A 144,179-nucleotide genomic window follows, 5' to 3' on the forward strand; every position below is an offset into this window, starting at 1 on the left:
TAACATAAGTATTTAAGTACCTTCTATTTGGCATCTTCTTTATTTATTTAGTGAACTATTCTTTCACATTGCAATCAATTTGTGAAAAGCTAAATTAACCGAAATAACAAATAATCATAAATCTGTTTTCTGAAGCTTCAAAAACTCTCTTCTTTTTGGATTTTCTCTGAAAAAAATAAGTTTTACATGGTGAGATACGGGCTATAGAAAAATATTCAATTAACTGTCTGAAAATAATACTAGATGCCATTTTGTATCAAAAAGCTTATTGAAATACAGTGAGACCGTGATGATTTGCATTGGTTTTTTTTCTTATTTTTCTTACCCTAATCACGGGTACCTAGTTTAACTAGTGAAAATTAGAATAATTAACAACTTGGATTTTTTTTTAAATAATTATTTGAAAAGCTCTCTGGTCGCTTTTATCATCAACGATATTCTATTATTCTTTTTTTCCCAATAACTTTACATAATATCACAGCTTAAAGCAGTTTTTTTTTTCAAAATTTACACACCTTCAAAACATAAAACAAAGGTAAGTAATGGGAACCCACTAAGGCACTGCTTGTCTCAAATAAATATAACCAAAAATTTGCATATTAAAGGATCATTTTTTTGCTGTCGTTTTTACGTTAATACCGCACAAGAGACCCAACTGCCCTCAACCGCCTGGAGCTAGTGAGACTATAGCATCCAATTGGGGTATGTTAAGGCTGAAGGTAGTAGGAAGGGAAGGTGATGGGGAATAGCAAGGTGGGGATATACCTCAATATTCAGATCTGGTCACCAAACACGGCTAAAGTCATTTCAAGAAACTTTTCGATTCCGAACGGTGTTCATACTCCAGGGCGAAACTGAGATAATCTTCGATTCTGGAACGTGCTGAAAATGAACCTTATATTATTTTTAAATGATCAAATTGTGAAATAGCTCAAATCAATAAAATAAAATTTACTTGCGGATACCGATTTTTAAACCCCTCTTCTAGTCAAGAGGGTAAAATTGTACCACAATTGGACTTACCTGTGTGTCGTACAATAAATAAAAAATAAAAAGATTGCTAGGCGAGAGCCGTACCACTTGAACACGGAGAAGTGGTACGGCTATATATATCTACAATAAATAATAAAATAATAATAAATAAATAAATTTTAAAAAAGATTGCTAGTCGAGAGCCGTACCACTTGACCACGGAGACCCTTTTTTAGTCAAGATTACTAGTCAATAGCCGTACCACTTGACCACGGAGACCCTTTTCTAGTAAAGATTACTAGTCAAGAGCCGTACCACTTGACCACGGAGACCCTTTTTTAGTCAAGATTACTAGTCAATAGCCGTACCACTTGACCGCGGAGACCCTTTAAATACTAATATTAAAGAGTAAAGTAGTTCTTATAGTAAGCACAATTATAAATATTCTTTTTAAATAAAATAAAATGCTAAAATACAACATCAAGCAAATTATAGCGTAAATTTTTAAGTTAGGCTAGAATATATAGGTACGTAATATTGTTGATGTATTGCATACTGTTGTTGATAGGTACTATAGCGCAGTGCTCCGCAACCGGTGTGCCGTGGCACACCGGTGTGCTGTGAGCCGGACACAGGTGTGCCGCGGTCAAATTCAATGTATTTGACATTTTACAATATTTCATTATGTATTTAATACACAATGACAAAATATTTTTTCATAATATTGTCTATTTTTGATTGTCTGCCGATACTGTTAAAAGACGTATTCACAATATATTAGGAACAATGATTAGAAAACTGTTATTGGTTTAAAAATTTGCGCTTCAGATCGACGAAACAACCGATATTAAAAATAAAGCACTGTTGATAGCTATTATACGTTTCGTTGACGAGAACTTTATTAAAGAACATTATTTATTTTGTAAGGAGGTTCAAAACGAACTACCGATGAAGAAATTTTTCAAGTAACCGATGATTTCTTCAAAATATATAATATTAAATGGAGCAATTGCATTGCTGTTTGCACGGATGGCGCGGCAATGACGGGTAGTAAAAAGGGTTTTGTCTCTTGTGTAAAACAAAAAAATCCAACGTTACAATTTACACACTGCTGCATATATCGCGAAGCATTGATGGTCAAAAATTTACCGGAGGAACTTTTGGACACGATGAATGAATGCATTAAAATCGTAAACATAATTAAATCAAGAGCCCTAAACTCGCGAATCTCTGGTATACTCTGCAGAAATGGGAGCCGAATATGAATCCTTATTGTTTTATACTGAAATTCGTTGGCTATCCCGAGGCAAAGTTTTGACTAATTGTTTGAGCTTCGTCATGAGGTCCGTGAGTTTCTTTTAAATCAAAATATGCCCAAACTATATCAGCAACTCGATGATAATTACTGGATAGCCAAATTTGCATACATGGCTGATATATTCGAGCATTTGAATGAACTTAATAACGAACTATGGCAGAAAGAGTTGCAAAAAGGATGTTTGGAAATGTACCATAGGACCAACCATAGTACAATTGAAAACAAACAATTAACTGTGGATCTGGCCCAACAACATTTAAGTATGCTTCAGCAGATATTTGGTCGGTATTTTTATTCCATTAATACGGAACAATACGATTGGATTCGAAATCCTTTTGCAACCAATGCAATAAATTCTACAGAAACACTGCCTCTGCAAATTCGAGAGGAATTTACAGATTTAAATAATGACATGACATTAAAACTTCACTTCTCCGAAGATCCATTAGATGTTTTCTGGATTTACGTTAAAAAAGAATATCCTCGCATTTCCGTCAAAGCATTCCATTTTCAACGACATATTTATGTGAGCAGAGTTTTTCAACGCTTGTATTAATTAAAAATGATAAGCGGTCATGCTTAAAAGGACTTAAAAGGACCAAGAACTTCGGGTTGCGCTGTCAAAAATCGAGCCGAATATAAAACTTTTGTGTTCATTGAAACAAGCGCAGGTTAATTTAACAATTAATCGCTCATTAATATATTATTATTTTATAATAATTATTAAGATTGCGTAAAAATAAATATGTTATAGTTATATGTATGTGTGTATACTTTTCAAATATAAAACAAGAAATTATTTTAAAATTTGTGTATCAATTTAATACTAATAATAATAATAATAATAATAATAATTGGATAATTTGTAGAGCGCCGTTTTTGTGAAAAATCACCTCAAGGGCGCTGTACAATTTATTTCCTAGGATCTACATTTGTTATTTAGACCAACTGTGCCAGCACGAGGCTCGTCATCCGTTCAGGCATGTGTCCGCCGCTAATATAGCGCTGACATGTGTCTGCTGCCAATAAAGAGCGCCGACACAACATCCTCACATAGATAACAGACCTTGGCAGCACCGCTGTGCAAAATCACCTCATCCTAGTCTACCTTAGTCTCTCCAGTCACCTCCCAGCCTTTCATGCCACCTAGTGCATCCTCTCGACCCTTTCAGACTCCTTCCTGGCTCCAATACCTAAATAAAATCCAGCAAAAAAATAAATAAATAAAAAAAATAAATAAAAAAAAATTCTTTCTATTGTCGTGATCCGACGATTTCACATCTCTGTCTCAGACCCTTAGGGCCCGCTTATCGCAGGCTATCATAAGCAAAATCTTGAACCAAAGTCAAAGTGAAGTTTATGTGTGTCATCTGTAACAAAATACATAAACAAAAACAGAAAATAAAAACAGAAAATAACTATATATTTTAGCTTTCGGTGTGCCGCGTAATTCTAGGAAAAAATTTGGTGTGTCGTAGGTGAGAAAAGGTTGCGGAGCACTGCTATAGCGTATGTATTAAGATCGGAGCTACTTATAATACGATATAATTTTCCTGTATGTACATAAGCAGATTTAATGTTGTAAGGGTCCTGTAGTCACTGGACAACGATAACACTTTGAGAACCCCCTGTTCCTGCCTTTTGGTGGCACACTCAGCTTTCTAGTACCCGGCGCGCTCTCCGTCAGAGGGATTTATGAACAGGCTTTATTTGACAGCGATGGTGCAAGTGTAAATGGTGTAAATTGTCGACTCCGCTTAATAAATCGCTTACTCCACTAAATTGTTTACCGCTCGCTTGACTTATTCCCGTGTGAAATGTTTGCTTAAGCGATTTTTCTTACTTTTTTCGTAATCATAAATTAATTCGATTCAATTTTTGAAATCATAAATTACTTCATATCTTTATATTATTGGTAGTCTTGCCCTACTAACTTACGTCGCGATAAATTAGTGAATTTATGGGAAAAAGATCTCGGTCCGTCATGCTCTTCTATTTTTACAATCACTCCGAGATCTAAGATTTCTGTCTGTTTGTACCATCAACAAATATTAATGTGTTTCGGTGCACGTTCTCTCTCCATTTTTTTAATAATTCACATGGAATATATAGCCAATAATTGCACAGCGACCCACATTAAATGCGGTTATTAATTATTTCACGTTTTGGAAAAAGAAATAAGTATATCTTTTGTATCTTTAATCCAATACTTATGTAGTTAGTTACCTAGATAAATATTGATATATGCTTTCTGAATACTGTTAGTAGATTAATACAAACTAATTACTACAAACAAATCAATAATATTATTGAATTTTGACAATCCCCTGTAGATTTTGGATATTTTCTAGCTTTGTTGCGCCATCGAAGTCATATTTTCTAACTTTGTTGCGTCATCGAAGTAATATTTCACAAAAATTACACTGTAAAATTAAACAAATATTTCAAAAGTATCCACCTTTGTAGTTAGGTATGTGTGTAGGTGACTAATATATGAAACAAAATATTTTATGACATGTACTAACTATGTACCTACATAGATAGGTTCTCGTATGTTCAGTTTTTTTCCAGTGAAAGGGGTTTTTTGGTTAAGTTAGGTTAGGTTAGGTAAAAGGGTTTTTTGTTTATATTATTATGAAAACATCGTCCAAAAACATTTATTTTATGTTGTAGAAGATACATTTTCCATCTCATGCATAATCTTCTGTTATTCTGACAGATATTTGGTTGACTTGATCGTGCCATGTCATTCCCGGGCGTCTCCGACTTCTTCTATCATTCACATTCGGGTCATATATACACTACTTACACTACTTTCTTCGTCCATTCGCTCTACATGCCCAGACCATCTAATCGTCCCGTTCTTAATCATAATCATTACGCTTACGCCTTGCATGCTTCGCGAATCTCCGCATTTATCAGAGTATCATCCAAGGTTTTACAACACATAGGCCTCAAGGATCTCATTACCACAGCCTTCAGACATATATATGTAACTTGGTTTATTTCCTCGTATTTTGCACATAATTTCTAAAATAACGAAACGCACCAAGATGAAAAAGTTATTTTTTTTTACCATTTATACAAAATGTAAGTACATGCTGCATGATGCAAAGCACGTACCTCCCCATGATTATCCCTTATAATTCCAAATGACAAAAAGCCTTAAGGTCCTCGTAAAATAATTCACAAGTGTATTAATCAATTCATAAATAAATTGTACACTCTGGCAATGTTGTTAACCATTCGCCTCCGTATTTTTTGCTCTCCTGAATTTTCATCGCGCATCCTTTTGCAATTAGATACAGCAACGATTTATCATTTGAAAGCCTTTAAGATTAGCACCTGCACTCGTGCAAATCATCCAGCCAACAAATTAACCCTCTCTCCACGTGAGTTAACCCATCAACAGTCAGCGGTCACATCCGACACGTTGCGTAACGAGATTTTTGCTCAAGAACACGAATTCGGATCATGAAGACTTTTCTTCACATGTCAGATGTACCAACTGACTAATTGATAATATCACGAGATTGGTACAGGGTGAATCCAAAGATAATAAAAACAACGAAAATAAACGTTGAACCATTATTAGTATAATATCGCGCTCACATAAGTGTCGCCAACATCATTCACCCACACTACTGAAAATCACTTCTATGCTTAAGTAAATTACAGTTTGGTCGTACCTCAGCGACATTATTATTATTAGTTCTTAAAATACCTCGTCCCGGCTCTGCAAGACAGTGTATTAAAAATAACACCTTCATGAACAGTATAGAGCTTCTCCGTCCAACAGTGTTTTTGTAGTTCCCTGAATTCACACCCTGTATTAGAGTTCTGCTCCGGAGAGACCTCTCGACGCGATCTCACGAATCACGTGATCTGTGAATGCCGTGAAAGCACATCATAGTGATATTATTAAGTCAGGTTTCTTGTTTACATGGAAGGTGGTCGCATCTTATCGCGCGACCGAATACAAATTTCACAACTACTAAATAATAATATAAAATATTTGGATGATTTGTGTAATGCCGTTTTTGTGACAAATCATCTGAAGGACCCTACTGCTGCTGCACGGAGAAAAATGAGTGTTGTTAATTTAGTAAATTACCTTAGTTTAATTAATTATTTTAGTAGATTATCACGATACCTTAACACGTGTTTATTTTCGCATTGCGTCATAATTCATAATATATTATCATGGCAAATGCACGTGCAAATGGAAGTACACAATATGTACATAGTTATTTCTCGTTTACTACTTTATTTATATAGCTACTATTATAATATAACCAGAGATGTGCAAAATGGGTACCCAAAACCATTTGAAATGCAAAATGGAAATGGGTCAAAACTTTTCCATTTGAAAATGCAAAATGCAAAATGGTTTTTGGAAAAGCATTTCAAATACAAAATGCAAAATACCTATTTTCAAAATGCATTGAAAATGCAAAATGGTTTCTCAGGTCAAACAATCAAAATAATTATATAATTTTTTAACAATTTTGTCATTTAATAATGGACATCAATGTAGAACAAACATATTACATGATGGTAAATCCAAAAACACCACGACTACAGATTATGAAACCACAAAAAATTTGCGCGGGACTAATGTTGCCAACGTAAAAACATAGAAACTGCTATCTAACATTTAATATTACAGCGTCATGGCCATGTTCAGTATTTTTTGTAATGGTATCACTCTATTTCCAGGGAGCAACTTGACAAATGTAAATTATCTCTCATAGCGAGGTTGAGGACCGACTGATATTTGGGGCTTATGAAAAAAAAGATTAGTGGAGATAGTGGGAAGAATATTGCAAAAAAGCAGTTAAAATGGAAAATGCATTGAGAAAAGGATTTAAAATGCAAAATGGAAAATACCCATTTTGCATTTTGCATTTCCATTTGAAATGGATTTATTTGAAATAAAGCACATCTCTGAATATAACGCCTTTAGTGGAATTGTAGAAAAGTATTATTTTGATTTAAGTAAATACCTATTTTGTTCTGGATTCCAGTGCCAGTCTCAATGGAATAAAAGAATCAGAAACAAATAGTGAAAAAAGTGCAGATGATTATTAATTAAATGCTTGTATTTAATACTTGCCTATTTTTATAGAGAAAGGTTGCACTTCGGAGGTCACCTCTCGGAATGCGGAACAACCACAATATTCAGTACACACACATCTGCAGCTGCAATGGGCACCATCTCTCTTTACGTCTTATTCGTGTAAAGTTCGGGCTAAAGAATTGAATACTGGATGATTGCTCTTTTAATTTCACCTGACGTGCCATCACACCTTATACATCTCCCAACCGTGTATTGGTGTCAAAGGACCGTTGCCAAATATATTTTCTGAGGTAGGAGTGTTTCACAGAAATTCATATTATATTCTGTCTTTTTTACTTTAAGGGGCCTTTCAAATTTCATTCAAACTGTGCTCAGCGGACAATCATAACAACATGACAGTTGTGCTTTTCTTCTAATCAAAAATTGTTCAAAAGCTGTAACGGACCTAGAACCGGCTATTAACCGAAACCTTTCAAATGAAAAAAAAAACAAATGAAGGTGATTGGTCATTCCGTAATAATGTTAACTATATGGTTACATTTGAATTTCTGCCAAACACCCCAACCCAAAGACGGGTTGATTCTCAGAATTTGAACAATTCATCAAATTTCAAAGTTGATATTCAAGTTCTGTGAAGGTTCTATTCATTTTTTTTATTATTTCAGTTTTGTGAAACAACTGGCTAGTTATGAAATAATAATAGAACTTGAATAGAACCTTCACAGAACTTGTAAATCAACTTTGAAATTTGATGAATTGTTCGAATTCCGTGAAACAACCCGTAAAATAAATAAAATAATAAACGAAGTTGAATGTAAATTTCAAAGATTTTGAATTTTAACTTTGAAATTTGATAAGTTGTTCAAATTATGTGACCCTAGTCTTCCTTACTAATCTTAAAACATTTGAAGGTTACTCCATTTTTAATAAAAAGAACAATTTCAGGTATATGATTAGAATATCCTAAGAACTTGAAATTTTTATTGTCGGTTGCTTGGACAACTTCTAAAATACATCCAAAAAATAAGCTTGATAACATCATTATTTTTCACAGTTTTGACAAATTTATGTTAAAAAGAAAGTAATGCGATATGTACATTGTTGACTCACAAGTTAAACAAGCAGTTTTATAGATATTTTCTTTGTGTTAGAAGTTATTCAAGTAAATCTGAGTAACAGCCAAGTGGGAGGATTACAATAAACAATTACCAAATCCTATCCCACTGAGCCCATAAACGGAAGTGTGTATTAATCAATACACGTCCTCATAATAATATATCATAAAATGTGTGAAGTACATGGACTGTTGTTGCTGCGCTTGATTTTAAAAACAATTTTAAAAGTACATGGCAAGACTACATACTTAGTGATAGACAAAAAGAACTCGTTGGATTAATAATAAAGACAGGTTAAGCTGTTTTCTCATTGTTTTGTTTGAGGAGTTAAGCCTTCTGTTTCCCATGGATTTTATAATGTTCACGAGTGGGTGGGTACTTGGTAAGTGTGGGTAGGAACTCAATTGCTTGATTTCATTTTTTTGTGTATTTTAAAGTGTTTTCTTGTAGGTATTCTATTATGCGACTAAGCATTGCCTACTACCAAAGTGTTTGTCTATGATTATGCGCGAATGGAGTGAATTTGTCTCAAATGAGTTGGCAGATGCCAAATGTTTGAAACATCATTAAAAACCTATTATAATCGTAGTAGTTTCTAAAATTCTCAGCATTTTTATTTTTGTAAAAGTGTCACATTTTATGAAACTGAGAGCTATCTTTAAAAATGTTTTATTTATAATAAGAAAACAGTTCCATATTTAATATACTCATATGGAAAAGTTGAGAAATAGTTTCATTGTTACCTAATCTTTTTGTTATTATTTTACAATAAGAATTTCTCAAAGCTAAAAATGACTGCTTTTAAGACATTTGTGAATTGTTTAGGTTCGGTTTTCTCATTCGCCGTATTTTTCTATAATGTCCTGACTATCCAATCAAAATCGCAAAATTAATGCTTATAAAATATCTCTTTTGCATTATTTGTAACTTGTTCTATATTTTTTATGATTGGTAGAAGCCAACGCTCTTTTTCACATAAAGTCAAATGTTATTGAAATAATGGTTACAATGGAACTCTCAGTAGTCGAACTAAGTATGTGGAAGGACTTATACTTTAAAGTAAGTAGAACGGTATGGCAATTAGAGCAAAGTGTACCTAGAAATCACAAAATAGCGCTGTTTGAATGCATTGTTATTATTATCCGAAATAATCTGTTTGTGCTCAATAAATTTAGTTTACAAGTGGAGACTCTCCGAGCATCAGGTGGCTCCGCAATCCATCTATCGTCTATCGTGTAACGGGCTGGCTATGGACTGCTATGGCCTGGGCCCGGTGTGACAGAAAGTCATCTATCCGGCCGACATCTCGTCAGTGGGATCTGCAGAATAATATGTCGGCGTCAGTCGTGATCGTGTGAGAGTCGTCTCCTCGCCTCCCTCAGCCAAGCCGCGTCGTGACGGTGATGACACACTGACGGAGAAACTACCAAACTAACAAATTACCAATCCGCCAGACTGACAGGGAAACTCTTTGTCGTGGCTGCTTATCCCTAGGTTCAAGCTGTTTCCATTAGATAGGCAATTTCTTCAAGTGGGACAATATTCTCTTTCCTTAATATGCTGTCAAAACTCACTTCTGGACCGAGGATGGGAGATTTTGCTCTAGTTCACAGGAGGTAACACCAGGACAGTAGGAGACCGGCAGATAAAAGCGGTAAGGCCTTTTAAAGATTGTAACACCGACAATGATATCTTGGAACTTGTCAATGTTACAACCTATCATTAAAACATCTAACCTAACCTAACCATATCTGTTATATCGTGTTCTGTTTTATCACTGTTCTGTTTTATCAGTTTACCGGCGAAATGTTGAGTCATTCCTAATCCTTTACCTTTTGTAACATTCGTCTCAATCTTATTCATATTATTTATCAATTCCCTAGAGATATTCTTTAAACTATGGTCGGTAATAATTTTACCTTGAATCCACACGAAATAGTTAAAATGGTTTTCTGAAAACAGTAATCTTGGTAATCTTTCATGGATGAATTCTCTTGGAAAGCTGAATGGCATATTTACTGTTTGCCTCCCACAAATCACGACCGTTTTCCGGTTGACACAACAAAACTTTATTAATTTACCTGTCACATTGCAGTTAGTACCCGGCCCGGCTGGTAGATGGCACCATTTGTCCACACAACTAAACAGAGACAAAACTACACAGTGACAAGGCTTTACTGAGACAAGTGCCGCCTACTCGGCTGTGGGACTCCAGTCAAAAGACTAATCGTTCTGTGTGACATATTATTCTTATGGTTTGTTTTAGGATTTACACGAGGTGGTGATGAATTATTATAGTGTTAGAGAATCTACAAACATTTTGAATTTATCTCTTGACTAACTCGGGTTTACTTTATATTTTACCTTAGATTAAGATAAATAAGATTTATGTGTAAAAATAATATTATATGTATACTAATTAATTAATAGACAGATTATTTTATTTTTTCTATAGGAACCATTGTAAATCAGGTCTAAGTATTGATTGTTAGGTTTAAAATGCACCTTAAATACATATAATAAGGTTGTGGTAAAGAATAGGGCCGGATCTAATACTCAAAAGGCAATCAGCAAACATAATCAAGAGGCCCTTGGGGGGAGGTTATTTATAAGCAAAATAAATCACTTACGAGGAATGGTAGCGCGGCCTTCAAATTATTACTAATCCAGTTAAAAGCGGGATTGCAGGCCGTTTCCTGATAAACTTTAAGTAAATTCCTATTATATCGGAACAAGTGTTCATGCATCTGCATTTTCCTTCATAATATGCAATGACAAAATGCTTAAATATTTAAAATTTTATGCACACGTGTTCCGACATCGTGATAATACATTAGTATCTTACTAAAAGTTTATTTGGAAACCTATCAATTCATTTTTAAGGGCCTGCAGTCCCTTTTTTAACCAGATTACGAATAATTTGAGGAGATTCTTAATAAATCTTACAATATTCAACATCAGTAAGTTATAGAAAGTAAGTTATAGTGGAAAACAGTAAACTTCATAGAATGATTCGTTAATTTTATTGAAGGGGTTTAAAAGTTAAAAATTAAAATAACACTTTTACTTTTTTAAATTACGGTAAGAGTTTTTTTTTTAGAAAGGTAATAAAAAATAAATATTTAGGAACCACTTTTTCTTTTTAACTTATTTTGAAGGTTTATACACACCAATGTATTTAATATATTAAGAAGAAGATAATAGTAATAAATCTAAACCAAACATAAAACAGAACAAGACACAGAAAAATAAAAATATTTTTTTTATATTTCTGTGTCTCAACTAGAAAATAGAACCCAGTATCTCTTGTCTTACCGGGACAGGCGTTTTAAGCCACTAGACCATTGGGACATATTTATCGATATTGAATTTCAAACTCAGAATTGACAATATACTTCCCCACCTTCCTCTTTCCCTTCCCCACTTACCTTCAGCCTCACAACATCCCCCAATTGGGGATGCCATAGTCTCACTGGCTCCAGACGGGAGCAGTTGGGACTCTTGTGAGGTATTCACTATAAAAAAAAAATTTAAAAAAATCATTTTGCAAGTAATTTTTCCCATACTTTTGGCCTATTTTTACCTCTTCTACCTATTTAAATGGATACAATGTTTCTAATGAATTGGTTTGTAACCTAGATAGTGTCTCGGATAAACATATCCGATTTTTATTATGGGATATCTTGACTTTATAAATGTCAAAATTAATATTCAGGAACAACTTTTTCTTATTTCTAGTTATGATCGTTTTCTTTTTGTGTTTCTGTGTCTTGTTCTGTTTCATGTTTGGTTTAGATTTATTAGTATTATCTTCTTCCTCAATAAAAATTAAAGAGATTTTTTGCTTACAGAGATAAAACCCATAGATTGAAGACGGAACTGCAACAGCAGGGGGGGAGTCAGCATTTGCTGAAATGCTGACCATTAGATCCGCCCCTGGTAAAGAACCATCTTTTGCCTGGGAACAGTTAGTTGTATAATATGGAACGAAAAATATGAGGCCTATTTTATTTTTAACAATTAAAATAATGGTTGTAAGTTCCGTAGACCATTATTGAAATTACTTGCGATCGAAATAACAATATATTTATTTAAACTATAATCCTAGTAATTTCTTAATTAAAGGGGTATGATTACTACTTTAACTGGCAAAAGTTCTGTCCAGTCTTGAAGAAAGCAAAAGTCTAGTGCGATGTACAGGGTTTTCCAATAAGAGGTGTTATTTTGAATAGCCCGCTATTTCAGTAGATGTTACTTTTGAAGCTATCATTTTTTGACATTTGACAAGTAAAAACTACGCCATTAATAAAAATGGAAAGATACACGCTTCAACAACGCATTGAAATTATTAAAATTCACTTGAGTGAATCAAATGCAAATCATCTTGAGTGATGAGGCCCATTTCCACTTCGGTGGCTTCGTCAACAAGCAAAATTGGTTTGGTGCAGTTTATGGTCCAGCGGAGTCATTGGACCTTACTTTTTCGAAAATGAGGCTGGAGCAACAGTTACGGTGAAAGGATTGCGCTATCGAGAGACGATTAATGATTTTTTATGGCTGGAATTAGATGGTATTGATCTGGACAACGTTTACTTTCAACAAGACGGCGCTACGTGCCACACAAGCAACGAAACATAACATGTTTATCATGAATATCAAAATAACACCTCTTATTGGAAAACCCTGTATATGTACCTACCGTTTCCATCAATTTTCTTCCCTGACAAGTTTAAACCAATTATTATATTATAAGTAGGTTGATTTTCAATTGACCGGTTAGTGTTTCGTTGCAGAGTTGGCAACACGTCTGACGTCATGAGTTCAATTATTTGGCTGGCTAAATCCTCCACGATGATATAAGCAACATTTTCCGCTTACTGTGATGGTAATATTTTCATATTTGTAATAAGCATTTACTTTGTGGCTCGTCATAATTTACAATAAAAGATATAAATTTGTTTTAGACCACTTTAATTTTAATTGTACTCTACCGGTTTCGGAAGCACCCTTCCTTCATCAGGAGAATATTAAAACTAACCTACGATACAAAATATTGACAGATATATAAACAAAAAATATAATTTAAGAAGAAGGAATGGTGCTTCTAAATTAAAGTGGTCTAAAACAAATTTATATCTTTTATTGTAATATTTTCAGTTTGAAGATAGTAATGCGTCGTTTCTTCGACTCCTTTTTGTGTAAGTCGTTTCGTATGTGGAACGAGCTACCGGTATCTGGTTTCCCTCCTTCGTGTAATCCGCCCTCTTTAAAACCAGCATTAATAAATCTCTTCCTACAGCCCCTACTTAAATACGCATCTCAACTCTGCCCAACCGGGTGGCGACATAGTCCCCCTGTCTTTACATTGTACAGACAAAGGCGCTCTTGTGAAGTGTCACACAAAAAGTAGAAATTTAATTAAGTTCTTAACCGGGAAATGATTATCTCTCTTCAAAATGTTTCTATTTAATGTTAGATTTCTTAATATTTAGCAAACACCCTGTATTTGGTACTGTGTGTGCAAAAAGAGATTGAACCAATATTGGAGATGTAAGATGAGAGATGAGATGGTGTAGGTACCAACTCCAAATTAGCCGTTCAATAATTGTTTTTTTTACGGAGCTGTCAATTATCTGGAGAATATAATCAATAACATATACTTTCATAATTATTCATAATCAACCTGTTTTAAAATTAATCACGAAGTGAACATCTTCGTTTCGCTAACCCATTGGCTACCGAATTATATCTTTGCGACTAAAACGACTCAGACGATCTCAATATTTTTTTTTCTAACTAGTTGACTTTGCTCCGGGTTATAAATGGTTGGTAAAGTTTTGAGGTTGTGAATTCTAGTGTAACTGAAAACTGGATCTACTTTTAAGGTGGAATATTATTCTAAAGTATTGTAAAGTTTACTTTTTATAAGTATTTGTTCCACTTGATTCCTCGGAGTGCCCGACTTCCACCATTCACTACCATATACTATATTGTTACTTAAAAAAACTACATTAAATCGACTTTTATTCGACTCCGTATCTCATTCCAGTGCATAGATAATACCTTTCCGGGCGTCCCCGATATATTCATACCTCTCTCTAAACACTCCTGATACTAAAACAATCATCGAAATGTTTAGCGAAATCGATCCAGTAGTTTTTGAATCTATAGGGGACAAACAAATACTACTTCTTGGACAAGGTATGTCAAAATGCTACTAAAAATACTAACTTTCCTCTTTGCCTTCATCCAACCTTCACTACTTACTTCAGTATCCGCTACTTACTTTATTCCAAAATATCAAATTGACAAACTTCAATCAGTGTTTAATGCAGCAGCACGGCTCATAACCGGGGTTTCTAAATATTCGCACATTTCAGAACACCTTCGTAACCTTCACTGGCTCAAGTGCCCTGAAAGAATCCAGTACAAACTGTGCTGGATGGTGTTTAAATCAATCAATGAAATGGCCCCACCCTACATCTCTGAACTATGCGTCCCGGAAAACACTGGTCTGAGGCAGTCAACGCTTAGATCAGCAACATCAGCAGCTGTAGGCAGACTGATAGAACCTATGCGCAAGCGAAATACTAAGTTTGGTGATCGCGCTTTCGGAGTATCTAGGCCGAAGGCTTGGAATAAACTCCCTCCGGAACTAAGATCCATAACAAGTCCAACAGAATTCAGGTCTAAACTAAAAACTTACATTTTTAAGCTGTCGTACCCTTAAATTAAATATACCAATCCTAAGAGAAAGTCCAGTTTTTAAGCTGTCGTACCCTTAAATTAAATATACCAATCCTAAGAGAAAGTCCAGTTTTATTCAATTTTTCAATTAAGTCCTAAATCCTGTATCTAAATTTCGCCAATAAACAATTAGATAATGTTAATTAAGTTTTAATCTCAAGTGACCTACCAGGTAAGTATTGTACTGTATATTTTCTCCATAAATAGTTAAGTAATAACATAGATCACTGTAGAAATGTATTATAAGTTTGTACAGCGCCCTTGAGGTGTTTTTGCACAAAAACGGCGCTATACAAGTCATCCAAGTATTATTATTATCATAACTTTAGCATCCACTACTTACTTCAGCATCCACTATTTACTTTAGCATCCACTACTTACTTCAGCATCCACTACTTACTTCAGCATCCACTACTTACATTAGCATTCACTACTTACTTCAGTATCCACTACTTACTTCAGCATCCACTACTTACTTCAGCATCCACTACTTACATTAGCATTCACTACTTACTTCAGTATCCACTACTTACTTCAGCATCCACTACTTACTTCAGCATCCACTATTAACTTCAGCACCCACTACTTACTTCAGCATCCACTACTAACTTCAGCACCCACTACTTACTTCGGCATTCACTACTTACTTCAGCATTCACTACTTACTTCAGCATTCACTACTTACTTCAGCATCCACTACTTACTTCAGCATTCACTACTTACTTCAGCATCCACTACTTACTTCAGCATTCACTACTTACTTCAGCATCCACTACTTACTTCAGCATTCACTACTTACTTCAGCATCCACTACTTACTTCAGCATTCACTACTTACTTCAGCATCCACTACTTACTTCAGCATTCACTACTTACTTCAGCATCCACTACTTACTTCAGAATTCGCTATATACTTCAGCATCCACTATATACTTCAGCATCCACTACTTACTTCGGCATTCACTACTTACTTCAGCATTCACTACTTACTTCAGCATCCACTACTTACTTCAGCATTCACTACTTACTTCAGCATCCACTACTTACTTCAGCATTCACTACTTACTTCAGCATCCACTACTTACTTCAGAATTCGCTATATACTTCAGCATCCACTATATACTTCAGCATCCACTACTTACTTCGGCATTCACTACTTACTTCAGCATCCACAAAATAGATGTTATAGTATTTCTGGCCTCAAATAATTGCTACCTTATTGCAGTATGACAAAAAATACACTGTTGTTAATAAAAAAATATATTTTAAGAACGACGTAAAATCGCAAATTCCTAAACTGTTCGAATTTGGCTATGACGTAGTCGCTACTGGCTAAAATGACAAGATACGCAGCGAAAACGCAATCATATTCAATTCTACGCAATTTTCATCATATTTCCCACTAAATTATAATAAATTTTGTTCTGACGTCTCTTTCTGATACATGCGTCTTTTATGAAACAGATAGAAAGAAAAAAATTCTAATATCTTCTTTGTTTTTACAACGGTAGCCAACGGGTTAGTCTGCTGGGTACATAATATTGATTATGTAATGACTACATGCAGGCTATATTTCACCAAAATGCACGATTCGTAATAGTTTGCTGTGAAATTTTATCGTGAAATCTTTTAAAAATCATAATTAATTAGGTTTTTCACTAAGTGGTGAAATAGATTGAAGAAGGTAGCTGTCAATATTAATAAGTCCAATTGGCAAGACTGGACTGCATTACATAATAAACCCCAACCCACCCCCCAACAGGGTCGATCCCCCCCCACCCCGTGTGAATTTTATGGCTACGCCACTGTTTGTTAGCAATATATTATGTGATATTTTAAAAGATTGTTTAATGACCAACATACGCATGCAAAAAATAATGGATCTTAAAATTGATACTGTATGCTTTTCTATATCACATTTTGTAAAATGAATCGAGTTACAGCTCGACATACTTAACTGTGCAGTTGTGGGAGTTGCGACTGTCTATATTTTTTAGAGAAAATTCATTTAAAACAAATTATTAATTTATTGGTTACTTCGTCTTTGGTGCCTGAACACGGAAAAAATAAGTACTGTTGATGTACAGAAATCCGGTTAAAAACGTGATGGCGCGCCATTTCCCAACAAAATATCAGTAAAACCAGAGTAAAACAGAATATATCGCAACACTTGTTTTTGCAGCTGCGCTTATCCTAATAAATATAAGGACGAAATGTGAAAAAATTATATTTTTATGAACACGTGTTCCGACATCCTAACAAACATAACGCATTCGTGATTCGTGATTCACTGATAGTCAATTCATTCGAGGCCTGCAGTCCCGTTTTCAAAAGAAATACGAATAATTAGATTTTCAATAAATTAGCAAAATTTGATATCAGTAAAGTTTTCTCCAAGTAGACGCACTAGTTTAATTTGTTAAGCCTTCGAGGTGATGATGTTTTACAAATATGACGCTATGTAAATTAATAATAATAATAATAATACTTGGATGACTTTATAGCGCCATTTTTGTGCAAAAACACCTCAAGGGCGCTGTACAAACTTATAATACATTTCTACAGTGATCTATGTTATTACTGAACTATTTATGGAGAAAATATACAGTATAATACTTACCCGGTAGGTCACTTGAGATTAACACTTAATTAACATAAATTAGCCACGTACCTACTACTAATTATAATTGAAGTGTAATTTAATTTAAATGCACAAATTTGCCAACAACTATTATTTACCGGGTAAGAGAGTACAAATTTTATTTATGAATCATGGTCGCTTTTAAATTAATCATTAATTTGAACAAAGATATTTAATAAACAATTTTATTTATGTACCGAAGAAAGTTGGGCATAAATAATACCTACTTATTTAGTACAGCATTTCATAAAATCTAGCGTTTTAATAATAATTAGGTTCACGGAGCGCATTGAGTGTGGCACGAATTGCAAGCAACAGTTACTTATGGGCGAAGGGTCAGAGGTTATCCTGAAGGCGCATCCCAAACAAATCTGGTTTTTGCATACCTGGCGAGCTTATGCTGACTGCCAACAGGTGTGCCAAACTACACGGATCGTTGAATAATAAATAATAATATGTCGGATAAACATTTGCATTAGAGGTTATTTACACCTGTCGAATTATGAATTAGACTGATGAAACAAGTGATAATAATTTATAACATCCTTAGAAAGTTATTCTGTATTTTTCAATGCCGTCTATGGTAAAATTGACGAACTAAATTAAGTGTACAAAATCATTTTACAACGAGGTTTGAACTTTATTACACAGATAGCAACAATGTGAAGTAGCGAAAAGTTTACAAAAAACTGATAATCTCTCACCAATAATACAGAAAAAGATGAAGAGTAACAATGGATATATAACTTTAATAGTTTGAACGTTTTCGCACAGATGGCAATTATCAAGGTGAAGTAACAGCATCTTGTTTGACAGTTTGATAATGCCTTCAGAGGGCGAAACAGCTGTCATGCGTAATAATTATTAAACAGCAGAACTTGTTTAAAAATAAACTGTTTTTATAAACCCAATAACAATATTATAGAATATATAAAAAATAAAAAAATAACAGCATCTATTGATTTTTCGTAAAACTTTTTATGAGAACATAGAAATTCATTTTATCACCTGATATCCAAATTAAAAAAGAATTGTTGAAGTAGGATTTTTGTAGCGGTTAGAAAAAAAACAGGTACTAAAAATAAACATTCAGTTTATATAGTTATATATGAAAGAGATAACATATTTTTTTAGTAATGGTAACAAACTGTTGTACTTTCGCACGAAATACACTAATTATTTTATAAAAATTCAAAAATAATTTTGGGTGTTTATATTTTTTTAGTTACTTTAAATACATAATTGTTTTTTCCAAAAAAAAAACAAAATTATAAAAAAACTCCAAAAATATTTCCGGTACCGGGAATCGAACCCGAGCCTCCTGGGTGAGAGCCAGGTATCCTAGCCACTAGACCATACCGGACGATAACGATGGTCTCTTAAAAACTCTATAAAATATCTTAATTTATTAAAAATAACAGAATGACTTATTTTATTACCAAAAGTTACGCAAAAAACTTCTTGGTTCTATTTTATCATTATTATTGCCACCGTTGCTTTTCCACCACATATGTACAATACGGTTTGATAAGGTTTTTTCTTGTTTCTTTCGTAGTATTGTTTTTCTATTCAAATGATTATCAACGTTCCAAAAAGTTTATTTGCCTTGTTGTTACATATCGATTATGAATGGAAACTATAAATAAATATTTATCGAAGATTAGTGGAAGAACCGAGTAGACCAGAAATACACAATAAATATATACAAAAAACGTGAACTTAAAACACAAATTGCAGTAATAAAATAAATGCCGTTCCTACTATATAAATGCAAAGGGGCAGCAACGCGTTCCCTTCCAAAAAAAACTATTATTTTTTTTCATTGTTTCATATTTGCTTTCTATGTTTGAAAGCAGCAAACATAATATAATAAACATCATGCACTGAACAAACAGGAAAACATGAATAATTGCGCAGCCAAAAAGTTCGTCATTTTTATCTTTTTAATTAATAAATAATAAGATTCATCACTCAATATTGGATTAATGAATCAAGTGAATTGTCGCCTTTCCACAAAATGCATGTAATGTAGAAATAAAAAGATAATTTCGACACGATTGATGACTTATCAATGCTTCATGAAGTTTTAACATTTATTTTAGGGCACACAAACGAATGTCTTAATTATTTAAATTACTTGAATATTTTAGGTATTTGAAAAAACTTTAGAAAACGGACGAAAATAAAAGTTTTAATTTTTAATAATAAAATTGTTAAAAATCTAAATTCGATGGCTTTGAACTTTTGACACTTGGATCATTCCAACTGTGGTTTGCATTCCCCAATACAACATTTACACAGTTTTGGTAACAAAACTGTGTATAAATGTTGCTTTATATGCTTCGTATACATTTGCGAATTATTATGCTGCGTATACATTTGCGAACCGAAGCTGCGTTGTATTTCACAATACATTTTTTTATTTTTTTTTATTATGTAATAATTAAACAGTTTACAATGTATAATAATATTTGCTAACAATAATGATATATAAAAATTAGTTTTCACATTTTTTTTTTTGAATTTTTTGATGTTTCTCTTTTATGGAAGCAGACGCTTGTGTTTAAAAGAGATGCTGAGTGTCGAGATGAACATTATTTATGTAAGTACATATTCTTATTAATAATTTAAGGAGTTAAGAATATTAAAAATATAAGTATAAATAATATTTTCTTTTTCCTGTATTTTGTTATCTCTGGTGCATCTTTTTTTATTTTCATAGTAATTTCTCAAAAAAAGATGTTGGTACTACGTATGTGGGTAAAAGCCCACTGGGCCTTTAAAATAAATAATAATTAAGAAACATATGAATAAAGTGTGTTCGTCTGATCCTAACGATACATTTGCTTTTTTCGGATAATATTATTTAGCCGAAACATGCGAAGAAAATTAGAAGGTGCCACTTTAGCATGAGGTCTACCTTTACATTTCTACTTTAGCATGAGGTCTACCTTTACATTTCTACTTTAGCATGAGGTCGACCTTTACATTTCTACTTTAGCACGAGGTCGACCTTTACATTTCTACTTTAGCATGAGGTCTACCTTTACATTTCTACTTTAGCATGAGGTCTACCTTTACATTTCTACTTTAGCATGAGGTCGACCTTTACGTTTCTACTTTAGCATGAGGTCGACCTTTACATTTCTACTTTAGCATGAGGTCTACCTTTACATTTCTACTTTAGCATGAGGTCGACCTTTACATTTCTACTTTAGCATGAGGTCGACCTTTACATTTCTACTTTAGCATGAGGTCAACCTTTACATTTCTACTTTAGCATGAGGTCTACCTTTACATTTCTACTTTAGCGTGAGGTCTACCTTTACATTTCTACTTTAGCATGAGGTCGACCTTTACATTTCTACTTTAGCATGAGGTCTACCTTTTCATTTCTACTTTAGCATGAGGTCTACCTTTACATTTCTACTTTAGCATGAGGTCTACCTTTACATTTCTACTTTAGCATGAGGTCTACCTTTACATTTCTACTTTAGCGTGAGGTCGACCTTTACATTTCTACTTTAGCATGAGGTCGACCTTTACATTTCTACTTTAGCATGAGGTCTACCTTTACATTTCTACTTTAGCGTGAGGTCTACCTTTACATTTCTACTTTAGCATGAGGTCTACCTTTACATTTCTACTTTAGCATGAGGTCGACCTTTACATTTCTACTTTAGCATGAGGTCGACCTTTACATTTCTACTTTAGCATGAGGTCTACCTTTACATTTCTACTTTAGCGTGAGGTCTACCTTTACATTTCTACTTTAGCATGAGGTCGACCTTTACATTTCTACTTTAGCATGAGGTCTACTTTTACATATCTATTTTAGCATGAGGTCTACCTTTACATTTCTACTTTAGCTTGTGGTCTACTGATATTTGATCATTGCAACAAACTAGAATATGTTATTACTTATTAGGCTAGTTTTTTACCACTTTTAATGGTGATAAATAAAACTAACCTGAAAATCTATTAGGTTAGGTTGGTAATGGTTTTTAGGCTGGTTTTTTATCACTCTTATGACTATATCCCGGTCAGGACTTGGGCCAAACGGAGCCTGGCGCCAGTTATTGTTAGCGCCTTAGCTCCTTGGTAAGACTGCTCCAGTTGCGCCTGCACAGGACCAGTCCTGACTATGTCACTTTACAAACGTGTTCTGATTTGTCACTTTTTTGAAGAAATGTAAAGTAGACCTGACTCTAAAATGGCACCGAGTCGAATATATTTAATAGATATAATATTGCCTATTGAATATGAAAACGCAGAAAATTTTCTTTTCTCACCGAGAAAGATTCTTACGATTGAGCAAATAATAATCTTTGGGGAAAAAAGATCTCTCATAATTATTTTAAAAACTCGTATTTTCTTTTGTTACTAGTTTTCAATAGCAATCATTCTAGATTCACAGCCATGGTTGTGCACGTTGTGCATTGTGCATGGTGAGATGAAACGTAAAAACAATTATAACATAAATTGACGATACAAAATCAACTTTTTACGCTAATGTTCCAAGATACACGCATAATATATCATATTTAGTGAAATTCTATAATGAAGAATAATAAATTTTATTTATGTGTCGCCAAAAATGTTTTTTGAAATGAGTATTGATGATGTACCTGCCTACCATAAAACATGACACGACATTCAGTCTGACTGATTTGTAGAAATTTTAATGTAAATAATAATAATGAGCTCATATTTATAATATGACAGGTAATTTTTATTATTTCTTCCTGTTAAAAATGTTTTCATCGGAAAGCCCGCGGAAATCCATTGTTCATATTGCATCAGCTGGTAGCAACAATCGATTCAAATTACTTTCCGCGGCACCGTTACAGGCATAAAACGGGGCCGCCTGATTGGCTGGCAGGCCGCGCATGCGCCCTAGACACGCGTTTCCCTTTACAAAGTTTAGTGACAGCGCGAGGTTCTTCGTTCTTCTTTCATATTACTCCCGAGATCTTCAGTGAACACATGTCAAACTAACACTGTTATTTTGCATCTATCTCGGGGTTTTATCTATAGTTGACATAACATCAGTGAAAAATTTTATTATCGTGTTTAGTGATTGTTGAAATTGTATCTGAAGATTTTAATTTTCGATGAGGAACAATATTCCTTTCTCCAGTTTTCTTAGGATATTTTACTTTCATCAAATTGTGTTTTTCTTGAATGACATGTCAGTAATTGTGTATGTGTACAGTTAACCATTAATGTTAAACATTTATAGCCAAATTTAGTTTGATTATATTTCGTGATTTATATAAATAAGGCTTGTTGAAAATGAGTGTTTCTGACGCGATGAATTTGGAGCCGAGCCGTCTGGGAGATATTGCAGAAAAAATGGGCCAGGAAGAAGTGCAATCCTTGTGGGTGTTTGGATACGGTTCCCTTTGCTGGAATCCAGGGTTCGACTTCCGAAAATCGCTGACGGGACACATCAAAGGGTTCGCCAGGCGGTTTTGGCAAGGAAACACGCAACATAGGGGAACAGATGAAAAGGTAAAAATATTGTACATTTATGAGAAAACTTCAGCTCTAAAACCACATAACTAATATATATTAGAATACGCTTTTTTCGAAGGGCATTTACACACAACTGGTATGTAGTGGGATGAATGAATCACGTTCACGCAGCAGTCAATTTGTGTGACCAAAGATACACATAGTAACATATTTTAGCATATAAATCTGTTTTTTATTAGGAGATCACAATTTTGCCAGGTAAGTATGTTTTTCTGTATCTGTTTGTAAATAATAAAATTAGATAGAACCTCGGAATTCATAATGATTTGTACAGCGCCCTTGATGTTATTTTTCACGAAAACGGCGCTATACAATTTATCCAATGATATGTACCTATTTTTGTGTCTATTTACCTATTTTCATTTGAAAAATCACACAATTTCAATTTTTTTGCCCTGAGCCCTTCATTGGAATATTTTTTATTTGTTGACAACTTATAACGTTGTTTTGTATTTAAATGTTTATTTTCAATTTAAAATTTCCCAGTTCTAACATCCATACTAAAACCGAGCCACCGAGCGGCTTCCGTTAGCTGCCAACAGGTTCAATGTGAAATTTCTCTCACTGCACCAGATGCACTTTTGAAGCGAATGTTCAAATGAATGACATAGACGGGTTGTTTCAGAGAATTTGAACAATTCTTAAAATTTCAACGTTCATCTGTGAAGGTCCTACTCGAAAGCGAAAGTCCTATTATTATATCACTGTAGGCTAGCTGCTTGGCAGAACTGAAATAATAACAGATCTTGAAAAAAATCTTTCACAGAACTTGCAAATTAACTTTGAAATTTGAAGAATTGTTCAAATTTCAAAGTTAATTTTGCATGTTATGTGCACGCGATACATTCATAAAACAAAAGCAATTAAAAAATCCGAAGTAACTTTCGAGTGAATGTCATCATGTGACGAGTTTGCGCTTTACGGTTTGTCAATCGCCCGTATATTTTAAAATAGTGATGTACATTTTTATGATCGAATACAGGTGTTTCGAAACAATCGCTCTGATGCAGATAATTCAATTTATTTGGATATCGATGAAAACAACGTCGAAAATATTTTACTACTATTCATTAAAACGATGAGACCTCAGTCGTATCGAATGCGAGCGTTTTATTCTGAGTAGGTACCTACCTACAAATGATGGTACAATATTTTTGATTGATATAGTCCCATGTGTCCTTGCAATAGATATCTGAAAGAAAATTAAGTTCGCCATAGTAATGTTTTCCAGCAATTGGTTTATGTCGTTTGCTTGCCGACGACTCGTGGGATGACGGGCAATTCGAAAAAAATATAATCTTGATTTTGACAGTATATTTGTAAGTTGTAAGTATATAGTATACTTAATCATTTTTTTTTATATATTAACTCCACACAGGAGGCCCTGAAGAAAATAATTTCCCTCAGGGCCTATGTCATCTTTGGGGATGCTGTGAGGAGGGTCTTTTTGTGGAGAGGAAGGAGTGAACATGGGTCTTGAAGAGTCCCATGTTGTAGGAGGGAGGAAACACAGAGGCCGGCAGTTCGTTCCACAGCCGAGCTGTTGAACTTAAGAACGAATCGTAGAAGCGACCCGTTCTCATGTGACAAATGTCAACCGTATACAAATTATTATATCCTTCGTCTAAATGGGTTCCATGATAACTCAACACAATGAAAATTAACATACCTTTAAAAAAATCATGTAAAATCATTAAAAGCAATGAAAAAAGTAAACGAACTACGTAACCTATTTAACCTTGTTTTTGTTTCATCAATTTTCATTTTAGTGCGAAGTTTAATGCTAAATCACTATTTTGATTAATCTTTATATCGAATTGGTGTACATTATGAATACCAAAAATATGCTTTATACAAATTGAAGATTTTCCTATCGTTTCGCTTGAGTAGAATATAAAATAAAATAAATTACTCAATACACAATATAAATTTTAACTACTAAAAAAAAATTGTTTCAATAGAAATGTATAAACGTGTAAAGGAAACAACTTTAAAAAAACGGTATTATAGCTAAGATTATCTGTGACAGTTTCATTTGATTAACTTTTTTGCTTTCTTATAAAATTATTTACAAAATAAATAAAAACCAGTTTTGTGCTTGAAATCGAACGTTTCTAGGCTCCGTTTGTCAAGCGAGTTTAATGTCTATTACCTATAATATAAGGTATACCAAGAATATACACATTTTGGCTTGTAGCTTCCTCTTAAATGTGTGTTGAATTGTCATTCTGATGAGTTATCCGATCACCGTCCAAATGAATTGCAGGCTTATGAATATGTCAATAAAGGTGAATCTTTCGATGAATCAATTAAGTTGACATTATAACACACTTTATAAGAACTTTGCAATTTTCCCAAATAATAAATACAACCAACTATGTAGTAGGTATTCATTTGTATTCAAGTGGATTTGTTATCAAACCCAAAACCCGCAATAGTACCTACTTTAGCGGTACCTAAGTAAGTATTGATTAACCTTGTGAGTCAGTGTAGACGTCTAGCCAAAAAGTCTGTCGTCTGGGGTCGTGACCAAAGTTAATCTGAACCACCAAATTCCTTTTGAGTATTAATACAACAACTAAACGTAATACAACAATTAAACATAATACACAATTAAATGTAATACAACAATTAAATTTATGTAATACGACAATTAATCGTAAGCTAAACAATGGAAATATCTTCTTATAAGAGTTTTTGAATTCAATGACCTTGGAGTTATCTTTGACTCCAAATTACGCTTCTTGAATCACATTAATAGCATTACCAGTAAGGGATTACAAATGCTTGGATTTATTCTCAGAATCGCTAAAGACTTTAATAACATAAAAACTATAAAATTACTATACACGTCTCTGGTTAGAAGTCAGGTTGAATACAATGCAACCATTTGGTGTCCTCATTTCAACTCTCATTGTTTACAAATTGAAAAAATACAAAATAAATTTTTACGTTTTATTAATTTCAAAATTGGTATTCCTATTATTGAAATCAATTATGTCAATTTACGCAGTAAACTTAACTTATCGAAATTATCTGAAAGGCGAAAAATATTTGATCTTCTTTTATTATATAAAATTGTTCATTCAAGGTTAGACTGCCCTGACACTATAAACTTGCTATCTTTACATATACCTCCAAAATATACTAGACGGAATATTTTATTCTACAACAATAACTTCGCTACGAATTCTGTGTTAGAAAGAATACATAGGTTGGGCAATGAACTAAGTGATGTCGCTGACATATTTAATTTAAACTTCAATACATTTAAAACCAAATTAGTCCACCACTTTTTAAATGTAAATAATGTATGAGAAATCATTATATTTTATTTCGATTTTCTTTTGTTTGTTTTATACTGTTGCTAAAAATGAAATTTGTAATTTTTATGTACTTAAAAGCCCAATAGGGCGTCAATAAATAAATAAATAAAATAATCATAATTGCACATTTTTGTGACAATCCATTTCAAATGCGTTTTACCATTCCTATGACTTGACTCTACTAGGTTTACCTTTTATATATTCTTATAATGTAATCTATGTGTATGTATAGATTATAAATATAAATTAACTAATATGATATAGTCAACGTTTTGGTACTAAGCATTTAAGAGTCCCACGAAATGATTCTTTCAATAATCGGGTAATGGAATAGTGATCACTCATTGATACGTCATTGAAATCAAAGAACAAACATCTTTCTTTCGATAATCATAAAATAGAACAAAGAACAAGATAAAAAGATACGAACAACAATCATTAGACAACTCATTAAAACGTGTAAGAACCTGAAAAAACAAAACATTAAAAATGACAACCGAACCAAAAAAGCATAAAATAAGGATTAAAAAAAACTATGGCAAGAGAGAAAATCTATTCACGTAGGAACCTAGGCTGGAAAAACATATAAATGATTTATTTAATACATGTAAATAAAGTTAAGAGGAAGCTACAAGCCAAAAATGTGTATATTCTTGGTATACCTTATATTGTAAGTAATAGGCATTAAAACCGCTTTACAAACAGAGTCAAAACTTTTTTAAAAATTTATTTTGTAAATAATTTTATAAGAAAACAAAAAAGTTTTTTTTTGTTGTTTGTTTTTGGGGTGTTATGCCGTGTTGCGCTAACTCCTTCTTTAGCCGACGTTTCGGACAGCGTTGCAGTGTCCATCATCAGGGCAGATCCGGTAGATCCGAAGATGTGTGGATCTACCGGATCTGCCCTGATGATGGACACTGCAACGCTGTCCGAAACGTCGGCTAAAGAAGGAGTTAGCGCAACACGGCATAACACCCCAAAAACAAACAACAAAAATGCTTTTGGCCGTGAGAATCTAAAATCTTACCTAACAAAAAAGTTAATCAAGTGGAACTGTCACAGATAATCTTAGCTATAAAGCTGCATTTTTTAAATGTTGGTTCCTTTACGCGCTCATACATTTTTATTAAAAAATATATTTTTTAGTAGTTCACATTGTATTCTTCTCAAACGAAACGATAGGAAAACCTTCAATTTATCTAAAGCATATTTTTTGGTATTCATAATGTACACCGATTCGTTATAAAGATTAATCAAAATAGTGATTTGGCATTAAGCTTCGCCTTAAGATACATTAGTAATGAGACCTTTGAAGTTTTTGTATACATTATAACGTGCAGATTTCACATAGGTACGATGTGTCCGTCAAGCAATGAAGTCCGTCGCAGGAACAGGAGGGCGGATCGGTGTTTTGAATTCTGCGCATAAGAGTTGGGGGAAGGTTACACGAAAAGCAGGATCATAGTCTAGCTGTCTTTATTATCTACTTTGTTTCTTCTTGGGAATAATGATTAATGATTAGTTGTGGTTCAAATATTGTTTCAATATACTGTCAAATCCATACAATATACTGTCAAACCCATGTGGTAACTCATCTAATACATATTTTTTCTTTTTAAATATTTTGTGTCTGTATATAGTATTACTTGTACAAATGTAAATTGTTCACCTCGATACAGGCTTAGTCCTATTGAGGTCGATTTTTATGAGAAAAAACATGATTTTTGTATATTGAGATGCAATAAATAAATAGTAATTAACAGGGAATTCTTTTATCCCCGTCCTTTTTTTCGTGGAATTAGATCGTAGTTTTCTGATTTTGTGCAGCGTTTTAAAATAATAATATATGTACTCATCAATTCCTGCTTTAATTTTTTCACAGAATTTGCGATCTATGAATTATAACGATATGAAATGGTTTTATAAAACACAATATTACCCATTTATGGGCATCAGCACTACTTCAAAGAAGTCAACGTTATATTTCCAACGAGAATGTTTTATCTTTGAAGTGGTATCGCAGAACATGACCTATTTTTCTAGGTATTTTATCGAAACTTTTTAGAAGGTAGACATTTTTCTCCTAAATTGATGACATTATAATATTATCAACGATGTGGGAAGGTTCTGATAGTTGATTCCAGAAAACTCGTATGGACTTAGTTAAAAATACTTTTTTTTAAATACATATAATTTCCGACTTTATGTCCGGGTTAAATCTTCCCCACAGGAAAAACTAAACCCTTCCACACACTTTTCCACAAATGATCATCTAGTCAATCCACATTATGTTAGTGCATTATATAAGCATAATAAATACAAAACAATACAAGAACAACACGTCAACTAACCAGAGATCAAATGGGAAAATAATTCACCGACTCCAGATATGTTCATATCAGAGGGTTCGGCTCGGTAGAACTCCTAACTTCACCTATAAATCCTACTGATCCCTCAATATAAATATTAAAAAATTTAATTATTTTATTCTTTGAATTAGTATTATTTATCACCAAAAGTACCCGATGAATAAAGCTTGAAAAAGATGACAAATGTCTTGTTCGTGTTATATTGATCTCATCGATTTCCAAATAAACTCAATATTACTAACGGGAAATAAATCATTTGTGGTGCACCCACATTTAATTATCATTATTAGTAATCAACCCAATAACATAGTAAAGATGTCGAGTGCTTCACATCCTGCCAAAACTAATCACTAATCATGAAATTAGTTGTTGTTATGTATTTAAAAGAAACCTCTTATATAGTATGTAAAGTAATTTAATTGCGCAGGTAAACATTATCGTTGTATCTTTGCGAGTATTTGAACTTACCCCTGTTCCATTTCACATACTTTACTCACATTCCATTATTCTATGATGTCCGGTATAAAGTATAACAGTCGGTGCCCATCCGCGCTACGTGCGGCATTCCTCGCTCAAATTTAAGCGGGCTAAATCGGCTGCTCAAATCTCGGTAAGCCGCAGAATAGTTCCCTTTTTAAATACCGAGGCACTAATAGTAACAAATGTCAAATATGAAGTTTACGTGAATAATTAAGCGCTTATATCTCGCCGAAAGTTATGGAAATTGCCTAATTTTGTCAGTATGGACTATTGCAATAAAGGATGTTATTAATTGATAATCAAAATAAAATAAACAAATAAGGTATTACAAGAGGGATTGTCATAATTTCATGAATAGTGCATTGACTCCAGCAAAACGAATAATATTTAACATTAGTATCCTCACATGCAGCACAGCACCATGCTGATTGAAGTGGGTAACTTTATATAAAAAAGTCAACTCTTAAACCCGCCTAAAACATTTTAAAATTTTGCAAGCTCTCGGTCTCCCGATGACAGTAGAGAGCTTAGATATACCACTCACGTAGTAGGTAGAAAAAAGAAGCACATTCCTCTATCAAATCATAGACAACATGTGCAATTTTGTTGATGTCTAGGCTTACGACCTATATACGGATTATGTTACAAGCCGCGCTCAGTTCGATATTCCAACCAAGCCGAGCTTAAAATCAACTGATATACCGGGCCATATACCAGTATCTCTGTACTTTCACCCAATGTTATTGAGGCAATTCCGATCAAAATTCATCTGCGTCAGCCTCATAATAGGTCATTATTCATTATTATTAGTGGCAAGATGTTTGGTTTTTGATGTGTAGTCTGGCTACTGACCAATATGCGAAAATATTGGTTCCACCGTGGCTAAGCATAACGTATTTGTAAACAGAGGTTAAGCGAATGAAAGCGAAGTAATGCAAAATCATGTGTTTTGGTTTGAATCACTTATAACTTAGACGATTAATCGATTTGATGCTTTAATTAATTACTGCGAGTAGAACACATCTTGACCTTTGAAATAATAGAGCGGTCTTTTCATAAGCCCAGAAAAAATAAGGTTAATAATAATAATAAAAAAATAAAATTTTAATGAAAAAATAAATACTTTCAGGCGTATAAAAACTGCTTTAACTCACAAAAAGGTACAAAATATCCTGCTTACGAACCCCTTTTCAGTTATGGTTTTATTGTAAAATGTGGCAAATAAAGTTTTTCAGAAAACGATCGTAAAAAAATTAATTATGTGCATGAACTTCGCAAAATAAAATAAAACACTTAGCGATGTTTTTTTCTTGAATAAATCAAAACATGCAGCTGGTGTTAAGGGGAACGGTGCGCGGCCCTTTTCATACAAAACATAGATTTTTATTTGAGAATAAAACCAAACTGAAAAATGATTTTTTCATACAAAAGTTATAGCAAATATCTACTACGGATATGAGCTATTTTATTTAGTTGTTTTTTTAATTGTAAAACAGGCCATTAAATAATAAAAAAAATCATGATTTTGGAGAAACTTTGGCATTTTTGAATGAAAATAAAAATATTTAAAAAAAATTGGTTAATTACTACAATTTTTTTTATTTCAACTTAAATCGGTCTTGTGTAATTAGAATTTACGCCCATGAATTTATATTTTAATAATTTTATTTCATCATATTTACTATTTTTTTAAATAATTACCATTAGCTCACAAATAATACATATACTTTATAATTTAAAACATAAATAAATAAAGAAGCATATAACCGTACTAGATATTTGCTACATATTTTGATTAAAAAAAATAACGGTGTAGTTTGGTTAAGTATTTTGGACTCAAATCCAAATTTAAAATTTGTATGAGAAAGCCACGGAATTCAAACCAAAGAAGGGTGGCCAATACCCCTTATTATTGAGAACAAAATACTTCTGAAACTATGGCGAAGCTGTGTAGTAAAACTGTACTAATAAAATAAAAACATTTTCATAAATACATGCAGAACAAAGAAACTAATAATTCCCATAAGTAAATTCTAGACGCTATTTTATAATGTGATAATCTAAACTACGTGCATAATATTTTTTTAAATTAAAACACCTATCCTACATTATTTGGTTACGCTGTTTTTTCTAAGAATTTTTTTGTTCACACGTTGATATTGTTATCTGTCTTACTACCGTTAAAGGTTGCCAACTTTTTTTATATTTTCAGGAATATTTTCAGTGGAATGTTATGAAGCTGATGTGTAGAGTGGGCGGTGGAGATTTCGTTGGTCCAAATCCAAACATTGCTTGCACGCGATATTCGCGTGATCTGAAGTAATGTGTGCGTGCGTTCATTGCATAAAAATTTGCACAGAATACATTGTTTTTTTTTTTTTTTTTTTTCATTTTCTAGATTCTTATATTCCATGAAGTGGTGAATCATTTAAATTTACTGAATTTAAAGTTAATGTTCTTTATACAAATAGAACGGCGTCATATGCGCCTCACAATTTTTACCTCATATGGGTTTATTCAAATATTACCTGGCTTTTATAGACTTAGAGGCCTTGTATTTTCTCGGTAGGGAAAAAATTTGTTACCTAAAAACCCTACTAAAATTGCATGTATCATCATCCAGCATCAGCACCAGCGGCGACCTACAGCGGCCATATACTACATACGTGTCTGTTTGTGTTGTGTTGGGAATGGGAGGGAAATTTTGGCTGCGCCCTTTTGTTGGAGTCCTTCCGCATTTGCCGTTGGGAGTAAGGAAAATCGCAGAAAACCTTACCCAGGAAGGAGCGGCCGAACGTCAACTTGAAACGTTTGCGGCCTTCAGTAACATCGGTATATGATGTCCTGCATTTTTGAGATGTGTGTGTGTGTGTCTGTTTTTATGTTAATATATACTTATGGGAAGATAGAAAATAAACATACATATACATACAAATTATAAAATATTATATAAATATATAAATAGATATATAAACATTATATATTTGGGAAGAAGGTCGGGAGTTTAGGAAATACCTACTGCTCGCTATTCGTCCGCGTCTAGTTCTGGTATGTGCCATATGTGGTCATGGTCCATGAGGATGTGTTTTGGTAGTCTATGTGTGTATCTGAATGTCAGGTCGCTCGGAGCATTGTATTGTCCTATGTCTCGTATTAGTTGATTTTTACTAAGTGTGAGTGATTTGTAAAAGCGTTCAGTCAGTCTGTGTGTGAATTCGTATAGAGTTGGAATTTGTTCTCGTTCGTGTAATCTCTTCAAGTTTGTTCTGAGTCTCGTGTTGTATGTGATTTTAATGCAGAGATTTTGAAGTGTCTGTAGATTCTTGTGGTCTGTGTGTGAGATGCTGCTCCATACGGGAATCGCATAAGAGAGTACCGGACGAATGAGCGAGTAGTAGATGAGGAGTTTGGTTTTGGGAAGTAGCGGACTCCGTCTATTGAAAATTGGCTTCATCATGCCGATCGCTTGTCGCGTGCGCGCGTGCATTTTCGCTTGGTGAGATTTCCAGTTGAGGCGGGAGTCCATGGTCAGGCCGAGATATGTAACTTCATCTTTCCATTCAATGCTGTGTCCTCCCATTTCGATGTTGAAGTCAGGTTTTCTATTTATACGTTTTCTCGTAAACATGATGGCTTCGGTTTTCGCCTCGTTCAGTTTCAGGCGCCATTTCTTGTAATACTCTACGAGCGCGTCGAGCGCTCTCTGTAGGTAAATCGCGGCCATGTTCGCTTTCAGCGAAGAAACGTATAGTTTGACGTCATCTGCGTAGATAGACAGATTGCATCTCTCGTCTCGGGGGATGTCGTAGGTGAATAGAATGAAGAGAAATGGTCCCAGTAAACTTCCTTGCGGCACGCCTTTTGGAATCTCACGCATTGAAGATAGCACGTTCCTTATGAACACTCTGAACGATCTATTCTTTAGGTATTCCTGTATCAGTCTCGTTAGGTATATGGGCGTGTTAGTGCGGTGCAGCTTATGCACGAGCCCGTCAATCCATACGGTGTCGAATGCCTTCTCTAGGTCGATGAGCGCAGCGGCGGTGAAGCGATGTTCGTTAAATTTTCTTGCGATAAATTCCGCTACTCTGGTGAGTTGATGGGTCGTGGAGTGCCTCTTTCTGAAGCCGAACTGCTCGTCTGGCAAAGTCTTGTTGTCGTCGTGGTGTGGTACAAGCCTGTTGAGTATAATTTGTTCAAATACCTTGCTCAGCGTAGATAATAGGCTAATCGGCCGGTAACTTGTCGGTTGCGTTCTATCTTTATTCGGCTTTGCGAAAGGCAGCACGGTCGCCGATTTCCAAATCTGGGGGAAATGCCCGGTCATGAGGCAGGCATTGAACAATTTTGTTGTGTAGATGATGGCTTTTTGAGGAAGATGTTTGAGTAGAATGTTGTGTATTTGATCGCTTCCCGGCGCCTTGTTCGTTCTGAGTCGCTTGATTGTGACCGCAATCTCGCTCGGCGTTGTGAAATGAATATCTTCAGCGTTTGTCTGCTCCGCTTCGTTCAAATCTCGTAGAGAGTCAGCTACGATCCGGTCCGTAGCCGGGTCGGAAAGGCCGTCTGTAGCGGCGTAAGCTCTCTCGAACCCGTCGGCGAGTGTTTCAGCTTTTTCTTGTAGCGAAAGCGCCGTCCCGGGGCCGTTCAATTTCTGTAGCGGGGGAATTGTGTAATCTTTATGTCTCAGCGCGCTCGCCATTTTCCATAGGGAATTATCCTTCGGCGTGAGCGACGCAACTTTTTTGTCCCAAAGTTCGCGCTTGAGTTCTGCGATTTCGGTCTTGATTTCCCTCTGCAGGCAGTTGTACGCTGTCTTGAAGTATTCGTCACGCGTGCGGTGGTACATGCGTCGCAGGCGATTTTTGTCCTTGATGAGCGATAAAACGTGTTCGGGAAGCTTGATCGTGTATGAATGTATTTCTTTGAGAGGAATGTGTGTGTCTTGTGCTGTTTGAAGAATCTCTGTGAGAGTGCTTGTAGCTTCGTCGATTTCTTGTGGCGAGCGCAGAGTTCCCGAAGTGAGATGAATTCGTTCGTTGACTTCCTTTTTAAATCCTTCCCAGTCTGCATCCTTATAATTGCGCTGTTTTTTGGGGGTCCTTGAAGTTGTGCCGCCTATAGTAAAGCTCACGGGCAGGTGGTCTGAAGACAGTTCGTCTAATGTGCGCAGTGGAGATATTGTCTTAACATTTTTCTCGAGTACTATATCCAATGTACTCGGATATCTAGATAGTCGCGAGTAGTACGTAGGTCTGTCGGGCGCCATTATCGAATAGGTATTTGTCTGCATGTGTGTAAAGAGCGTATTTCCGTTCGCATTACCTCTGTAGTTATTCCAGTAGTTGTGTTTGGCGTTCAAATCGCCTCCCATCACAACAATTGGTCCCAGATTGAGCAATTTATTGAGATCTTCTCTCACTAGGTTACTATGGGTGCAGTATACGGAGATGATGGTATGCGCTCTACCCTCTATGGTGACTTCGATAATCGTGGCTTCAGCGTGCTTCAACTTCGGAGTAGGTATTCTTGTGGACGTCATAGATTGTCGAACGAATATTGCGGTTCCTCCGCCTGATCTTCCTTGTCGATCGTCACGATAAATCTCGAAACCTTGCACTCTCAGCGGTACACTTGGATTCAGGTGAGATTCTGATAGGAGAATAATGTCGGTGTGTAATTCGTTTGCCAAAGCGAGCAGTTCGTCTGTCTTGTTGCGCACGCTAAATGCGTTCCATACGAGGACTTTCACCGTCTCGGTATTAGGCATCGAGGGTGTCTAGGAGCTCAATCAGGATGACGAGCTTGTCTGCTCTTGTTGCGCAGCGGGCGAGCTGTGATCGCATCCTCAGGAGGCCTTGGAGCAGGGCCATCAAATCCAGGTTGTCCTCTGTGGGCGCGCGCACGGGCTCCTGCTGTGAGCGGGGCTGTGGGCGTGGCTGTGGGGGCGGCGCGGTCTCGCGCTGCTCTTGGGCGGGGGCGGTGCCTCCGGCTACGTTGGCCCATGTGCGTCCATCCGTCCTCGGCTGAGGAGGTGGCCTGCTCGGGTTCTGTTCTGCCGGCGGGCGTTGGGCCCTTCTGGCAGGTCGCTGCTGTATTGAGGCGACGTACGCTACCCGCTTGGGGCAGCCTCGGTAATTGGCGGGATGCGGGCCTGAGCAGTTGCAGCATGCGGCGGGCTCATCTCTCGTCTTCTTGGGGCATTCTGCCGAAGCATGCTCCAGTAAGCATTTTACGCACCTTGCTGTGTGCGAGCAGTTTCGGGACCCATGCCCGAAGTCTTGACATCTGTAGCACTGAGTGCCGTGCTGAAGGTGGTTGCTCCTGTGCTTCTGGAGTCGAATTCGGCAGTGGCACAGGTATTTGACGGCCGCGCGCAGCTGTCCCATGTTAACTTCCTTGTTGAAGTGTGCTAAGTATAAGGGATACTCGATTGAGGCTGTCATCTTGACCACCTTCACAGCTGGGAATCCCTGCGACTCCAGATCCGCCGCGATGTCTTCCACTTCGACGAGCGGCAGGCCCTTGATGACGGCCTTTTTCATCTTTTCTGCTTCGGCCGTGAATGTATGGAAGCCGCGAGCCTCCGCCCGCAGTCCATTGGTGAGGGCGCGATGGTCCTCCATCGTGCGCACGAAGATGTTGGCCGTGCCGCCCCTGTTATACCTGAAAGTAAAATGCTTACCAGCCCCCAGATGTCCTTGCACCGCAGCTGTGATCTGCGCGTGTGTCATGTTCCCCAGGGTCATCACGACCGGGGGAACGCGGTCTCTCCTGCCGGTACCTGCGGGAGAGAAATTATTATTAGTATTGGCACGCTTTATACGCGGCGCGCCGGCGCCTTCGCTTACCTCGGGCAACTCATCAAATCGGTTGCCACACTGGAGCGGTTGTGGTCCCCGTGGGGACATGGGCCTCTTCACGGGGTTGGACGGCCTCGTCCAGCCTCCATCCTGGGGGGCAGCCGTCTCCATCGGCTGCTGCGGTCTGGGGGGCGCCACGTAGGCCGACGCTGGGCCTATCGGGGGGCGCGTGGGGGCAGGACTGGGTCCTGCTGCCCAGGAGGGGCCTGCTACGGGCTCCGTCATCTCGGTGGCGTCGGGCGTCGTGGGAGCCGTGGTGGTGGATGGTCTCCGGGTCCTTGGGTCCTCGGGGCGGGGCTGTGGTGCGGGGACCGTATAGCGCACGGTCCCGGTCTTCTTACGCAGCGCGATTTGATGAGCGCCGGGCGGTACCACGACCGGGGAGTCCTCGTGGTCTTCAGGTAGCATCCTCGTCGGGAACATCTTGACATGCGGAAGTCTGTGTCTCCTCTTAAAAAGAGAGCACGTCTCGGGTGCTTGCGGGCGGTTTGTAGGGGCCAGCGTGGATTTTTATGTTGAGTAATACTTTGCGTGAAGAAGTGTTGCCTTGAGAAAGGCAGTTGGGGGGCGCGAGCGCCTGCTCAGTGGGCCGGCGGGATTCCTCCGGCCGGCAAAAGTAGCGGGGCCTGGCTGAGTACACAAGCCAGACAAAAACGATTCTGTGGTTGTGTCACAAACCACAAAACTCCTATCTATCTATCTATCTCCATCTATCGTCCTCGAATACATTGTTTATCTTTCAACTTATGAATATACCCATGGACGTGTACCTTGTGAGCAGGGATTGAGGTCTTTGCGATATGTTATTTAGTACGTCGCGTCAGTGTAAAATGTGAATGTCATTATTGGTTGACCATCAAAAACAGACAAAGAAAAAATGTTTTTATTTTATTCAGATAGATATTACAATTACGTATTTCAGATACAAATATTTCTACAAAAAAACGCATACATTTGTTTTTGACCACTTTAATTTTATTTATAATTTACCGGTTTCGGAAGAACCCTTCCTTCATCAGGAGAATATTATAGATTTTTAATTTATGTATTTTTTATTGTAAATTATGACGATCCACAAAGTTAATGCTTTTTACAAATACAAATATTTCTTTTTTGTGGGTCAATTTGAAATTGTTTTGGTGCTTATAAAACTCCTCAAAGTTTTCAGCCCAAACATTATCTTCATTTTATTATTTTTTTTTTGTATTAGGCAATTCACCCTAAAAAGAGTGCTATGTGCTTCATTTTATTAACGCACTTTTTATTGCCTGCTATCTTTTATGTATGATCGTAAGATTCTTTCCGAACTAAGTGCAATCTAGGTAATGTCTTGGACAAATACATAATTTTTTTTTGTGAGGGACATCTACTGACTTTTCTGCGGATGAATATTTTATTTTATTTAATAACTTACTGAGTAAATCCTCAAATTGTAATATTACTGTACTTAAATATGTCCGACAGAAATATGGTCGGATCAGCTCAGAGCTAGAGCAGCGCCCCGGCAAGGCTAAGGTCCTGGGTTCAATTCCTAGTTGCGACCGTATCTTTTTCAAATTTTCGTTATAATTTATATATATTGTCATAATTTTAAATTAAATTAAGACAATGCCAGTACAATAATTAAACAACAAAAAAACTCAAGAATGTCATTAATTTCGGCCATGAACATGAATCAGCCAAAACCTTGCCAGCTTGCTAACATATATTTAGATCAGATACAAGAAATTATGATGCATGGTCATTGCGCATATCGCTCTAAGGTGAGTAGGAAGCCAATACTATATTCTTCTCGTCTATTTCAGTATATCGAACACGGCGCGTGATTCTGTCCTAGTTTAAAAATAGTCTGGTGTCTTTGACCTATCCTTCTCAAATTTAAAATAATAATAATAATACTTGGATGACTTGTATAGCGCCGTTTTTGTGCAAAAACACCTCAAGGGCGCTGTACAAACTTATAATACATTTGTACAGTGGTCTATGTTATTACTTAACTATTTATGGAGAAAATATACAGTTATAATATATACACTATAATATGTTCGTAATATCTTCAAAACATTATCACTGTGGAACTACACAATAGGGTAGGATTTGGGCTTCTCCACAAACTTTTTTCAATATTCAATATTCCTAAACACAGTCACTCTACATCATTCTTGGTCTGTCTCTGGGTCACTTTTACAGGGTCAAACACTTAGGGCCAGTTATTCAGTTGGTTTTTAACGTCGACTCGAGATAATGAGGAAGCTACAAGCCAATAATGTGTATATTCTTGGTATACCTCATACTGTAGCTAATAGGCATTAAAATCGCTTGACAAACGTAGTCTAGAAACGTTCGATTTCAAGAACAAAATTGGTTTTTATTTATTTTGTAAATAATTTTACAAGAAAGCAAAAAGTTTAATCAAGTAAGACTGTCACAGATAATAATAGCTATTGTACTGTATTTTTAAAAAGTTGTTTCCTTTAAGCGTTCATACATTTCTATTGAAAAAAATAAATTGTTTGTAGTTTATTTTTATATATTTTATTGGGTAATTTATTATTTTATTTGTATTCTACTCAAGCGAAACGATAGGAAAACCTTCAATTTATCTGAAGCACATTTTTTGGTATTTATATTGTACACCAATTCGTTATAAAGATGAATCAAAATAGTGATTTAGCACTAAGCTTCACCTTAACAACCCATATCCTGTATACTGAAATACCGGCTCTCAATTGTGGTTCGCTGTGTCCTGCTTTCTGGCTTTCTTTCCACGTTACCAGCCCTTCGCATTATCGCAATCAAACCTACAGATTCAACACTTGTACCATCATTTCATTCTCATTTAGATTCACCAATTTACATTTCATTAGAATTTTGTAGGATTCATTTTCCTGTGTAAATTAAAATTAATAATTAGGCACCACATCTCACTACCACTTGTCTTATTTTTTATTTGTGTGTAACAAAATATTATCAGTTTTACTAAGTATTTACGATTTACAACCCCTGTTGTAATCGCTTACAAGTGTAATGGAAGAGACATAATGAACCTGCCGGTAAATACATGAAACGCCATACCAATGATGCAGATCTGCATTTATTTCAACCTTTCTTTGGTTGAAACATATTTAGTCCTTATCTTGCAAAACTATTACGAAAATGACGTGGGTCGTTGTTTACAGAAAAATCCTTACAAACTTTCAAATGAATCACTGATTGGATTTTACTGAATTTTCCTGATTACTGAGAAAATCTGCATTTTTTTTTACCTGTACTGACGTGTTCGAGTTTTTATATTCGTTTATGTTTTATAGATATATAAAATATAAGGAAGAAAATAGTCACGTTAATGATAATTTCGTGACTACATACATATTTCATGTTTATATGATATCAGGTGATTGGTAGTTGTATTGCCCAGCAACTGTGTGGTTAAACTAGACTAGACACGTTCTGATTGGCAGCTTGTTGGATCAACTGTGGTTACCTCACTTATCGGTATCGTTCCTAATCTCCCCAATGCAATAAAACCAAGTAGGTAGCCTTTACGTGGAGAGTTGTGGAGTGCAAAAACCCATTACCAAATACAACAGTTGTTTTAATGGATGACTAACTAATAACAATTGGGCTTTCAAGGGATTCAACTCATTACGAGTAATTACATTGGTTGATTTCACCGTTATCTCCCGACACTCTAATGTTAATTAATAAAAATCGAGTGTGTGGATACCACAAGCTAGTTAGTGCTTTCGTAGATTGTACTTATACATGAGTGGATATAACCATAACCATGTAGGTATACTATAATCCTTCAGTTTGTTTGTAATTAGTTGTAGGTTATAGATAGCGCTGTCAAATAATGCCATTTTCCGCTGAGAGAAATTTTAGTAGATGTATCTAAATTGAAGCTGTAGCGAAACTCACATGCGCCACCACTAATGGGTTTATTATCTCGCAAATGTGTTTGAATTAAATCTGACGCAGCCACAATTATTTAATGGCGTCGGAAATGGCGTCATGAAATTTGCACATTTTTGATTTCAAGACTAACCCAAATATGTATTTAAAGCTTTCCATTAAATTGTTTAAAACATTTTTTTACACTGATTCAAGTATTATGTATTTTGATACTTAAAAAAATGGTTTGCTTGACAATTGAACTTTCGTACCCTGGATCTAGAGTCGACAAGTCTATCAACTCGCCAAATGCCATCTTATAGGACCGACGTTTATTACGTATATTAACTCTTGCAATGTCATCCGATTTCAGCGATGTCCGCGTGTGTGTACGTGATTGCCACTATTGAATAGAATGCATTGTCATCGACAACGAGTATATTTGCCGAGTTTCAGCTTGATCGGTGGTCGGAAAGTGGGTTAATTTCTGCTTCCAAGATTTGCGTTCATTCATCAATTAGTTACCTAAAGCAAAAGTGAAATTCAAGTAAATGTACATATTATTTAAAAATATAATTTTCCTGTTGTTCAATGACAAACCCAGAGAGTAACTACTAGTGAACATATACAATTAAAATTATTAGAGTGCTTAGCGTGAAAGTATACTAAACAAGAGTTAGGTAAGATAAGGCGATGTTTCCAAGGTGTACCTATTTCTTCCGTGATTACTGTAATCAGCGGTTTATAATACATATTAAATATATTGTTAATTAACTAAATTATCATGTCACTTGACTTGATGACTTTTGACCTTTTGACTCTTCATCACTTATAAAAATAAACATTCGATAATACTTCCCCATGACGAAATTTAACAAGTCGTTGATCCAGTAAGTCCAGTTTCCTCGGACATTCTAATAAACGTGTCAACTAACCTTAGCGATTTGCAAAAAAGTCAAAACAAACATGCTTCAATAATTACTAGTTGACATTAGATTTGGCAGAATCACAGAACTAGGACCATTAAGATCTCGTTTATTCTGGTGATAGTCCAATGTACGTCATCGTGCGTTTTGTTTTGATTTTAACCAAACTAAACTAAGAAAGACTCTCAATGATTTGTGATCTTGGCACCAGCTGGAATAGACGTCATCTTCTTACGTTACAATGTTATTGGGCTTGGTTTCGAGGGTGACAATAACAGTACAATTGCTTGTAACTTAAATAATAAAATAGTATGTTGACATTAATGAATTCTTAGTATTCAAGTAGTACGTCATAACATGGTGTTTGATGTTATTCTATAAGTTCATTGTGGATTCTTGAAAACAATACAATTATTTACCTATTTAGTTTGCCTCTTGTGTTTGAATTCCTACATACCTATCACAATAATATCTGGTGTACCATATTTAATCGGAGGATTGTGGTTTGTTGGCAATTTGACAGCAGAAGTCATCAAATCGTCTATCGGTTTTAATAAATAATTACATTTATGATCGCAGACAGAAGATTCTGATAAACATATCCACATTTCTACATAACCTAGCACGCGTCTGATAAGATTTAAAATAACTCGATATCATACCTTTGATACGTGATGCGATTACATTGATTATGGATCTATTTTCACTTCTATCATTTTCACCCAAACGATTAAATTGATTAATGTGATGCTCTATTTTGACGTATATCTTATAAACATTCTTCATAATTGGCTAGATAATTCAACCATACATCTAAGCTGCTATCTATTATCTGTGTCTGAATTTCTTAAACGCACTTAATACTTTTGTGACGATGTCGCTTTCTTGTCTGCCATTTCAATGTCTTGTCATGTATCGTTAATAACTTCAGACATTGTTTTCTTTCAAGAATATTTAATTTAAATTTAACGAATATTTGTGGCATGCTGGTGATAAATTTATTCATAATCCCTTTGCTCTGTATGGGTATGCTTGAGTCGTTGGCTTCTGCAAACTGTTCACACATTAATCCGCTGTGTTATATTAAGAACGAGGACACGTGGGATTATTTTGGGTTTAAACACGTTGTAAACAATGAATTCGCATGTCTGCTTTATCTGAAAGAATAATATTGCTGCGATTTTCCTCATATAATCAATATTCTTCTGAACATACGAATATAATAGATACGGGGTAAAATGTTAACACACTTAACGGGCGAAAATAAAGGTCCCGCGCGAATTTCTTTAATTTGTTTTAAATCGCTATATCTTCGAAAATAATGGAAATATTTTAATAAAATTTTCTACATACTAACTCAGCATACCCAATCTATAAAATTTCTAGCCGAAAAGTATTATTTCTAATGCAACTTAATATTACAAGGAGTTGGTAGTCACATTCTCAACCTCAATTCTTTCCGGTCATCTGCGGCACGCTTCAATCTCTCCGTCGGAATGCTGATCCATTCTTTGATTCCATCTACTTCCTGAGATTTTCCTCTGTGTTCTACATCCTGATATCTTCCTCTCCAACATATATGTATCGAACGTATATTAGTCACACATTTCCGGATGTCTAAAAAGGGTATTGCGTCCCTTGGAGGAAGTTCGTAATCAATTCACTGTAAGCTTGAGCAGTTGACCCAGTTTTAAACACTTACTTTATACATGAAGGATTCCCATTTTACTTACTGCCTCAAGTAAAATAATATTATATTGATCTAATTATCACAACACAACACAACAGCTATAAGTATACGCTATAACTCGGTAGATAATTTAAACTCAAATGATTATAATAAAGTTAAAATTCTTTCGCAAAAACTGGTTGATAAACATATTTGTAATTATGATTGGAAATCGCTTCTAAAGGAAACCGAATGTTCTGTTATTTATTTGAAAATTAAAAATTATTTTGATGACTTGTATAAAAAAAGAACAATTGAAATAAGCAAAAAATCAAAAAACCGACCGCATGCCATAAATGAATGGATATCTACTGATGCACTTTATAAAATTAAAAAAAGAGATTTTTTATACAAACGTTGGAGAAATGCTCCAACGAACAAATACTATGAAAAAGAATATAAGTGTTTTCGAAATATTTTAAATAAATTGTTAATAAAATTAAAAACCTCATACTATAATGATAAATTCAAAAATATATTTCAAGACTCAAAAAAAAACATGGGACGAATGTAATCAAATTTTAGGAAAGAAATGTAAAAATGATTGTGACCAAGTTGCATCCAAATATTTGATGAAAGATCGGACCGAAGAAAGCGTAACAAATGACTTTGTTGATTATTTCTCTGACAATGTTTGCAATATGTTACATAAATGTAATCACAGGACAACTGGGTTTGAACCAGAGGAGATGCCTCAAAGCATGTACCTACCTAGGGCTAAAATTGCTGATATAGAAAACATTGTGAAGCAACTTAAAAGCTCTTCTCCTGGAATCGATAATATCAGAATGAGCGATATTAAAAAACATATATTAACATTAGGTCCAATTATAACCCATTTTGTAAACAGAATCTTATTTGAAGCAAAAATTCCAGATGATTTAAAATGTAGTATTATCAGACCCATTTATAAAGGAGGTGATCACACCATTTTGGGTAATTATAGACCAATCAGTATTTTGCCATCACTCGAAAAAATTCTTGAAAAATACATTCAAATTAAATTAATAAAATATTTGGAAGATTTTTCTATTATTGATACTAACCAATATGGATTCCAAAAAAAAAAGGGCACTGAAGTGCTACTTCAAAAGTTTGCCAGCTTGATAAATAATAATTTAAATAATAAACATCATGTATTAGTCTTATTTATAGATTATTCCAAGGCATTTGACACTATTAACCATAAAAAATTGTTGAAAATACTAGAAATCATAGGAATAAGAGGGAAACTTCTAAAGCTATTTGAAAATTATTTGAACAACAGGTGCATGCAAATAAAGCTTTTGAACACTTTAAGTAAAAAAAGAAAAATCTTAGCAGGTGTTCCTCAAGGTTCCATATTAGGTCCTATTTTATATATAATTATGTATCTTTTATTAAATTTATTTTTAAACATGTAAAACACTTTGTGTACGCGGATGATACTGCATTGGTGTTTTCTTGCAGTGATTTGCAATTATGTATTGAACTTTTACAAAAAGATTACATTGAACTTTTAAAATGGTCTCACGACTCTGGCCTAATCATAAATGCAAAAAAAACTAAATTGATACACATTAGATCACCAAATGCCAAGGTAAATACTATTATACCCGAAATTAAAACACACAATTCAGATTGCCTACATGTTGGTATCCCTGCGTTGTGTACATGTGAAAATATTGAACTGGTTAAAAAATATGTTTATTTAGGTGTTATTATTGATTGTTTTTTCAAATGGGATTTACAGATAAATAAAGTCTGTGAACGACTGAGATCTATTATTAGTAGATTATATAAATTAAAATTTTATGTTCCAATATGCACACTTCGAATAATTTATTTATCACTAGCTGAATCTATCATAAGGTATGGAATTACAGCTTGGGGATTTTCCTCTAAAACAAATATAAATCATGTTCAAGCAGTTCAAAATTCTCTTGTTAAATTATTAGCTCATAAAAGTTTATATGAACAAAGGCATAATGTTCCACACCTTTATCAAAATCTGAAAATCCTCTCGGTAAGAGCAATTATGTGGTATAAAATAATTTTTCAGCACATAAATAGCCCTATGTACATAAATAGACTGGAACACACTTACAATACTCGATTTACATTAAATGAAGGACTAATCGTACCAAAGCATGTAAACAAATATGGAAAAAGAACGCTAGACTACATGATACCAAATTGTTTAAATATGTTACCTGCAGAAATCAAAAAATGTACAAATATAAAAAGAAATTTTTTGTTGAAAAATTGGCTAGCTGAAAGAAATAGTTTGTACTAGACTCTAATACAAACTATTTCTAACTGCAAACGCTTTAATTGTTTTTTGTTTTTATTTTTATTGTATTACACCTCTCATGATATGAATGTATACATTTGATATAATCTGTTTAAGTTAAAAGCACCCAATGACAAACTACTTTAAAGTAGTTTATTGGGACTTTTTGATTTTTGTATATTATTTTTGATATTTAATAAAAAAAAAAAATAAATAAATAAAAAAAATTCCATCCACATTTTCTTGGGAATCTCACCTGACCTCCGGATGATTATTCCTTTGCATAGGTATTAAAGTGCGTTGCTTTGCGTTTTCTTTTAATTATTATTTTTAAGAACTGTTGATTTTCTCGGTTCCATTATTGACCTTTCTTTAAATAAATATGTACAAGTGAGTGTAGTTAATTTCATAAATCCAAACTCTTACAAAATAACCGCCGTTTAAAGAGGCAACTAGTTGGTTATTTTGTTTTGAATCACAAGTGTCAGTTTGCGAATGAACTGATACAGGAATCTGGAACAGACGTGGTAGATATTTATAACCAAAATTCAAAATATATCAGTCGTTCCGAATTTAAAACTAAATTCTGTTTAAAAAGTTACAAATTTAAAATTAGTGCGCAAATAATACAGATTGATTCGATTTTTAATTGGATTACATACTACTGGTTGCTTTCTCTGATTGATTCCCGTAAAATAATAACCCATATAAAATGTGTCCTTGTTTGTTCTCTTATTCTGTTTATGTTTTTGATAACCTCTGAACTGTTATCAGTTTTCTCTAATTAATTCTCCCGAAGTGTGTGACCATCTTTTAATCAACACAGATACACCCGACATTCGTTTTCTACCAATCTTTATCGATTTATGGATTCACAGAATTTACAATCCAAATTCTGACAAATATTATTATTAATTTCATTGTTATTATTTATATTGGATTATAAACGCCCTTTGATATTTATCATCTTCAACAAGTAATATCAATAAACAACGTAGTAAATGAATTATTACTATTTTATTAACTAACTATACGAATTAAAAATATTTGAAATAAACAATATAACGTCTTGTCCCATTTGTATGACAGTTTAATGCGATCTTTCAAAGGTCCGTAGCTTATGATATAAATTACGTAACTTGTTGAAAATAGTAGTGTTGACAATGTTGATAATGGTTCCTGAATAGTATAAATTTCATGGCTTCAAAGTCACCGTTCAATGACAGAATTTTAGCTTGTAGTCGGCTTTTATAGTTGGTTTTCAATAGTGCCTAACAGTTAAGTAAAAACTTCAAGGTTAAAAGGAAAGGTATAATTCCGGGTAGCAGCAACACAAACAACAATAACAACAACAACAGCAATAACAAAAAAAAAACAGTGAAAGCAACCACGAAAAATGTCAAACCTAACAATGCAATTTAAATAATAAAAAAAAAATTATTCAATTTTTGTTCGAACAACTTTTTTTAACTTTTGAAGGTTATTCCCGTCAATGTAATATATCATTGAAGAAGAAGATAATACTAACGAAACTTGAAACAGAATAAGACAAAAAAATAAAAAAAGATAACGGTCTCAGCTGGGAATCGAACCCAGAATCTCTGTATTACCGGGACAACGTCTTTATCCACCCGACCTTTGGGACCTTATTGCTAGTTTTATACGTAGATATAATTATTATATGTCATACTTAAATATGAGATCGACAAATATGACATATTTAATATTTAGGTCCCAATGGTCGGGTGGATAAAGACGCTGTCCCGGTAATATAGAGATATTGGGTTCGATTCCCAGCTAAGAGCGTTACCTTTTTATTTTCTGTCTCTCGTTCTGTTTAATATTTCGTTTAAATTTATATTAACTAATTAAGTATACATTTATTATGTTATATTATTATTCGGTTCTTCCTTCTGGAACCAAATATTTTACGTTGAGATTAAAATTATCAAAATAGAAAATAAACCCTCTGAAAGAATGTGTTTTCTCCTCAGCAGCTTGTAGTCAGTGTGTTTGGAATTTTGAAATCTTATTTCGTAATAAAAAAATAATTTCCAAAAAATCTTCCTAAACTTAAACAACTTACTTTGATCAACATTGTCTCTTGAACTTTGCCTCGTATATCGGCTACCATGTCGACAAGTGCCTTTTTATATTGATAATGATAATTTTATAACCGTCATAATGTCGATCATGCGTAGTGCAAAATAACAATTAATGTTAAAATTATTGTTTTGAGAAAATCAAGTTGATTTTAAAATTAAAAAAATGGTGATTGTAATTCAATTCCGACCCAGGTGTCGGAAGTTCAAAACACGATATTATGTATATTAACATTCATAAACCATTTTTTTCATGTGAGGTATTATTCACATGAAATAAAATATGTTGAATTTATAAATTAACTTTTTCAAGTGGATTTATTTATTTTATGTGATGTTTCAAACAGCAAAGGCGTGAAAAACAGATATCTCAGCTTATAATATATCTCTGTGTCTCTGCGATTTTCGCACTAGTTTCATTTGCATTACAACATATTATATTATATAATAAATCATGCAAGTGATAATCTGATAAATTGACATGTTACAAGTTGCGCATATTTGTGTATTGAATAGTTATTTACATTCATACATGAGTAGATCACGTGCCACAGAAGCACGTCCTGGATCTATGCCAGACACAATTTAAATCTGCAAAACATACCTACTACTTATGCAATGTTTGTACACTAAACTAGATAACATGTCGTTACAGCAGAACGCTAAAATAATCATACACTTTACACACACATGCACAATATGAGTCTTTATCAACGCTTCTTACCACAGCTGTAAAACGTTTAATGTACGGTTCATTAAACTTAAAAATCAACTTTACAAGCAGTCCCCTTGTAATATAAGATATTTCATAGTTCCTACAGTCCCAATATAATATAAGATATTTCATAGTTCCTGCAGTCCCCATATAATGTGAGATATTTCATAGTTCCTGCAGTCCCCATATAATATAAGATATTTCATAGTTCCTGCTGTCCCCATATAATGTAAGATATTTCATAGTTCCTGCGGTCCCCATATAATATAAGACGGTATGAAAAATATGTTGTTTGTTTAATGGAGTACTGAAAAGTATGTGGAATACTTAAAATTAATTTTCTAGTTTTTAAGGTCTCACAAAAAATGTAAAATTTTGAAATATGTATTTATAAATGTTAAAAATGTCCCAAGATCACTGATTTCTAAACGGTCCGAATAAGACTATGACGTAGGAACCTCTATTGGTTGCTAATGCGACTCATCGGAACTGCCTAGAAACGTGAACCGGTGTGACGTCACAAACGCCTTCCACACGAAAGATATCGTTTTGCGGCTAAAACAAAATAAGTATAATATTAATCGTTGTACAATAATTGTTATCAAGTGAAAACTGTGAACATACCTTATTGAGAGGCTGGACCAACATTTTTGCAGCTTCAAAAATGACTTGAGCAGCTTTAATAATTATATATTTAGTAATATTATTTTTTTATGGTAAGCATTATACATTTGCATTTCACAAATTGCCTACTTCGAATATTTTTGCAAATGGTTGTTATTTTATTGCCAAGGAAAGGCGGCGAATACATTAAATTAAAAGGCCTTCGTCCAACATTTGATTCAAAGTTGGAGATTATGGTGATTGTGATTATCAGGTATTCGTATTACCTTGTTTAATTAACGATTTAGAATTCCATGCATACGATACTTATTTATAAGAAAACAACTTCTGAACACACAACGTGATCAAGAATGTATGAATTTAATAATAACAATATTATTGTTGTGATGTGTTATGTTTTCTTTGAGAACACGTTGTCACTTGCGGGCGTGAGAATTTTCTTTATCTTCTTTATCAATTTGCATAACTACACGTGTAGATAATATTATTTATTATTTACTGTGTAGACTAGACTCCGTTTTTACATATAATTTATTGGTTTCGATAAGGAAAAAATAAATCAGCTGCGAGAAAATCATTTTTAGAAAATTTCTCTTTTTATATCTCATAATTTTTAATACTAGACTAAATGCCTGGAAATAATAGGTATGATTTTTCCGTATCGTCAAAAATGCTTCTATTTTAATTTTATATCCGTGTAATATTTTATATATTATGTATTGGTTATGTTTTAAGACACAATAAAACTCATATGTCTAAGCAAACTTAGCAAAAAAAAACTTATCCTCATATTATATTGTATATTTTTTATTATATAAGCTGTTTCTTTCTTACAAATAAATAAGTATAAATCAGTAAAAATATTTTTTTAGTATCTACTCTTTAGTATATAAATAACAAATGTTTACAGTGGAAATCGTTTACTTGATAGACTTTTTTTATTTTAAGAGGCGTATTTATAATAATTAAATATTTTGTTTAATTTTATTTTATTTAATGAATATAAGGACTAAATATTCGACTTTCCGCTTGATTATGATTAAATTATATTTATTTAAATGAAGAGCTATTTTCTTCTTGTGGTTTGCATGGATCACTTCTTCTTCTGTATTTTTTACAAATTTAACCATCTTGAAATACTAACTTTTGCAATATACGTTTATGACTGTAATTTACGTACCTAGTATTAAACATGTTTCTTTAATGTAATTATGTTTTTCTCTTTTGCAGCCAGGGCGGGTAGCGACTCTCATAGATGACACTAATGTAAGTTTATAGTTATTTATTATTATAATATTGATTTATTATTTTAATGTATGCGCAGTTGAAGCAAAACTGGATAGTGTACACATTTCGAACTGAAAATGTGCGGGGGATGTTTGCTAAAGGAAAATTTCTGCATAAATAATTCTGAAGTGGACTGAGCGGTAAATCTAGGCTGTTTAGAAGTGTTATGAAAGCTATATGAAGCAAATAATGGATTGCACCAGCGCGGCGTTTGTTTGCACTCTGTTGGAATATTCTCATTGTGATGTTTACCTCCTTTGTTATATCCACACACTGTTTGTTTGTTTTGTTCACCGTGGTTACAATAATAATAGGAGGGACTCTGACCTCGCTTCGTCCTGTCCCTAATTTGAAGTCTCTTCCCTTTCTTCTCTTCTTGTCTTCATGTCTGTGAGTGCGTCTGCCGGCCCTTCATACTTGATTAGAATTACAACACCATCCTATCACCACCACCTCATAAATCATCCAACAGAGTTCATTTTGCACGTTTGTTCAACTGTTGAAACAATTTTGGATTTGATGTTGTGGTTCAGGCCTCGCGGGTTTTGGTCCGGCCGTCTTTCAATTTTTTATAAACCAGATTCGTTTTCAGTTCACACTCTGAATCGCACCGATCATTTTTCCATTAGTTTTGACGTGTATGTCCCGGTCAGTCTGTTACCTGCTATCACTTTTCCTCAGACTAAGATCTTTTATAAAACATAATGTACCTACGTCATAAATAATTAATATTTTTTATCTTCATTTTATACCTATCTACATTTTAGATTTGACATTATAGATAATTTGTTCCCCTGCTTTGCTTTTAAGCGTGGCAGCTTTTTATCTGTAATCGCTGGAGTATTATAAATGTGTGAGTGGGAATTCTACGTCTATTTTAGTCGAAATCCCCCAACCCTTTCAATTGTCACTCGGATCTTGAATGACATACCTGTTCCATTATTTCTCCCTTCTAGAACATGGATTTCTTCAACAAATAAGTTCACTGTCTTCTCTTCTCTCGGAAAACAAAATGATCCGCATAGCATCGCAAGATTATATATTATCTGCCCTTAGTAGCCAAGTGGTAGTTGTTATCAAGAAATTGTAATTTCACCGTGTGAAATTATTTTTAAATGTGATCTCTCAACTTTCGTGAACTCAATTCCAATTGTTTTATTTTATTCACACCACCAGATATACATTTATAAAATTCTCGGAATAATCATTTCTAGAGGTGAAATTCCTGCAGACCGTGTAAATAAAAATAAAAACGTCAATGCAACACGTTTCTTTATTCAGTGGTTGGGAAAATAACATTTCCCGGAATAAGTTTTTTTTTCCGTTTAATGTATCTAATAATAAATAAATAACTTTGGATTATAATAATCATTAACTTATCTTCTGTGTAAGTTTAGTGCATCTGTGTGCGTCATGCTAGTCATGTACACCTTTTGAAACAACAGAATGCTTTTATTTAGTTTTAAGCATTGCTAAACAATAATAATATCATGTTTGTAGACCTTATATTGTCTTGCTCTAAATGGATTGAGTTGTAAGTTTTAACACCATCTCTTCACACCGGTTCCCCACACAAATAGACAGATAGGTGGATACCCGTAGGTCGGAACGCGTAATTACTCTTCTTGCTTTTCCACATTCTTACGTACACTCTCATATCGCCACAGTTAACAATGACAACTTTAGGGGCGATTTTCTCTTTACTTAGCCTGACTTGTTTTCCTATACGTCTCGGAATTCCGTTTCCATTACTCACTCCTTTCTTCGTTTGTACACAGCTCCCTTACTTACTTTAACGCAACAGTTCATCTTTCGGATACCCGTAGGTCGGAACGCGTAATTACTCTTCTTGCTTTTCCACATTCTTACGTACACTCTCATATCGCCACAGTTAACAATGACAACTTTAGGGGCGATTTTCTCTTTACTTAGCCTGACTTGTTTTCCTATACGTCTCGGAATTCCGTTTCCATTACTCACTCCTTTCTTCGTTTGTACACAGCTCCCTTACTTACTTTAACGCAACAGTTCATCTTTCGGATACCCGTAGGTCGGAACGCGTAATTACTCTTCTTGCTTTTCCACATTCTTACGTACACTCTCATATCGCCACAGTTAACAATGACAACTTTAGGGGCGATTTTCTCTTTACTTAGCCTGACTTGTTTTCCTATACGTCTCGGAATTCCGTTTCCATTACTCACTCCTTTCTTCGTTTGTACACAGCTCCCTTACTTACTTTAACGTAACAGTTCATCTTTCGGATACCCGTAGGTCGGAACGCGTAATTACTCTTCTTGCTTTTCCACATTCTTACGTACACTCTCATATCGCCACAGTTAACAATGACAACTTTAGGGGCGATTTTCTCTTTACTTAGCCTGACTTGTTTTCCTATACGTCTCGGAATTCCGTTTCCATTACTCACTCCTTTCTTCGTTTGTACACAGCTCCCTTACTTACTTTAACGTAACAGTTCATCTTTCGGATACCCGTAGGTCGGAACGCGTAATTACTCTTCTTGCTTTTCCACATTCTTACGTACACTCTCATATCGCCACAGTTAACAATGACAACTTTAGGGGCGATTTTCTCTTTACTTAGCCTGACTTGTTTTCCTATACGTCTCGGAATTCCGTTTCCATTACTCACTCCTTTCTTCGTTTGTACACAGCTCCCTTACTTACTTTAACGTAACAGTTCATCTTTCATCGTAGATAATATCACTTTTTCAGATCTTCTTATTCACAATTAATAAATCATTATTAAATTCCAAGTACCGACTAGGAACACAAGACACAATGTAACATTCGTCTGCGATACATACACAACCAGGACACATTCATTAACCAATAGGATGCATGATCTGGGAAACAAGTTTAGGGGTACTATTAATATATTTACTGACTCCATTTATAGAATTAGGCGTAATCTATACCAGCGCTTTGTTGAATCCTGCAAATTATTCTAGCGTTGGTAAAGTAGGTACTTTTAGTATTTTGTCTTATATGTCGTATTTTTCTAGTTTCTATTTTATTTTATCTTACTGTTACATCTTTGTGTATATTTTTCGATCTAGTATATTCTGTTCTTATAATCCATGTAAAAACCCAGCTGTGTGAAAAACCAAATAAAATAATATTGTGCTATTACCATCGGTCTTGTTCTGGTTCTTCCTTCCTTTATAAATTCATTACCTTTCTGCTACTGTAACATCAGTGTTGATATACATTCATTACCTTTCTGCTACTGTAACATCAGTGTTGATATACATTCATTACCTTTCTGCTACTGTAACATCAGTGTTGATATACATTCATTACCTTTCTGCTACTGTAACATCAGTGTTGATATACATTCATTACCTTTCTGCTACTGTAACATATTTGTTGATATTAAAACCTTATTATGAATTCGCTTCCTTTTTCAATGTTGTATTAGTGACTACATCATCAAGTTTTACACTAATTGAATTTTTATCAGTGGCTTTATCGGCTGTTGATAACGTTTTTATTTTAAGATCATATACTATCTTTCTTGTTTTAAAATAGTTTTATCATAAAAATAGTACAGTAACGTCTAGATGTAGGTATGGATTTCAACACTAAAATAGTGTTATCTTAAAAATAGTACAGTAACGTCTAGATGTAGGTATGGATTTCAACACTAAAATAGTGTTATCTTAAAAATAGTACAGTAACGTCTAGATGTAGGTATGGATTTCAACACTAAAATAGTGTTATCTTAAAAATAGTACAGTAACGTCTAGATGTAGGTATGGATTTCAACACTAAAATAGTGTTATCTTAAAAATAGTACAGTAACGTCTAGATGTAGGTATGGATTTCAACACTAAAATAGTGTTATCTTAAAAATAGTACAGTAACGTCTAGATGTAGGTATGGATTTCAACACTAAAACAGTGTTATCTTAAAAATAGTACAGTAACGTCTAGATGTAGGTATGGATTTCAACACTAAAATAGTGTTATCTTAAAAATAGTACAGTAACGTCTAGATGTAGGTATGGATTTCAACACTAAAATAGTGTTATCTTAAAAATAGTACAGTAACGTCTAGATGTAGGTATGGATTTCAACACTAAAATAGTGTTATCTTAAAAATAGTAAAGTAACGTCTAGATGTAGGTATGGATTTCAACACTAAAACAGTGTTATCTTAAAAATAGTAAAGTAACGTCTAGATGTAGGTATGGATTTCAACACTAAAATAGTGTTATCTTAAAAATAGTAAAGTAACGTCTGGATGTAGGTATGGATTTCAACACTAAAATAGTGTTATCTTAAAAATAGTAAAGTAACGTCTAGATGTAGGTATGGATTTCAACACTAAAACAGTGTTATCTTAAAAATAGTAAAGTAACGTCTGGATGTAGGTATGGATTTCAACACTAAAATAGTGTTATATTAAAAATAGTAAAGTAACGTCTGGATGTAGGTATGGATTTCAACACTACTATCAATTATATCGGGTTTCCACTACTTTAGAAGTTCGTTATAAGACCCTTGGTTTTTAGCAGTAGATTTATACAAAGTGCTACAATGTCGTCAGGTTTTATTTATTCATTAGGATGAAGAAGTACCATCTTCTGTTCTTTTCTGATGTCATTAAACTTTGAGAGTATTTCACCTCCCTCTTGACAGCTTATCCATAGGATAACGAATATACATAAGTCCAAGTTTACTATTCGGTTCTCGAACCTATAAATAGTGGCTATATGTATATCGGATAAGTTATGCCATGTTGTGAGTATTTGTTTGTTTGTTAATATTCGTCATACTGTGGAAAATGTATCAAGAGAATTGTGAAATACCCCCTTTGTGTAATACTTACCATTTATTTGTTGTTTATTTTATCAACTACCATAAATAAATTATAAAAAAAGTGTCTTGTATTCTCGACCGAAGATAGATAGTAAATATGATAAGCTGTAAGAACGAATATACATATAATATTATAATTCTGTTGATTTATAAAAAAGTTAACATAGTTGAATGACCGCTTTAATTTTTTTTTCTTATTGTAATTATTTTAATTAAAAATTAATAAAATACTTCGTTTTAACCACTTTTATTGTTTATTACCAACATGTTTCATGAGCAACGCTCACTTCGTAATAAGTTTGCTGAGTTAGAAGAAGTAATTATTTTATCTAGATAACATAAATAATCAAGAATCTGTATGCCTGAAGGAAAATTGATCCTTGATGTGTTTCACTGTGTATGTTTTGTTGAGTTAACCATTATTAGAGTATCGTAATTAGGCCAATTAGAAATACCAAACAGTAGTTAAAAGGGACACAACTTAATGACATACAATAAACCGGGGTTACTTTGAATCACTTTTTTGTTGATCCGAAAATTGTTTTTTTACCCTTCAGGCTAATTTGTTCGCTTTAGGGAACAAATCGTATGGCTTCATAGAAATCTCTGTATCTCTCTTACTGTCATGGTGAGAAATATGATCTAAACGGTGTTAGAAAAATAAAAAAACCACGCTTTATATTCAATTGTAAAAGTTAACCACGGAAGATGTAAAATGTGCGAACGTTGTAGTCCCTTTTTGGTTTTCAGGGTTACAAATTTCAACATATCAACCAAATTCTTTAATATATTTTTCCTCTGATTTTTTGCTTACCTACAGTACTTAATAGGACACTATCGGCCGTTGTTTCCAACATTTCGAACGATCAATTTCAGGGTCCGATCAGCCAAGTGATTTATTCAGTAACATTCGATTCGCCTGTTTCCAAACATCTTTACTGTTGATTATCTTAAGTGGCCATGCCCACTTTCATAGACAATAAAATGACACCAAAGTTAAAACTTTCAATGCTAAATTAACATTGAAGAATTAATTATTGTATTTATTATTAATGCATATATTTTTTTAAGTACTGTAATACGTAAAACGATATTTAATATCTAAGCGTATGAAATATGTTCAAAATAAAGTATTAGCTTGACTTTAATGCCACCGTGCCTTGGCCTCGCAAATATGTTTCACTCTGTTGAAACTTTTTATAAGTAGTCATTTACTGAGGCAAGGCTTCCTTAAATTGGTTGATCACAGTTGTCACTTGGCATGTCATCAAAAGTTAAATTTCTCCGGTATTATAAGAAAAAAATTGGAACGAACCGTAATTTGCGATCTTTTTAAATCTGTTCTACGTTATTAAAAAAAACTCAAAAAGACCTGAAAAAATGGCAATGGTGTAGAAATTATAGGCATAAAAATCTGTGAATATTTAGCTTTTGCTGCATCATTCATTACTTACCTACTCGATTTCTCAAAATAGGGCAGATAATTTTATAGCCGATTTATTGGCACTGGTAATTAAAGTATCAATTTGATGAATGCGGTGAAAGTCAGTTTTGACTGGAATGGTGTATGTTTGAAGGCTAACAACGCGTGATAAATATCCGCATACGGTGGCTGATAATTGAATAATGTTGTGAGCGGAATCTGCACAAAGAAAGCATAATATGGCACAAACGTCGGCGATAATGATAAAAGGCTGATGGATTACATTGACTACTCGTGTTTATATGCCCGTATGATTGCAGTAGGTACCTATGGCACTTTTGGCAGTCGTATACAATGATCACCCCTATCTATCGTCCAACACTGATGCAGCTTTTTTTTGCGGATGCCAATCAAATAATTATAGAGGGACTTTAAATACTCATCGTTTTAACAATCACCTGTCTGAGTACTCAATTTCAATTTCTCTTTGTATACCCATAGCAGTTAGAGATCAAACAGGGGCGCAATACATTATAATACATTTAACATAAATAGATTACGTTTTTGTATGGAAGCTACAATACCTAGAACCAAATAATTTCCAATTTGAATCTCTTCGCACAATACACCGGCATCAGAAGCGACATTTCATTCCGCTACAATAGTACAACTGTTGGCAGATTGGTCCTACAGACAGGAAGATCAAAACTCTTTGTGCTAACAATGTACATTTACATTTATAGTGATTTACTCTTTCTTATTAAAACTGCTTATGTTTTACGCATGCCTAGTTTATCAATACCTTATACTGTTGTTTAAACTATTTTTTGATATGTTATTATTAGAGATTTAGACGCTACCATTTTGTAAATTTAGTGACCCCACCATCGATGATCCAAGAGCTGCCATAAACCACCTTAATTAGACTAACCGTTTTGTTGGTAATTTTTACATTTAAAAAACCTGCTAACTCCTACTAACTCTCGTCCTTCCTCTGGCTGTTTCATGCCTCGCTGCAAATCACAAACAATTTTTCAAGTTTCGTTTTTTACTGTTAAGAATCCCTAGTTGATCCGTTTTCATTAAATTAACTGTATATTATTTATATATCTCCGTCACAATATGGCGTGGTTGCATGTCTGTCTCCGTCTACAGTGTCTACCGCAGAATAAACTCAACACAGCAAAACCAATCAAGTTGTTCGTCTAGCCAAGTATTATTATAGATTATTATCTGCGGTTCAATTTGGGATAATTCGTATAATTTAGAGATCTCCTTTCATTCTGAAATAATTACATTTCCCACTCGTGTAGAATTATTGAGGCCATATTTTACCAATAGGATGCCAAGCGGGTGCTTATTTTTAATCAGACCTTGATATTATATTGTATTCGGTTCAGGTTATAAAAGACGAACATTTTTTAACCAAATTTATATGCGAAACTTCGCCATGCAAATAAAAAAGGGCCAAGTATTTTTAGTAAAAGCACGTAAAGTTTAATAGCTCAGCGCAGCGGTGACCTCGTGCAGATATCGTGTCTTCCACTGAAATGTATTTGTAATTATTCCTCCAGAACACCACTCACTGCGCGTGATGTACATTCTTTAATTTATTTACAAAAAAAAATTCAGAAATAAACACACTTGTCGGTTTTCACATTAAATCTTCTACTGAGTTTTCCTGGCTATGTTTTTTTTTTGTGTTTGCTTGCGTGTGTAAATGTAAATACGCACGACAATGTTTACTTGTTCGCAAGGCAAACATAATGTAGAAAAAGAAACATGCTACATTATACACGCTGGTCTTCACCATAGCTCCCTATTCTTTGGTAGGTTTGTTTTTAATGATTTTTTTTTACTCCTTAGTTATTTTGTCTTTAAAACCAAATGTTATAAGTTATAAATGATCCCGTTATTTGGAACGAGGTTGACCACCGCAGTCCTTCTTTTGTGGGTTTATAATAGCTTTAACTTCATCGTTTCTTTGACCCCTTTTTCAAGATTCAAAACATTGACTCTTATTCGTGGACCACTTCTGAATCAATAAAATGTTGGCTTTATTCTACAGCATTTGGATTCTTGCCAAGTCAATTATTTTAATTCCCTTATAAGCCTTGTCTAAAGGTCAGATACAGATGTTCGACGAGCATTACTTTCTTTGTACCGAGTATTTCGTCTCATTTTGACTGCCAAAATCAATAAAACGTATTTCGCCCTTGAATGTTTTCTCGCCACGTTCCCAGTCCTCTTCGATCGTATTATTGGAGTATTTGCGCGTGAACGTGAGGCATTCTTGCACTAACAGTGGATTAATTGAATTCAATTTAGCGTGTTGTTCACGCGCACATCCTGTGCCAAATACTTTAGCTTTATTATAGCATTGTGAGCCTGGTGTGTTGGAGTATGTTGAGTTGTAAGCCAACTGATAGTTGACAGAATTATTTAATTCAATATTCAATAATATGAACGTTGGCATGACTTGTCTTCTTGATTAAGAGTATGCAATGTTTTCTAAATACATTAGATGTTTGTGTGATTTGTTAATTGATACATTGTTTAGCAACATTAATATTTACAACTAAGACTAGTTAAAAAAACACACAATATATTATCCTTGCCTAATGGTCATGTACAAATCTTGCACCTTTGAATTTCTCGGAAATATTTGGTTGTATGAACGACTGTATCAGTGGTACACCTAGTTACCGTTTTTCAATGTTTTTGGCTAGTTGAATAACAACTCCAGTTTAAACAAAATATTTTGAATAGTATTGAAAATATGACTAAGTAATAATTTGATAAGACTTTACATATTAAACGGTATAATCAGTTGCGTAAACTAAATTTCATAATCAGCAACATTTGATAAGTTGGTACATTGTGAACTCTCTGACATAATAATATTGTGTCATAAATTTTATCTGATTAACCTTCTTCTGTTTTATGCATAGGTAATGAATGAGAATATTATATAATTTCATTTTCTTTTTTTTTTCTTAGAGTTTATCTGCTTACATTTACGCGGAATATCATTTCAATGACATATTTTATTTACTAAGTTTTGTTAAATAAAATGTCGTTTTTGTGATTATTAATTTGTACACCCGACGACTGAAAGGCGTTATCATATATATTTTTTAAATTTTAATACTTATGTGCTTATAAAAAAAAGTAGATAGGCAGTGTCAAACGCTGCCGCAGTTTTTTTCGTGAAAACGTCAATCGTGTATACCTAGTCAAGGTCGACGTGTATGGTTTATTGAATTTGTATACATTTTTTGTTTTCGATTGTTTAATTCATTTGCAACTTAGGTACTACTCACATTATTTATTTAATTTATTTATTTATTAATTTATTTATTAATCTTAAGTTAGCTCACATCTTCGTGTGTGCTAATAGTTTTATAAACATGTACATTGTTTGGCAAACATAATCTTTCTTTAAATATTTCAATAAAGTCACAAAAAAAAGAAACATTAATAATTGAGATAGACATATTTTCTTAATTCATTTTTGAACTTATTAATATTTTCTATCACAGCAATTTCCTTCGGGATTTTGTTATAGAGTTGAACGGCCTGGTACATCAGAGATTTTTGGGTGCTTGTTTTTTTTCTTGTTGGCAATCTAATTTGCTTAGAATTTCTCGTCCCGTGTCCGTGTATCTCGTTATTGTAATTTATTTTTCTTTTCAGTTCCTTAGACATCATCCCTAATTTAATTTTATGTATAAAAATAAGTACATTCAAATACACAGTTTGCTTCACCGTCAAAATATTCAGCTCCTTTAACATGTCTCTTATCCGTGTGTATATGTTGCGCTTAAGTATTATTCGCATTGCTTTATTTTGCAGTATTTGCATTTTTTTCATTTTCTCTTTATTGCAGAGAAAAAGAATACTTGAACAGTAATTAAAGTGTGGTGATATAATTGTATTGTATATTATCTGGCATGTTTCTTTATTTACTTTGTTTCTGATTCTACCAAGAAATGATATTTTTTGCAATTTTTTTAATTGTATAGTCAGCATTTTTTGAGAAGTTCAATTTTGAGTCTATAATAACACCTAGATATTTAATTTCTTCCACTTTTTTTATGATTTCTCCATTTATAGAAACCTTTGGATCCTCGTGCGTATTTGTTCTGCCTATATGCATGTATTTTGTCTTATTTACATTTAGTTTTAATTTATTTAGTTTGAGCCATTTTGACAATGTTTCTAAGTCACTATTTATCTTTTTGATTGCTTTCTCATAATTATCTTCTGCAATATAAATTAGTGCGTCGTCTGCAAACAGTCTTATTAAAAAAAGAATATGAATATGTGGAATTAAAAGTAGGATACATTATTATGGGTTTGAATTTTTTTGAGTACCTCATAAATAATATTAATATTGCACTTTACATATAATTTGCAAATAAATCCACATTCATATATCCCAGGCTTGTCAGATGCCACCTGAGTTTGATAGCGCGCTTACATTGCATATATTCGCGACAATACCTCCTCCACGTGCGTTTTTGGTTTGGGGTCGGCGGTTTTCGGTGTCATTGAAGTTTTGTTGCCTGATTTTTGTAATTATGGTTGTACTTTGTCCTCATATCGCGAAACGACATTTTAAGAAAATCGGGAAATTATAAATTTTTATCTTTGTGTGTTTTTGAGGTACACCCAGGATGAGTTGTACCATATATAGTCTGTCCTCTTCATAATAACACTTGGTTCACTCGGATCGGATAATTAGTCTCTGAGATATACGATCCCGTTAATGGACAAGAGTATCGAAGTCAGAAAAGTCGAAAATCGTGGGTTCACTTAACGGGTGAGCAGTTCGCGAAATCCCGGATCCACAAATGTCAAAGCGGTACTTAATTGTCACAAACTTTCATCCTTCGAGGCTAAGATAGCGGCACTATATCGAGCTGAGTTATTGTAAAGCTTTGTATTTTTCTTTCTAACACCGTTTTGTTCATATTTCTATTATTATGGCGGTAAGGGACACACAACGATTGTTATAAGACCATATGGACTGTTCCGAAAAGCGAACAATTGAATTCTATCTTATTTCTATCGCCTTCCTCAAAATGTAAATTGCAGTGCGGCCGCTACAGCTCACCTCATTTCCAAATGTCTACAAGACGTACCATTGAATGATGTAATTATTTTTTCGTTTCATACACCAATTAGATGCAATTTTAATTGGTGTACTAAACCAATCCTTGACATACTTGTGTCAGAGAAAGACCTTTTCAATGATTGACAAGATCAACACTTTTATACTTCCGTGACTGAACAAACCCTGAGTTCAAAACCCAACGAACTCAATTCATTCATTCTGTTCGCTTTAAAATACCGTCATGAATTGTTCCGAGAATGCAAACATTGTTGATTAGCCCTGAATCTGAACTACATTGAACTTTCAGAACAATAAATTAGTGAACGGCGGTTCATCACAAACTCTTGCTATCATGGTCAGATTTTACTATATATATCTTATCTTTCTAAAATTCTCGAAGTTTTATATTTTTGTTTTCATCATCTTCTGTTCCATTAGTTACCGTAATTTCCACTTATTTTGTAAGCGCTTTTATTGCATTTTGTAATTAGGATGTTTCAGAGTACGGCTCACTGCTTTTGGTTACACAAAAAGCCGCAGAGATCATACCCACTCATCTGTTTCATGTTTTGTTCCGTTTCTTTCTTGAGCCTTGGCATTTTCCTTACTCAACGTCTTTTTGGGTTAACCAAACTTTCAATTCGACTTAAAAGGTAACTACTACCAACGTATAAACCACATATAGAACAGTCAGTGGTGTCGTCCAATTTCCGCAACAAAGGGCTTCCAACAATAAAAAAAGTTTAAAAAAACCTTTTGCAGATAAACGAAGACATAGATTTTCTAAATTACCTATACATATAACATTTGTATGTTACTCGAAGAAAGCAAAACATGTTCAAATCTGGACGCCAGAAAGCTCACGAAGAAATCGAAAACTTTACTCATTTTTACCTGTTTTTTAAGGATGATGTTCGATGAATAATCTGATCTATACGAATAATATGATCGAATACCATAAATGTACTTAGTAAATGTATGGATTTGTGGTCATTAGGGCATTTGGAAATTGCTAAAAGTAGCAGAATTTGTTTCGAGAGTAATAAATGAACAATTGAACATTCAAGATCCTGGATTCATCCCCGTTGACACCCAAGAACACACTTTTTAAATTTGCATAGTAGACTTTTAACAAGAGGTTTCTGGTGAATTTTATAAAAAGGGGTTTCTGGTGACCCTTGAAAAAACCGCACTGGACATTAGGATATTCTGTGCTCTGTTCCGTCAACTCAACATTGTCTTGAATATCTATACACACTTACTGCAAATTACATATGATACTTTTAACCTTCGTTTTTTGTCTTATTTTTACTTAGTAATTGATACACCGAGTTATTAAAAGTACAAAACTTTACGTTCTGCGAGATTGTGTTTCATTTCCTTTATGTTCCATAAATTTCCATTGTCCTTATTGACAAACGAATCCGCTAACCTGTGTATCCGGTAAACCTATTTCTTATTTCGCGGTGTCAATAACATGGCTCCCGTAACTTGAGTTTTGTGTCAATGCTTTATTTGTACACATCCGTAAAGTACCTAGATATCGGTTACGTACTTCATGGTAGGTAGTTTGTGTATGTTTATGTGTTGGTATTTCGTAATATATAATTACGTTTTAAATTAGTAAGGTTCACTGTGTCTTGAGAAATGCTCTTGCTTCCAAGTATCTTGATCTACATATGTATGTTGTAGTGAGTAGCGAGTGGTGAGGTAAAAACGTTATAAATCCAGTTGCAGTGACGTATTATGGAAGGGTATGGAATGGTTAATGTGCGTATGTGTGAGCACAGTTCCACGTGCATAGCGGTTCTTACTTTTACGTTTTTGTATGTGTGTGTAAGGGCTAGTTACTTTAATTACGTGCCTAGTAACACGAACGCACAATAAAAGTCTTTTGACAGGTTTTTCAGGGAAAAAATTCGGTTTATGGGCGCAATTCCTAAAAAATAAAACTAGTTATTTTTATACTAACTTTGGGCCGGGGAATCCGAATCTGGAAGAATTAGGTTGCGGCAAGCAATATTAACTGAATTACACGATTTGAGAGTTGGTAACACTGTATGTAATATCTTTGGTTATTTTTCTATGGATTTTATTGTCAACATGTCGAAAATGGGGTATTGTATTTTGTTCTGCATCGAAAATTTTTAAGTCGTGTATTTCAGTTTATATTGCTTGCCCCAACCTTCGGATTCGGATTCCCGGGCCCAAAGTTAGTATAAAGATAACTAGTTTTATTGTCAGAAAGCGTTCAAAATGGCCAGTTAAATTGTTTGTGCGTCGAAATTTTAAAGTCGTGTAATTCAGTTAATATTGCTTGCCGCAACCTAATTCTTCCAGATTCGGATTCCCCGGCCCAAAGTTAGTATAAAAATAACTAGTTTTATTTTTTAGGAATTTCGCCCATAAACCGAAGTTTACCCAATCTTTTTTTGAGGAGTAAAAACTCGATTGGTGAGCTCTGGCGTCATGAAATTTTAAATAAAATAAAAATTTCAAGGGTAAAGGCAATTATTTTTACATATCCAGTATATGCTTTGAAATGTCCAGGAAACAGTAAAAATGAAAACGAAACTCTAAATTTTTCGATAGGTAAAAAATATTCTTCAGTAAGAAAAAATAGTACAGAACCAGCTCCCTATAAAATGTGCTTAGTGAAAACAATTTATTAAATTAATAACACCAATATTTTTGTTTTATTTCCAGGGGGTGACTTGGGGACGAGCCTTCGAAGTGGTTGGAGAAGCTGCCCTGCCCTACCTCCAAAACCGAGAGTGCAGACTCGGGGGCTACAACGTGCGGAAAGCGTACTTCTATCCCACCGGAACCGACCCTCCAATCTCCACGGTCGTGTACGTGGCATTACCCGGAAACTGCCACTGGCTGGGAGAAGCAACCTTAGAATCAATAGCTCATCAGGTCATTTCAACAAGCGGGCCGTCCGGTCATAATGCAGAATATGTTTTGAGGCTGGCAAGGTTCATGAGGGAACACATCCCCGGAGCGTGGGACGATCATTTGTTTGGGTTGGAAAGGATCGTCAGGCGGAAGGCTGCCACTCTGAAGATGTGCCTCGTCCGTTTGGGAGCTGATCCCGAGCCTCAACCTGCGGAAGTGGTCCCGGTTACCCCGCCTAACTTCCAGTTTACCACAAGATTGCCGGAAAAGAAACTCCGTTGCTTGAATATGTAAAAATTAAAATTGATCTACCTTGTATTTTGATGAATGTTGGCTCCTCTGTGATGATTAAACGATAAGTAAATGGAAACTGATGTAAATAGTATGTAATAAGGAAAGTTTGGGTTCTTGAAGAGCCTTATGTGGAATCACTAAATAAACTACTAAAATGATACATTTTTATAAACCTTAATTGTAGTGTTATTTCCAAATTAATTATAAAAAAAATTACGTGAAGTACAACTTCTTAACATTAAAAATTCTACTTCCTGTAATTTTAGGCACAATCATTTTTAAACTGCGCGCTTACTTCATTTTTTATAATAACAAACAGTTAGACTGTAATTATTATTGTTTTTCTAAATTACAAAATTACTCTGACATTTTATAGAAAAAAATATCTAACCTTGTACTATGTAATATTCTATTGACTTATATGAGTAGACGCTATTGACGTGAACGTTTTAGACGCAACTGGTTTAGAAGTGAGAGTGAAACCAATGTGGAATTTTTAAAATATTTGAACTCACAAAGCTGCAAAATAACTTTGTTTTATAATGTATGAAGAAAACACAAATAAGCACAATTTATTAAATTCTTAAATTTTTTTTAATATTGCAGCTCAAGTAATGTTATATTTTTCTAAGTCAGTGGTGTATTCGGAATATTATAATATTTATCGATTTCTTAGGATTTAACCCATCGACATGCCGCCTCTTTAGTTGACTGCTAATATTTTGCATTTAGGGCATGCCAAACCACATCTGTCCCCTGTGCTTTGGTAAACAAATTGAAAATTAATCATCTGAAAGTACGGAGCAGGCACCAATTAATTTAATCGCTTCAAATTTATTTACTATTATTCGGTAACTCCTTCAAACCTATTCATTAATATGGCGATGGGTTAAGTTGATTTAAAATTTCTGACTTTATTTTTTAGTAATTTTATTTTATTATGTTATTTTCTTTTCTATTTATGTATGTTCTTCGGACAATAATAAACAATAATGTTATTTTGTGTTGTTTTAGACAATTTTAATTTTGTTCAATTGACCATTAGTTTTGATTTATTTTCTTATTCTAATTGTTATTTTCTTGTTGCGTGTAGACATAATATTTTATATTTGTGTCCTTAAAATAAAATTTTGATAAAAGGCACTTTATGATAAATTATACAATAATAACAATTTTACAAAAATTATACTTTTACAATTTTATAAAATCTAATTTCTGCCATACCATAAATGTATTAAAATATCCAGCAATTTAGTATAGACAAATAATATATGCATGTTTGCTAGCTTACATAAATATTATGTTTTATGATTATAATATCTTTTTGTCGGAGATCTTAAAGTCATTGGTCCCGTATTAGAATAATTATTTTATATCCTCTAATTATATTGAATATGGCTGTCCATGTAGTTTTGTACCATGTTGGCTTTCTGATGGCATTTTTAAAAATATAAGATATCCAGTCCTACTTGAAAATAACGTCTTGAGCTTGCAAAAACGGCTACATGTCAGATTTCAGAACGTTTTTTTTTTATTCAAGGAATGGGCCCAATCTCGGCTATGTGCATAAGGTTAACCGTTATCGAAGAAAATTCATTCAAACGTTGTTTGTTGACGCATCTGAATACAAAACTGGGAATTTTTTGCTTCCCCTGTAAAATTTAGTAAAATTCACATAGGCGGCAGTCTTGCAAGCGCAACGATGATATTTAAAGCTGCGCATGGATTAGTTTAAATCACAATATCAATAGCGTTGAATGCTATTGATATTATAGTCACCAACAATGTTTTAGTAGCATTTATATCAAACAACAAACTACTTGGTTGGTAATTAGTGATATATCGCAACGTGACCAAGAAAAATCAATTTAGTTGTTGAAAAATACTGGTATAAAAATGTTGGTAGGTATCTAATAAATTAAACTGATGGAAAGCATGTCAATATATTTTTACGTAAAGAATCAAACCTACAATGCCAACTCAAAGTCAAATGCTTAAACCACTGATATGGAGGCTGCCGTTGTCTCCTACATCAGCGGTGAAGATATTTTTGTAAGATTCGTCAAATAAATCAATCAATAGTAAGACAGAAAATGTCCACCTGATGTGCATAATGTATTTTTATTCATTGACAAAGCCTTTGCAGTACATCTTTTACAATGACAATTATATTTTAGAATTAAACTCGCAACCTCTAGAGGTCAAAGCGTTTATACCGTAACATCACGGAGACGTGGAACCCTTCAAACTTATTTATTCAGAAATAATAATAGCAGTCTTCTGTGTAGACATAATGCAAGATATTTACTAACCATTATTATCATGACAGTGATTCAAGCAGGTATCTATTGGATCATCATTTTATTTAAGATTAAGTACTATGCCAAACATATTTCATAAAATGTAATGAGAATAATATTATATTAGTGAAATTAAAGTTAATAAATGATTAATATTTTTGTATGTCGTAAGTTTCAAACTGTGTAAGTAATATAATATAATGTGAAAATTGCTTACACTAATTTGCTTTGGATTAAAGAAAAAATTTTAACGACACATAATTTATTGATGGTTGCTCTTAAATTTAAACAAACAATATTTAATAAAAATTTTGTATAAAACGCTTTTCAAATGGAGGCAATTTAATTTTGTAAAATTGTACAATAATACCTACCTATCTATCTGTTTCCCAGAAGCCAAAAAGGTTGATTGTTCAAAATTAATTATGTATGAGGTCTTTTGGTTTCAAAGTATCAATCCAGAAGTATAAAATGTCATAAATTTAAACGTAGTGTACAGATTGATTGATTTTAAATATCCATTGTACTGAACGGTTCCATGATTTTCATCAAAATGAATGTTCAACACACCTTTAAAAAGTAATATAGAGTCGTTAAAAGTGATGAAAAAAAAACTAGATTTAATTTATTTATTTATTTATTTTATTGATTTATTGTGAAAAACAGTATAATCCATTTACATTTCACAAATAACAGTTTATAAATTACAGTTTATAAGAAGTCAGTACATACATTTATTTGCACGGGTAAATACATCAATACTTGGAATAAACTCCCTCCGGAACTAAGATCCATAACAAGTCCAACAGAATTCAGGTCTAAACTGAAAACTTACCTTTTTGAGCTGTCGTACCCTTAAATTAAATATACCATTCCTAAGAGAAAGTCCAGTTGTATTCAATTTTTCAATAAAGTCCTAAATCCTGTATCTAAATTCCGCCAATAAACAATTCGATAATGTTAATAGTGTTAATCTCAAGTGACCTACCAGGTAAGTATTGTACTGTATATTTTCTCCATAAGTAGTTAAGTAAGAACATAGATTATAAGTTTGTACAGCGCCCTTGAGGTGATTTTGCACAAAAACGGCGCTATACAAGTCATCCAATTATAAACTTCCGATTTAGTTGTCCGGGTTAAGTCTTCCCCAAAGGAAAAACTTAACCCTTCCACTCACTTTTCCACAAATGATCAGCTAGTCAATCAACACTATGTAAGTGCAATATCAATATTACTATATCAATATCACTATATCAATATTATTATTATTATTATTACTATCTGATTAACCAGATTTGTTAAATAGTATGCTTATTGCCGTCTTAAATTCTCTTTGGTTTAAATTGAAAATGTCAATCACAGAAGAAATGTGATTTAACAAAGTAGTTATTCTCCCCAAAGGCATGATCATTGGTAGGTTGGTCCTGCCCCTTGGAAAAATAAATAATCTGTGCTGTCTAGCTCTGATGAAATTATCAGGGACATAAAAAGAAATTCTTTCCAAAATATCTGGATTGCAAATGTGCCCATTTAGCAGCTTGTGCGCCACTAACACCATTGCAATATTGCTCCTAACGTCTAGACGTTCTATCCCCAAATAGAACATTCTATCCCCAAATAGAATTAATAGTTACTTATGTAACCTATTTAACCTAGTTTTTGTTTCATCACTCTTTATGACTTTATATTGCATTTTGGAGGTGTGTTGAATTTTCATACCGTACTGAACAATTTAAAAAATGTGACTTTGGACTTTTGATTTCTGTGGTACGAACAAGACAGCTTACGAGCTGCCATTGACACTCAAAATATTACTTAAGAAGTTGATCTCTTTCTCTGCAAAAGTATTGTAATAGCGTGTCAGGTATTAAATTTATTTATGGAATCAAACTGTGTTTTAGTATAGTATCATTACTCCCTCTGCCAAAACCTTATTTGTACACTTATATTACACTAATCAACAAGTGGTCGACTGACAAGTTTGTTATGCTTGAGGGCCAAGATGGATAATAAACATAACCTTCATTCATACATTCAATTTATTTCGATCTTAGTCCCAGTTGTTTGAACCATGACATCTTCGCAAATCGTTGATCAGTGCCATCTTCTGTTAAGGAGACCAAGGTTCAAACACTTATCCTCAGTTTTCCTGTTAGCTACTGAATGTGCTTTTACACCTAGTCAAAACGTGTTCCACTATATGAACGCGATAAGTGGTGCGCATGGACCGGATTCAGTAGTTTTAGTTAGTAGGTTGGGAGTGTTGGAGGTCTGTAGGAGATAAAAAAGTGGAACCCATTTTTTCGCTTTATTCTCATCTAAATATAATACGAGGGTTGGTCAATAAGTCCTTAGAAAAAAGCATTAAAACAGTTTGTATTTTTGTATTTTTTTTTTTATTTCTCAACATAATCTCCTTGGAGCTCAATACACTTGGTTAGACGTTTCTCAAATTTTTTTAAACCGTCAGAAAAATAAGTTTTCGGAAGGTCCTCGAAATAAGCATTTGTCCGATCGATGACTTCTTCATTTGAAAAAAAACGTTGTCCACTTAGCCATTTTTTTAAGTTTGGGAAAAGGAAAAAGTCACTGGGGGCTAAATCTGGCGAATACGGTGGGTGGTCGACCAATTCGAACTTCAATTCTTCAATTTTAGCCATTGATCGTAAACATGTGTGAACACGGGCATTGTCCTGATGAAAGAGGATTTTTTTCCTGTTTAAATGAGGCCGTTTTTCTTCAATTTTGTTTTTTAGCTGGTCCAATAAAGATGCATAATAATCCCCTGTTATTGTTTTTCCTTTTTCCAAATAGTCAACGAAAATAATTCCACGTGCATCCCAAAATACAGTAGCCATAACCTTACCAGCTGATTTTACGGTTTTCGCCTTCTTTGGACATGGTTCGCCTTTCGCAATCCACTGCTTTGACTGTTCTTTCGTCTCGGGAGTATAGTGGTGTATCCATGTTTCATCTACAGTCACAAAGCGACGAAAAAATTCATCCGGATTGCGTTGCATGAGCGACAACAGGGCTTTAGATTTAGAGGCCACCACCCTATTGCGTTTATTGTCGACTGTGAGCAAACGCGGCACCCATCTTGCAGAAATTTTTTTCATGCCCAATTTGTCATGTAAAATAGAAATGACGCTACCTTTTGAGATCCCTGTAACCTCAATTATCTCACTCAACTTTAATCTTCGGTCACTTAACACCATATCGTGGATTTTATTGATCATTTCTGGTGTAGTCACCTCTACAGGACGTCCTGAGCGTGGTTCATCCTTTGTTGATGTACGACCACGTTTAAATTCATTTAACCAGTTATAAATAGTTGCAAGTGAAGGAGCAGATGTGCCGTGAACTAAATCCAACTAATTTTTTATTTCCTTTGCTGTTAACCCTTTTATATTAAAATGTTTAATAACAGCTCTAAACTCAATTTTCTCCATTTTTGTAAACAAGCAAATTTTTTTTTTTTAAATGTACGAGAAACACACAACAACCCGACCAATCTGCTTGAAACTTCGCAGCATACTGAATCGGTAGTGCCGCTGCATGAAAACAAACCGCTTACAGTACTAGTCGCGCCACCTGTCGGCTTTTCTAAGGACTTATTGACCCACCCTCGTACATCAATGAGAAAAATAAGGATTTTCAGCAGTGAAGAGAGTTTTTTTTATCACTTTACCAGCGGAAGATGCAAGACAAAGGAGTATTCAGTATCACCTTAACGGAAGATCCATATGGAATTGAAATTTTTCTTGAAATATCTTTAGCTTCGCAAAAACTAACAATTATTGTGTATCATTCATTGACAGTTTTTTTATAAACAAGACAGTATGTAATGTATGTTGCCAAAAATAAAAATAACTTGAAAACCGCAAAACACAAATATCAGACAGAAATTACCCTTTTGTTCCAATGAGCAACACAGCGACATATCAAAAAGTATTCTCGTACATTGTCCAAAAATATATAATAAAATCCCTTCACAACTGAAACTGTTTGAACTGTCATCATTCGGTCCAAAATGGAATGGTTATTGAATTTTGGAAGGACAGATTCGGAAATATTATAAAATGTCATCTGATAATCAAAATAACTAAAAAACATACAACCACAAATTTTAACTTCTCTACATAGAAGACGGTCTGTGGCAGAACAATGTCTTATATTATAAAATGCATTCCAAATGGTTGAGTTAATTTCTAACTGGTTTTGTCATCTTAATATATAAAAATTCAGCCTGCATGCGTTTGTGTTATTAGTGCCACGAGTATTTAGAGATATTTAAATGGTAAAAGAAGTACTTATATGCAATATCTCGGCACCGTAATAAGAGTTGAATTAAAGTCGATGTAATTTTTAACAGTAACATTGTGGTATACAGTGGAAGAAGTTGGAGGTGCCCCAGAAAGCCATTAGTTATAGCGAAGCTATCCACTAGTATAATATTAACTTAAAAATAATACATCTTCATATTACATGCCAAACAACAAAAATTAATGTCATGATTAGTTTCTTAAAACAGGCACTGCCTAGTTAGAAACTAATGTTGACTAGGCCATAATGTATTCACCCCTGTATTTCAGCTTATACTAGACGTACATTTTAGTTGTCATATTATTACATAGCATTGTGCATATTATATCCCATATCCATGTCTACATTATTTGGCCTAATATGTAACTAATATTTTTTCTATATCAAATGAATAATAATAAATAAATTCCTAATACCACCATCACAATATCATCACAGAGCATTTTTTTTAAAATCCCAAGAGTCCCAACTGCTCCCAACCGTCTGGCAACCATGGCAAACCCAATTGAGGTTTGTTGTGTGGCTGAAGGTAGTGGGGAGGAGAAGGACATGAGGAAGGAAGGGGAGTAACGGGTTATTAAAATCTGATCACCAAACACGGCTAAAGCCATTTCAAACAATGTTTAAATTCTTAATGGTGGTCTTACACCAGAACACTGAGAGTATCTTCCACTCTTCTCAGCGCTACATCCCAGAGTGGGATATGGCTTCCTCCACAGATGCTTTCCATTGGTTGTGGCCGCTTGCCGTTGGCTTCAAGTCCTCAGGCAGCTTACTACATCAAACTACACATTGAAAAGTGGGTCAAATCCCAGCACTGGAAGAAATGAGAGAGAGCACCCGGAATGAGACTATCCAAAGTACAAAGTAACTACTCTATATGGATAGAAACTTACCGAGGGAACTGGTTCAACTACTAACGAAACACATGTAGTTGTTGGGAGTGGAAAATACCAATAGATGCAGGAAATGTGAAAAGGATGAAGATTATTCAACCCACCCATGGTGCCAATGTCCTGCCCCGATGAGAACAAAGCTCAGAGACCTGTAAGACGCACTGAAAGTGCACTTGAAGTTAAATGTCATTAAACTGCGCTATATGAATGCTATGTTATTATTAAGACAGAAGACATATCCGATGACAACCCTGGTAAACTTTATCAGAGATACCGGGTTATTATTGAAAGTATAAGGTAAAATGAGAGATAGCACAATGCGCCTATCTCCGTCAACCGTCTCCGCTTTATAAATAATAGACAGATGCATTGGTTTTGTTATTTTATACAGTGAGATTCTGGCACTAATCAATCAACCTAGTTGTACCAGAGTCTCACACTCGAGGATGTCGCCACAACTTATTGTATTGTTGAACGAATCATTCCAATCTAAATATGGTAGATAACAAATTATTTGAAACCTACGGTGAGTTATCAAGTTTTTGGCACTACATACTAAATCTGTCAACGGTACTTTTACAACCCATTAGGTAATACTATATGACCTGTAATATTGTAATATTATGTAAGTATGTACACAAATAAAATAAATAATATACTATATTCTTATCTAGTTTAACAAACGATTTGCAGCTTTTGAGCACAGTCGTCAGGTGGGAATGCCGTCCTTGTTGTACCGGTATTTCAATGGACTATGTCCGAAGAGCTTATGTCAATATCACTTCGGCACTGGTAAACATCCGGGAAACATGCTAAAAGATGATCACCACAAGGGTTGCTTCTGCAAACTCGTTTTTTTGTTGAACAGATCCGCTGTGCTGTGAAATGATTTACTAACCTCCACATTTCCTCTCTACTACAATATACTGTTCTCTAAGATCCAGGATCATATATTCATTAAAAAGTCCCTCCACATAGCAATCCCACAGATTTTGTCCACGAGGGAAATAATTTCCTTCAAGACCTCGTATCTGGCGTAAAAATAAAACAAGTTCTTCCTGATAAAAATTTTTGTTTTAGAAAACTAAATTCATTTTTATTGTGAGTAAATAAATTATTGGGTGTTCGGTGTGTTCTGGAGGTACAGAAAATTGGATAACCCTGGTTTAGGTGATTGTAATTCTAAATATGGATAACTTTGAATGTGGTCAAAGGAGGAACTAACGAACAAAGAAACTCTTTTCAAATCTGTAGATTATTTTGCATCCCCACAATCTTCACTAGTGAGGCTACAGACAGACTACAATCTTTTGTGTGTCAAGCTGTATGGAAATTACCTGCACATGCTTGTAAGATGAATGTTCACTGTAAAATAATTTGAGACACTGCCAAGACCAATTAAACGACATTAATGAGGTGGGCCATGCCAGAAGTCACAATATGTAATGGAAAAAAACTGAGAAATTATAAAATAATAAGCATGGGTTGTGTGACACGACAGAATTTATGGTGTTGGATACTTTTTCTTTCTCTAGCGGTAAGAGCCCTAAAAGTTAGGGGACCATTCATGCAGGTTTTATTGGTACACTACTCACTCTGCCCTTGGTAGTCGTTTCGATATCGCAAAATAATCCAAACGTCTACTAATAATTGTCAATTGTGTTTTTTTTATTATTTTTTTTATATTAACTCCACACAGCGGGCCCCGAGGAAAGTGATTTCCCTTGGGGCCTATGTCATCTTTGGGGATGCAAATGGAGGATCTTTTTGAGGAGAGGATTTTTGATTGCATGACCTAGCATGTGTTTAAATTTTGTCCCAAACCAGTCTCCTTTCTTTCTCTTTGCTATAGAGACAAAGGAGGTAAACACTATCTTGTCTGACGTATGCTTAGTATAATACAAAATTTATTTTTAGGGTGTTTTCGGACATGACCGCGTTGAGATAGAGATATCTACGACTTGGGATTGTTAAGGTATTAGAGAAAAAATGTAAGTCGAAAATTTTTGTGTAATAAACGATAGCCATCTTGGACTTGAATATTAGTTAAATTATGTTGTGAGTGGTTTATTTGTGATTATGTTTATCATTGCTGACGTAATTTGCATGGAATAATTTAAAACGTCAAATTTTGTGGATATCGTATTGAGAGAAATCATTGAATCATGACAAGCGTACTGAAATAAAGTGACAATTAGTTTATGTTACAAGAGAGACAAATAAAGAGGTTAAAAACGATATCTTAAAACGAAAAGTTAAAATTTTTGTCAGTGGTTTTGCGGGTGCTATAAAATGAATGTATAGGTACTTTTGCTTTCATTGTTTGCTTTTTAAATCTACTTATAAACAATGGACTGAGGTTGGAGGCATTTAAAAACTTTTTGGAGGAAAAGATTTTTCAAAAAGAAAAAAAAAATTGATTTGTTAAATGTGTAAATAATTAGAATAATTAATGGTAGCAGGAGTCGGGGACGCCTGAGGAAGACATGGCACGAATCAGATACTTGAGTCGGGCCATGCCAAGAGTCAGAACAATAGAAGAGTATGTATGAGACGATGTATGAATGTGAATGAGGCAAGACCGAGTTGTGGCAGTCCATCCTCTCTGCCTACCCCTGCGAAGAAACGGCGTGATGGTTAGTTAGTTAGTTAATAAATAATTAGATAAATAATCTTAAATTCAACAATATTGTACTACCGGCTTCAGAATATGTGTATACTGGAAAATTAATTACACACATTGGCATTTTTATACAATATGTATTAACATTTCATATTCTTTTTTTTCGATTGACCTTCTACTTCTGGACTATTCTTACAACAAGAGGTAACCATCCAATCTCTGCTTCAAAGCCCTCCGAGCTGTCTTAAATCGTCTTATTCCTAAAAATTACACCATGCATTTTCAAAAAGCAGGCGCTACTAGCCACATTCGGGGTAAACATAAAATTACTCATAAGTGTTATGTTACAGTAAACCGGTCAAATTTTTTTCTGAAAAATGTCTTGGTTTTCCAAAAAAATGGTCACCTTACTCAAAAGGAATGTGGAGTTTCATAATAAATCTATATATATTTGAAATGACGTATTTATTTTGTCTTATATAAATAGTAAACTCATTTACAAGTAATGCTGGTTTCCCATATTATCTATTTAATGGTTTATTCGGTCTATTTCACATAATATACACGCAGAGTAGATCGAGTGGATCCAACCAAATAACTCACTGTGGATCTTTTTTGAATTTATTCAAAAAGTAGATTGAGAATATCTGTTTTGTATTGGAAAAAGGTACAACCAGTAAAAACATTCTTAAATAACTAGCCACCTAACCATCACGCCGTAGGCAGAGAGGATGGACCGCCAAACAACTCGGTCTTAGCACACACTCCTTGCCTCATTCACATTCATACTTCGTCTCATACATACTCTTCTATTATTCTGACACTTGACATAGCCCGACTCAAGTATCTGATTCACTTGATCGTGCCATGTCTTCCTCGGGCGTCCTATTCGCATTGGCGTCATATATTCTCCTTAAACTCTTTTCTTCGCTCTTTCTAAAACCAACTAAGCATCCCTTTCTTAATCTTACTCATTACGCTTACATCAGCCTTGCACTCTTTGCGGATCTCCACAGATCTCACACAATCATACATGATTTTACACACATACGCCTCAGGGATCTCATTTCTACAGCATTCAGTCTACTTTCATCCTTTCTCTGCCAGTTCAATGCCTCACTTCCATACATCAGGGTAGGTACCAGCACTCCATTGTGGACTGATAGCTTTGCTTCCTTGGACAATTTTTTGTTAGCGCCAACTGCGTTCAGTCCTACATTAATAGAGTTACCAGCATTCACCCTTCTTTCAATATCTCTGTCAGCCTTCTCATATCTCATAAGCGTACTTCCTAAATACACAAACTCATCCACTTGCTTCAAGTATTCCTCATTCACAATTATATTGCACATTGCGCATTGACCGGTAGATGGCCGAGTTGACATCGCGTTTGGGTCCCACCCAGGCGTGTGTGTTCAATTCCTCGGCTGGCTAAGTCCTCCATCACATCACAAGCAAAATTTTCAGCTTACTGTGGTGGTAGTAGGAGATTTTCAAATATTGTCAGGTTATTCGTAACCCGGGAATGTTTGTCTTTCTTTTTAATAAAAATTGAATTGTTTTCGTACTCTCTCTTTCAAATACCATGACTTTAGGCTTACTTACATTCATCATTAACTCATTCTTCACAGATACTTCGACATACTGTACATCTTCCATACTGTACATACTGTACAATTCACGAATCATCACTACGATACATGGACCTAAAAAGCCGTGGACGGAGCAATTCAAGAAAAAATTGAAGCCGCGGGGTGAGGGGGAAGATGTTTGAAAAATGCCAAAACCTACTAAAATTTTTTACAACTTATCCCATTCCTTGAATCATCAAATACTTCATAAAAAAATCATATAACTGCGTTAACAACAAAAAATAAAATAATAATAGTTCATTGTGCATTGTGCACCACTTTGCGTAAAAATAAGTTTAAAAGTTAGTCATACAAGATGGCTGCCAGGCAATTTCCTCTCATCCTAGATTTGGCTTCAATGTTATTCATACAAAATCGCACTAAATGCTCTGTCCAGGACTTTTTAGGTCCATGCTCTGATGTTGATCCAACCCAATTTGGATCTTTTTGGAGTGCATTAACTTGATGATGATTCTGATGATAGTAAAAGTAAAAAAGTTAAATGGCTTTTTTTTCCCATACTAAAATATTTTTCCATAGAAGAATATTTATTTTCCCATACAAACAATTCAACTTTTTTACCGAAAAACTACCTTGGGAATTTCAAAAATAGTTAATTGTCTTTTCTACTTCTAAAATTATGTAGAATCACCCTCTCGAAGTTAGTGCACTTTACACCCGGACGAGAGTGGTATATTTATGACCCGGACACACATTGAACAATATTATCAAGAGAAATACTCAACCCATAATTTACATTAATTTCTGAAAGTGGCAGCACTCATCAGATGGGATTTTATATTTCCATATCTCAAAACCGAGACTTGCAGTAGATGAATAATTCTCGTCAGTAACATAAATCAACTAAAGTTGATGGTCGATGGCCGATGGCGAGCGGATAATTTATGGCCGATGGTCAGTTGGGTTTGAGCATAAAATAAACAACTCAAGGTTTGGGTTTCTGGGATTCAAAAATAAATCACAATATTGAACAAATTTTTTGAAAAAGCAAAATAATAGAATTTTTCAAGAAGAAATTATAAATCGATAATTAAATTAAGTACGTAGGTACCTCAAAACATGTTTTTATTTATTGAGGCTACGTTTGGTTCTGATCAAGCCACATCCACAAAAGTGTGGAAACGCAATGGAACCTATTTTACAAAATGTTGGATTTATTCATAAATATTTAATTTTATAATAGTAGCGTCTTTAAAATTGAATTAAACATACACACATGTAATTCAAAAGGCATTTAATTAAACACCGAACAAAATAACCAATAAGAATTATTTTTTTAGACTACCAAGTGTGGATGCACACTTAGCATTGTGGATAGTCAAGTGAGCAACTTTTAAAAATTTTTTGTCAGGCTTGTCCAGGCTTGTCGATTTGCTTCCTCTTTCCGGTGTGCGTTGGAAGTTGAAAACGTCTCTACGTTCGTGGTGTTTTTGTCGGCGTCCTAAAAAACCATGCGTTGTTGATTCTAATTATACTGCATTGGTCTTGCTCGTTTTCATTAAATTCGCTCGGTCAGCATTATTGGCGTGATCCGATCAAATTAAGTAAGTAGCATTTTTCCTCGACTTCTTGCGATTGCGATAGCCGCCATTTTTGCCGCATGGGCTATTCGCAAAGTTATTTGATAGGCTTCTAGCGTATTGCTATTTTTAATATTTATATATCTTCAAAACCGTCACCCGGTTCGTTTTACGATCACACATTTGGATATTCCGTGTTTTAAACCTGTTTCGTTGTAATGTTTTTCCTTAATTTTGGTTTTCATTTTTTTGTTTTAGAAAATGGTGGGTTCCCGTGTTTATGTAGGAGGCCTACCCTTTGGCGTTAGGGAACGCGACTTGGAGAAATTCTTCAAAGGTTTCGGCAGAACCCGAGATATTCTCATCAAGAATGGTTATGGATTTGTGGTAAGTTTTTTTAAAAAATGAACGTACTTCCGTTTTGCCACCATCTGGATAAATTTGTGCTTGTATGAAATAATAAAGAACGTGCCTAATAATCAGTTCTTCTTCAGTAATTTCACATGACTTGAACATGATAAATCTCATCTTATTTTTGTAATTTCATTATTTTATAGAAATTTTACATGCCTTTCACAGTATATAACTATTATGAGTAATGCAATGATGTTTTCATCTTTCGGGTCTGACTACCTTGATGCCAATTATATTTGACTGAGCAATAGTAGTAAATAATTATAGTTTCTGGATGTTATCAATGGAAAATATATTCTGGATGTTTATTTATAGGAATTTGAAGACTATCGAGACGCGGATGATGCTGTTTATGAATTAAATGGGAAAGAACTGCTAGGAGAACGGTAAGTTTTCAAAAATGTCTTGTGTGGAAATATAAGCTATAAATCGTTATTCTCAAATACCCAGTATCTCTAATTTATTTATAAATTATCATTATTTTAAATTCACTGTTATCAATCTGCTTTATGAACAAGTTTTGTTATCTTTGTGCCCATTCCCGTTAGTGTTCTTTTTAATGTGCATAAACTAATTATACCAGTTTTGCTACATGATAAATGATTTCAGATAATTACTCAAATATCTAAACAGATATTTTAAATTTCTCTGTCTATGGTATTGATTGTATTTGAGAAAAATGTTTTTGAATTTGTCACGCAAAAAAATCACAATTATTCCTACTTAACTGATGTAAATTTAGCTGGCCGAGCCTTCAATGCTATAATCTTATGTCAAGCCTATGAAAAATAATTAAATGATATAACGCTTTGTTTATTTCTGTTTGAAGGATCGGTTGGTTAGTTTTATATTATTTTTAATTCTGAAGTTTTAATAATTATTCCTCGTATCTCCCGAAACTCAAATTCCTTGATTGAAATTGGGCCTTTGTAATCTAGAAATGATTTTTTGTGTACCAAATGTTTTTAATGTCATGAAAATTCCTACCATGCAACGCAACAAGGAAGTTGATTGGATTATCAATGTTATTATTTTAATAGCAAAAGGACTGAAAGAAATGGAAAGTTATTCTCATACTATTTACATATATTATGTTGGGACTCCGGTTCTAGTCATCTTAAAATGAATATAGAATATTCAAGAAAAGAATAGGTTCAGTAGTAAGTTTTGTTAGTACATACTGCAATCTCCCCCCCTTTCTCTTGTAATGGATGGATGGATGGATGAGTGAGTGGTGGGTGGCTGCTGAGAAGAGGTAGAGGTCGGCGCCGTGGGACAATGGACAGTGGGTCACGTGCCTTGTGTTGGTTGGCAGGGTGGTGGTGGAGCCGGCCCGCGGCATAGAGCGGCGGAGAGACCATCGCGACGAGCACCGAAGCAGCGCCAGACCTTCGCGCCACGGAGACAAGTGAGAACTCAGGCTTATTAGGGGAAAGTATGCCCTGCCACCTCGGGGCTAGGGTGGCAGGCGCACTGGGAATACAGTGCTGAGGGAGGTGTGCCTGTGTTGTTGCAGGGTGTCGGTGGAGCGAGCCCGGGGGACCCCGCGCGGAACCGACACGTGGAGGGACAGCGGCCGCAGTGGGCCTCCCCCGCCCGCGCGCCGCGCACGCTCCCGGGACAAGTATATATCCATTCAATAAATACTAAAATGTTCCACTCAGTGGCGGGAAACTTATCTTTGGGTCACCCCCCAATGATATGGATTTCAGTTATTCATAATAACAAAACATATTGTAATTACATGCGTTTTAAAACCTCTCAGGTAGGTACGGTTTACTTAACCCCTCAGGCCTCTGGCATATTATGTTAGAAGCTCTGACTGCTTCTGCTTTGCAATAAAATCTAAATAAATGGAATAATAATTTTGAATCCATCAGAAAACTAAAAACTGTTTTTAAAAGTTGATGTTTCAAAATTTATTATTAGAAATTAATAAGATGTTTTGAAATTTAAAATTTTAACATAAAAAAGTTTTAAAACTGGCTCCCTTTTTTCATCTAAACACTGAACTAAAATTACTGATGATAAAAAGACACATTTTATTTCACAAATAAACATTATTTTTTACCACATTTTTTTTCATTTCATATAAAAGTAATAAATAAAAAAACCTCACAAAGTTTCATAAATTTTTAACAGATTGCAGTCGGAACCTTTGGTTTCATAAAGGTGTACCTATTAATTCTTCTGTGGTTAATAACTTCTAGATTTGAATATAAAGTGTGGTGTTTTCTCTTTCTAACCCCGCTTAGATTTTATTTCTAACCTTGACAGTAAGGGAGACAACGATTCCTGACACCACAAGAGCTGTTCCCAAAAGCTAACAAATTTGTCTGAGGGGTTAAAATCCGGAGACATTTTTTTTTGTTATTTCCCCCAAAATCTTTTGTTATCCAACTTTCCTGTTTACCCAAAAATTAGGATAACCCTATTATAGCTTTATCAACATTTTTATTGCTTCATTTTAAATATTGATTATTGTGCTTTACCACCTCGAATCATTTCCTATCCTGATAAATTGATTAAATAATGTAGTCTCCTTTTCTTGAACTTGTTTAAATGATCATTTTTGTTGACCGAATAATGAAAAATAATTCCTGGGAAATATTTTTTGTTTAAAAATGCATTTAAGATAATGCATTTGCCATTGGGATGAATACTGATAACACTATTCTCCATATAATTGTGGGGGCTTTATTTGTTGTTTTTACCATGTATCAATTGAATGAGACAAAAATTAATATTTTGTATGGTGTTTAGTGTGACACCATACAACTCTGACCGCAGATACGGCCCCCCGACAAGGACGGAGTTCCGTCTCATCGTGGAGAACCTCTCGAGCCGCATCAGCTGGCAGGTATGTCCTTTCCACCCACCTTTCTCTACTATATTATCATACATTATTCTATCGTTTTGTGCCTCCAGTGCCAAGGGCGGGCTGGAAGCGCCCATACACCAAAACCATGGAAACCTAGTTTTAATCGAGTTCGAGTACATTGTCATTTCTATATAAAAAAACTTGGCATTCAATTTTGAAGAATATATTTGTGTACTGAGCTAGTTTTGACAACATTTTGACTGACATTAGTTTGAGTAAATAATAAGATTAGTATTCAAATCCTCTTTCTGCTCAACAGTTTGTAAACAGAGGAAAGTAAGAAATGCTCAGTTGCGTTTTTCCCAATTAAATGCATATTATCTTTTGAGTTTAAATCATTTTTAGGTGTGTGGAGCAATGATTGCGAATCTAAGACTAACGGTTTCCTGATGCCTCTGTGGGTGCCATGTCCTTGAATGTTAACACGAAACAAACTAGACGGTCCCTGGTGCGGGGATGGGTGGGATCTAATCTGTCTGTGCTCTTTGACGAGGATCTGTTGCCTGTTGCAACTGACAACCAATCGACCGACTCTCCGGATCACTGTCCATAGCCGCCTAGCCATAGTTGCTACACGCTCTGTGCTCCGCACGCTCTGGAAGTGAGGTGACTACACTCTAAACTGGAAATGCCACCAATCTCCCGGAGATCAGAAGGGAAGACTGACGCCATGCCATCCATCGGTTGAGGGATTCGGGGCACGGAACTCGACTCGACTCTTGGGACTTCATTGCGAGGCGCATCTTCATATCTTAACTTAACTTGAAATCATTATTTTTGCATGCCTGATGACAAATGTATTGTACATATTTAAGTAACTTACTGAACCAAGCAACAATATTGTATTTGTATTATGATAGAAGGCCCGTGTAGGGTGGCCTGTGGCTCTGACCCTGGCACTGGTGTGACCGGCTGGTGACTGGGCCGCCCCTTAGGAAAGTGGAGCCACCCCACCCTCCCGCTGGCCAAAGAGTTGCCACCTCGGCCTCGGACGTTAAAGAGCGAGCGCTATCAGGGGTCCCCGATCGACCAACCAACCAACCAAACACCAGTAATCATTTTGTTTATTGTGTCACTATTTATATATATTTTAATACTACAACATACAACTTGCATTCACTACATCATAGGCCCCGTGTCCAAATACGGATGCCGATAGTGGTGGTCCACTTGGCCTTTGTCAACTTTTTATTGCGAGTTGGGTAACAAGCAAGCACTTTGTTTACATGTTTATTTTGGTAGACCCGGCTTCTAAATTGTGTATATTATGCACTTAACTTATGTTTCTTTTATTATTGATCTCAATAATGTTTTTTTGCATCAAATTTATCCGGGACTTTTCACTTTTAAATCATATAAGGGATTTCAATATACTTTTTATTTTGGAGGGTATACATTTTTAATTCATATATTTTGAATCGCATTTCAATGAAACCAAATATACAAGTTAACATTGTTCTTTGGGAGTACTGGCTGTCTAGGTTAGGGGCCTCACGGATCAAGATAGAAGAAAAGAAGACACGGACTCAAGTGGCGATTGAAAGAAAGGAGCTTGGAAATCCTAATGTACTGTACATTCTGAATCTACTGGCAAGGATCAAATGCAGACAGTTAAATGGCGATATTAACTCCACAAACCCTCAAAAGGAGAAGTTGTTGAAAAATCTGACCAATAGGCAGTTTAAATATCTATGCTATGAAATAATCCCATTAATGATAATGAGAGATTAATGATATAATATCACCAGACCTGCGGACTTATGATGGTGGCGATGGTGAGATCCCGGAGTGCTGGAGGACACTGGGCCGGAGCACAACGGACCGGATTAGCAACTCCCTCGAGCCGGCTCATCCCTTCCAGCTCCGTCTGCCTTCTACTATCCAAGTCTTGTTATTCAATTCCACAGTAGAAAGTTGACTCCATAGACGTATCCCCCTTTGGGCACTTTAGACTCAACATGTAAACTCGATGTACAGATTAACAATAGTGTCACATCTGATTTGTTACTGCTTGTTAGATGGACGCTTCTGGGATTAATTGTTTTACATCTGCTGCGCGATTTACTATTATTGCATTTATTATTAAAGAATTGAAATCATTTTTGAAAACTGAAATTTTTTTTTACAAAATTAGTAATAAAAAATTAATGTAATCTAAAAGTGTACAAATATTAGCAGCTTGAAGAGTTTTATTCAAAAAAAATCTTTGGCGAACAACTTTAATGCCATTGAAACTCCCCTTTCCCCCCATTTTTCACACATTGGAACGTTCTGCCCTCACGCAGTTTTAAACATATGTTACTATGATTGTAGGATGTTTTGTTGAGTGATGACTTTGTATTTTCATCTTTCGGGTCTGAACACCTTGATGACAGTAATAACTCTGAAAATAAAACATTACTATTTAAAAATCCACCCTACCTTAATCCTTTCTGTTGTCAAGGATGAATAAAATAAGTCTGGTTGCTAATGTTGTATGTCTGTTATTGACTGGATGCAATTGAAACAATTAGTCCCATAGGCATATTTAGTAGAACGCTTTGTGTTCCCAGCCAAGTACTAATGTGAAACTGTTTCCAGGACCTTAAAGACTTCATGCGCCAGGCTGGTGAAGTGACGTATGCGGATGCCCACAAGCAGCGCAAGAATGAAGGGTATGTCTAATTTATTAATCTCGATGTAGCCGTTATTCCTCTATTCCTAAGGATTGCATATTATGATGACATTCTATTTTCATCTTTCGGGTCTGAATACCTTGATGATAGCGATTTGCTGAATATGCAATTATTAATACAAGTCTTACATATTTGCAACTGCTATTATGCTTTTCTCATATAGAGAGGGACTTATAGTTATTTGCATTGCTTATGAATCTTTATAACAATTTATCTGTAAATTGGAAATTTTAACGCGTCTGAATTTAAACAAATTTTGGCACAGCGATTCTTTTCATTGAATGGAGAGATATTTATAAGTTAGCACATGTTATCTAATCTCAATGGTGGCAATATGAGTTAAGTGTTCAGTGAATCGGGTTCCAGTGTGGTGGAGTTTGCGACGCACGCGGACATGCGCAACGCATTGGAGAAGCTGGACAACACGGAGCTCAATGGGCGACGCATCCGCCTGACAGAGGACCGGCGTGGAGGCGGCGGACGCGGAGGTGGCGGTGGTCGCCGCTCGCGCTCTCGCTCCTCCAGTTCCCGCTCCCGCTCACGATCCCGCAGGCGCTCTCGCTCCCGATCCCGGTCAAGGTACAGTACAGCTGCTCATTATCCTATAAAAGTTATCTAGAAATACACACCAATACCGCTACATATTTCTACTCAAATTGTACTATGATGACATTGATTTCATCTTTCGGGGCTGAATACCTTGCTGATAATTTTCTACTGATCTACTACACTGTGCTGTGAAACAGTTAAGTTCTTCTTTGGCAGAGACAGAATCTAGAGTGTGTGATTGTTTAAGGTCACGCAGCCGTCGGTCCAGCAGGTCTCGCTCTCGCTCCAACTCCAAGACACGCGCCAGCAAGAAGCAAAGCAGCAAGTCTCCTGTGGCCAAGTCCAGGTCCCGATCCAAGTGAGTTCTTTATTTAACTGTTTAAGCCGATGTTGTTTGTTGTCAATATATTCATAGCATTTTAGATTTAGCGCCATTACTTTTCTTTCAATTTGCATAGCACTGTAAACCCTCTTATTTTATGCTTTATATTTTAGTTAATGTAGAATGTTTTGCTAAATGATGACTTCTTATTTTCATCTTTCGGGTCTGAACACCTTGATGACAGTAATTACTCTGAAAATACAACAATAATATTTGAAAATCCACACATCCTTATCCCCTTTGGGGCGGACAAGAAACTTCTGTTATCTTTTTATAAAGACATTTTCGATAAAGCCGACGACACCATACTTGATAAAGTGACATTATAATTTTTTAAACTAACTAGAAGTAATAGATATACATAGTATATCTGAAGGCGAAATGGTCAACACTGCGTACCTTTTGATGTAGAATTATTTTATGGTAAAAGTTGATGTACACGGTAGTTAGGTCAGTGGGTGTTGTGGTTGTTTGTTTGTTCTCTAGTAATGTAGTAGTGAATAGTACGATGAATCCTACTGAAGCATGGCATGACCTCTATTGTCTCCAGGCAACGCTCCGCATCTCCCGCCTCGAGGTCTCGCTCCCGCTCCAAGTCCGGCGCCAGTCGCCCCTCTCCCTCCAGAAACTCCAGGTATTCATTACTGCTTATTTTCTCTTCTTCTGTTAGATTATGGATGTAGCATAGATTGAATGCTTTGCTTTTATGTTATTGTAGTACATAGGGCAGTATTATTTTATACTTGTTTCTAAATTAATATAAGCTTTTGCACTCATTGCTTAATCTTAATGAAACTATTGATATTATATTCTTTACAATTAACTGATACTGATAAAGAGACACGTCTAGCTTTGTCCACAATGATGACTTTCTTATTTTCATCTTTCGGGTCTGAACACCTTGATGATATTAACTACTCCTGATTGTGTAGGAAAAGCAGAGTGTGTGTGCGTGCGTGCTGTACTATCTACTAGATATTAACTGTATTTTCCCCAGGGAAAGGTCTCGCTCCGGAAGCAAGGAGAAGAAGAAGTCGGTGTCCAGATCCCCATCCCCCAATGAGAGGAAGGAGACCAACGGCTCTGACCGTAATGAGAGTATTGAGGATTAATTAGCTCACCCACCTTACCCATACAATTGTTGACATTACTCAATCAAACAAACCTTTAGAAACAAACTCTTGTAATAAAATACAAGCCTAGAGATTGTTCTTTCAAACAAACTTCATGAAGCATCCATTTAATAATTTTTATCCAAGTTGTAATAAATAATCTGTCACAGTAATGTTTTAAATTTCGTAGTTTATATGTTTGGTATTAGATCAAATCTATTGTATGGGTACCATTCACCTGTGTATACAATTATTTAACAATCAACATGCTTTTAGTTGGACATTGACTGGTGATACCTTGCAACTGATACACTATTCGACAGTAATCTTTGGACACAGTATCTATTGACAGTTTGATAATGTAATCAAGTAATTGGTTCAATTAACCGAGAACTTTAATTTAGGTTCTTGTAAAATTCTTGTGTGATTTAACACCACTAACTTGAATATTGATTAGAAATAAGTTTATAAGTAAAACCATAACATTTAAGAGTTGAGTAAAAATTGATAGTAATGAATTGTCCTAAGGAATAACAGCGTTAACCATTGATACATTCCTAAACATAAAATGATTGATACATTTTGGGGGACATAATGTGCACACCACACACAGCAACAAACTCATAATTTCGTCGGATGCCTAAATATTTTACTCATTTGTAATATAAGTCATTCGTAAATTATTATTATTTTTTTAAAAATAAGTTATTTACAATTTAGCTAGTTTGTTTTTTAATAGAATTATAAAATGGGATAAATACTTCATATTTCATTTCAATTCATCAATATTATCTGGAACGCTGTATCTTGAATTTATGTTTTGTCACTACTTGCAATGTAAGAAGTCATTTTATTTTTAATAAAAACTACAATGAAATTTCGTCTTTTTCTTCAAATGCATGACGGTAATAATATTTGAATGATTTGTATAGCGCTATTGTGAAAAATCACCTCAAGGGTGTTTTTATGTATTGGAAAAGTAATCTGGTGCCAAAGTTGACCAGCCAAGCTTTTGATAGAGGCTGTAGGGCCCGGTGCCTGCTGGGATATTCCTGTGTGCCTCTGGTGGGGGCTTTAGTGTATAATCTTGAACATTAACGTGGTACATAATAGAATTAATTACACCATGGAACTAGGATTCAATGGAAGCGGCATAATATATCGAGATGTATTAAAGAATATGCAAAACCAATGAAGCTTCCAACATTGTCCCTGCCCTTCCTTGTGGGAGGGGATAGAGATGGGGTCGGCGGCAAGCGAGTGCGAAGGGGGCCATCAGGCAGAGATAAGGGCCGAACTGTGAAAGGGCTGTACATTGTTTTATTTATTTTTTATTAAAAAAACTTCCGTAAATTTTTATCACATTTTGGACATACAGTGCATTACGCATTATTTGCAGAACAAAGAATGGTGGTAAAAATATAAAATGAAGTAATGAGGAAAGGGAAGTAACAAAAGACATACATATTGTTTTATTTATTGTACCCTATTTGTACATGTTATTGTAAATTACCTAAATCTAATTTCACATAACTCTTTTTTTTGCCAAATCAAGATTATGATCGAATCGTGTAGTGCGCGTCGAAATAAATCAGTATCAATCTACAGGGAATGTATCTAACAAGTGCAATTGGGTAAAAAAAACTAATGTTATGAACTTGCTGAAACTCGTTGCGCCATTCCTTGGTGCTAACATTGCGTAATTCATCAGTTTAAATAAAAATAATTTCTTTATTAGGTAGTATTATTTTATATAATCAACACATTTGCAAAGTACAATTTGGTGCATTATTATTTCCTTTCCTAATGTAAGCTGGTGCTTGACTTTTAGGAAAGGAGTGGTTGTTAATAATACAAGAAAAAACTTTACAAAAGAAAGTTTGATCAAATAAAGGTTAAGTACAGGAGACATGAATAACAATTTTAAATGATTATAAAAGTAATTAATTAATAAACACAATTTATAGGCATGATACAAAATTAATCAATAAAAACATCAAGCCATGGTTTCAAAAATATAAAATAAATTATACAATAAATAAAAATTATAAAATAAGTTGACTGATTTGGCCGCGTGATTTCGAAATGGCGTGCAATGGCGGTTGAAATGAACTTGTCCAAAAATTATAAAATGTATATTTGAGCGGTGCTTAAATACTTGCATGTAAAAGGTGAGACCGTCTTTCTTCCTAATTTTCTTCACAGAATTGCTTTTACACAATTTAACAGCGCAGTGGACCATTTTTCTGTTTTATCAACGCATTCTAGGAGCTCAATACGCGACCGAGGTGTAACAGCTAATGTCAGCCGTCTCTGTAAAATTCCCCAAAAGGCACACTTGGAGCGCGCAGGCACACTTCACGTGCTGTCTCTCTAATATCCATACTCTTTGAATTACAGTGTGTTTGAATAGTAATAGACGAGTGTATGCCATTTTGATGGGAAACTAATGCCGTGATCACACGAGGACAATACAGAAGACAATTCAATAGTGTTCTGTTCCTGCTCCGTGAACAGCCTCGACTGCGCAGGGTAGGGTATGGGACAATACAACAATTCTACCATAGTTTAGGTGTTGAACGCTGTCAAAATGGATACACGACGATGCGCATTAGAGCGAGTGAAAAATATTGTTTGGGAACAACTTTTAAAAAAAAAATTTTTATTCAGTGTTTTTTTTTTGGTTATTTTACAATTTTTGGGTTTGCTAAGACCACTAAACTAGGTACATATGCCCGTGATGAGGTGGTCAATTATATATACAGTACATTAAAATAATAAATCAAGTATGAAATATGGAAGAAATTAAATTAGTTTATAATTTAAAAGAAAATAAGGAGTATATAGGTTGAGATAGTATATGTAATATACAGTATACACACAATTCAATTTAAGTAATCAATGTACTAATAAGAAAAAATACAACTGTTGATATTTTATATGTGCGATTTAGTGTTGAAATATAAGAGAGTTTAAAAAGTATAGAATGTAAGACATAGTAAAAAGTTAAGAATTTTAAGAAAGTAAAAAAAATATAATATATTCGTTTTACTTTCTTAGGACTGGAGTTTCCTAAAAAGTGGCTCTGATGGATGAGAAGAGAAACATTTGAAGATTATCCTTGGTCACTAATGGGTAGAGAATGGATTCTGTAGAACCTCCCCATCCTATATTGCCATAAGTTGCTATCGATTCAAATAAAGTATTTATTAGTCAAACTTGGTTATAACGTGCACGAGGGGACTGACCAAATTTGCTTCTTATAGCCATTAATCGTTATATCCAAAATAGGCCTTTTAAAAGTCGTATATAACTACCTACCTCCCTGCCTCTACCATCAATATATTTTCAAAATAAATTAGAAAATACACTCAAATTTATTATCAATGATTCTTTTAAAGATTTCGCTTTCATACTTTTCAATTTCCTCTTCAAAACAATCAACGCATTATAACTATCACCTGGTTCAAGGCTTCCAAGAAAAATCACTAAATTGTCTATCTTTTAATCACTAGCTTGTGCGTACTGTACCTACCGCTTCTAAAATCGCACTTGTCATAAATAACTAGCTTGCAATATTGTTTTGGTTTTCGGCTGTAAAAATTTACTCATCACAAACCAGTGATGCACAATCCGCGGCCCGCATTTCAATTTCATACGGCCCACTTGGCTATAGAGCAAATTCTAAATGTTTAGGGTAATTCTTGAAAACCCTGACTGAGAACATTAGAAGATTGATTTTTCATTTCAAGATTGACGATGAGTTGTAATACAAAAAGGAACAAATATCGCCTGACTTTTGCGGATTTTATGACAATGTTACATTGTGCCCAATGGATATCAATGGTTCACATAGCCGACAATCTTACACAGGTAGTGCCATAAAAATATGAATCTGTTAAAATTTGTAACGGACGTACTGCTCCAATATCAGCCGACGTCACCCCATATTAAAATCTGCTATTTACCTTAACTTTGCCTGTCCTTAAATTGAATAAACTGCCTGTAAATGTATGAAAAATTATGTAAAAATGTATATTTAATGTCAATATGTCATGTCAATACAATAAATGAAACGTCGGAGCTTGGCTAGAGGTATACGGGCAGAGAAGTAGTGTGAGAGCTGGTAAAATCATAAACATGTTTTAATTCGGGCACGATTGTTAGAACCGTGCCAAAACGTAGTGGGAAGCCGTGCCGTACGCCATGCGCCGTCATAGCGTCACAAATGACCGGTGGTACGCCGTCATTACGTCCCACGGGCACGGTTCTGAGGATCGTCCCCAAACAAAGGAAGGCCGTGGTCACGTTCGGCCACGGCCCGAATCTACCGGCCGAGCGGCGGGGCGCCGCGATAGCGTCGCAAACACGGCTCACGGATTCCAGGAATCAAAGAGAAAGTGAGCCCGTGTGCGCGTCGTGCGCCCGCTGGCGGCTATAAAACGGGCAACAGGCCCTCAAAACGTCAGATCTCCAGCAACCACCACCAGCTCTACACCTCTCTCTCTGCTCTGCCCTCTACCTCGCTCCGACTTCTGACTCTGCTCGCCTTCTTTCACTCTGACCCCCGCCTCACCCTGGACCACGGACTGCCTACCCCTTCGGACCAGACTCGGAATCAGCTCAAGAACAAGCGACAAGCAATCGGACCAGCTCTACAGCGGCTTCAGAGACGGCCCCGTTCTACCCCTCCACGCCACTGAAGGACGACATCTCACGCCTCCACAGATTGGGATCACCGGCCCCTTACAGTCTTGTGTGTCACTCGATTACGTCTGATACAAAATTATTTGCTCGGTATATCAGTGACCTAATTATAACAGTCAACAATCATATTATGTAAATAAGCCTGAACTAAACGAACGTTTTGTAATTGCTCATTATAGCCAGGAACTCACTATTACCGTGATCGTTATAACCAAGTTCGACTGTAGTATATTTGCGACACATTCTAGAGTGGAAATACTGTTGGCATCGCCCAGGTGAAAGATCACTATAAAAAATACTGTCTTTTGATATCCTCCCTCAGGGCGACAGATGTGCATCTTGATTATCTTTCTATCGGTCTTTTATACCAGGTGAAATGTCACTAAACTGTGCTATATAATAATAATAATATAATAAATTCTTTATTCCAGGATGTGGGGAGGTTAGTGCAATCCCACACATCCCATAGAGGGTATAAGTACAGATAATATTTACACATAGGAAAATAAATAAAATAGATTAAAAATTAAAATTAAAACAATTATTTTTATAAGCAATAATTATTAGCCTGAAACACTCATCCACATTGAAAAATCTCCTGATAAAAGATACATGACGCCAACGGGACTAGAACCCGTGTCCATTCGACAGCTCTGACCACTGAGCTATGGCGGCTTATCTCTTATCCGCGAAATAATTCAATATATACTAGTGATTCATTCAACAATTACTGCTTATTACATTTTTTTTCACCTGAAAACAACCAATTTTATTTTATATGAGAAAGGCATTGTAAGGGCCCGTTCCCACTTCCGTTTTCAAATCGGAGGCGGGTCCCGTTTTAAAAACGGATGGCCAATGGCCCTGTTCACACTTCCGTTTTAAAAACGGATCCGTTTTAAAAACGGACCATACTCTACGAAAAAAAATTATTGTAGATTCAACAAAAACATGTTATTTGCTCATTCTTCAGTAATGGTGCGCAATGGACGACGATGAAGCTCTTGTTGTCATGTTGTACTTATTAAAAAGAAGGAAAAAAGTGAAAAGAAAATTTTGGGTACACCCAATCATAGCCGAATGATTTTCTGTAGGAATTTTCCAAGTGTTAATTGGTGAGTTGAGAAGTGATGAACTAAAGTTCTTTAATTATTTTAGAATAATAATGATTGGATTATTTATATAGCGCCGTTTTCACCATGAAAAATCACCTCAAGGGCGCTTAATGGCTTAAGAGAATGTCTATCACTTCCTTTAACCATCTACTGGAATGAGTTTCAGAGAGCTTAACATATCAAAATACAAAATTGAGAAAGTGCATTTGTCCTGAAGAAAGGCTATCGATATTTTAAAGTAAGAAAACAATAACAACTCAAATATTTCTTATTATGTGTTTATTAAACTAATACGCTCTTCCGTGCATCTCATTAAAGCTTTAAAATTAAAAAAAAGAAAACTTAAAAAAAAAAAAAAAAAATTTGATATACAAAAGTTGTGTACACCAAGTGTTTTGTTTTTATTTAGTTAAAGATAAAATATTACCATACTCTTTCTTCGACCAGTGGTATTAAATTTTCGGGATTTATTTCCATATCCATTATTGTAGTTTTGATTTATTTACTTAACAAAATAACCAAATACAAGCACGCAGCGTGCCTGCTTCCTTGCGACAGGGAGCGGGCGGGGAGGGGTCGGGGTGTGGCGGGGACTCTGCCGGAACGACTGGACGACAAGTGTGAACAGCTCCATACAACACTATGAGCGAGCGTGTTCCGACACGATTTGAAAACGGACGCGCTGCGCTGGCGATCCATCAGACAAAAAATGTCGGATCCGTTTTCAAATCGTGTCGGACAAGTGTGAACAGCTCCATACATCCACTACAGCCACTAGGGCATCCGTTTCTAAAACGGGACCCGCCTCCGTTTTTAAAACGGAAGTGGGAACAGGCCCTAAGTGCTAACTCTCACTAGATGGCGTCGAGACAAATTGTCTACATTTTTTGGTGAAGATACTTGAACTTGTCAAATGTAACTTGAACTTGTAAAATTAAAGCAGAGAAGCACGGAAATCCATCGGATCTAAGATTGTGGGAGCAAGTATCTTTCTCCAATGGTCTTCAATGCTCGATCCTGAAGTCAGACGGGATTCTATGATAAGAATATTTCTGGAATGGTTTATCCTTCCCCTCAGTCCTGCAATCCTGGTTCTTAACAGAGCTGTTAATCCTGGAACTCGCCCTTCTGTAAACATTGAGGAGGCACTGCAGTGCCTGGGGAGTCCGAACAACAATCGGTAAGCGTTGTTGTATTGCACCCGAAGCCTTTCCATTGTTCTTTTTTTAAAATTAGCCCAAAGCTCGCATGTGTAGAGGGTGGTGCAAAAGGCTATGAAGAGCGTCCTTTTCACTCGTGGACTACAGAGCCGAAATCTTCTACCGAGCATGTTACATTTTATACTCAGTACATGCCTCTGCCTGTCAATATCTTCATCATCCGTTAACTTATTGTTGTACATGACATGTCATAGATATTTTGTGGTTTCTACTGTTTTCATATGCTATATAAATGCCATGTTTTTATTATTATTAAGATGTATTGTAATGTTCCATCATGACATTTTTAAGCCGAAGTACGAGATACGTACGCGCGGAGGGACTGGTTATTGTCCTACTGTTTTGACAACGCCGCTGGGCGCAGTGGTGGGGGTAGGACACTATCCTGCGGAGATAGCTTGCCCGTCTATCTCTGGGACAGTGCTTTGGTTCATTGTTCTTCCAAACTACTGTTCACACTAGGACAAAACACGATTGTACTGTCCTCGTGTGATCTTTGCATTATCTGCCTGTTTGTTAAATGTTACAAATTTGTTGTCTGCGGTGTTTCTCCGAGTACATGCTGAGGAAATGAGAACAAGAAAGATGTTCAGCAGGCTTACCATAGGATATACAGAACAAACAGTTGTCAGGAGCGGGGAGGTGGTGTCATCGTCTCTCTTGTGATTTGTCAATAAATGAATCTGACAGTATACAGGCGACTTGTATTGTCCTTATCAGTATATAGTACTCGACAATAAAATCTGCTTACGAATAAGTAGTCCTTTTGTACAATGGCGCGTAAATTGGCCATGTTTAAGACAAAACAAAACAAAAAATGTACTGAAGAAATTTAGTTATCTAATTGTAGGTATGAAACAATCGACATTGTAGGTATGAAACAATCGACATGGGTTGTTGCTAAACGCGTCCAGACTCCATATCACACTTATTCTGTTTTATCCGTTCTGAGAATACATAATAACTTTTATCAAATGAAAGATAAACACTATCCGTTGTCATTTGTAAGTATTGCTAATAGCGCAAGCTGTCGGGACGTGTAGGCACGGGAATATGTTCTAGTATTCGTGACAATGAAATTGAGATGTTTCATGTGTGTGTTTGAAAAGGGCGGACACTTTAGCCGTACCGAAGATGTGCAGTAGTATTGGTGAACAAAATCGGCGACATACAATTCCATAGTAAAAATACTTCACAACATATCTCCTTGTATTCTAACATCTTTGGCTACTGCCCATAGAGGAAAGGGGAACAATCCAAGTGCGCAGAGCGGGGAGATGGCGTGGCCTTCTCCCTGTCAATAAATGAATCTGAATATAGGCAACTCATATTCAGAGATGTGCTTTATTTCAAATAAATCCATTTCAAATGGAAATGCAAAATGCAAATGGGTATTTTCCATTTTGCATTTTAAATGCTTTTCTCAATGCATTTTCCATTTTAAATGCTTTTTTGGAACATTCTTAGCGTATTATAGCGCCGTATTTTATTTTTGTAATATTTATATTTTTTGTAATACCTGCATCAACTGTAAAGCGCCCCTGAGGTGATATCTCACAAAAGCGGCACTATACAAATTGTCCAATAAATAATAAACAATTCTTCCTACTATCTCCACTCATCTTTTTTTCATAAGCCCCAAATATCAGTCGGTCCCCAACCTCGCTATGAGAGATAATTTACATTTGTCAAGTTGCTGGCCCTGGTAGGAGCCCTGGCAATTGAGTGATACCATTACAAAAAATACTGAACATGGGGCCATGACGCTGTAATATTAAATGTTAGATAGTTTCTATGTTTTTACGTTGGCAACATTAGTCCCGCGCAAATTTTTTGTGTTTTCATAATCTGTAGTCGTGGTGTTTTTGGATTTACCATCATGTAATATGTTTGTTCTACATTGATGTCCATTATTAAATAACAAAATTGTTTAAAAATTCTATAATTATTTTGATTGTTTGACCTGAGAAACCATTTTGCATTTTCAATACATTTTGAAAATAGGTATTTTGCATTTTGCATTTGAAATGCTTTTCTAAAAACCATTTTGCATTTTAAAATGGAAAAGTTTTGACCCATTTCCATTTTGCATTTCAAATGGTTTTGGGTACCCATTTTGCTCATCTCTGCTCATATTGTCCTATATCAGTATCATATCAGATCTAGACTTCGAAAATAAAATCTGCTTATGAATAAGTAGTCTTTTTTACAATTATTTTTGCAAATTGCTGACTGCGTAAAAAACTCCCAAATCGGGTAAACAAAATTTCACAGTCAGATAGTTTTACAGTTACAATTTACTCACCTCACTCATTTTCACTTTACTTCGCAACCCGATTAGAAACGAACATTAAGACCCTGCACAGAAAAAACCGTTATCATACTTTATCTAACTTTTCGGTGCAGGATCTGGTCATCTCAATGTGCGATCTTCGGCGGTCAATATACAACTGATTTCGTAGTTTACTCGAAGCATTCTAAAATTAAATAACTAAATCAGACTTTTTAAAATACTGAATAACTGACAAAAATATATATACGGATTCGATAGTTGACTTATTAGGTAAAGTAAAATAATTTGCCTGTTAAAAATATATAACTTTCCTATACTGAGAGAACCAATCAAAATGGTGGGACATAAAAAAAACGCAATGTACAAACCTTTGTGAAAATGCCCAAATAATGAGAGTCAAAACAGTTCAGTTGCTTTGGACTTTATATTTTTAGAAGGTAATAATACAAAACATTAGTATGAATGTATTGGAGATGCCTAAGTACAAAGATATTTTATACATTACAGAAATTATTTCTATTTTTATCAGACCATTAAATTTATCAAGGTAATGACAGCAATTGAGATCAATGGAAGTCCTTGGAAGGGCCGGGGCAGCTTGCGGCCAGGTCCTCGGGGTCCTGGAAGAGTGTCCCGCACCAGATGCAGTAAAGGTGACACTCCCTCAGGTAGCTGGTCAGTAACTTCAGCTTCTCTGGAGGCTGCAAAATAACAGTATTACTAAATAATTATCATTTCTTTTAAGTGTACAAACTTTTCAACTCATAAAACTCATAGATATGTTGAGAAAAACAAAAATAATCTTTTCGGATAAGTGACAAAGTACTTGCCTGTAACATATACACGGTGTATCGGCACGTACCCGACAAACTTTAACCAGCTATTCCTTAGCATATTTGGAGTAAAAAATCTTATGTGCACTTTGCCGTCCGGTAACGTTTTTTTTTCATAAAAAAATTATTATTCATATTTTCACCACATGTCACCACTGTTTTATCGTTTGTCAAAGTTTGAAAACCCATCTGGCAAATATTTTATTCGAATTCCGTTGAATAATGCACGTGTGTACCTATATTGGCGCACTTTTACAATCACAACGAAATGGCACGGCACCATTCGTCTCATTTTTAACTATTATTATTTAGTGTGTGCGAAAGAGCGAAGACGCTTTTTGACATACTTGCTTATAACAGCTGTTGAACACGAAACGCAATGCCAATGACAGTGATGTAGTGTGGAAATTTTATTTTGTTTTGTTATTAATTGAAAAAAAAATGCTACCGGACAGCAAAGTGCCCATAACATTTTTTACTCCAAATGTGCTAAGGAATAGCTGGTTAAAGTTTGTCGGGTTAGTGCCGATACACCCTGTATTATTTACCAGACAATTATTTAAATTGAATTTTTTAAATACGTTAACAGGGCTTAAGCTTGGATCCCACCTAATCTATTTAATAGAATCTACGAAATAGATCATAGAATATTGGAATATTACTGATCAGATTAACCCCTCACGCCTCTGGCATATTGACCATTATATTTCTTGAACTCTCTGTCAGAAGGTCGGAGAATTGTATTTCCGCTTTGCAACAGAATCGAAATAAATGGAAGATTTCTTAACGTATCCGAAAACTATGTAAAAATTGTTTTGAAAGGTGATGAAATAAACTATTTAATAAATTTTATTGTCAGAAATAAACATATAATTTTCCAAATGAGCTGCTCGGGTGTAGACCATGTTAAATGACACAAAAAAGTTTTGAAATACAGCATTTTGAATGTGTGGATGCATAAAAATAACATAATTCGTAAAAAATTAAGAGTACTCTTTTATTTTTCATTAAATTATTACTATACGACAATAAAAAGTTATGTTCATTAGAGTAAAATGATTTGAAACAATAACAGTCAAACTTGGTTATAACGAGCACGAGGGGACCGACTAAATTTGCTTCTTATAGCCGTTAATCGTTATATCCAAACTAGGTTTTTTAAAAGTCGTATGTACCTACTTACCTGCCTCTACTATCAATATATTCGCAAAAGTGCAGTATATTTTCAAAATACGAGTAGGTATTTTTTTTATAGAACGGAGACGGTTTACAAATAGTTCCCGTGAGCACTTAGGCCATAGGCCCATTGTGCTATCTCCCTTTTTACCTCATTCCTTTAACAGTCACCCGGTCCCTTTTACAAAGTTCACCAGGGTTGTTATTGGATATGTGGCTAAGTCTTCTGGTTCCACAATGTGTATTCCCAGGTCTCATTTCTCCTTTTGTCTCATGATTAAAATTTTTATAACTGTCCTGATGATGGTACGGAGGTACCGAAACTGGTAGACAATACAATTTATCAAAAAAGTGACTTAAAACCAAGTATTTTCATTTCATTTATTTAAAATGTCAAAAAAATGTTTAAAAAAACTGCATGGAAGAAATTTAGTTACCTAATTGTAGGTATGAAACAAGCTACATAGGTTGTTAAGCTAAACGCGTGTGTTTCTACTATCTTGGTACAAGATCACCCTATGGTAGGCAGGAAAACACTTTCTTCTTTTCAGGACATCAGTTTTATTTTTCTACAATATAATTACAAATATTACTGACTATCAGCCGCGGCTGAAGTTTACTGGTAGGTGCCAGATTGAGTCTAATCTCCCTTAATCAGTAGTGGAATTCCACTACCTACCACCTCTGATAGACAGGGGTATAAGTTCCCTTACTACTCTCTACCACTTGTGACAGACGACTGTCCTAGACTATTTTTCGAGACTGGCCGTTAAGACTGCCTCTCGATGACTGACTCTACACGACTGACTGACTGACTCCCCATACTCGGGGTATATACCTTTTAAATAAAAATACATAATAATAGAATGGCATAATACCCCAAAAATAAATTCCTATAAGGCTGTTATATCTTTATTTGGGATTTTACATTTCAGATGTGAGAAACAACATTAGAGTTAACATTAAAAATGGTGGGAAAATTAATCTTAAGTCACAGTTATTTAAAATGGGTATTGTTGCATTCATTCTGGAATGAACAGCGTCCAGAGTCCAGATCACACTAAACTTGAATGAAATATCAATTTTATAACGGTTTGTGTCTTGCACAATGCATCACTAGGCATTGTCATTTGGAAGTATTGCTAATCGCACAAGTTTTCAGGGCGTGTAAGCACGAGATTATGTTCTAGTGTTAGTGCCAATGAAATTAAGACAATTATCGAAGAAAGCAAACACTTTGTGGCTTGACATTATACAAAATGAAACAAACACTTAGTTTTAAACCACTTTATTTTGAGGTATATTCGTCGACCGGTTTCGATTGGACTCAATCTTCTTCAGGACAATAAAATATAATACTAAATTATAATACAGAGCAAGGTATAAGGTAAACATAAAAGAAAGAGAAAGTATGTAGTAGAGGGAGAGAACATCAGTGACTGGTTAATTGAGGGGGAGGGGTAGGGGGAGGACCAAAGGAAGGGTGGGGGTTATGGGTTAGGTTGGAGCAAGTTGTTTCCTTACAATAAAGTAAATATACCTCAAAATAAAGTGGTTTAAAACTAAGTGTTTGTTTCATTTTGAAATTAAGACATTTTATGTGTGTTTGGAAGGGGCGGACACTTTAGCGTAAGCGAAGGCGTGCAGTAATATTGGTTAACAAAGTCGGCGACATACGTTTCCATTGTAAAAAAACTTGACAGCTATCTCCTCATATCTTTGGTGATAACAAATACCGTTAGAATAGTTATAATACCTTCAACTTCTGAAATTTCCAATACACTCTGACAGCAGTATGCTACACTAGCGCCTCCTAGCAGCACGAGTTGTGATGGTTTGGTTTACTTTCTAACATTTTATGCATGATTACGCCATGCTCACACACGCGCCTCTAGCGGCCAGAGTTGCCAGTCAATGTAAGTAAATAGTGCCAATATTTTACTGGATGTATTATTAATGTTCTAGGGTATTTGGTGCTACTAAAAACAAAGATAGTGTACCTTACTACAAATAAAATACTGCGTTTAATTCTTACCTCAAATTCAATCTCTTCTAATTTGACTTCCAGTTCTTCCTCCCCATCTTCGGGAACCACTTCAGCTTCCGGCCAGAACCAAAGTTCATCAGGCTCTTTTATATCCTACAGAAATACAGTACTCTGGGTTATATGAAGGCACAAAGGAAAAAATAGTATAATATTAAGAAAAGTTTAGAACATCAACCCATAAAAATCAAGCACTTTTTTTATCAAAGAATTTAATTTATGTGAAACAAATTTTTCCATTAATAATGCAAATTTTTAATAGCCTGATTTTGCCCTGCTAGACTCGTACAATGTTGACTTTAAATAGTTGTCAAAATACGGAAAAAATTTGATCTGCAAGGCATTTATTTATTTGAACGCCTAAAAGACTTTGACATAAAAATCATCAGTACACGTCTACATACATTTTTTTATTCCAAATATGCTCTTCGGGCATGTGATGTTACCAGATATGTGCTTTATTTCAAATAAATCCATTTCAAATGGAAATGCAAAATGGGTATTTTCCATTTTGCATTTTAAATGCTTTTCTAAAAACCATTTTGCATTTTGCATTTTAAATGCTTTTCTCAATGCATTTTCCATTTTAAATGCTTTTTTGCAACATTCTTCCTACTATCTCCACTCATCTTTTTTTGATAAGCCACAAATATCAGTCGGTCCTCAACCTCGCTATGACAGATAATTTACATGTTTCAAGTTGCTCCCTGGTAGGAGCCCTGGCAATCGAGTGATACCATTACAAAAAATACTGATTCAAATATTGAACATGGGGCCATGACGCTGTAATATTAAATGTTAGATAGCAGTTTCTATGTTTTTATGTTGGCAACATTTGTCCCGCGCATATTTTTGTGGTTCATAATCCGTAGTCGTTGCATTTTTTGATTTAATATCATGTAATATGTTTGTTCTACATTGATGTCCATTATTAAATGACAAAACTGTTTAAAAATTCTATAATTATTTTAATTGTTTGACCTGAGAAACCATTTTGCATTTTCAATGCATTTTGAAAATAGGTATTTTGCATTTTGCATTTTAAATGCTTTTCTAAAAACCATTTTGCATTTTGCATTTTCAAATGGAAAAATTTTGACCCATTTCCATTTTGCATTTCAAATGGTTTTGGGTACCCATTTTGCACATCTCTGGATGTTACACGTTGTGTGAGGGGATGAAATCAATCAATTTTAGGACAGAGGTTTTATGACCCAACTAGTAAAATAAAACTTACTTTGTCTATGTCTAAAGTTTTGCATATTTTTTGGCTCTTTTTGAGATCATACTGTATTTCCTTATCATGGGCTTTATCAGCCAGACGTTTCCTGAAATCCTCCACATTACACTCCTTATCCCGCTGCTCCTGGCTTGCCAATCTCTTCCGGACTTTCCACTCCGATATTTCCTTCAATACTGTCGCCCTCCCTAAACCAAATCTGTCAGTCTTCACTGTAATGCTGATAGGTTCTGCAATTCCACTTTCTACAAAATAAATAGGATTATTACTGGATTAAACAGATTGAAAATGGGGAACAACTTTTTATTTTTTAAACTTATTTTGAAGGTTATAACCATCAATGCAATATATCATTGAAGAAGATAATATTAATAAATGTAAATGAAATGTGAAATAGAACAAGACACAGAAGAATAAAAATATATCGGTCTCAATTTTGTGACCAAACCAATTTTAAACATACTTTCTTTTCCGATTCCCTGTCCAGGCTTGTAGCCCATCTTCTGCATTAAAGCATAACCTTTATTGTCACTTCCTATTGACTCTTGCAAGCCTTCTTCTCTTCTGTTGGCCTCCAATATCCTCGTGGGCACCGTTTGTTTCCGTTTTGATCTCTTTTCCTCCGTCTTCTTGTGCATTAAGTGCTGGCGTTTGAGGGAGTGGTTCTGAATCAACCCTGGAGCTGCATCATTCACCGGTAAGCTGAAGAGATTCATTACTCGATCGATTAATCAAGTAAATGCAACAACAAAATATTTCAATATGTCCATACTAATATCTAACTGACTAATCATAATGCCATTGCCAAAGGGGTAGGCAAAGAGAATGTATCGCCAAACAACTCGGTCTTGGCGCACACTCCTTTCCTCATTCACATTCATAAGTAATTGAGTACTAATACTGACTTCGTATTTTGCCAAATTAGCCATTTTTTTGCAATTAGGTAGGCAACTCAAATGCGAAAATGTGCATTTAATTTGAATTTGAGGACGAAGAGATGTTTCATAATTGTGCATTCTTTAAATCGATCATTTTTTTGCATTTCTGGATGAATATGATGGCAAGAATAAATATTATAATTGACAAGACGTACCACTCGGCGAGAAATTTCTCAGACATGTAATCCTCTTCTTCGGAAGACATTTTGAGACAAAAGCTGATATAACTTATAAGTAGAATTAATAATTATTAGCCAATCGAAACTATCTGTTTACAAGCATTTTGAGCTATTGTCATGAATATTTTGACATTTAAAAATGATACCACCAGTAAAATTAAAATGTTAGAGTATTTTTTATCGTCTTTATGGCTACCGCCAAAAATAAAAGTAGGGGCTTTTTGTGTCGACTAAAAAAAACTGAATTCGAATTGTTATGTATTTGATTTGATACAGATTTTTACTATGACATTTTATATAGGTGCCTACAGCAAATAGATAAAGCTGTGGTTTAGACAAACATATTATATTTAAAACCAAACACAAAATTAATTCAGTTTGCCGCACTGTCCTTTCGAATCGCATATATTTATGACTTAAAAATTTCGTTTACCATGCCAAGAATTTTTTGGACAGAAAATTTATTGGATGCTAAATTTTACTCATAAAAGTTCTCTCTGCATTGTTAAATTTTCAGGTTTTGCTTTTTGTCACCTTGATCGTTATAGTCTGTACCATCGGTTTTGGCTATCCCGTTTTTTTTAAAAATAAACTATTGATTTACATAAATCAGATTTCAATTATTGTTGAACTGTTAAAAATGAATTTTTCAATCCAAAATAAACGACTTTTTGTATGGTTTTTTGGTGTCCTAGTGCAAAATACGTTCTTGCTAATTGATGCTTTTAAAAATATCGTCATTTAAACTAATCCTTTTCTGAAATTCTTTTCATAAACAAGTGGGTCTTAAGACGGGTTGTTTCACAGAATTTGAAAAATTCATCAAATTTAGAAGTTGATTTTTAAGTTCGGTGAAGGTTCTATTAAGGTTCTGTACAGAACTTGAATAGAACCTTCACAGAACTTGAAAATCAACATCGAAATTTTATGAATTGTTCAAATTCTCTGAAACAACCCAACTTAGACTTATTAAATAAAATTATTATAGTTTAACACTCGAAAAATCGAAAGTATTTATTTTTTAAATTGAATTATTATTGTTCAATAATATTTTTTTCATCTTCGCTTCCGAATTCAGGACCCAGTATTTCGGGGTATTCATATTTCGGCACTTGCTGAGTTCGCAACGCATCCCTAAAATAAAGTAATTTAGTCATTTATTTTGCATCCGTTTAATTATACAAACTGAAAAAAGTATGTATAAGAAAAACAACGTATCTAAATATGAAAGAACCAAACCTGTAAAACTGTTCCTTCAATATTTCCTTTGCCCTTTGTTGAAGGTATTTCTCTATGTTCTGTTTTACCATCCAACTTCTCCTTGAAGTAGAGAGTACACATTGTTTATCAAATGATTGCAGGATGTTGTTGTACATTCTGAAAATAAAACAACAAATTTCAAGGGAATGTAATAAAAATAAATATTTACAATGTAGGCATTGGCGTAGCTACAGCATTCACATGAAGGGGGGGGGGGGGGGGGGGGGCAGGGGTTCAAACGCCCTCCCCTTATGTACACCCCTGAATGTTCTTACTACGTTTATTTGAAGCCAGGTGATTTCGACGAAAACAATCCATCGAGTTTAAATTTTTATAATATTTAAAAGAAGGTTAGAACGAAAATAATAAAAAAAAAAAATTTCGGTTTTGTTCGAGTGTAACTCTGGTTCTATGAACTAGGATTTGTTTGTAGTTTAAGTGTAATTTTCAAAATTGGAACGGATTATGTTGAAAATTCAGAGAAGCGTTAAAGTATCTACGTATAATATTTATAAATCCGGAAATAATATTACAGAAAATTATTAAGAAAATTTGAAAATTTGTAAACGTGTCAGGAATTAAAAGTATAATATTATAATCTCCTTACTCTAGACCGATTTTCGTAATCTCATCTTCAGTTTTGTTAGCACTCATATTAGTAACTACTAAAGGAATAGAGTGCCTATTTGCTCTTTTTTCTGTTTTCATGAGGCAAATATATTTTTCAGTCACACTTTCCATGTTTTTGGAGATGTCCCAGTCTTCTGGAATGAATTTTCTCAAAATTCTGTTGAAAAAACATCAATAAGTTACTACATACAATAATAATAACTTTGTAAAATAATAAAATATTATACAATAATAAAAATATGATGTATAAATATTTTTTAAATATATATGTTGAGGGATCATTAGGATTTATAGGCCCTGTTAGGAGTTCTACTGAGCCTAACCCTCTGATATGAAAATATCTGGAGTCGGTGAATTATTTTCCCATTTGATCTATGGTGAGTGGACGTGTTGTTCTTGTATTGTTTTGTATTTATTTTGCTTATATAATGCACTTGCATAATGTTGATTGACTAGATGATCATTTGTGGTAAAGTGAGTGGAAGGGTTAAGTTTTTCTTACGGGGAAGATTTAACCCGGACATAAAATAGAAGATAATTCAATTTTAATTTTTCTGTGTCTTGTTCTGCTTCATGTTTTATTTAGATAATATCTTCTTCAGTGATATATTACATTGATGGATATAGCCTTCAAAAGAAGAGTTGTTGCAAAAAAAAGATTATTACAAATTTACTTTGAATGGTTTTTTAATATATTATATTATCCACGTGGATAAGATAATATCAGTACCTACATAACTCTCATCGATATTATTTATTAAAGATTCATTAGACGGCCCCCGTAGTCTAAGAGTAAGGCTCTTGACTAGCAAGCCGAATGTCGTGGGTTCAGAAACGGCGTGCGCAAGTAAATTTTATAAGATTAAATTAAAAAAATATTCTTTGAAAATAATATATAGTACTTGCGGCACGTTCCAGAGTGGAAGATAATTTCAGTATCGCCCTGGTGTAAGACCACTATTCAGTATTGAAAAGTTGCTTGAAATGGCTTTAGCCTTGTTTGGTGGCCAGATATGAATAGCCAGGTACTCCCTCACCTTCTTCTTCCCTATCTCCTTCCTCTCCCCACTACCTTAAGCCTGACAACATACCCCAATTGAGATGCCATAGTTTCACTCGCTCCAGACGGTTGGGAGCAGTTTTTTGTGTGGTATTCACATAAAAAGGCGATCTTTGATTTCAATACAATTTCATGAGCAGCATAAAATGTAGTGTTTCATGGCTGCAGGCTGCAGGTTGTAGGTTGTAGTTGGTGATTTACCTTAGTATCATAGCTTTTGGTGGGGGCGGTTGAGCCACTTGTTTGTCTCCATCACCATAAAACGTTGGTCTTGGGAAAGGTCGCATCCACGGATATATTCCCTTGTCTGAATTTTCTTTGAGATCATCGAATGTGAGACGTTTTGGCTTTACGTCGATGATTAGCGGCTTCATATTCCAGGACTAAGGGTAAAAACCAAAAAATCAAATAATGTCGCCAAGTAGCCTTATAGGTAACATTGATAAAATAATAATTAAATACTTGAGACATCGATGGGGAAGCTGGAAATATCGATGTTTCGTATGTGATATCGGGATTGAAAATATCGTGGCCTGTTTTCACAGATGACCATTTAACATCTTTCAAGCTTGTATTGAAAATGTTCCTTGTTTCTTTGTGAATATATTCTTCACCAGTCAGATCTCTGAAAATATATGCACTTAAAATTTCAACAAATATCATCTCTCATACAAAAAAAACATTACAGGTGCATGTACTATTTCTACACAATACCTGTTTAACACGAAAAATCTCCTGTCCTTTCGGTTCAAAGATCTACCACAGCAATTAATATCACACGTGGAGTCCTTCCAACAGGTACAACTTGGTTCTGATTTATTGAGCAGAAAACAGTCTCCAGAGTAATTCAAAGTAAATATTTTGTTGAAACCGTCTTCGCAGGTCAGTAGATTTTCTCTGACTTCTTGAGAGTACACGAGATTTATATTTGTGGTGGTCTGTGTGTTGCAATCGAAACATTTTGTATCTTTTATAATCAGCTCATCATTAATAAGCATCGCTGTGGATAAATTTTCAAAATCTAATTTATAAATTCCATTTTCTTCTATTTGAACGACAATGTTCCGTGGTAAATTGATCTGAATTGAACGAGTTGAATTGTTAACTATCACAGTCGCGTAATTAGGGTGTTCCATGACATAGACTAAGCTGACGACTAGAGCTTCATCCATGAAGTTTATAGAATCATCAGATTCTGATGAAGAATTTTCTTCAAATTTTTCTAATTCACGCTCATCGATTTTAGTTACACTGTCGCCCGTTTTTATTTGACTGACCGAATTAATGTTGGTATAGGGAAATTCTGTCTCAAGAATATAGTAGCTACTTATTTTTGATCCATCGCTGAATGATGTTGTTTGAACACCTTCTTTATTGAGTAATGTGTTGGTACCATCCAATCGCCGACTATACACTTCACCCATGAGAAAATCCGTCGCTGTTCTGACCAATAGTTTATCTTCGTAAACTGCTTCTCCATTCCTTATTTTAAAATACGTTCCATCAGACAGCGTTACGTCGTAATTCATAAAATTTCCAGGGAGTTTTTCTGATGCCTTGCTTTGGTTTGACGTTGAGGTTTGGGCGTTCAACGATTCACTGGATAAATCATCGGCATTCAGGAATTCGTCGACCGATGTTTTAAATTGTTTTCTTGTATCCGAAGTGAATTCATCACCGGATTCTAAGAAAACATAAATTGAACTATCTGGGTAAAGAACCTGTACGTCTCCATTGATTTTATAAATAAGAATTTCGCCATTAAGTGAGTAACATCTGTAGAGCTCTTCGAATACTATTGACGTTTTGTTCTTTTCATTAATTAAGGTTTGTTTTATGTATATGGGCAATGTGTTGTTTTGACTCCAAATAGGCTCAATAAACAGTCCATTTGGCCAAGAAAATTTTAAATAGTGATAGGGCTGATACAAAGTTTCATCAGAACTACCCAAGTCAAGAGAAGATTCTAGACCTTTTTTGAAAATTAAGTTCATCCCACATTTTAAAGCAAATCTTAAACTTTTAACGTCCGAAATCTTTTTAGTCATCGAGTTAAAAGAACTGTGAATATACAAGTCATAATTTGAAGTTGTAAGGCGGGTGCTTGTGTAAGAGCTGTTACCAAAATTGTTATAGGTATCAAAATAAATCGCGGTGCCGTCTTTAGAAAGAAATGACCTGGACTTCCCGGTAGTCAGCACACAATCCTCCCCAAGATCATACCCTACGAATTTGAAAGGTTCTTTCTCTTTGATGTCAGATAATCTTTTCATCTCTGGAATGTCATTTGATGCTGTTAAAGATAGAATATCTTTTTCTTTATCATTATTACCTGGTGATATATCACAAACTTCTTGAAGCACTCCCGGATAAAACAAACCTGAATCTTTCAAGGAATCCTTTAAAAGCATCTCTTTATCATAATCAATAGAATCATTTTTCCCAGACATGGAATTTTCTAGATCAACTTTGCTGGTAGCATCTAGTTTAATTCCTAATGAACGGGAATCATGAATATTTTCCTCAGTGACGATCCAATTATACTCTTCTTGAAAAACGTAGTCAAAAAAGTCTCTCAAACACACAGGACTGGGAATGTACCTTTGCCAAATAAACTCATTCATGCCGTTCCGAACTTTGTTAAAGAACGTAATAACGATTTTGTCTGTAACTGGGCAGTATTTGATATTGCTCGTATTAAAATCAAAGTAGGCTTTATTTAGTGCTTGTAGAGTACTTCCATATGTAAGTTCCTCAAAAGAGTCGTAGTCATTTATTTCAAAATTATCTTCATTTAATTCCTGTTCAAATAATGGACAGGTACTTTCTAAAATGTCAATCACGTCATCATAATCATCGCTAGTTCTCAATTTTGGATACTTTATGGTCGATGCAAATCTAATTACGCTGCGAAGTGAACAATCGACAAAGTTAACGTTAGGATTTTCTCCGTAAGTGAACGACTTTGATTTCAATAAAGTATCGGAGGGTATCGGACTGATCACAGACCGTAGTTTGTTTATTCTTTTACGTAAAGATTTGTAATATAGTTGGTAGTCGTAGAAAAATTTTTCTTCGCATAGTTTCTTACAACACATCAAATTGAGAATACGGGCAGCACTTTCTAACGAAATGTTATGTTCTTTCATACACTCGTGGAATAATATCAATTTAAAATGTGTCTCATGGTCCTCTTCTGATGGCAAATGTTCCCATAGTTTTGGAATTGGTAAAGAAGAAAGTGTTGGTAGAATTATATTTTGTAAATCTATCATTCCATGATCACTAAAGTGACATTCTAGCGTGATGAAATCACCCCAAGGAATAATTTTTACATCGTATTTCTGACTATGTGGTTCGCAAATTTTATCAGTTATTTTTTTGTGTTGGAAAATGTTATTTATCTTACGTTTAGCCTTTCCTGTAATGTTTTCATTACCAATTACCGGACTTGGTGGGGAGTCGCCATCACACTGTTGCAATTTTTCATTATTATCATTTGGATCAATTATACTTGCAACTTGCGCAACCAGACCATGTAATATAAATGCAACTGATGTGCATTCCAAGGGTACGGATTTCATCATATTTGTATAAACAGTCATATCTTCTATACATATTTTTGTAGCACTTTCGTGTACACCAATGATTGTCATAGTTTCTATATAATGGGAGTGTTGTCGAGTCAAGTCTTGGATGTCGTACAATAAAAATGACATTTCATCATATACGATTTCGTTTTCACTTTTTCCTTCTGGGTGGATTTCTTTATATGGAGGTTCAAAAGATATGAACGCCACACCTTTGTACAAAAGTGCAGTCTCTGCCCCCTTTGCCAAATCGAGATCTTCCCAGAAAATTGCGATTTCTGGACTGAATTTAGAAACTTTACTGTGAGATGAACTACTATTAGATAGGCTCAGTTTTTCCCGATCCATATCATTAACCAGCGGGTCTGAGTCGGTCTCGATCTTAACTACCGCTACTAAAGGAACATTGAGTTTTAGAAGTTGGTATATTAGACCACATTTTCTAAAACCAATTAAGGCGATATACAACTCTGGTCCATCTTTAGGAAAGTCTTCAATGTAGACTTTATCCTTCCATTCCTCACCGAGCTCTCTGAGGTCAGTATGAAACTTTTTATCAAGTTCGCTGGGTTTGGTACCTTTATCTGGTTGTTTTCCCATCATCATCATTGACTCATTTTTCAAACCATCACTCAATTCCTTTTGATCGTTCTTGATGTTGAGGTCATCAGTTTTAAGCTTGAGTATTTGGTGCTTGATCAACATAGCTAGGATATCTTCAGGTATTGGATTACCTTGCTTCATAAAATTGTTTGCTATTTCGAATACTTTTTCCTCAGGTGTAATTTCTTTTCCTGAGCCTATTTGCTTTACCATGATGATAGTTTCTTCCAGTGTAATGGTTTTTATAGCCATTCGGTCTTCGTTTTTGGCAGCTTCGGTAAACATTTCCAAATAGGCTGTGTCTCTGGGCTCGGACTCCACCAGTATACTGACCTGGCATCTCCAGTCTTCTGTAACAATGGGAGTTTCTGTTAACACTCTTCTCCACGTTTGGTCGTCTACTGCTGGGGATTTGGAAGAGGTTTCCTTCGCTGAACCCTTTTTTGACATTATGTGATAATATTAAAAAAATATTTATTATCATTGGCATTCAAACTAAAAGAAACAAAGCAATTCAGCTTAGAAGTGTCAAAGAGAATTATTTCAAATACAATTAGGCTTTTTATCCACCTCTTTCAAACTAGTAAAGGTTCCTATGCAAGAAAGTTTATAAAAACCTCAAGTAAATTATTTATTATTTCATTTGGTTTTAGTTGATTGGGGAAACAAACAGTTATAAATATTTTATATAAAAAATTACATGTAGCATGAGCCAGTGAAGATTCTGCATAAAATAAAATAAGATAAAATTTCCACTTTTATCCTTACGTTAGCCTAGAAAGCACCCAAGTCATCTCAGAATGTGATCGAAAAACATTATTCAGAACAGTGTAATAGAAGCTAAATATCACAAATATCTTGCATGTTCAGTAACTAGAATATTATTAATGGATACTGATCAAGCTAAAAACCGGTTTTAAAATATTTTTTCTTCAAATATACTTCCGCTAGGCCTTCCATGGTCGAGGTGTAGGGTTCTCGACTAGCAATCCGGAGGTCACAGTTTCGAATCCCAGTTTGCGCCAGTAAATTTAATCTACCAAGCTCCCAGACTCTCTACTCATTTACGGCTCCAATGACTAAGATGGGCCGGACATGTGCACCGAATGCCAAGCACACGTGTACCAAAGAAGGTTCTAACAGGACACCCGGGAGGCAAACGAAAGGCGGGCAGACCTAGGCTGAGATGGGAGGACGATGTCAGGAAAGATGCCAGAGGACTACTCCATGTTGCAGATTGGAAGACGACGGCCGAGGACAGAGGGCGGTGGAGGCTCATGTTAAAGGAGGTCAAGGCTCGAAATGGGCTGTAGCGCCATTGAAGAAGAAGAAGAAGAAATTTAATTTAATTTAATATCGCTTTTTCAGAATTAATCAATTTAAATAGTAGTCGAACAGTATTTAAATCTCGTCTCCAGAAAACGATATTTCTGATTTTATATTATTTATTAAATCAAAATCAAAATTTCTTTTAAATCATAAGATTTTTATCTAAGTACTCAAATGCCTACCTATTAAAAAATAATTATAAACCATAAATGTATTTTCAAAAAAGGAATTATACAATTTTCCAAAAGAATCTTCAACAATTATTTTTTAAAGTTTCTTCAGTCAGGTAGGTACGATAATATTGAAAAAATCGAATAAGAAAATCCAAATGAACGCGAAAATTTCATTTTTGATTTTTTTTTACTGAACCATTAAAACTTCCACCAACTTGAACCGGAACCAGATCTGAATAGTCAGGTCCATTCACTCCACCTTCTTATTAGACTTAAAACACATCCCAATTGAGATGCCATAGTCTATACTTACCTGAAAGGGAAATCATTGATAGTAAATTGGTATATTCTAAATTAAAGCTAGTAAATTGGGGAAAACTATTACAAACTGAATGTCCCTCAGAACTGTACTATACTTTGAAAAATATATTTGATAATATTTATTCGTCCTCGAAGAAAGAAATATCATTTGAAAATAATCTTAGGCACCCATGGGTTACTGAAGAAATTAAGACGTAACCGGGCGCTGATTTTTCCATACAAACGTAGTCCCCATTTATCTTTCTGGATTTTAACCCTAGAGCAAATATTTTTTAACATAAAATAGATATTGGCGATTTGCGTGTCGGTACGTTTTGTTTTTTTTTGATAAATTGCTTCTTATAGAACCTTCCAAAAATCAATAAAATTGCCTGATTTAAACGCAGTCAAAAGACGTTCAGTCTACAAACTAGACAATATATTTTGAAAAAAAGCAAAACGGTCCGACATAGAATAGTTTCTTCTTATGTAGTTGGTAAAAAAAAATTGAAAATCGGTTAACTTTTGGAGGAGAAAAATGGGGAATACAAAACCTCGATTTTGAAGATTTTATTTAGGTATTTGTAGCCCGAGCTGCATGTGTCCCTTTCGCTCAGTATTCGGGAGGTAAGGGTCGGGGGACAGGGTTTAGATAAATACGTATGTATTTGTGCGAAGTGATGTCACGTAGTCATAAATCGATATTCGATATTCTAGTGTTGTGTTGTCCCGAGTAATCGATGTTTTATCGAAGTATTCCGATATTCTTACTTTAATTTCATATGTTTACGTAAAATAATATCTGTAAAAAAAACATCCGTTACGGCCAGACCGACTCCGAGGTGATTTCGTTCCGTATTGCCAATATGGATACCAAACACTCAAATGGATAATTTTTAAAAAAATAACTTTTGGGTAACTAGCATAATATTATAATTCTTCAATAACCTGTAATGTATATTGTTATTTTATTTATTTAACTTCTATTTCGACAAATAAATATACAGCAAAGTGATGTAGCGTAGTATATCGAATTGTGTCGGTGCACTAGTGTTGTCTTTTCCCGAGTTATTGATATATACAACAACAACAATACGGAGAGTGCACACGCATTATTTTTATCCTAACAAAATCATCTAAAGCAGTCATAAAAAGTATTAAATTCAAAGTGTTTCACCTAATTATATTAAATTAACACTGGCTTAAAGTTTACTAATTGTCAGAAAAGTATATAGTGCATTAAAAGTGTATAGAACAAGGATTAGTGTAATCAAGTGACAGTTGTTATAAGCCCCCCGCGCCCGCACCTACACCGCCCGCGCCGCCAGCGGTAGTACTTACACGCCCTACAAAAAATCCAGGGGTTCACAACTGTTTAAAAAAAAAAAAAAAAATAACAATGGCTCTGAGTGATAAAGCTTCACAGTACATTACCAAAGTAAATGCGATAATCAGTGGATTGATCTCAATCGTTCATGAGCCTAGCAATAAATTCTCTAAGGAAAATATCGTAAAAATAATACCAAAAACAACCGAACTTATGGCTACGATTGCAGAATTGGTAGTCGATTTTGGAGTAATGCAAGGAGAATTAAATTCAATGAAAAATAATACGCAACTCAGCAGGACCAACCCGATTGACATTAATATGGGTGATATTGTCACCGAAATGGCCATCAGATCTAACAACGTCATATTATATAACGTTCCCGAGAGCTTGTCTGATGAAAAGGCAGTCATCATTACGGAAGATAGAGACAAAGTTTCTTCGGCTATAAAAGCTATCGACCCGTCATTAGATCTAATCAACGTCAAAGTATTCCGACTGGGTGCCAAGAAAATTGCCAACAAAAATCGTCCAATTAAATTGGAATTTACAAACAATATCGCACCGAGAACTCTCCTACGTAATAGCACCAAATTTAAAGACGGAATCAAAGCAAGTAATGACTTAACCATCCTCCAAAGGAATCAATTGGTGGAGCTTAGAAAGCAGTTATTGTTCCGTCAAGAGAATGGTGAACCAAACCTTACCATAAAGTACATAAACTCCAAACCAACTATTGTTACAACCCTTCCAAAAAACGACACAATGTAAACAAACTGAAGTGCTATTACCAAAATGTCAGAGGCATGAAAACTAAACTTAAGGACTTTAAAATACATGCCCCAACACTGCCACATGACATCCTCATTCTTACGGAAACCTGGCTGGAACCATCCATCAACTCTGCTGAGCTTGGTCTACCCCACCATCATATTTACCGGTCTGACAGAAGTCAACAAACCAGCGCTAAATCTAGAGGCGGTGGCGTCATGATAGCTGTCAACAAGATACATCCTTCAAAACTTCTGAAAACCAAAAATTCTAATGTGGAGCAAGTTTACATTTTACTAAACGGCAAAAATCAAAAAAATATCATAGGCAGTGTTTATATTCCGCCATCATCAGATATAAGTGTATACAAAAGTCATTTCGAGGATATTGAATAACTGTCGTTTAAATTTCCAAATAGTAAAATCACTATCATCGGTGATTACAATTTACCAAAAATCAACTGGGGTACCCGCGACAATTCTACATTATCTCAAAACTCTAGCTTAACTGACACAGAAAAAGAAATAGTTGAATTATGTGATTTCCTTAACCTAGTTCAATTAAAAAATGTAAAAAATGACAATAATAGATTACTAGATCTTGTTCTTTGTACCGACTTGTCAACTGCGGTTGAAAAGTCACTCGATTCAGTTCTTCCCCCTGATTCTCATCACCCACCTTTAGATATTACTGTATTATGTAACCCTATAAAATGCCAAATTAAAAACCAGACACAATATCCTAACTTTAATAAAGCCAATTATGTTGCAATACGCGATTATCTATATAACACTGACTGGTCTATACTAGAAGGAGGTAATCTCGATGAGAATATTAAAGCCTTTTACGATCATCTATATAAAACCATAGAAAACTTTGTCCCAATTAGTTTTTTATTTTTTATTTTTTTTATTTTTTTTTTTTTTTGTTACATACATGGTTTTAAAATACAAATTATGTTTTTTACATACATATTAAAAAAAGAAAGAAACAATGCGAATTACAGAAAAGTATATGTACACATGCACATATGTATACATATATAGTGTATTACACACCATACATAACATACACACACAATACACGTACACACACACGAGTTCATAAACAGCATATACATAAAAATAATAATATGCATAAATGTATGATAGCAAAAAAATCCCACATAGGCATCGCCAGTTCGTGGGTATACTTGTGTTTCTTTAAGGCAGTTCAGTTAAAATTACTCTAAATATACATATTTTATCTTTGTAGAAAATTGAAAAGAAAAGAATGAAAATATTTATAGTAAAATCATTATTTACTGTATTTACGGGATTAAATATGAAAAATAAAAGTTAATAAGGATTTGTTAAAAGTTAATAGAGATTAAGATCAGATGTTACAGCAGGTAAATATTAATATCTATGGTATTTATCCAAGACTTTATTACATTTTTATGTTTCCTGTAGGATGATATATTTTCACATTTGATTTCTGTATTGGTATAGAGTGCATTATAAATTTTTGGTGTAATAAAATAAGCATGTCTTTGCGCAAGCCTTGTTTTGCACAGTGGAACTTTAAATACATTATTTACCCTATTACTAGACCGATTTTCATTTTTTATAAAAAGAAAATTTCGAGCAAATATATATTTTAAACATTGTGTACAGTAAATTTTTCTTATCTCTAACAATTTAGCCTCTTCGAATAATTGCAAGGAGGGGTAGGTCATATCTTTATGCAACATTATTTTTAGTATTAGTTTTTGTGTTATTTCTAGTGGCTTAATATGGGTGTTATAAATCCCCCCCCATGCAATTATTCCATAAGATACTGATGATTGCACCAATGCATGATACACCAATTTGATTCTTTTGATATCTACTATGTTATTTAAACGTTTAAAAATATAAGTTAAATATCTAAGTTTATTTACAAGCTTTTCTACATGATTTGTCCATTTGAGTTGGCTGTCTATTATAATTCCTAAATATTTAACTGTATTCCCCGATTTCATTTCTGTACAGTTAGTGCATAAGACAGGATTGCAAGTATTTTTGTGAAACCTTATACTTAGATGAGTTAAGGGTGCCGCTTTTTTGGTATTATAAAAAGGAATATATATAGTTTTTTCACAGTTCAGAGTTAGAAGGTTTTGATTGAGCCATTCTTTGACAATAATTGTGCACTTATTTGCATTTTTAGAGACCTCGTCCCAGGATTTACCATGAACTGTGATTGCAGTATCATCAGCATACGAGAAAAGTTTTCCCGGAATACTAATATTACATAGGTCATTAATATAAATTAGAAACAAAAGCGGACCTATAACTGTTCCTTGTGGAACCCCATGTCTCATAGATGCTGGTTTACTAATATTTACGCCAATTTTTGTGGATTGTCTGCGATCAAGTAAATAATTTGTTAAAAGTGACAGACAATTGTTTTTGATTCCCATATTATTAAGTTTTCCAAGCAGTTTATTATGATTGACGGTATCAAAAGCCTTTTTTAGGTCTAAGAATATTGTTAAACTTTTCATATTCGAATCTAGATTGGTGTATAATTTTTTTGTTAGATTAAATAAAGCATCATCAGTACTAAGACCTGATCTGAAACCATATTGGTGTGGTGACAAGAGTGCATTAGATTCTAGAAACTCTAGTACTTGTATCTTTATGATTTTTTCTAATATCTTTGCAAGTTGGGATATCAGCGATATTGGTCTGTAGTTGTCAAGTTTAGAGATCGATCCAGATTTATGTATGGGTACAATAATTGAGAGTTTAAATGCATTTGGGAAAATGTTTTTTTCAAGGCAGGAATTAAAAATGTGTTGTAAGGGCATAGAAATGTGTTGTTTAATAGACTTGATTGTGATACAGCTTAATTCATCTGGACCATTGGCTGTATTTGTTTTAAGATTGTCAATGTGTTTTATAATTTCAGATTCAGTTATCCGTTTAAATTGAGATAAATTAGGAGTATATTCGGGGGTGGGTATGTCTATTTGGGTTGATTTATGTATACTGTTTTGAAATGAGGGATTATTATTTATTAAATCTGCGGCAACGTTTGTAAAGAAATCATTGAATTTATTTGCGATTTTTCCTACATCCGTTATGACTATTTTATCGTCTGTTACAATTTTTTCGGGAAATCTTTTTATTTTGTGTGTTCTATTCGTTATTTCATTTATGACTTGCCATGTTTTTTTAGAATCATTATCAGCTTTTTGCAATTGGTTTGCATAGTATTCTTGTTTACATTTCTTCATAAGAATATTAAAAAAATTTCTATAGATTATGTATTGCTGACGTAAATTTCCATTAGATGGTACACCTTTTACCATACAGTAATTCTCATGGTTTTTGTAAATAAACTATCTTCAAATTTCCCTCGCTGGTTTAGCAAGGACCTCATTAACATAGTAATTGAGAAGAAAAAAGCGCATAAAATTTACAAAGAAACAACAAATCTTTCTGATTTTATAATTTTCAGCAAGCTGCGAAAAGATTGTAATAAATTATCAAACATTTGTTATAATAATTACATTAAGAATGTGGAATTTTCGATTGGTAACAATGTAAAACATTTTTTCAACTATTGTAAAGCTCAAAATAACAACAACCTTGGCATACCTGAAACTATGCACTATAAACTGAAAACTTCCTGTAAAATCAAAGATATTGTCAATTTGTTTGCAGATTTTTTTAAGGATGTATATGAAACAGATATCCCTGATGAAGACATTCCAAACTTTGAGTCCGATATAAATTTACAACTATCTCAGATACATATTGAGATTAAAGAAATTGCAGCATGTATCAAACTACTGGAACCTATATCGTGCTCAGGGCCAGATAAAATTCTCCCCGTATTTCTAAAAAACTGTGGGAGTAGTGTCTCTTACCCTCTGTACCTACTATTTAATCAATCACTTTTAACAGGCAAGTTCCCACAAATATGGAAAAATAGCTTTCTCACTCCTATATTTAAAAGCGGAGACAAGTCTTTAGTTGAAAATTACAGACCAATATGCATACAATCGTCAATACCAAAAATTTTTGAAAAGTTAATTCTCCAAAAAATATGTTCTTGCATAAAATTTAATATCTCATCATTTCAACATGGTTTTATCTCTGGACGATCTACCTTAACTAACCTTACACTGTATGAACATTTTATCTCTGGTGCTCTTGCTAATAGAGAACAAGTAGATTCAATTTACACGGATTTTAGTAAAGCCTTTGATAAGGTTTGCATTAAAATTCTTATAAATAAATTGTCTAAATTAGGAATAAGTGGTAATTTATTATGTTGGATTACGAATTATTTATCAAAACGTGTACTAACTGTCTGTATTAAAGAACACTTATCTTACGAATTTGAAGCCACTAGTGGTGTGCCTCAGGGTTCGCACCTTGGTCCAATATTGTTTATACTATTCATAAACGATGTCACTTCCATATTCACTGATGTTAACATATTATTATTTGCTGATGACATGAAAATATATAAAATCATAAAAAATATATACGACTGCTTGTCCCTCCAATTCAATTTTATAAAATTCGTAGAATGGTGTACCATTAACAAACTTACACTTAACATAAAAAAATGTCAAATCATGAGTTTCTTTAGAATTAAAAACCCTATCAAATATAGTTACTCTTTTAACAATCACAGTTTATTGTCAGTACCTGTAATAAGGGACCTTGGAATCACCTTCGACTCTAAACTACTATTTACCAATCACATTGATATAATAACGGGTAAAGCAATGAAAATTCTGGGCTTCATTGTAAGAATTTGTAAAGATTTTAAAAATATCCAAACATTTAAAATACTATATACAACTCTGGTTAGGAGTCATTTAGAATACAATTCCCCCATATGGAACCCTTTCTAAAAAAGCCATGCAAACTCCATTGAAAGAATCCAACGCAAATTTCTCAGATCAATTAATTTCAAATTAGGTATTCCCGCGGTTGACATAAACTATGAATCTTTATTACAAAAAATGAGACTCTTATCGTTAAAAGATAGAAGAATACTCAATGATCTTATTTTTTTATTTAAAATAAACAATAACTGGTTTGACTCCCCTGAATTGGTCTCATTAATAAATTACCATGTACCTAGTAGACCGACTCGACTCAAAACACCTTTCCACTGTGACAATACTATGACGAACGCAGAACAAAACTCAACCATAAATCGCTTGCATATTTTAGGCAATGAATATGCTAATATTGATCACGCTGCCGGTAATCTGTCTTCATACAAAAGATGCGTTAAACTAAATTTGTTTGCTAGTACCACGTAAATACATCATGTAAACATAATATGCCTACCAGTACTTCTAAAACTATTAATGCACTTGAAATCATAAGTACTTGTAAAATTTATCATATCGGTTAACATAATCCAGGATTTATTACTTTTTATATTTAAATCATTGTCGGTACCTTGAGATAGGTATCTTATTGGTACATTTTATTGTTTTATTTCAATCTTTAAATTTTTATTTTTATTTTTACTTTTTCCTAATAAATTATGGTTTGTACTTTAATACTTTATATTTTAAACTATTCACTTTACAATTTACTTTTATACATTATAGTTTTTATACACTACTTATTACCTTACTTTTTACCTATTTTCTTAAATTTTACTAACATTTATACTGTTATTCTTCATGTTGTTGTACTATTATAAGTATGTCAATTATGTTAATGGCACGTGTTGTGCCGTATATGTGTAAATAAATAAATAAATAAATATATTATTAGTTTTTTTTTGGTTTAGTGACTTATTTCGAGTATACCATACTTGCCGATCTTACTAAAATTGGACCAAATTCAATTTGTATACGTCAAGTACTATAATAATTTTCAATTTGGGAGGTGGTTATGGGTACCGCCGCCCCGGGAACCATTTATTGGATAACCTCTGTCATAGGTCACCCCAAGTGGTTCGCTACTATTTTTTTTTTAAATATATATTTTTAAAAAGATGTCATTTGCGTGGTGATCTGTTATAACAAAACACGGTCCTGAAATATTTTATCATATATTGTAACAAATAAACAAAAATGTACTTATATAATAAATATAATAAATAATAATAATAAACAGTAAGAAAATTTGCGCCGTTTAGTCATGACATTTTCTATTATTTTCGAGTTACATGGATATTTAAATACTAGTTCATTTTTACTCATGATCCGATTTTCAGAACCCCGACATGTCTGGAGGTAGAGTGGAAAAAATGGAGGTTTCCTCCACACCATCCGATTTGCAGTGTGGTGATTGGCAAGGGTGTTATGGCTTTCATGTCATTCGTCATTTTCAAAATTTCAACGAATGGCATTGGCGTTGGCTCTATTAACAAAACACAATAATAAGATTCGTAAAACAAAATAGCGAACAAAAAATTGCAATATTATATAGAAAATTGGTCACTTGCGATTTTTATGTGGTAAAAATTGGTCATTTTGGCCAAATAAACATCGCAAGGGAATTAAAACCTGTTAATTTCAGGAATTTTACTAAAATAAAAAATAAATATTTTATTTTAATTCTTTTCCCTGTCTCAAACAACTTGAATTGTTTAGTTAAGTTTTGATAAACAAAAAAGATAACTATCTGTCCAAACAAGTATTTTATATTATTTTTAATTGATTAATTTAGCAAAACGACACAAATTAATTTAATAAAATTTACTTGCGCACGCCGCGACCTGCGGATTCGTAGCCAAGAGCCTTACCCTTCAACCACGGAGGCAGTTCAAATGTACGCACCTACATATTTTAGTAGGTGTACCTATATGGGTAGTAAGATTTTTTTAATTTTTAAAAGAAAGACAAACATTCCCGGGTTACGAATAACCTAACATTTGAAAAACTCCTACTACCACCACACTAAGCGGAAGATATTGCTTGTGTTGTGATGGAGAACTTAGCCAGCCGAGGAATCGAACATGGGACGCCCGGGTGGGACCCAAACGCGATGCCCACTCAGCCACTGACCGGTCAAGTAAGTAAGAGCAATACAATAAATTATGAAATAATGTACCTATTTTATTACGAAAATGTACCTATTTAGTTCCTTCAGTCTAAAACTGGTTTTTAGATTAGGCAGAATAGATTTTGAACAATTATTAAAAAATGTCATCTGAGGCTCATGTATCTCCGCTTTTATTTCTTGCGTGATATTTTGTGCGTGCAAAGACAATATGTATATAATAGCTTATTTAGGTGGCTAAGGATGAAACGTCCCGTCACAAGAAATTGATTGTTATTCTTGCACACACATGCAGATAGTCCTGTAGCGACTTGTGACTTGCCTCTAGCCGCCGCGGCCGGCCGGCAAACATCGATGTAATAATATGATACCACAAAGCGAATTGGCAAAGGAATAATTATTTGACGCGCGAGCTTCGCACACTCACACATCTACAGCAAGATGACTGACCGTAGCACAGAGCGGAATAGCAATAATTGGGCTAAATACCTATTAAATAAGTTTCTGAATTACCGGGATTCCTCTTAAGAACATGATTAAAAAAAGAGATTATCTTTACCGAAAATGTAAGAATAGCCCAAATAACCCGGTATTTCGTTTAGAATATACTCGATATAGAAACAAAACAAACAAACATATTAATATTACTAAAAACGCATTCCACAAAAATGTAATAAATAGCTTAAACGGAAACCCGAAGAAACTCTGGGACGAAATAAACAACCTAATAGGAAAACCTAAACAAAATTTAGATAAAATAATCCTTCAACATATGGGAAATCAAGGAGACACAAAATTTTTATGCGATAAATTTGCTACAACATTCGTAAATGAAATAAAAGACATAAGACACAATTGTACTACAAAATTCTTAGATCGTAACATGTATACAACTCCTGCTATTATGTCAATGAGATTTAGACCTGTAACAGAAAAAGATATAAAAAAATAATTAATAATATGGATGTTAAAAATTCAGAAGGCAACGACCAAATAAGAATTAAAGACATGAAGTCAATTGCTGATAATATAATTCCAGTCCTTACTAAATTAATTAACCTTTGTGTAAATAAAAGCATCATGCCTAACGAACTTAAAACATCCATCATCAGACCTATTTATAAATCAGGAAATCACAAAGATTTCACAAACTATTGACCAATTGCGATTCTCTCGTGTATTGATAAAATTATTGAAAGGGCTATCTTTAACCAAATACAATTTTTTATAGAAAAAAACAGAATCATAAATCCCATACAGTACGGATTTCAAAAAGAAAAAAGTACTACACAATTACTTTCTAATTTCACTGACCATATAAATTGTCATTTAAATGAAAAATATTACGTTGGTATAATTTTTATAGACTTTAAAAAGGCCTTTGACACATTGGACCATCAAACATTACTAAAGGCAATGGAAGAATGTGGTATTAGAGGTCCTTTAAATAAAATGTTTAAAAATTATCTGTTAAATAGAAAAATTAAAGTTAAAATTGACGGAATTTTCAGTGATGAAATGTTAACAGACACTGGAGTAGCAACAGGGTCGATATCGGGACCTACGTGTTATATAATGCAAGTAAACAGTTACCTAACGTAATAAAACGTTGTAAATGTTACATGTTTGCAGATGATACTTGCATCATATGTGCTGACAGAAATCTACAGAAAATTGAGGAATTTTTACAAACAGACCTAAATAACATAATTAAATGGTCCCACGACAGTGGAATTATTATTAACGCAAAAAAAAAACAAAATATATGCTTATACACTCTCCATATGCAAGTTGTCAGGATAAAGAACTGCATATAAAAAGTCATTCATACGATTGTTTTCACACAAAAAACCAATCTCTGCCATGTAAATGCCCAAACATAGAAAAAGTTTACCAATATACATACCTTGGTCTTACAATAGATGTCAATTTTAACTGGTCAAATCACATTGAAAATGTATGTATATTAGGGAAATTTTATCACCTAAAAAACTTTGTAAATAAAAATATATTATACTGTATATATAATGCATTAGCGGAATCAATTATAGGATACGGAGTAAATAGTTACGGACTAACGTATAAAACGTACTTAAATAAAATAGAACAAATCCGTTTCCTAAAATTGATATCAGGCAAAAAAAAAAAACAATTATGTGAAGGCGATTATAAAAAAATGTTTTCTTTGTGTAATGTGCTCTCTATACATAGTAGGATAGATTACCAACTAACGCTTGATGAATTCTGGAATACAGAATTCAAAAAACCTGTAAACCATAACTACCCTACTAGGCATAGAGAAGCACAAATGTTTATTATTAAAATATCGCAAAATGTATACGGAGATAGAACAAAAAGACATAAAATTCCGGAATTGTTTAACTCATTACCAGAAGATATTAAAAATGAGACATGTTATTCAAAAATAAAAACGAAAATTAGATCGTTCTACCTCCGTCAAACATAAAAACAATTAATATTGTGGTACCAAGATATCAAGTTGAAATTAAATATATTATTATAAGCTAATAAATAGAAAAAGTGAGAGATTTCTTACAATTAAACTGATTGATCAGTTTTGTAAGATCTAAGTAAGAGAAAATAATGTACAAATAAAAAAAAAACTGAATAAACACATATAAAAAATAATAAAAAACTGGCTCCAGACGGTTGGGAGCAGTTGGGACTTTTGTGCGGTACTCACATAAAAAAGGATGACACCACAAGAATAAGAAGATAAAATTTTGATAATATTTTAGACATACACCAATGGCCGCTAGTCACCCCACCCTCCACATAGCCATGTAGATATAGATGGAAGGACATCATCCCCTATTGTTATGCATCTGCATTTGTAATAACGATAATTCACAACGTCCCGGCCTCTCCTGGAGAGAGAAGAGAGGAGATAGGAGAGGAGAGAGTGTTTGCGGACTGGGAGTGGGAAGTGGAAACTGGGACCATCTCGGGAGAGAATCTTTTATGCTTTGACCGAGTACGCGAAATCATTCTTTTAAAGTGTAGTGATAAGGGCTTCGCATACAGTCGCCTCAATAGAGGGTTGAGAGGGAAATGTAAAGTGGTGCAGGACCAGGTACATTGGCATCTACATGCGTAAATATATTATTCTAATTTTCAGTTAGAACTTCTTTAAACATAATATTATGACCTTTCGTAAAAACATGCATTGCGTTTCAAGCCCGTAATATCGAGAATCTTTAGGGAGTCTGGCATAGGGCAATCGATAAACTTACAATATGGGATAGATAGGCGTAACTAGTGTAATTACCCACGATTTTACACCGATTTTTGATACTTAGACCGATATTGATAATGCAAATTAACATAACGCTAGCAACACTGGTACATCTGTCTACGAATTGACATTCCTCAACGTCAGAGGGCTACTTAAAAGTAAAAAAAATGGAAATTAATAGACAATGTCCCATTGAAATAATAACTTTAATATACATTGGCAGTCCGCGTGCACCTTTTGACTCAAAAAATTGAGTCAATTAGTTCAAGATGACTTTGACTTACTGGAAAGGAATTAATTGATCTTACCTGAGATGAATTAATTAAGTCTATGGGTCGTGTATACGACTACTTTCAATTCTAAGAGTTTGGTTAGTTCACCTCCATTCATTAATAAGCCAGTTATTTTGCATAGCAAACGACATTATCCAAAAGTTGTGCATATTTGCAGATTACCTGACACCTTGGAGGCCGCGCCAAAAGCAGAGGCTTTTGTATACCGACAGTCGGAACCATATTCCAACCGTGCTCGCAAATATCGCTAACTGACCATAGATGACGGATTTTGTCAATATCGCATTGATATAGGACTTTATCGATAGTTTCTCCGAATTCCTGGGGGTGATTATTTGTGTTAATTTCTTTTGTAAAAGTCTTTTTTCGTCAGGTTGACAAAGACTTCATGTTAGCTTTACCTTCCATTACATTATAATACTTACGATAGTGCGCCAGTTGCGCGCAGTGGAGTGCATCTTTCTATTACTAAATGTGCAGTTTTTGTAGTTATTCACGTTTTATTTTTATTTTTTATCATATTTTTTTACAGTGGGTAGTCCTAAAAACTTTCATGTGACATCTTGTCTGCAGGTTCAACCAAAACATTAAAAATAATAATAATAATAATTGGATAATTTGTAGAGCGCCGTTTTTGTGAAAAATCACCTCAAGGGCGCTGTACAATTTATTTCCTAGGATCTACATTTGTTATTTAGAAAAGATACCAAAACATACTTACCTGGCAAGTCACTTCCGACAAACACACTTATATTAAAAAGTTTATGCTTATAAAAGATAAAACTGCACGCAGAGGACACTATATCAAAAAACACTGGTCATCGCATGACCTTAAGTCTGCTATAGTTTTTATTTTAATTTAACTGTATTTTAACTGTCTTAAAAAGCCTACAAATTGTTAGTTGTTATCATTTTTATTTATTTATTTTTAATTATTATTTTTATTTATTTTATTTTATTTAAAATTTTTTTTTTTTACATTTTGTTCATTTAAATTGCCGTCGACTGTGAAAGTGGAGGTTTCTGAAATAATGGATACGACTGTCTGAAAAGGTGCGTTTTAAGTTTAGACCTAAATTCTGTCGAGTCTGCGATCATTCTCAAATCATGCGGCAGTCCATTCCAGGCTTTAGGTCCTGACACGGCGAAAGCACGCTCACCGAACTTAGTATCTGGTGTGCGCTTTGGTTCCTTCAACCTTCCGATAGCTGATGACGTTGCTGACCTAAGGGTTGACTGTCGGGAATTGGAATCTTCTGGAATACGCAATTCTGATAAGTAAGCTGGAGCATTAATTGAATAACTTGTAAATTTCTATTTCTACCTACATATAGTTTTACTGATACATTTATCGCAATATTATATGAATAGGCACCTACACACATTTAACTTATTAAGAGATTGGGGAAATTTAACTTAATTAAGGTAATACTGCTATCTATATTTAGATATTTAAAGACAAGTGAATTGTTCATTGTTAAATACATAGATTTGAATTTTACTTTTGTTTTCGGTAATGAATGAATGCAAATCTTGGAATCGGATATTAAGCCACTTTCGACATCCGTTCGAGCTGAAACTCGGCAGACAAACTCGTTGTCGATGACAATGAACTTGGTGGCAGTCACGTACACACACGCGGATAAATACGCATTGCTTTGAAATAGTATGACATTACAGCAGTTAATATACGAAATAAATGTCGGATCGAAACATCTGGCGAGGTTGGTATAGTTGTTGACTCCAGTTCCTGGGTAGGATGGTTCATTCCTGTCAATGTCAATGCGCATGAAGCGGATTTCGTGTATATTATAAAATGGTCATTTAATTATCATCTTCTACTGATTATTGTGGTCAACTAACTAAACTAATAAAAGAGCTAATTTTTAGAAATTTGTCTCATTGTTTAATTTTGTCGATAATCTTTTATTTATAAATAAATATAAGCAATAATTAGTCGCCTGAAATATCAATACAAATTGAAAATATCTCCCGAGTAAAAATAAATTTAAATTTTTCATTTGTATTGATGTTTCTAAAATGTTTCCAATTGAATTAATCTTAAGAAAAACTCACTTCAAATAAGTTTAAAATCATTTAATTTTTAATTACTTACTTATTGTAATAAAACAATGTACACTCCTCTTCCAGCCACAAGCTAATGCTTCTATGGACGAGGGGTCCTGAAATAGTTATCATATATTGTAACAAATAAACAAAAATGTACTTATATAATAAATAAATAAAAAAATTGTTATCCTTTATGCTATGCATAAAACCTTGTCTCATAAACATTAGTTTATCATTAAAAAATAGTACTTGTAATTTATGTTTATTCTTCGATGTTTTTCTTAGAGTTGACGCAGCTTTTCAGCCTTTATAGACTGTACGCCACTGGTTAGGCGTAATTTTAGCAAGTAATAGTATTTTTTCAAAAATGGTTTTATTCTGATTGTTATCATAATTATTTGCTGATCCAATTTTCTCAATACATCCCTTTAAAATCTTTTATTATTTTGGTTGCATAAATAATAATCTATGGTAAATTGAAAGTATAATAGAGTTTGAAATAAATTAACAAATTACTAAAAACTAATGTAAATACCTAAAAAATTAAATGATTTTTTTACATAGTAAAATCAAGCATTTTATCTGTCTATTCGGTGTACTGTATCCTGTACTCAGGGATAAATATTTTCCAGGAAGAGTATCATTATACCTACAGCTTGAGTGTATCATTCAAAGGATCTTTCCCAGTTCAGAAGAAAGAAAAAGAAGCCACGAAGTTCTTTCTGCACTCCAAACAAACTCTAAACCTCCCCTAAAATGGATAATTCATTTGGTGGGGTTTTTGCCAAATTATCATCCCGGGGGTGATGGATGCAATGGATCATATGCAATCTGCCCACAATACAATACTTTATTTTTGGGTAGAAATACAATCAAAAGCCATTTCTAATAATATTTCTTTTGTATGTCTCCTTTACTTAGGTAAGTAATTTTCAAATGGATGTGCATTTTTTATTTTTTCTGAACCATTTGATAACAATGCTTTGGTAAATGCAGAAAAGTATTATCATCTTTTTTAATGTTTTGTTTTTCCTGCGAGAAACGAAACACAATCAGCAGTAAAATTCAATATAAAATATTAAGATTTTTTTTCATCAATGCACATCCCATAGCTTAAAATTATTATTTTTTTATTTATGAAAATGGCTTGACCGGTCGGTGGCTGAGTTGACATCGCGTTTGGGTTCAATACCCAGGCGTAGTGTGTTCAATTCCTCGGCTGGCTAAGTCCTCTCTCACAAAACAAGCAACATTTCCGCTTACTGAGGTGGTAGAAGGAGATTTTAAAATATTTTCAGATTATTTGTAATCCGGGAATATTAGTCTTTCTTTAAAAAAAATTAATGTATTACACCCACAGACATAGGAATTTTCATATGTCTATGATTACACCATATTATTTATAAGAAATAGAGTAGGAGAAAAATTAATATTGCGAATCTCTTCAAATTATTCGTAATCCGATAAACGGGACAGCAGGCCCTTAACGAATGAATTGATAGGTTTCCTAGTAAACTTTTAGTGAAATACGAATGTATTATTATGGTGTCGGAGGACGTGTTCATAAAAATTCTAATACTTTCGCATTACGTCATTATATATTATTAAGAAATATATATTATTAAGAAATATATATTATTAAGAAATTTATATGCAGTTACGTGGACACGTTTCGATAAATTTTATCAGGAAACGGCCTACAATCCCGTTTTTAATCAAATTACCAATAATTTGGAGTGGTTCAATACTTTTGTTTCTTCGTGAAAGCTTTAAGTAGTTCTTCTTTTCGCAGTTTTAATATTTGAACCCTATTAGATAAAACAAACTCTTTGGATTTATATAATCTGTATTTACTAAAAACCCTTTCATCTATTTTCTAACCATTCATTTAGTAATATCCAAATAATGTCTTCTTCAATGCCTCCCTACCCGAAGTCGGGAGATTAAACATATTTTTTTCAGCGATTAATTGAAAGTTTTTCATAATTTGGCCCTGTTATTTTTTGCCGCAGAAATTTAAAAATGACAAAGTCGTAAAATGGCAATTCTGCGTCATTTTGCTTTTTCTAAGCCCGTTTCAGCTTTTGTACAAATTGTGATCAACAGAAGAGAACAACTTTCGGGTTAAGCTTGTCAGCTTGAAAGGTTCTTGTTGAATGCCGATTCTAAGCACGTTTCAGCTTTTGAACAAATTGTGATCAACAGAAGAGAACAAATTTCGTGTTAAGCTTGTCAGCTTGAAATGTTCTTATTGAATGCCGATTCTAAGCCCGTTTCAGCTTTTGAACAAATTGTGATCAACAGAAGAGAACAACTTTCGTGTTAAGCTTGTCAGCTTATTACAATTTGATAGAAAGCTGAAACGCACCTAGAATCGACGTCAAAAAAAATGGTCATGAAAAATGGAAACAACTGGGCCTTGATTTTGAGAGAATATTCAATGTTTTGTATAAATATTGCGTATTAGGCAGAAAAATATTTATGTTTTCACAAAACGTTGATGAGTGGGTACCAAACACAGAGGGGTCTAAGTTGGAGGTAAATGATGTGAGAACGAAGCTCAAAGCCCTGCGAAGTGTGAAGACTTTGGTTGCAAATGTGACCGCGCCGCCATACATCCGGGACTAAACGACGCAAAACATGCGACCTTATTTGAATAATATGTCTCAAACAATACGTTTACAGAAAAACTTCTCATTTTTATTAACCACTTATATTTTATGGGTGTAGCTAAATGGAATAATGTTCCTTTAAGTAGGATCAGTCACTTAAAAAAAAGTTTTTTTGTACCATTTATTATTCATTTTACTTCCGGACAAGTCATAATTGTGATATGTTGATTTTACATTTTGACATATTTCTTATTTTAGAACCATTCTATTATTAAAAATCTTAGTCCTGTTGGAAAGGATTTATAAAAGCTTGGTATTTTTTCTCCACGAGAGATATCATATTAAAATTACCTTTTAAACGTATTAGAAGGTATGCTTCACAGTTATATAGGAGTAGTTTCTATTTTTCCCTGTTTTCCCGAAATGCCCACCCGCTGAAAGTCCATTAAGTAGATAGAGGACAAACACTCAATTTTTATTGGTCGATTATGACATCTTTATGTTTGGCATCACTTTTTTCTCTGGATTACGCAATGGAAATAAATTGCCCGGAAAATGTCCAACGAATAAAGCGAAAGAGAAATAAGCCCGGTTTATTGTGAAAGCGAGTTTGGATAAAGCACGTAAACTGCGCTTTATCTGAGAATCGCACTGGCCGTATTAATAGGTGGGTTCTACTGACATTTTTATTGTTTATCAGATATTACTTTCTACGTATTAACGGGAAAGAAAGAGGTCATATTTGATTGTTATTATCACAAATATATTTAACCATAACAACACGGACATGTGCCTAGCTTGGTGGTGGTCTAAACATTCTTAATGACTCTATTAAACAATGCACTGAATAAAGCTTAATTAAAAAAACATAGCCTTTGTGCCCTTTAGTTGACAAAATAATTTATTTACTTTTGTGCTTATTAAAGAATAATAATTAGTATTTTTGAGAACATTAATTTTCCTCTAAATCCCCAATGTCTATAAATTGCCTTCTCTCCCTCTTTCACATATGACCATGAGAGCGAACCATAATCTAACTTCTTATAAAAATTATTTCTCGGTAAACATTAAATACCGATCTCGATTACATTTAAATATATATATACCTATATGAAAGCCAGGTAGGTGTCACTGTAATTTTCCAAACGCCTTTGCATCGTTCTACAGTCAAATAGGTAGGTACTTAAATAATATTCCTTCCTCCAGCTTGCAAGACTTTTCCAAAGATAAAATGGCGCCACTCGGTAATTTTCCCGCGCTGATCGTTTCCCGCCAATTTGGTTTGACAGCCGCGCTCAAGTTGCTAGCTGTCACTTGAAAAAATATTTATGGGATTTTCTAGAAAAGGGGCGATTTTATGTTCGATGAAAGATATGATATTTTGGAGGCATCCATGTTTTAAAACTAGTGGCTACTCGTTTTTGACATATGTTTGGAGCGGTAAGAATAATTTTCCATTAATATAATGTAGGTACTTATAGTTATTTGGCAATTTTGTTTCTGAATATCTATAGTTGTGTTAGATTAGAAATTTAAATTCATGTGCAGATTTCATGACACCTAGTCAACGTATGCTAGTTTTAGGCTTCAGAAAAAAAAGATTTTATAGTTATAACCGTTATAAATTATAACCTTTTAAGCTAGTTGATTGATACAGATGAGAAATCTTTTCAAACCGAGGCGAAGGAAGAAACCTATGAATTGGAAGTTATTTGTTAATTTTTACGTTAATTTGAATACGAGTATGTATAAAGACATTTAAAATGGAGACCTGGACTTAATCGTTTGCGGAAAAATACATTACATCATAACAACCTTTACCAAAATTAGATCCGATTCATTTGCCCCAAACTGACGAGATTCTAAGTGGATTCGCATTTATAATGCGTTTCGTCTGCATCAAAGGTTCAGAAAATTATTTTACCATGAGAAATAATATTACACATTTCAAAATATGCCCCATAGAATCGCGAGCTTATCGGACGAGCTCCCGCGAAATGTCTTCGCATCGCTTCGTCTTAGTCTACACAAAGAAAATCATCAAACAAGAAATTTGGCTCCGAGTAAAAAAGTGTTCGAAATGCTTTTTAATGTTTTAGTTTTTTTTTAACCACTCTCCCCTTTTGTTAGGTTGGGGTATTTTGTAGGGTGTCTACCCTTGTTCAATATTTATCTGGTAATGCTTGCTCCCTACAATAATGCGAAATGTTTCACAGACGAGATTGAAGCGTCAATCGCCTCCATAAATAGTTGGAGACGTCACTTGCTCGCAGTGGTATTGATGACGTCACAATAAAGTCACAGCCAATGGGGTCGGGTGAAAACGGAAATGGATCGTTTTCAGTGACGGCGCCAGGCAAGGAATATTATTAAAAACATTAATTTCGGTTGTGACTGTAAATCCAGTTCATTGAACTCTAGAACTTGGGTTTGTATTGATTTACAAAATTGGAACTGATTGTGGAAACATTTCAGATAAGCGATAAAATAAATGGGTACAAAAAATAATATTTCTGCGTTTAAAATGTATATTTATTTGTGTTCGTTCGAAAGATAACTAAATTCTGACCGTCTCTAAAATTGATATATCACGGGTCTGCGCTAGTGAAAGTTCAAGTTATTATTCAAGTTCTATCAAAGTTATGTTGCTAACCATGTACTTTGACCCACAATGAAAGAACTTGAATATTAACTTTTAAATTTGTTGAATTGTTCAAGTTCTGAAAAACAACTGGCACTAAGTTTTCATCTCCTCCTAGGATATGAATATATATATACGTATACATTAAAAACAAAATACCTTTCTTTCTTATTATTTCATAACTTTAAGAATTACAAGTGATTAACATTAATGTACGAAAGATTTATAAAAAACATAGAGAAAATTCAATATAATTACAATATTTAAAAAGAAAACGAAGGTTATACTTACTCATTAATATAACATATCATTGGAGAAGTAGAAAATTTTTAACGAAAGTGATGACGTTAAATAATTAGGTCCCTGGTAAGACAGGGAACCTGAATATTCTTCCAATTGGACGTCATTTGATCGATCTCTGATTGCTCAACCCATGGAAAATACTCCCAGTGTCGCTCTGCTGAAGGACCAGTCAGAATCGAGACGTTGCTTCAGATGGTTTAGCCATGTTTGACCAGATCTGAATATTCAGGTACTTCCATACCTTCTTCTTCCCTTCCCCAATACCTAAAGCTTCACAATATTCCTCAATTGGGGATGCCATAGTCTCACTGGCTTTAGACGGTAGACAGCAGCAGGGAGTATAGGAATATATATGTATATATTTGTAATGTCTGGGATTATTAGTGTAAGTATTCTCACACGGTGTTAAATATACGAGTATGGGAGTCTTCAATAATTGTTTGATTGGTTTAAGATTACAAGAAGTTTAATATCGTAGATAATTATAATAAATTTCGTATTGGACATACGTCCCTTTTGTTTGAGTTATTCTGCAGTAGCATTGAAATACAAATGAGCTCCCGATCTACGATCGGCTACCCTCGGGTGCAGTCGGTACAATTCGGGACCCAACAGTTGAAGCACCGCCACCTATGACTAACTCTCAAAACTATCTTAACTAGATATTAATAACTGCACCAAATAACAATATTACAATATCAAATTCCACTGCTTTTCATGGAGCTCGAGCAACAAATCAGATAAATATACATATGGAAGATAAACACAAAAAGCTCCACCCCTGCATTCAGTATTCTGCAAACACTCTCCAAGAGATTTTCAAGATCCATTTAATGATAATGCACAAGGAGGCATTTGCGCGTCTGCTCCGCTCCATAGACTTTCATTGAAGAAATATGCAAATACACATCTTCTCTCGCCCCACTCAGCGACTCGTCGGGTCCCGGCAATTAGCGCCGCAAAACTGATTTTTTACTCTCCCATTTAAAAAAATAAGTGGAATTCCCTGCCCAGAACACTTGTTAAGACCCATATCGCATTTTGTGTTGTTAATCTCAATAATTAATGTGAAATCTTGTTAGTTAAGGACGCTTCAAAATTGGGGGAGAGTGAAAAGAATTTTCTTCATTTTTATGAAAAATTTAAATAATTATAAAAAAATTAATGAGCTCAAATTTCCAACAATTGAATTTCTGGTGCTATGGGGGATATGGAGTTGTGCAAATAAAAGAGAACAATTAAACCTAACATCGTATACATATAAATATGAAGGTTACATACATAAAACAATATTCATAATTTTTTTTTTCGGTATTCAACATTTTTACTTGACCATGGATGAGTGCAGTTTAATATATGTAGTTGTTTATGACTTAACTTTATTTTTTTTTCACGCTTTTCAATGTATCCCCGATGAGATATTTTACAAAATATGAGGTACGTGTTTCTATTTCTGGAAGAAATTTTATTCTTCATAAAATCTATGATTAGAAATAAGGAAAATAAAAGGTCGGACATTATTACGGACGAAACGACATAACGACCTTATCCAATTCGTCTCGGTGCAAATAATTAATTCGGTAGAAGTCGTAAAAATAATGAACTTCTTTCTTTTCTAGAAATTATACCGCCGAGAGGGCCGGGGGAGGAATTCCCACGTCCGGTCCGCAACGATACTTGGTGAAAAAGCAATAAACGTAAATAAATGATATCGGAATTATTTCCGCTGTCCGGGCGATAGATTTATGTGTCGTGTATTTCTAACACTTCTCTCACACAGCCCTCTCTAATCCTCTTTCGTGTAAATAAGACGTATTTTCTTTATTTACTGTTGCGTATTACTAAATCATACGCCTTTTATGATTTACGTTTTTTCTTAGATTTTATTTTTTATCCTGGCAACACGACGAATGTGTTGAATAATCTGATAGTGGACATATTATAATATTCGTGTAACAGGCCTGCTCATCTGGAATAGACTTCCCTCAGCCCTTAATAATCTCCAGAATTTGGTTGAATTTAAACGGACTGTAAGAACAAAATTACTTATAAAATCTTACCATTCAAAAATCTTAACTTCTTTTCGATATTTTATAATAAGTCATATTCTAAAACTTCCGGTAATTTTTTGGTTGCGGTTGCCTCCTTATTGTACCTTCTAAAATGTCTCCTCAGAAGATTCTCTTTTCTGAGTACAAACTGCCTCCTGTTTTATATTATGTTTTTAGTTTTAATATTCTTGTTTTGTCCTGTCCTGCTTTATTGTTATTCTAAGTTTTGTCATCACTTTGTATAAACAGTATATTTAGTGTTATAATATTAGATCTGTATTGGGTAAGGCACACTGTAGGAATAATTTTAAGAACATTGACCACTAATACTAAATTACCGTTTTTAAGTTTGTTATAGTTAAGCGCACTTAAGTGAAATTACACTAAACTGCGCTATATAAATGCCATTATTATTATTATTATTATTATATCATTTACAATACCCATATTTCTTGAGTATTATCTGACCACTGCCATATGAAGGTAGTTTTTTATGTGACTACACTCCGAGTGACATCTGTTCAGGGCCAGTCGTAGGTACTATGACATTGCTAATTTGGAGAATATTGTGAGAATGAACTAAATTATTTAATTATTTTAATTTTTTAATCAAGAATTTTTTATGCATAGTACAAAGGATAAAAAAATATTATGAACAATAATTATTCGCCTGAAATACCTATGCAAATAGAAAATATCGCACGAGTAAAAATAAATGCCGCCTACGGGAATTGAACCAACAAAATCATTTAAAATCATGTCTTTATTCACGAGTTTTTTACCCTTAAAATTTCTTAAAATCATGTAAAAAAGGTGATAGCAGGCCATTTTATAATAAATTATTATTACTTTCATAATATATCGGAACAGTGTTCATGCAGCTGCGTTTTTGCTGTTATTATATAATGCATAATAAAAAATGCGAACATATTAGAATTTTTATGAACACGTGTTCCGACGCACAGTGGGCTGAAAATCGCCTTTCATAGACATAGACTTGAATTTTCAAGGGTCTTTTTATTGGCTAGAAATGGATTCTGCTACAAAATTATGCTATAAAATTTAAAATTAAAACTGTTTTGGCTTGCAGTGTAAATAAAATATTGTAAACTAGACAAATCATACTCATATGTAAAGCATATAAGCATTAAAATGAATCATCAACATAAAAAAGTTTTTTTTTCAACTTTGAGGATTTAAAAATAAAGCGCAAGTTGCGCCACAATAAGAAGTATGTCAAAAAAATACAAATAAATAGTAGTATATCTGTGTGTAAGGATATGATGGCCGAACTTATGATTCTAGAGATAGCCTCATTTTTAATGTCAGTGCCATACAAACTCCTTCATCTGTACACGCAATTGCTTCATACGCGAATTTTATAGCATAGTAATGATTAGCAGAATACATTTCTAGCCAAAAAAATACCCTGGAAAATTCAAGTCTCTATGTCTATGAAAGGCGATTTTCAGCCCACTGTGCGACGTCGCCATACTACATTCATGTTTCACTGATTAGTAAATATGTCAATTCATTCGTCAAAGGCGTGCAGCCCCGTTTTTAACAGGAATGCGAATAATTTTATGAGATTTTTAATAAATTAACAAAACTTCAATCAGTAAGTTTTTTGCGCGCACGTAGAAAACTTACTGATTACGGTTACTTACGGTTTTTTTGTAAAATATGAGATTATTTACAACTTATTCAAAAACGGTACTCATTATAGGTTATTAGATGTATATTTGACCGTACATATTTATGAACAGTTTTGTGAAGAAAATCGCTAAGCGAAATATATTATCAGCCCCCAATAGAACAAAAATGCGAACGAGGGTGGTTTTTCATTGATTAATAAATAAAATAAAAATCTGTGCAATAGCGATATTCTTTATGAAGTGCAGCGAATCTTCCATATTTGTACGGCACTTTGTCAGCACATTTTATATGGCAGAGTAACATATGCACGGACTATTTACAGCACCTATGTCTTCATTTCCTTCTCGAAATTGAATATGGGCAATGAGATTTGCAAAATACAAAGACATGTTACATTCATTCTAATCGAACGAAAAATGTAGCACTGCTAATAGCCCAGTCAATGAAGGGAAAAAAAGAGCCAATGTCGGAACTAATTCCCCGGAAGCTGAATTTTTCACAGATGTTAGAAGACTTTTAGACATGTATTTTTACAAAAGTCCCCGACTTTCCCCCTTGTGCTTCCTTCCCCACCCCCCCTTGAATATATTTTTCAAAGCCTTTCGGAATACGCGAATATCTCCTTAATGGTTTTATAAAATCAGATTATTTATTTTTTGTTTAGTTTCTTATTAGTTACTCTAAAAAATTGTATTCTTTCATTTTTGCAAGAAAAGCTACACAATCTCTACAATTTATTAGTAAAGGAAAAATATCAGTTTTTAAAATGGTATTTCAGAATATATTTGCACATAACTTTTTTCTGACCCTCTTAACGAGAAAAAATAAATCAACAAAACTTGTAGACAATATTTCTAGCTATAAAATAATGTATATAATCATGGGTTTTAATTTATAATAAGGCACGTAGGCTGTTAATAAGGAGCACGGCGCGCGGCGGCTCGAAAGCGCAGCGGTTCGCGGCGCAGCGAGAAATTACAAAAACCTTAGGAAAGTAATGATTAATTCATGTGTTTGCTTTTTTTATAACAAATTCATCTAACGTTGAAGAGTTTTATTGTTATTTACCAGTTTTAGTTCGGAGGGGAGGGGGGGAATATAAATATTTTCCCCTACCCAATGAAGCGCTTTCATTATCCACCAACCGCCGTGCCCCGGTCTGGCTAAACAGTCATATTATGTTGTATGATTGTTTGTAACTTATTATTTAAATAACGGTATGTGGGAAATTATGGGAATCAGTTTACGCGTCCTCAACAGTAACCCAGATGCTCCAGGGACATGAATATTCTCGGGCAAACAGAGCCTACACTTTAACAGCAGCGTCTCTTTTCCACGTAATCAGAGAAGAATACCGAGATATTGATGGGAAATTAAGACAAATAGAAAATATGTATTAAGATTTTACGTGTTACGTGGAAAAAAAATATTGAGGAGGTTAATAATGATGACAATCTAAAAGAGAAGATTTCATATACTGAAGCAAGTGAAGACAGGATAAAGGAATCATGGAGTAGGACTGCCAAGTTGTGGCTTTACCTTCTACATTGTATCGACCTCATGCTTAGATTTATATTTGCAGAGAAGTCCGAGAATCGTAAAATGCACCTAAATACTATTGTTGATATGCTTCCATTTTTCCAAACGGCAGGACATTTACCATACGCAAATCAGCACATATGTACGTTCAAAGTATGTTGCAACTCGAATCAAGAATAATTAAAGAAGAATATAAACTATTCACTGAAAATGGGTACTTTACATTAAGAAGAAGCGACAGATATTGGTCCGGTACGTGGACGGACATGATCATCTAGCAGTGTCTCATGCGACCAATGAAGTCAGTAGGAGGTTTGACACTTGGGCGCGGAATCACTGACAGCGCTTTGTCAAAGTGGAAACTTGGAACCACTTACTGCGTGAAAGTGCAAGAGAACATTGAAGAATTCATCGGTATAGAATTTCATTTTACTGAACAGCATGTTGAGCTGCGCGAATCGCGGAAGAAAAGGGATTAGCTAGATATAGGAAAATATATATCATGGCTAAGACAGCACAGACCGTTCACCAAGCTCTTGGGGGAGCTGGTGTCTTTATCTTCAGGGTTTATTTCGGATAATAGTGTCAATTGTGATAACGCTTATGAGGTGGGCCTGGCAGCTATGCAAAAAATGAAAGGATGTAATTTTGGAGATATACGACTGAAAAGGAAAGACATGGTGACTACCCAGCAAGATTCAAATCCGCAACTGTTAGGACGAGACAAGTTGCAGTAAACCCCCAGCAGCTATTTAACAGAATACTGTGCATTAGTGATAGTCCTAGCAAGCTTTAGACCTACTTAGGAAATGAATTGGCTTCAAGACCCCTTCTATTTTTGATGAAGTCTCCCTTCGTAAAGGAACAAAATCATGTATGGCGAAAGTATTTATCGAAAGTATTCATGACGAAGTTGATTTGGAAAATGCTGCAATAGCCATCGATGGGGGATACCTCCTACACTCTGTTGTTTGGCAAACTTAAACTACTTACGGAGACATCATTAAATCATACTCACGTTTCGTCCATACTAAATTTGGCAAACATTCTATTGTCGTTTTCGATGGATACCCTGAAGAACCAACTGTAAAATATGAAGAGCAAAGACGAAGGTCGGCTAGCAACTCATCGTGCGATATTGAATTAAACTGCACTACACGTTGTTTGACGAAGAAGGAAGCTTTCTTATCTAATAAGAAAAACAACAAAAATAATGATTGAAGCACTGTGTCATGAATTTAGTGAATCTGGTTTGTAAACAGTCACGGCGGCAGGTGATGACGATATTGACATTGTACTAACCGGCATCGAACAACTCAACATCTTTTCAAAAGTGATTGTTGTTGGCACGGATAGTGATCTTTTGGTATTACTTGTAAGTCTTGCTCCTGAAGGAAAATCTATTTTTTTCTGTAAAGATGTTGGTGGAAAGCCCCCTTCAAGAACTTTCTACATCATAGAGAAACCTATAATATGACATAAAGATATTCGAAAACACATGCTATTTACCCATGCCATTACGGGCTGTGATACGACCCTATCTTTATATGGGTTAGGAAAGATAAAAGTTGTTGACATGATGAAAAACAATCCCGAAGCAAAACACGCAGCTGAGGCATTTCTGGAAAAAGATGCAACTGAAGAGAACTTGTTGCAAAATGGAGAAAAATTCGCTCTTGCCATGTATGGTCTTGGTAGCTACTCTAATTGAAACGAAGCTCGATACTATAAGTGTACCAGACTAACGACAAAATCAGCTTTTAAATCTAAATTTGACTTGGCAAAACTACCACCGACTTCAGAATCGTGTCATCAACATTTGTTGAGAGTTTATTTGCAAGTACAGTTTTGGTTAGGAAACAAACTAAACCCTATAAACTGGGGATAGAGGTATGAAAATGTAAATGAAAATGGTGAAAAGAAGAAATTTTTGAAATAATTTTCTCCTGATGACCTTCTTTCTATGGTGTACTGTTCCTGCAAGTCTGGATGTGGAAATTACTGTGGCTGCAGAAAATCTGGATTTACCTGCTCTGCCATGTGCTACAACCGTAACGGATTATCATGTCTGTACACACCCCAGTATGACGAATAAATGGAAGACTCTCTTGACTAGAAAATTATTTAAATATTTGCCTAATTTTGTCATAGATAATATTGATAAGTATATAATATAATTTACAAACCGTTTTTTCATTATAATATTTTTTGAGGTATATTTTAAGAAGCTTGTTTGAAAGTAAACCATTTTAGATCTATGCACTATTTTAAGTGATTTGTTGTTTCGGTATTTTATTGTTGATAGGTGCACATAATAAAACAAGTGAGAATCTCCACAGAAGATTTTTCAGAACTTCGCCATAACATAAGGTCTGCAATATTTTAATGTTGTGAAAGGGTAGTCCTACGCTGTTGTAGGTATTTTTGGCTTATTTAAATAATAAGTTACAAACAATCATACAACATAATATGTTTAGCCAGACCGGGGCACGGCGGTTGGCTGATAATGAAAGCGCTTCATTGGGCAGGGGAAAATATTTAAATTCCCCCCCTCCCCTCCGAACTAAAACTGGTAAATAACAATAAAACTCTTCAACGTTAGATGATTTTTTTATAAAAAAAGCAAACACATGAATTAATCATTACTTTCCTAAGGTTTTTGTAATTTCTCTCTGCGCCGCGAACCGCTGCGCGTTGTAGCCGCCGCGCGCCGTGCTCCTTATTAACAGCCTACGTGCCTTATTATAAATTAAAACCCATCATTATATACATTATTTTATAGCTAGAAATATTGTCTACAAGTTTTGTTGATTTATTTTTTTTCGTTAACAGGCTCAGAAAAAAGTTATGTGCAAATATATTCTGAAATACTATTTTAAAAACTGATATTTTTCCTTTACTAATAAATTGTAGAGATTGTATAGCTTTTTTTGCAAAAATGAAAGAATACAATTTTTTAGAGTAACTAATAATAAACCTAACAAAAAATAAATAATCTGATTTTATAAAACCATTAAGGATATATTAGCGTATTTTGAAAGGCTTTGAAAAATATATTCAAGGGGGGGTGGGGAAGGAAGCACTAGGGGGAAAGTCGGGGACTTTTGTAAAAATACATGTCTAAAGGTCTTCTAACATCTGTGAAAAATTCAGCTTCCGGGGAATTAGTTCCGACACAAAACCTTCATTGACTGGGCTATAATGAAAAAGATTGAAGTTCAAAGAACATGTGTTTTCGATTGAAATACCTATAGGAACGGATTACTAAAGTATGTTCACTGGACTCAGTTCAGTTAAAAAAGCGCGTTGTCTCAATTCTCTATTAATTCAGCTATCAGTGAAAAATTGTTTTGTCAATCATTCCTCATAAAGCTGGAGAGTGGTTGCTTAACAAGTTTGAGCCTTAAAAACAAAGGTTGTCACTGTTCGGAGTTGTTCAATTTTGTGTTTTTATTTTACACATCTAAAGTAGGCTGTTCAAATTTTACCATCGGCGAAGTACTACCATGCTCTGGTTAAATTAATGGTCTGAATATTTTCACTTTTGAAATAAAAAACCAGACGTAGTTAAAAATTTTCTATATTTTACACTGACTTTTAGCATTTAAAATTTTGTTTAATTTTGTTTTTTTTTTCACATTAACGCCACACAGGAGGCCGCGAGGAAAATTATTCCCTCAGGGCCTGTGTCATCTTTGGGGATGCTGTGTGGAGGGTCTTTTGATGCTGTGTGAAGGATAGAGTGAACATGGGCCTTGAAGAGACTCGTGTTGTAGGATGGAGGAAACACAAAGGCCGTCAAACTAGTCACAGCTAAGCTGTTTAACGCAAGAACGAGTCGTAAAAACGACCCGTTCTGAAGTGAAAAATTTCAACCATGTACAAAGGTTAGGCGATCGTTTGGCATGTTTCCTGATTATGCACCGTTGCCGAAGGGATAACGACGCTTTTGCATTTGGGAGGCAGGTACGGTACAGAGTACCGCCGTCCCGGGAAACATTCATTGGATAACCAACCCATCTGCCATAGGTCACCCCAATGAGTTCGCTACGTTTGGTGACTTAGCAGTGGGAACCCGGGTTTATGGGGTGAGAATTGTCTAGGTCTTGGCAACGGATGCTTCTGCCCACCTACTGTGTGGCGGGAATGATTAGAAGAGACTGGTTGAGGGAAATATTTTTACTTCTTCAGCTGGACTCGCAGTGGGAGGAATGAATTCAAACGTCTGTCACTCCTGGACACATTGACCCCCATATTCATATCCACCCCTCATACCCTCTTTCTTCCTCAACTTACTTCATTAAGAAATTCTCCACAAAGCATCCCCAAAGATGAGATAGGCCCTGAGGGAATTTATTTTACTCAAGACCTCCTTTGTGGTGCTAATGTAAAAAAAACAAACAAAAAAACTCGACTAATCTAAATGTATTTTGGCGGCAGCTAATCGCGCCAAGTGAAATGACCAAATAATGTCCATGTATTCACATAATTTATCCACAGTGTGACCACTGGACAGTGGACATGGATATTGATCATTATTTGCGTATGATGGATGTTGTGTTGCGGCCTATATTGCATCTCTCGTGGGACGCATTCGTTTGTTTTAATGGCCGCCGCCAATCATATTGTCGATTCGCAATTTGAATTACGACACGTGACTTATCGCGTCCAATCAACGGGATGGAAATGGGCCTGTTATCTGAACAACTTGGCGATAAGTCAGCGCTAATGTGATGAGTGCTTTGGAGAAATTAACTGCTTTGGTTGATGATTTATTGAACATCATTAATAATTAGATTTTCATATATTATTAACTTGTAACATGATTCTGGCAAATTTCAAAACCACAAAAAAATTATCTCTTGAAAAAGTTTGTCAATTTTTCAACGGTTTAATTACTATGCCAAATAGTTTCAACACAACACGTGTCTTCATCAAGACAAATAATTAAATAATACTAATTTCGGTTGTGTCCATAACTTAGGTTCAATGAAATCTAGAACTCGGATTGGCATTGAATTTAAGCGTCATATTCAAAATTGGAACTGATTTAATGAAAAATTCAGACAAGCGTAGAAGTAAGTAGATACATACAATAAAATATTTAAAAAAATTATTGTCTTTTTCAAAATTAGAATGATTAAAATAAATATAATGCGATTATTTAAATAATGAACGTCAAAACTTTAACATGTCGACAGGAACATGTGATATTTATTATTTACCAGGAGAACAGAAAAACGATTAGATGTTTCCATTAGATTATTAATATAAACATTTATTACTCGGTGAAAGTAATTGTTAAAAGTCAAACGAGGAAACCACATACATTGAAAATAATAATATATTTATTTATGTTTCAATTTTCTCGCAATCGCTAGTAGAAATAATTCAATAAAAATCCATAATACTTATCCGTACGTAAAAATATTACTGGTTTAAACTGAATTTAATAATGTAAATGAACGATATTCGTAAGTTTATAAACATGTTTATGTATACCAACTTTCCAAAATACATAATATTATGTGATGTCATAGCTGCACTGGCGTGTTGAAAGCTATAAAAAGTAGTGAAACTCCAGAAAAAATTACTTGTTTGATGATACCACGAGCTTTCAATGTTACATGATAATTTGAATGGAGGGATATTTAAATCCACGTTTTATCATTAAACTAATCACCATCTTCACCTCCACACGCCTTTATGTCTACAGATACCGGACAAACTTTAAAACCACCCCTTCAATAATAACTGTTCTTAAATGCGTTTATGTGAGTATGTCTACACTCTGCATATCTCTGCATATTCCCCTAACTCGTCTAAAAGTCAGGATAAACCCGCTGGTCATGCCGCCAGTCATTTTCAGCAAACGTCCGTCAAAACGCATTGCCCCACACTCCCCTTTGTTCAAAGCACTATACAGAAACACACATTAACTTAAAACATTATGTAAATCTGGCAATAATTCAGTAGGAACTTATTGAACCCTTTAAGATTAGAGGGATTTGACCGATGGCTATTTTGAAACCACAAATTACCCTTTTTCCCCTCTTGCCCGGAGGTCCTCTTCGGGATATATTATTACTTTAGGTAGCTGCAATTGGAGCATTCGTCTCACAAGCTAATATCCTAATGACGGGTATCTTGTTTTCGTATTTATCGCATTTTGGAAAGGTACAATAAGTTGAAGGGTTTGTTACCCCTTATTGAAGCAAGGATACTAAATTACTCACCACAAATTACATGTGTTATATCAGTATACATGTTTAGCAACCAAATTTTGTAGAAGAAATTAACTGAACCACGAGAAGAAAGCTACTCTCAGTATCGCCCTGGATAGAGACCACCATTTTAAACCGAAACGTTGTTGAAAAAGGATTAATTTCATGATCAAATCTGGATAACCATTACTTCCCGAACTTTGTGTCCTCTATTTTCTTCAGCTTAACAACACTAATTAAATTAGGATGCCATAGTTCCACCGGTTCCGTGCAGTAAGATTAAGTAAAAAAAAGGAAGTCCCAACTGTTCCCAACCGTCAGAAGCCAGCAAGACTATGACGTCCCCAATTAGGGTATGTTGTGAGTTAGTGGAAGGAGGTGAGAGAGAGAAAGGTGATGGGGAAGAGGAAGGTGGCTATTCTGTTCTGGTCACCAAAACTCGGATATAGCCATTATAAGCAACGTTTCGATTCTGTTTGGTGATCTTTTATCAGGACGATACTGAAAGTATCTATCAATCTGGAACGTATTAGTCTACGCAATCTATGGATGTATTATTTTTAAATTAATGAATTAATTAATTGTGAAATAACAAAAATTAACCAAATCAAATTTTCTCTGGCACGCCGGGATTTGAGCCCGTGACCTTCGGATTCGTAGCCAAGGATCGTAACCACCCCATTTTCATTAAAACTGAATTTTCAAATGTTTCGAGGAACACCCTATTCCACAATGTTACACCAAAACTTCTTAATATCCTGCCAAAATAATTAACAGTTTATATCTGACCCGTCCAGCATGATCCTGCCATTGAGGGATCCGTTGTAACCTTTCTTTCTGAAGCATGCGCCGTTCATGAGAAAGAGAGAGAGAAGTTACGACAGAACTATCAGCAGTGTACCTATAAACTTCGATGTCCAGTTACCCCAACTTCACACTTATCCTGAACATTAACCAAATCAACTTCATTTTGCATCCTGGACATAAACCCTCGTTGTGCACTTTAATCAAATCAAGAGAATTGGCCGAGTGTTGAATCGTTGATGGCCACTCTCATAGATGGCACTGGGTGATTAAAGCCTTTCACGTGAAATAGCGGCCGTATTCAAATGAGATTGTGCATTTGTGATTATTGGGATGCGCGATAAAACCCCGCAGCTTATGGCCAGCTCAAATGATTAAACTTTTATGTGATCAATTTATTTCACGCTTAAGTACGCCGGTTTCTACCTGCAGAGCATACAACACTATTTGCCTAGCTTTTCAATATACAGGACCTAGATACTAGGTACTAGTACTAATTAGTTAGAATAATATAATATATGGTATGTGGTTTTAAGGTAGGTAAAAAACATTAACAGTAATCAATTTCGGCTGTTGGTGATAGTTACATTGGTGATTGCGTGATTTTTGTCCTGTCCTTTTTTTATCTTATCCTGTAAAGCTGCGTACTCACTTGTTGTAGCTGTACTGTAAGGAGCTTAACAAGTTACGTGACCGTGACGCATACCGATATGCTACACTTTGAAGCTGGTCGGTACTTCATTTTTATCGATCATTTTTTCAAGTGCAGCCGTGGAATTAATACGATGTCAAGTTACTCTAGCGATGACAGTAATATTGTTCTTCTTTATATTTAAAACCATTAAAAAAACTGATGTCAAATGGACTTTTCTTTCCAACCTCAATCCACGCCTTCTCCGCTGAATCCTTTCTAAGGTATTCCGGTAAAGTATAGTTGTATAAACATGGATATTTTTCCACTTCCAAATGTAATATTCAAATCATGTTCGGGAGTCATTTTTGACAATGAGTAGTAGATGCAAATA

General features: G+C 34.5%; 4 protein-coding genes and 1 non-coding gene across 13 annotated transcripts; 2 read left to right on the forward strand and 3 right to left on the reverse strand.

Moving 5' to 3' along the window:
• Positions 1–19,163: 19,163 nt before the first annotated feature.
• On the reverse strand, positions 19,164–19,235 carry TRNAE-CUC (transfer RNA glutamic acid (anticodon CUC)). Its single transcript has one exon. It is a non-coding gene; the product is annotated as a tRNA-Glu (tRNA).
• Positions 19,236–22,848: 3,613 nt separating this feature from the next.
• LOC149417152 (glutathione-specific gamma-glutamylcyclotransferase 1) lies at positions 22,849–65,250 on the forward strand. The gene is made up of 3 exons (XM_089639917.1): positions 22,849–23,386; positions 49,941–49,976; positions 64,089–65,250. Exons 1-3 carry the CDS (start codon positions 23,168–23,170, stop codon positions 64,572–64,574), a joined length of 741 nt encoding a protein of 246 aa, XP_089496043.1. The 5' UTR covers positions 22,849–23,167; the 3' UTR covers positions 64,575–65,250.
• A 12,487-nt stretch (positions 65,251–77,737) lies between these two features.
• B52 (serine and arginine rich splicing factor B52) lies at positions 77,738–86,781 on the forward strand. Of its 9 annotated transcripts, none has more exons than XM_089640151.1 (11): positions 77,738–77,915; positions 78,150–78,278; positions 78,621–78,691; positions 79,621–79,713; positions 79,822–79,929; positions 81,069–81,165; positions 83,767–83,840; positions 84,213–84,440; positions 84,658–84,768; positions 85,343–85,426; positions 85,790–86,781. In XM_089640151.1, exons 2-11 carry the CDS (start codon positions 78,153–78,155, stop codon positions 85,902–85,904), a joined length of 1,107 nt encoding a protein of 368 aa, XP_089496277.1. In that variant the 5' UTR covers positions 77,738–77,915; positions 78,150–78,152; the 3' UTR covers positions 85,905–86,781. The 9 variants fall into 9 exon arrangements, with proteins under 9 accessions (XP_089496277.1, XP_089496278.1, XP_089496279.1 ...); XM_089640152.1 differs by having other exon boundaries at positions 84,667–84,768; XM_089640153.1 differs by having other exon boundaries at positions 84,228–84,440.
• Positions 86,782–95,657: 8,876 nt separating this feature from the next.
• Positions 95,658–101,770, reverse strand: LOC149417154 (G patch domain-containing protein 11). The gene is made up of 5 exons (XM_089639918.1): positions 101,626–101,770; positions 100,996–101,234; positions 100,530–100,777; positions 99,284–99,388; positions 95,658–95,940 (listed from the first exon to the last, which is right to left on the reverse strand). Exons 1-5 carry the CDS (start codon positions 101,673–101,675, stop codon positions 95,806–95,808), a joined length of 777 nt encoding a protein of 258 aa, XP_089496044.1. The 5' UTR covers positions 101,676–101,770; the 3' UTR covers positions 95,658–95,805.
• Positions 101,771–102,683: 913 nt separating this feature from the next.
• Positions 102,684–109,242, reverse strand: LOC149417155 (uncharacterized). The gene is made up of 6 exons (XM_089640549.1): positions 108,241–109,242; positions 106,980–107,400; positions 105,712–106,394; positions 104,801–104,982; positions 102,889–103,026; positions 102,684–102,783 (listed from the first exon to the last, which is right to left on the reverse strand). The coding sequence occupies exons 1-6, from the start codon at positions 109,240–109,242 to the stop codon at positions 102,684–102,686; spliced, it is 2,526 nt and encodes an 841-aa protein (XP_089496675.1).
• Between the last annotated feature and the right edge of the window lie 34,937 nt (positions 109,243–144,179).

Source organism: Hesperophylax consimilis, chromosome 15 (assembly GCF_061612785.1).
Source record: "Hesperophylax consimilis isolate HC1 chromosome 15, BYU_Hcon_1.0, whole genome shotgun sequence".
Classification (NCBI taxonomy): Eukaryota; Metazoa; Arthropoda; class Insecta; order Trichoptera; family Limnephilidae; genus Hesperophylax; species Hesperophylax consimilis.

Excerpts from the sequence above, each read along its gene's own strand:
- LOC149417152 (XM_089639917.1), top strand. The coding sequence starts at position 23,168 with ATGAGTGTTTCTGACGCGATGAATTTGGAGCCGAGCCGTCTGGGAGAT. Across the intron at positions 23,387-49,940 it reads ATAGGGGAACAGATGAAAAG|CCAGGGCGGGTAGCGACTCT; the intron begins GTAAAAATATTG and ends TCTCTTTTGCAG. Across the intron at positions 49,977-64,088 it reads CTCTCATAGATGACACTAAT|GGGGTGACTTGGGGACGAGC; the intron begins GTAAGTTTATAG and ends TTTTATTTCCAG.
- B52 (XM_089640151.1), top strand. The coding sequence starts at position 78,153 with ATGGTGGGTTCCCGTGTTTATGTAGGAGGCCTACCCTTTGGCGTTAGG. Across the intron at positions 81,166-83,766 it reads CGAGCCGCATCAGCTGGCAG|GACCTTAAAGACTTCATGCG; the intron begins GTATGTCCTTTC and ends AACTGTTTCCAG. Across the intron at positions 83,841-84,212 it reads AAGCAGCGCAAGAATGAAGG|TGAATCGGGTTCCAGTGTGG; the intron begins GTATGTCTAATT and ends TTAAGTGTTCAG.
- LOC149417154 (XM_089639918.1), bottom strand. The coding sequence starts at position 101,675 with ATGTCTTCCGAAGAAGAGGATTACATGTCTGAGAAATTTCTCGCCGAG. Across the intron at positions 101,235-101,625 it reads GAGAAATTTCTCGCCGAGTG|CTTACCGGTGAATGATGCAG; the intron begins GTACGTCTTGTC and ends GAATCTCTTCAG. Across the intron at positions 95,941-99,283 it reads TAGAAGAGATTGAATTTGAG|CCTCCAGAGAAGCTGAAGTT; the intron begins GTAAGAATTAAA and ends GTTATTTTGCAG.
- LOC149417155 (XM_089640549.1), bottom strand. The coding sequence starts at position 109,242 with ATGTCAAAAAAGGGTTCAGCGAAGGAAACCTCTTCCAAATCCCCAGCA. Across the intron at positions 107,401-108,240 it reads AAACTATGACAATCATTGGT|GAATTAAATGAAGATAATTT; the intron begins GTACACGAAAGT and ends TTATTTGAACAG. Across the intron at positions 102,784-102,888 it reads TTGAAGGAACAGTTTTACAG|GGATGCGTTGCGAACTCAGC; the intron begins GTTTGGTTCTTT and ends ACTTTATTTTAG.